The following is a 144,179-nucleotide window of genomic DNA, read 5'->3' as shown; positions in this document are numbered from 1 at the left end:
TGAACTTTTAAGTACATTGCTCCAATATTGGTCTTTTCCGTATCGATTGCTGATAATCTCAATAACGTGATGCAAAATCAGTGTTGCAGCTTTCTCGCTTAATCCACAGCAAAACCAAAGTACGTATTCCATTCTGTTGATCTGGTCATCATCGTCAATTTTGCATAAATATGTAGAAAATTCGTCATCATCATTGTTTGCCAAGTTTGCCAAATAAATTGCTGCACAGAACTCGTGAAATGTTTTGTGTATAAAAGAATTTACTGTTTTATGTCTTTCCATTTCTTCTCTATAAATCAACCCAATCTCACATGCATTCTGAAGGCAGTCTTCATCCTCTTCACCTGCTTCAAAGCTCAATTGCCCATCAAACAACGCCTTTATCGCTATTCTCCCAAGTTCATGCATAACCTTATTTTTATCAGGTTTGTATCTTTTGTGCCAGTGTTTATTTAAATATTCTACTGCTTCTGTGTAGAGCTGAGTGATACTTTCAGGTAGGTTTTCTGGTAGGTGTGGCTGGTCTTGTTTATCTCTCCACAGATGACAAATCATTAGGAGGAGAATGGGATATGTTGATAATGATCTAAGCGTAGGATCATTACGCATTCTTTTCTGTAATAAGTCTGAATGCTTACGGAAACTTTCACTTTGTTGAACTTGAAAAAACTTGCTAATATACTCATTAACACTATGTTTTGTAAAACCAGATACTTCTACGTGGACAAATTGATCAAAACTCTGACAAGTTTGGCGGAATTCATCTATAGAATGTGGTCTTGTTGTCATAATAACCCAGCATTTGTCAAGAAGAGGGCTATCAAGCAGTTTTGTCTGGTCTTCTTGGCATTCTGGAGAAATTTCATCGTATCCATCAATTAAAAATAAACATTTTTTATTTACATCATGAACGGTTTTTGTTATTTCTTCAATTGAAACAACAGGTAAAATTTGATTTTTGATAGCTTGCTGAAGCGTATCACCTCTTTCAAATCTTCTCACATCCAATGCAAGCACCAAACAGAATTTATTTAAAAAATGATTTTCTGCGGTACGAAGATTCAGAGCCCAACCGTGCGCTAATGTATTTATTAATGTTGATTTTCCACATCCGGCATATCCGCGCAGTAACACGTGTGTGCATGGTTTACCTTTGTCATTTGTGATGGCCAGCAAATCTAAATGTGAATTCAATTTCTTTCTTTGATTAACTTCAATTTCCCCATCTTGCAATAACTCTAAGTTGACATGAAGATGATCTGAGTCGACAACAGATCTAAAATGGCTGCCAAATTGGATCTTTCCTCTTCTTCTCAAATACGAATCTTTAAGGTCTTCACACCACCTGTGCACTATTTCATCAATACCTAGAAAGATAAATTATAACATTTTAAACATTTTAAAATAATAATAATAATAATAATAATAATAATAATAATAATAATAATAATAATAATAATAATAATAATAACAACAACAACAACAACAACAACAACAACAACAACAACAACAACAACAACAACAACAACAACAACAACAACAACAACAACAACAACAACAACAACAACAACAACAACAACAACAACAACAACAACAACAACAACAACAACAACAACAACAACAACAAAAGCATGGTCCAAATTGATCCATCGATTTTGGTAATTACATCCCATAATATGGGAAATGAAATGGACCAAGGTTTATTTAAACATTACTCTACGTTAAACTAGGTATATCTAAGATAAAGTTGACTCACATTTGGCAATATTGTCTATTTTGTGGGGACTGACAGGGTGCAGGGGGAATTTTCCCCGGTTTTCTATTATATTGTCTAAATAAAGTATGAAATGGACCAAATATCACACTTTGTATCTTCTTTGAGACATTTTCATTGTAATGTTCTATTTTTCGGTTATTTTGTCCGTCTCGTCATTGTAACATAAAACAATTGTATTAAAAGGGTATAAACTTACCTCGATCATCCTTTACAGATAATATGGGATTTGTTATCGCCTGATGTCCCCCTCTAACAGCAGAACAGCCTGGCTTCTTAGGGGAATTGGTCTCATCATATGATAACACTTGCTTGTCGTTCGACGATGAGAATAAATTCTGCAATGATTTTTCTGTGAGTACATTTGAAGAAGGAAGGTTGACCTCGTCTGTAACCACCGGTACTATAATATATGCAAACACAAGAACTGATTTAATAGAATGCATTATCAGATAAATTCAATTAAAGCGGTTGTCAGTGAATTGTCGAACGTGAACACCGCCCATTAACAATGAAATAAGGACAAATCTGACATCAGATCCTTCGTACTTCAATTATTATAAAGCTGTCGAATACAAAAAACACATGCCAAGTGGTAGTCAATTTGAAATACGTTTGAAAGACTTTTGGACAGTTTATTGACCTTGAATTTCCATCTACCACCTCATATGCATTGACTAACTATGATGTGTGATTTTTTCCGATATCTTGCCATTAATGTTCGTGGGACTTTGAACGATGACCTGTATAATATTGAACAGAATATAGAATGTATATTAATGTGATATATTTTACAAATGCAGTTACCATGGTTACTGCATCTCCATTGTGAATTTAACTTCTCGGTTTGTTCACGTTTTGGAATCATATGAAATTACATATTACACTCAATATTTTGTTACCTGTCCTGTATTATTTTACATTTTTCCAATTAATCAATATCATCATCATTCATTATCTTCAAAGTGTTCAAAAGATATGAAAGTTTTTAAATTCTAACCTAAATTGATGGCATGTTTATTCGGCAGGTTGGGATCTTCTTCATTCTTTGTTATTATTCGTTGGTCTGTACGGTTATCTTCTGCTGGGGTTGAGAGCCGACGCCTTTTACCTATGTATTTAGAATTAAAAACAAACTTCATTTATAGATGATAACGTATTTCGGTATATGGGTCAAGGAAGCTACTAGCCACATTGATATTTCCATATGTATTGCAGTTATTGCGTTAATATGAAATGTTAAAATCATGCAAATGGGGGAAAATAAAACCCATTACAATGAGCGTTGGGATCTCACGCATTGAACCTATACCTTTCCCTGTGATTGTAGGCTTAATTTCTTATCAATATTTGAGCACAAACACCGCTAACTCAGACACCGCTCCTACTCGCCTTAAAATGATAAGCATCATACAGTTTCCTGTGATTTAAAGCCATGATGTACGATTTCCATCAAATTTTGATTCAGTCATTCTTTATTCAAAATGTTGAAATAATATTAGTAATAACTGTTAGAAAGAGTTGCTGTCCATTTTAAGCCGAAATAACAAGGTAAATTGAAAGAAATTCCACTGGTTATTTTGGCCATTTAACATGCAGTTCTATGGGAGGACATAATATCACAATAAAAAAAATATGAATTTATGTCGAGCTTTGCTCTGTTGACCTACAAAGACAACAAATTTGGCCGATTCCATTTAGGTGCAAGTTGGGACATGTATAAATATTACAAATATGCAAAAAAACAGGTTTGCAAAATAAATTACCAAATTTCATATTATAAGATCATACAGTATGGCTTTAATGGATTAACCACCTGATCTGGTTCATAAACGTCTTTTTTTCATCTCGGGTGGATCCAGTTTGGAAGAACCAATCTTTTGCATAACATTGAATTACGATGGGTATCGATCCCTTGGATGCTGGTTACAAAGACTCATCCATTTGATTTGATTACGAGTGATAAATCTCATGATGGAATCAAGTTCAGTTTTGATGTGGTAATTAACAAATAAAGTGCACGTGATGAGATAATAAAAACGTATCTTATGTAATCTGTTTTATTTGTTTGCCGAATTCATTCGTTTTTGTATCGTCAATCAGCACATTTGTTAAGGTAGAGTCAGACGTGCGCCTTCGGAAAGCTCCTCCAAAATGTCCCTATCAAAAGATTGGTTGACCGATATAGTTTTCAAATGTAACATCATACGAAATATGAAAAGGAGTTCACCAATGTATAAATATATACTTGATTTACCTTCTAAAGACACACTCCATTCTTCTTCCAAATGTTCCTTCGCGTCAATTAAGTCACACTCTTTCAAAGCTTCAAGGATTGCTTTCCTGGTTGCATTCCTTCCGTTTGAAGACCTCCATGCTTTCAGGACACTAATTGCTTGGAGTTTGAAATCTTTAGTGTCAGCCTTCCCTTTCGCGTTTTCAATTTCATCTTCTCCGATATCAAGCTCTATGTAGAGATTGCTAAGATGGTCTTTGGTGAGTTTAGTCTTGCGTGCTACGTAACTGATGTCGGCATCTGATACTCTCTTATCCATGTTTCATCTACGAACAAAATGGAACAAGTTACCTAAATCATTACATTTTACATATTAATCAAAACATTAATTGGTTGTAAAATTGAAAACTGACCTGGTAAACACAAACTTGCACCTTAATTTTGGGCTAAAATAATGTACAATTGAAACTTTTAGGACATGGACTAAGTAAGACATGGTCTAAAGTGGGACATAGACTAAGTGAGATTGGACTAACTGGGTCTGGACCTTTCTCAATTTCTTGATATAGTCGTAACTTACTTTTAAAGACATTTAAAACAACAAATAAAACAGCAGTAATAACGAAGTTGAAGCCCCATTTAAATACATGTAGCTAATTTATATACTGCCAGTATATAAATTACAGATTCATGTAAAATTTCGGCTGAACCACTAGCAGGCTATGCTATAGCACATCTATGACAATGACAAAGGTACCAAAATCTGAATTTGGATGATTTTATGGTCATCCGGGTGAGCAAATCACTGAATGTGCCTTTAAGCGGCTCAGATAATAAATTTCTTTCATTTTACCTCATTAGTTTGCCTTAAAATGATTAGAAAACCTTTCTGACAGTTGTTGCTAATAATATTGTATAACTTTTTGGCAAAGAATAATCGAAAAGAAATCGTATAACAAGGAACGCTACTATTAAAATGAAAAAGTACATGTACGTACGAGTGTACCATGCCTTACAATTTCAATGTCAATTATTGTCTGTAAAAAAATCAACGGACCATGTCCCAGAACAGGCAAATAAACATCTCAAAAAAGTAACTAACCCCCCTTAAATAATGGCCGTTATTCAAAAAGGAGCTACTGTGTTACAAATCTGTAAAATGCGTTGGAAGCAGAATTTATTTCCGCGCATTTTGACACCTCATTTGATACGATAGCTTAGAAAACAATAGAACACCGGTCAATCTAATGTAATGAGGTCCAGATTTGAAAGTTGCACTTGCATACAAATTTTTACAATACAAAAACATTCAGATATCATTACACAGATTTCCTTCAAAAACACTGAATACAAAATCAATACAATTTACTGCAACTTTTAAATATTGGGTTACATTGATTTAAATGTACGCTGTGACGTCAATATTTACTCAATTGCTACAAATGAGGTGTCAAAAATGTGCAGAAATAAATTCTGTTTCCAACGCATTTTACACATTTAACACAATCACCCGTTTTTTAATAATGGTCGTTATTTAAGGGAGGTTAGTTACTTTTTTTGAGATGTTTATATGAATTTCACTGCAATTCATTGACAAATAATATGCCCTTTGGTGACAGGGAATGATTCATTTCCCCGGGATTTATGTATATATTATTTTTCCGTGGGTAATTGATTCATGATAAGAAACTTGAATAATTTGCTTTATATTTTTGCAAAATGAACCACTGACCCGTGAGTTCTGTGTAGCTAAGAACTAAGTTCATTAAAGGTACACTTAGGACTACTAAATTTAGTTACGGTGATAAAAAAATATGAAATTACTTCCTTTTCCAATTTGTTGCAGTCATCAAATTTTCAAAATTCATAACCATAGATTTGGTTGTTCCCTTATAAAGGTTAAAAGGGTCCCGTACTGCTTCTTGTCCATGGGCCCCGGGGCTCTTGCTACGCCTCTGAGAAAAATTCCAATTCCAAAAAAGATGACGAATCGTTTCGACATGTGATTTGTAAAAGGAACACAGATTTGACTGAACAATACCCATACGAGACAATAGTCCATTTACTGCTAGATATCTATGTAAAGTTTTAATTGAAAATATCCTAACTTAACTCTTTTTGATATAGAGTAATTTGTTCTCCAGTCCAAATTAGCAATATTAAAATCTTGTGCCCATTTATATTTTCTGATATGGGCTTATTGAATATTTTTGATACAAATATTGTGTATCAATTTACACACTTTGTTAAATCGTCATTGCTGGATATGAAAATCAACATCATATTCTACTATACAATTTCTCATCCAGAGTATTGCATGAATCAAGGAAAAGTAGAAAATAAATATTACGGTCGGGTATGGTGAACTTTCTTTTAATATCTAAAAAGCTTAGAAAATTGCCGTTATTATCATACAATTCTTTTACATGTTGTATACTACAGTTGTGTCAAACAGAATTATAAATGATGGTATCATACATTCGAATAAAAGAATTATTCCATAAAATTTGGTATGGTGATTTTGACACAGAAATGTTAGAATCGTATGTGATTTCACACCAAGCAATTAATACATCTTTTATAAAAGCATTTTTAATTTCAGTTTGGATAGATTTATCTTTCGCATTAATATTTAATGAAATACGAAGTCATCACCCCTTGGTTTTAAATAAACGTTAAAATATAATTTCCATTTCCTTTATTATTAGAATCCAGAAATCTTTTAACCCATGCAAGTTTTAAATCTTTTATATACAGAAGGGATATGGCACATATTTAGACCACCTGCTGAAAAGTCACCGATCAAGATGTATCTGGACATTCTGTAAGAGGTACGGGGCTCAAACTCGGTGACAACAAACCTCATGACCAGGGGAACATTTTTGAAACATTTTCAGGGGTCAGATACCTCCAAAATACCAACATGCTCCAGCTGGTCGGATCAAAAGTCAATCAGAGGTCAAATCTTAGAAATGCATTTTCTGGATTTTCTGTAAGGGGTACGGGGCTCAAACTCGATGACATGAAGGTTATCTGGGGTCAAATCTTAGAATTGCATTTTTCTGGACACCTATAAGGAGTACGGGATTCAAACTCGGTGATAACAAACCCCATGACCAGGGAAACATTTTTTAAGCATTTGGCAGGGGTCAAAAACCTCCACAACACCAACCATGATGCAGTCATGGTCCATGGCAAAGGCGATTCGACCTTTGTGGCATTAAACCCAGTTAACAGGAAATTAATCCAGTAAATCGATTCAGTAAAGCAAATAAGCAGGTAAGCTCATGCATTCGATCACTAACGGCAACCAGCTTCGGTCGATTACCCCAGCTGCAGCGCGTGTAAACTCTAATTTGCATAGAGGCTGTACGTGAAATTATTGATTGGCTCCAAACAAAGGATTTGAACCGGTGCACGTAATCATGGCGCAGTGCAGTCCATTCAATCAAATGTTGTCATCAACCTATTTGATCGCAGTGCATTGTTATGTGTGTGAGACGAACTGTCGCGGTTGATTGCAATCAAACAAACGATGTCTTATGTATTACTTTGTTCCGTGATGAAAATCGTGATGTTTTATTTAATCACTCTCGAAAAATGTATTTCTTTTGTAGGCCTATTACTTTGTTTTGTGATGAAAATCGTGATGTTTTATTTCATCACGCTTTAAAACAAACGATTTCTCATGTATTACCTTGTTTCGTGATGACAATTTTGATGTTTTATTTCATCACTCACGAAAAATTGATTTCTTATGTATTACTTTGTTTCGGGATGAAAATCGTGATGTTTTATTTTATTATTATGCTTTAAAACAAACGATTTTATATGCATTATATTTGTTTTGTGATGAAAATCGTGATGTTTTATTTCATCACGCTCTAAACAATAATTATAGTTACATGCATTTCAAGAAAAAAATCTTATTAAAACGGTAGGCCCTATGTTGTTTAGAAAAAATGTAGAAAGTGATGATGATGATGATGTCGATGATGATGATGATGATGATGATGATGATGATGATGATGATGATGATGATGATGATGATGATGATGATGTCTCCAAAAGTGTCCCGGTTTGTTTTTCTTGCCCTAAATCGTGCGTATCTATTAATAAGGCACTTCAATAATCAATAATCAGTCCCGTGACGGCCTCCACTAACTAGCTACTAACTTGGGTTTATGGGCGCTGATATTTCATGTTCACTGTCACTTATTTATCAGAAAAGTGCGACCCTTTGTCAATCACCTACAGTACCCAATTTCGGCATACTATATAAGAAACTCATCATAATGATTGCCAGAGAATAGTTAAGATGTAGTTTGTACCGTTTTTTTTGTGGCATCCTTCAGAAGTGAGCGGTCCGATACCAATATTTTCGGTCAAATCTCCATTCAATTAACACGGGGAGTTGGCCAGCTATGCCTTGCCCTCACTCATATTTGACAAAAGTGCGACTATTTCTGAACATCTAACCTAGCTGTAATTTTAGGTCATGTTAGAGAAATATATTTGCTAGAAGTTTGGAGAATAGCTAACATATTGGCTGGTTATTTTTCACACAGTGATGTTAACTAGGCAAGTGCCCATTCTTGCAACGTACATCATTTGTAGGGGTCACGCGTCAATGGTGAGAGCACTGTGTATTGTGTATAGGAAAACGGACAGTAACTGTAGTATGCACGCCCCAGCTAGGTTTGTGGTCTATGATCAACATTTGCCACTAGTCATGATTAGCTCGAGATAGTCTACCTAAAATACAGGTTGACATTTTACTATCTTATATTATCTTGCTGTTTTAATCGTGATTGCTTTACTACATGAAGGTGGAATTCAAGAAACGGATCGGTGGGAGTAAATACCGTGTGGTGAGAAACTACACTAATAGAAATGACAATTAGTTGAGTTATTGTAACTCAACATGTAAGTTGATGTAACTCGTTCATATTAAGTTACTGGTACTTATTGTTTTGAGTTATTCTAATTTGGTACTTTGTTACGTAATTCACGTAATTTGATCATTTTCTGCACAATTAGCAGTATTCCAATATTTATTTTTGTAATCAGTGCAAAATTTTGTATACTATAGCACACCTCTAGAAAATTATGCTAAGCTAGTTTCATTTTCTGAGTTGTAACAACTCAATAAAGTAAGTGCAAATGAGTGCGACCAACATAAAGATATCTAGTCAGCGTTACTCAAAATTGTACGCGTTGGCATTACTCGGAAAGTTGACGCAACGACTTACATCAACTTACTGAATAATGCCAACGAACAATTTCTATGAGTGTACACTTAACTATGTAACATTTGTAAGGAGACATAATTGAGTACTAAGTTTTTCACTCATTAAAATAAATACCGAGCAACCTATTTATTTCCTCTTTAATCGGCACCTGTTGAATGTAAGCCTACAAAAGATTATTTTTTGCAGGTTTAGTTGGATTGAATAGAAAATTCGTGTAGGCCTACATTATATAAAATGTAGGGAAAGTGTAAAATGTATAATATAGGGCGAATGAAAATTAATACATACCTTTTGAACTTCTGAACGACATGGCTCATTTCAAAATGGCGTTATGAAACCATTATACAAAAGAGATGTGTACTGCAGCTTACTGCCATTAATATTTCGCAAAAAATTGCTCTGTGAAACTGCCACGTCATACATAGCATTAGTGCAGAATTAAAAAGCATACACAAAAGAGGCAGTTGCCATACGTTCTTGCGTACCAATGGTTCTGAAGTAGCCCAAAATTCAATAATGAAACATGGATAATTCGTCAATGTTTATGTGTGGGAGTGGGAGTGTTGTGGAGGACAGGGAAGGTATTGATTTATTTTAATTTGGGTGCATTTTAACTGCGAACTATATACCTGATTGTAAAGAAAAGCAAAAATTAGGTAGTCGTTTCATATTCTGAACTATTATGTCTATATACCGTACCATCACTCTTAAAAAGTGCACAAAGCCTATAAACAGACCAGCTTTCTCGCGATAGTAGCGTCCACGCACGTGTGATACACGTACGCGCGATCAAAGCAAAGGCGGTGCATCTGTTATAGCAGCGCGCAATGCGGCGACAAATGACTGCGCCAAGCGCCAATCCGGCTTCAAATGTGGGGGAACAATTGACCTTAATTGTCATAAAGTGAATGGCTGAAAAGAACAAATAATTGGTAATTTTGCCGAAAGGTAGGGAGGACACGTCCCCCTGCCCCTCCCCCCGGATTGACGCTCATGCGCCCTACAGATGCGACGTATACCGCATTTGATCGCGCGTAAACCACACGCGGACGCTACGTACGGTACTGTCACAGTCATATTCTAATATGGGCTTGAATTGCCAAAGATTTACCGCTAACTATATGATATTATAAAAGGCTACTGCGGTCTTATAATCGCCCAAGTATAACAGGTAACAATGTAAATGCACGACAGTTCAAGTAGCCCAATTAGGCGGCTTAAGCACGGCGTTGGCAACAGTGTTTACAACTATTCACGGTTCACTGCACGGTCACGGTCATTGTTGGTTTATACGCAAAATTGCACACAATGATAATAAAAATTTAGTCATGGTAGAGTATGCGACAGTCCTAAGGGAGTGTTCAGAAATATTTTGGTGGGGGGGGGGGCTGGAAAATATATTTTTCATGTTTAAAAACAAATTGCTAACCCCTATACGTGAACTGAAAACTATTTAGACCCATCGAAACATGGACTTGACTGCAATAATCTAAAGAACTTCAGACCAGTATCCAATCTACCGTTTATCTCAAAACTTCTAGAAAGAGAAGTTCTTCGTCAATTGCAGCAACACCTTTTTGACAATAAAGCTTATTGGAAATAAATCAATCTGCGTATAGGAAGGGTCATAGTGTTGAAACCGCAGTACTGAGTGTCATGGACAGCCTGCTCACAAACTCTGATGAGAAATGTGTCTCACTCGTTGTATTGCCCTCCTTGACCTCAGTGCTGCGTTTGATACGCTCGACCACTCAATTCTTCTTAGACGCCTTGAAATCACTTTCGGTATCAGTGGCAATGTTCTCAAATGGTTTCATTCATATGTGTCACGACGATTCCAATATGTCATTGTTAATGGCTCTACTTCAAATCCGTGCCCACTTTTGTACGTGGTTCCACAGGGTTCTGTATTGAGGCCAGTTTTGTTTACATTGTATTCCCAATCCCTTTCAGATGTCATCAATCTTCACAATTGCTCTTTCCATAAGTATGCCGATGATACCGTTTTATTTCAAAGTGGTCCACCTGAGAAGTTTGAGGTAACTAAGATCGCAATTCAGGAATGTATCAGTGACGTTTATGTTGGATGGACAGCAATAAGCTAATTCTAAACACAGATAAGACTGAGGTTATGACTGAGGACAGGAGTCTGTTAAGTACCTTGGGGTGAGATTGGATCAAACATTATCAATGTCCAGTCACATCAGTGAAGTTTGCCGTTCATCATTCTTATCTTTAAGACGTATTGGGTGTATTCGGCCTTTTCTGTCTGATAGAGCTACAATTCAATCCGTCCTTGACTGGTATCACCACTGACCAACTTAACAGACTTCAAAGAATACAAAATTAAATTGCGCGGCCCGTTTAATCATGAAGAAAAAGTAAGAATGAGCATATCACCCCCATCATATATGAGCTTCACTGGCTGCCTTTAGAATTTCGAATTCAGTATAAGTTAGCTGTTCTTGCTTTTCGGCACTTTGAAGATACGTTACCAACTTATCTGTCTGCTACGCTCTGCACGTACAAACCAGCTCGATCACTTTGATCTTCTACTGAAAGATTATTGAAATCTCCCCGTGTTAATCTTAAATCAGCTGGTGAACGCTCCTTTCATTTCGCTGCTCCGGCTGTTTGGAATTCGCTTCCAAACAGCCTCCGTAACACACATTCGCTTACTCAGTTCAAAAAGCAACTTAAAACTCATCTTTTTCTTCGTGCTTTTCCGGATTCACATATGTAACTTGTTTGCCTAATTGTTTGTGCGCCTTGAGTTCTTTTGAAGATTGCGCGCCTACTAAGAACCCTCCATTATTATTAATATTAATGGTCCGAAAACTTTTTTGACACCCTCATATTAAGAATAAATCTATTTTGACCCCTTCCATAATGTACAGAAGATGTAAGGAAGAGGAAACAAAATATGTATGAGACCGACAAAGTAAATGATGAATCACCGAATTTAGCCGCTTTACAATAGAATACCACAATGGGATTTGAACCCGGGACGGGTGTGATACACACAACTACTTTTAGGGATAGGTCAGTGATTGCATGATTGCAAGGATTAACTATCATAGCAATAGATGAATGCAATATTTGAACATAAACAAATTTTAATCTTTACCCAGAGCAGCCAGCGCACATAACCGTTGAAAAAACCCAACCAGAGTATCTGGCCAGATTTGAACCGGCACGACGCTATAGCCAATTGAGCCACAGAGACACACTGGAAAAGAGTAGAATATTTTAATCTATATGTATTAGGTTCGAATGGTGTTCGTCGCATTGCTAGCGGAAGGCATCAGAACTGCATATTTTTAATATATTTTTAATATATCGCCCTGCACTATAACGTTCACGCGGTACATATGCATTGAACCATATATGTCAAAGAACAGGGATAAAGACCTGGATCGTAATTCTATAGAATATTCATATTATGCTGATCACTCGCACCTGTAAGCTTAGTATCTTTGAAAAGAGCGGTATTGTATTCAATCTATGACTGCAGATACACACAGATGATGAGTGCAACCTGCTTGTAGTGCAGGGCGATATATTCAAAAATTGTTTTCATCTATTGCTATTCAATCCTCATTACGTCCTCCTTATTACGTCACTTCTACGGCGAATACGATGGCGAAGTGACGTAGTTAATCGGATTAACTACAATAGCGTTTTGCGTGTTTCTACCATATGGTAGGCCTAAAAGGCATTTTCATTAATTTCGTATTTCAAGCGTTAATTCACGCTGTATAAAAACTACTTTACCCCTTTTCCAATGCATATTAATAAACAATAATACAATCAAAACCAAGTTAGTTGTGTAATTTATTCTAAGCACGTACTTTTAAACAAAACTACAAGACAATAAGGGGTACCCTCCGTAGTGGGGGCCCCAAAATGTTTACAAACACTCTTTCGGCACCTATCGGACCATCTCTCTGCTCTCTATATTCATCAAGGTCATGGAGAGACTTGTCAAATGGTTTAATATTGATTTTTAGTGGGCGTGGCTTGTAGATCTAGATGAAAACATTTAGAATCGCGAAGGTAACAACATATGAACCCATATGAACTACGATAACCTGCTGCCCCATGTGTCTGGCACATTTTTATGGAGAAACTGGACTTGATAGCATTTGGGTTTGTACAGAACATTATACCAATTATCTAGTTACTTGGATGTCAAAATGGCTCCGCTAAGTACCAGGCTTCTCGCTCTGACAACATACACTACAATAACGCCGGTGTTAAAAGTAACACCGAGGGTGTTGATTTTAACATCGGGGTGGTGTTCTGAGAGGCCCACACTTTTCGGTGTTAAAGAAACACTGCTACGTGTTATTTTGACACTACGAAGTGTTATTTTGACACTGTATCCTGGTTTTAATTTGATCCTTTTCCGGTGTTAATTTCCTATTCAACCCCGCTTGGTGTTGATTTGATCCGTTTCCCTGAAGTTCCTATATTCAACACCTCTGTGGTGTAAATTTAACACCACTGGGTATTAATGGAACATATTTAACACTGCGGCAGTGTTCTGAGAGGTCCACACTCTTTGGTGTAGAAGTGACACTGATATGGGTGTTGATATTTATCAACTTTAATCATTGTTAACATCTTAATCAATATGAGCGTGAATTGTTTCTATTGCTTCCACCTAAATAATAGGTCACTTAGATCTACAACAAAAGTACATGCAGTGCACATCTAAGATTTTGTATTGACAGCACATGGTGTTAGTCTAACACTCTAACACCGTAAATTAACACCAGAAGTTTCAACACCTGCTCGGTGTTGCAGATTTTTTGCAGTGTATGACAGCCCTCACAAGTGTTATATGAGACCACCCACCAAATATATATCTGACTGTCGAGTTCAACAAAACTGAACTCTTGCAAATATATTTCCGGCGAATACTTTTTTCATTGGCTGATACCCACTCAGTGGCGTAGCGTGGGTCATCATTTTGGGGGAGGGGAGGTACCGACCATGATTGGGGGGCACCGGGCCCGGGCACTGTGTCTGATGGGGGGGGCACAAACCGTTTTCGGCCATTTTCCTATGGGATTTAAAAAAATTTCAGATCGATTGGGGGGGCACCCCCCCCGTGCTCCTATGACGCTACGCCACTGTACCCACTTGAGATAGGTATCATGAAAGTAGTATTACGCTCATTTCATGATTCATTGAGCAATCAATTTTGGCATTCGACCGAAATACGCGACCGTCGTTATATTTTTACCACCAAAAGATAAAAAAGTCTCGTTCCGAACTTATGTACATTGCTATAATTGTGTTTTAATGCCTGATTCACAAATTATAGAAATAAACAAGAAAAAGATCACGCAAACATTATTTATGTCCGACAAACTGGGTGGAGGCATAAATCTGAATTTCGAGTTTTTTCTTGTTTTTTCAGAATATTTGTAATAGTTACACATGTTCCAACTTGATCTATGAGCAAACTGTCAAATTCGCCCTATTTGTAGCAAAACGGGATGATTTTCTGTTGGTCCGACATATTATCATAATTTTTCAGATTATGATAATATGTCGGAACGATCGCAAATCTTAGTCTCCTACGAAGCCAGTTTGTTTACGCTCCTCAGAGGCTAAGTCTGAGGCCGTACTCGGCGTCCTAATCCAAAAGGTGCAAGATATTTCGAGTGATAGAGGTGAAGTTTATGATATTGTTTCCTTGTAAATTTTCAATGTTTTTCGCGACCAAATGCATTGAGAACTTTCACAATGATTGCATATTATACTATTTTATCATTTTGGAAGAAAAAAATAAAAATTTAAAAATTTAAAAAGATTGTACATTAAGGCTTTAATATGGAAACATTCACTTGTACATTTATAAGTTTGTAAGCCTAAATATTAATATTTGCATAAAACATTACTTACCATCACTACAGCATTGGAATACTATTGCCTGCCAGGCATTTTCCTTTTTCTGGACGTCTTTATAGTCCCTTAATTAATGGGTACCGCACTAATAACATTTTCTTTCAGTTCGTTATCAGCCATTTTGGAACTATCGAGGCGTATTTGACAACTGGGCAGGTTAATTGTGACATGTCATGTCAAAAGGAGACACTTTTGGGCAGGATCGTAAATGGAGAAATAGCCAAAAATCTGCCCGGGTTGATTTTTTCACAATTTGGGTTTCTTGCGAATTTGTGATGTTATAAATGTTTAAAATATTGTCTGAGAGTTTCAGACCGGAATATAACTGACATCTTGTATTTTTGAGACATTTTTCAAGGTAATTCCTACTCTCAACATTGTCAATAATATTTTTAAAGGCAGATATCTCAATTTCCAAGTTTGTAATACCATAACTTACGAACTTTAAAATATCTTCGGTTAGGAATGTCGGATTTCATTGGGGAAAACGGCGTTATGGAGCAAAATATCTCTATATTTAAGATATGTAAAAACCTCAAAATTGATAACCTGCCCAAAAGTGTCTCCTTTTGACATGACACGTCACAATTTTCATTGGGGATTTTTGAAATCATCATTCGTCCAACAATATTCAGATAACCTCGAGCCTTTCATATAAATCAATAGTATCTCACTATCAGGTGCGCGATATTTATCCGATTCAACTCGGCGTGTCATCATATTTTATTCTTTGCCGTATATATTTTGACGTCACAAAAAGTATTCGGCAACGAATATTCGCCTTCGAATATACATACTGAACCGAGCTTTATATAGTTATATATTTATAGTTTATATAATATGTTGCTATCTCAGTGGTTTAGTGTGTCACGTCCAACGGACTGCTTTTAATCATCTATTGTGTTCGATTTGAAATGTTGCCAATCAATATTCATTAAGTTGTTAGTTGTACAATTAGGTGTTTGTATCCATACATTAGACGCATCGAGGTCATAGCACGTTTATTTATTTCATTCAAATTAGCCGCATAAACCACTTTGGGTGCCGCTTTAGAATTTCATTTTGTGCGTGTGACCAAATTGAGGCAACTGAAGCACACCCTTGAACTGTGTAATAACAATGGTACCACTTTGTTATGTCTTTGTTATGGTCACTTATTGAGACTCGCCTGTTGTGTACAGCTGTCGAGTCAGTTGTCCTTAATTTTGTTTGGTACAATGATACTACCTTTATGAATAACCCGTCGGCATATGAAATAGGCATCAAAGGAACAATGCATTATGTAATATTGTGTCTCCATGTTTATATAACCTCCTTGGTCACGTCTAGTATAATGAAGGCTATTGGCACGAGTCCCTCTTCCAGTAAATTTATATCTACCAAAACACGTTTCAAAACGTAAAAGGGGCCAAGTTTAAAAAAATCTTTCCTGTGTGGCTTTTCGCCCTTTTAAAAACTTGGTCCCATTCAGTAAAGTGGTACCGTAATAACATGAAGAATGAGTCCTAATTTCTACATGCAACAATTAGGTTTAAGACTGTTCGAAAGCGGTGCAATATGACGTAGGCTATGTATTATCAAAAACATTTGAAGGTTTATGTTTCATTATATTGCGTGTTCATAAAGAGTAGTAGAGTATTATATATACTTAGCCAATTGACTGTCTGTCAACCTGTTACATATTATAGGCCCTACATCTGTACATAAGGCGCAGGATCGCACAAGACGATGAAGAATTTAACAAAGTGAGTATTTGCTACTTTTGCTTAAATCAAAATACATTATAACGTCTTTACGGAAAAACTTCAATCAAGCACGAACATTAATTAATTTACTCTACAAAATGAACACTGACAACTAAGAAAACAAACAAGTAGCCTAAAGATGACTTCGTATGGGTCTTTAGAAACTTTCATAAATGGGACCAAGTTTAAAAAAGGGTGAAAAGCCACACAGGAAAGATTTTTTAAACTTGGCCCCTTTTACGTTTTGAAACGTGTTTTGGTAGATATTAATTCTTTTTTTGAGGTAAAAAGATATTGCGCGGTAAGTGGTTCTTTGTAGCCATGTGAGGCGAAGTAGTTGGATATCCATATTTCGCGGTTAATGGTTCTTTGTAGCCCTGCGGGGCAAACTAGTTGGATATCCATATTTCGCGATGAGTGGTTTTTTGAAGCTTCGAGGGGCAAACTAGTTGGATATCCATATTTCGCGGTTAGCAGTTCTTTGTAGCCCTGCGGGGCAAACTTGTTGGATATCCATATTTCGCGGTTTGTGTTTCTTTGTAGACCTGCGCGGCAAACTAGTTGGATATCCATATTTCGCGATGAGTGGTTTTTACAGCTTCGAGGGCAAACTAGTTGGATATCCATATTTTGCGGTTAGCAGTTTTTTGTAGCCCTGCGGGGGCCTATGTTCGATATCCTCATTTCGCGGTTAGTGGTTTTTAAACGACCCGTAACCACCCCAATCAGCAGCATGGGGTAAAAGAATTATTTAAAGAAATAATAGCTGAACCCTATAGTTCAGCCAGGGACTGGAAACGACATGTTGATGACTATAATATATAGAATGTATTCAATAAACCCAAGCGGAACGAGAGCTGCTAAGTAACCGCTATCCGAACCATAAACACATGCATTATCAGACAACGAGTGTTCCATTTCCTCATAGCTTCTCACGTTGTACACACGTCGGTCGAATTTGGCGGTGTTGGTTTGCTAGCCCTCCAAGTTATTACATCGTTCACTTTGTGTTGAACATTTTATGTGGGCCGCACTGTAATAACATAAAGATCATTCTGATCAGTGTGATGATATCATTTCAAGAGGTCACTTCCCGATTAACATGATTAATGATGTGGAAGAATTTTATGCATGAGCATTGAGCAACCACATCAATGATGTAGTAATGAATACCCTCTATTGTTATCGGATTAATTTTTACGACCTTCGATTACATGGGATTAGCAACGAGGACACGGTGTTTGATTTCACTCACATAATAGATCAATATTGACCTTCATCCAGCAAGGATCAGCCAAGCACTACAGTGGCCAAGCACGAAAGGTTTCTTGTTATCTCTTCAAGTATTTTTACCTTAGGTCTATAATCATAATGCAGGCCTAAATCCCGGGCCTAAATTAAGTGTACTGTTCGAGTAGGAGGATTTGTTTGATATTATTCTTGATTTTGAATAATATTATAGTACCTGTTTGTTTCCATATATCGGTTATTAAAATTACAATTCACCACATACACATTCCAGTTTGCGAGAGGTTTATAATGAATAAATGAATAGGTGTTATTATTTCGAATTATAATTATTTAGGGAGAGTGTTTTAGGATTTTGTTAGAAAAGGGATGATTGTTGATCATGTTTATTTTATTGTTGTATGTATTTTCCTGTCATTTCCTGCAAACCTAATAAATATATTTTGATAATTGAAAATAGTCTTTATCATAAATCGTAGAGGTTGAAAGAGTCAACAAGCGTCAGAAATTATAATTTGCCATGGAACTTCGGTCATATTTTATTTGAAATATAACTGGATGTTAGGGTCTGCGTGCATGGTACGCATAGTATGATGATATACAGACACTGACCTTTCCCTAAAACTATTAAGCAGCAAGTTGTGTATCACACCCATCATGGGTTCGAACCCCTTTATTGTATTTTATTGTTAAACCTGAATAGCGTGATTACTTTTGAATGAGCGGCAGCACACATATTTTGTTTGAGGATAGCTGGATCCATCTCCTTTTCCTCACATCTTCTCTGTAGTACAAAGCTGTCTTTTTATCTAGTGTTTAGACAATGTTTACTCAGCCATTGCTATCAATGGATGTTGCCATTTTTGACGACTTCTAACTTTTGAAATACCCAAAATGAATCAATAAAACCGTGTATAAGATATTTGCGGGGATATTTGGGCGCGATTACAAAAATTAGAAAATAAATGGGCACTTCTGGGTTGGGTATCTATACGCCGTAGAAGTGACGTAGTTAATCGGATTAACTACCATAGCAATAGATGAATACAATTTTGGCTATATCGCCCCGCACTACAACGTTCATGTTGTACCGATGCATTGAACCATAGATTGCACCTGTAAGATTATTTGAAAAGAGCGGTATTGTATCCAATCTATTAGGCCTATATGATTGACGACAGGCGATGAGTGCAACCTGCTGCAGTGCAGCGCGGTATATTCAAAAATTGTATTCATCTATTGCTATGGTAGTTAATCCGATTATGACGTCACTTCTACGGCGTATAGAGGCCCTGCATGAAATTATTGATTGGCTCCAAACAAAGAATTTGTCCCTCACCGTAGTTATGGCGGAGTACAGTCGATTCAATCAAATGTTGTCATCAACCTATTTGATCGTAGTGCAGGGTTATGTGTGTGAGACGAACTGTCACGGTAGATTGCAATCATGCTTTTGTTGAATGCATTTGAGTAGTCTGCCATATTTACGGGATGATACGTCACATGCAATGCCTCTATAGATTCTATAGAATTTAAGTATGATATATTTTCGATGGTAATATATTTTCACTTTCAAAGTTTGTAGTTTTCATAATTGCAATTTCTGAATATTATATAAAAAGCGGGAATAAGTCTATAAATGTAAGAGTATCGGATCATTTTGAATGTTAATAAATACGAAACGCCGGCGGTAGACACCAGCGATATCAGGGATTGCCGCGATTCTTGCAGTAGCTTTTATGAATAGAATACAATAGTGGATACAATAGCTCTCTTACGGGCAAATAAACCTCGTCGCGTTTTGCTAAATTTCACTTCTTCTTTTTCATGAACTAACCGTTATTTCATTAAGTAACCGTTATTTTTAAAACTTGGCAAAACCTCGACGAGAGGTTTTTAATTAAGCTACGTTTGGCGTTAGCCACGTCTGTTCCAATTTCATTCGCATTTATGTTTGCCAACAAACAAGTGAATTATATATCTGTATATAATATGATTATATTCTGTCACATCGCATGTTTTTACCTATATGAAGGTACGACTATCCCAATGGCTGACCTGGCTAGCTTAAGGGGTGAATTGCCCCCGGAAGTAGTTTGTGAAGGAGTCCTGTTTCCATGGCACGTATCAGAAAGGGCGGTAAAAGCCTTGAAAGATTATGACGTCAGAGATGATGATATATGGGTAACAACCTACCCAAAAGCAGGTATTTTATTTAAAAGCCTTCATAAGGTATAAATGAATTAATTTATAGCGTCACAAATCATTGACCAAGTTTCAAATCTCACCCCTGCATAAGCGGCCATTTTGAATTCATGCAAATCAGGCGCTGTTCCACTACTTGGATTTCTTTTTTTTTTTTCCTTTTTTTTTTGTGTGTAAACTGTTGGTAGATGGATGCATGTGAAATGGATTCTGTTGCAATGTGTGTCAATTTTTAATTTGACTGGGCTTTTAACAAATACATTAATGAGCCTGGCCCACTGCATTGTTTGAGTTATGAAATCAGACGCACCTTTTAAATGGTCTTTTCTTAACATAATGAACCAGTGTGACTGAACGCAATGAAGTGTGACACTATAAAAGCAAATAAGGCCACACGCTGTTTTTCACATTTTTACATTTCGTAAAATATTTATTCGATTTATTTCAAAAAGTGTTAGGGGAACATAGGCGCTCTATAGATGAGTTGACCTCAATGTTTATCAACAAAGGCAAGGGACTGGTATATCGATATGCTTGAGTGAACCCCGTGCAACCACTACACTGTTCAATAGCCTTATTGTGGTGGGGCGAGAGTTTTAAAAACACGAGCCCTGAGCATAATATGATGCGCGCATACTGACAGGCAAACCAATGAAAATTGTGATGATGCGTGCGCATACTGCCAGGCATTGACGTCAGAAGTCGACTCATCTATAGTTGGGCGGCTATATTATGTACAAGGCTAATCAATTCACAATTCTGAGAACATAATAATGAATAATTAAAGTAGTTTGACTTCACGTTTCAAGGAACTTTTTCTTATAACATTGAATTCTTTCATATTGGACTTTATTTTATCCACTTTATATTTCAAACTCCAAATAATTTTACTTTGTGTAGCAAATATGATTTTGAATTTCCAATTCATTATCCAAATAAATACAATGTTTTAGAACAGACTTGTTGCAGTCTAAAAAGTTTTTTTCATTGAATTATCAGTATTGTAACATGGTAGACTTGGAAAAAATCTTAATTAATTTTTATTCGAAGAAAAAAATAAAAATAAAAGTAAGCATTAAAATGAGCAGAAATTTGCATAATTTTGGCTAAATTTGGATTGGTAATGATTAGTAATATTAAATCCTACAAGTGTATCACAGATGGCAGATATCAAAAATTGTTTAAATGATTTTAAACAGCATTTTTATAGAGAAAAACTGGCATCATTTTCAGTGATGTGCGCCCTTATGTTAATTTGCTCATGCAGGGCGCACACCACCAAATCATTACCTAATGAGTTCCGGTAAAAACAGAATAATTTTTGAGGTAGTTTGAGCCTCTCTGTGGATTTGTAATCAAAAAGAGAAGCGTGTTATAGCTTAAATAAAAGATTAAGGGCATACTACACCCATATATTGGTTTGATTGGTCTAAAAAAATATTTTTTCATTTATAGCTAGGCGATATATGCACGGATCATGTGAAATTTAAAAAAAATGAAAAAAAAGAAGAAAAAAATGCTTTTACACATTGTAGTAAGTCATTTTAGCCCTATATATTTTTTGTTTACTGTGTATCCTAGTAACTCAGATTTGTGTTTCATAACAAACTATAATTTATTCTTTTCAACATGTTCAAGTAGGGTACATGAATAGAATACATTAAATCCTTTGTTATACTCTCTATAGAAAATCTATAGTGGTGCATGCAAAATATATAACACTGAATAAATTAAATAAACACTTACACAATGGATGAATAGTCATTAGTCAATTTAATTATATAATGTGTTGTTAGGAGAAGAAAAGGCTATTAGGTCACCGTATGTCAGGTTATAGGTCAATTGGTTCAGGACTTCAGGTCAAATTTAAGCATCCATTTTGAATACACATGTAAGAGTCTGTGATATCATAATGAGGAATAATTTTGATATTCTGTCTTTAACTGGATATATATCGAGAAGTGCAAGGTGGATATACTAATATACCTTGGGATGTAAATGGTGAGTACAATTTAGAATGCCTAGTTGACATGGATTTCACAAATAAATATAAAATAGTTACCAAAATCACAAAAGCTAAGCTTACGGAAAACTACCCAATATGGTGGTATAGGTGACAAGAAATACAATTTTTTCAACATTGCTGCAGTATGGTTGTGGTAACCTGTTACCTGGGGCTTAATTATGTTTCAGTGAAATAATGTCGCAAGTTAAAAATACAAAATATAGCTCAACATTGAAAATAGAAGCATTTTAACCAGTTCCTTTTTTGATAGTTGTGGAGCACCAAGTTCATGAAGTCATAAAAGAAATCAGGAACCACTTATTCCCATTTTACATATCAACTTTATTTCCCTAACGTGTTAGCTACACATATCCAAAATTTTAACGAAATCCGTTGATAGTAAGCTTTCCAAAATGAAGTGAATTTAAATCATCAGTGATGTACCACCTTTTGGCTTCTACTTTTAAAAGCATGTAAGCTACGTTGATACCGATGCCACCAATAAAACGAGAAGATTTGCCCCTTCATTTTGCATACCACTTTGTCCAATTTTTTTTGTAATTTCTTCACAAAATGCAAAAAAAAGAAAAAAAAAATCAATGGGTGTAGTACCCCCTTAAGACCTATACATGAACTTGGATCGCCCAAAAAGTTGCAAAACACAATTTTTAAACAAAGTAGGCCCGCGGATTGAAAAATGGCCAGAAACGGGTTTTCAGGGTATAGAAGGGATCGAAAATGGTCATGGTGCTGTTTGAGCGCCCATATCTCGAAAATTAATCAGAAGACTACCCGTACTTTGAAACATATATTAAAATTTCATCGATTTGCAATCGATTGGTAGTATTTTTATGGTCAAAAGGCGTGTTTTCACGTGTGTTTCAATGGGACGCTGTATTGGTGGTATGCGCCCTGCACGATGGTCGAATTCAGCACCGTTGAAGAGCTAGCGTTTGAACTTGTAAATCAGTGTACTATGAAAGCCGAATAGATTTCATGATGTAATTTTAATGTCTGTGATACTAGTGATGTGAGTAATTATGATTGTGTGTGTGGGGGGGGGGTACATAGACATGTATATTCAGTAAGCTTATAGATTTCATGCACGTGAAAATGCAATGCTGTTGATAATGCACTTGTCAATAGAAACCCTGACCCTGTGATACTAGTGATGTGAGTAATTATGATTGTGGGGGGTGCATAGACCAGTATGTTCAGTAGTTGAGCTTATAGATTTCATGCACGTGAAAATGAAGAATGTTGATAATGCACTTGTCAATTGAAACCCTGAGTCCCTGACCCACTCCAATCCCTGCCTGCAGTGCAGAGTACCGTACCCGGAAAAAATAGCCGGGCAGTTTATAACTGACGGGCATTGACACAAAATTTGTCCCTGTAGGGCTGGCCATGTGTTGTTTCCCGTCGGTCCGGGACTTGGCCGGGAGTTTTAACATTTTTGAAATTTAGCGCTGGTATAAGTCCCAGCCACCCCTCCCCTGGTACCCTGGCCATAGGGGGGGGGGGCTGGAAATTCACAGCTGCATATAGCCATATCTTTGATAACATGGACAAGTATAGTGATGATGTACATTATACAAATGATGAGATATCCTCTAAATAGGCACAATTTCACGGCTTTACCAGACGCGTAATGTTGCGAGTAAATTAAACGCCATTTTGTGCGTAGGAAGAAAAAAAAAAAAAAACTGCGATAATTTAAAATGACTGCAATTTGCAATGAAAAGCAAACCACCAAAAATTCTCATTTGTAGATGTACACACATTGGTATGCATATAGCCTCTGGCATTGGCCAATTTGTCCTTGTACTATAAAAAGACCATGCACATTCTTCATATGAATCACAGGCCTATATTCACATAGCCATACACAGGTACAGACGTACACACACCCACACAAACAACTGTATTTTATCCAAAGTGATTGCAGACCCCTCATTCATACGGTACCCTATAACCCTAAACATGGGCCATAACACTAACCGTAATTCTAATCCTAACCCTAATCCTTATCCTAACCCTAACCCTAACCCTAACCTAACCCTAATCCCAACCTTAACCCTAACATACCCTTAACAGGCAAACCCTAATCCTATATCAATTCCTAACCTTAGTCCAAATCCTAATCATATAGCCTTGGAAGAGGGGTGCTCCTTTTGGAATGGATAATAAATTGGACATTCAAAATCATACTTGTTACACAAAGTGAATTTAATTTCAAGTTTAAAATAAATCTGGACTTATTAAAGTCCAAAATGAAAATCCTATCTGTTTTATGTAATTTCAGGAACACATTGGACAGTCGAAATCGTTAATCTTGTGCTCACAGATGGACATGAGGAAAATATTGACCGCACTAAACAACCTTTGCCTATTGAACTGGACCACGTTCAGCCAGGGACTAAAATTCCTGATCACCTACCATCTCACATGAGAATACCTCTGTATGAGAGAGGCAAGAGTTGGTCATCACCTACAGTGTTCATGAATCATCTACCTGAGCATATGATGCCAAAACAGATATATGAAGGGAAAGGAAAGGTAAAATGGCATCATTTTATTGATAGAATGTCAAATTTGTGATGATGGTTGTGAGGATAATTTAGTATGCTTCGACTATATTTATATATACGTATTTATAAATACGCATGTGACCACCTCCGCGCTGCCATAACAGCTTGTAGACATTTTAAAAGTCTCGAAATGACCTTCTTCACAGCGGGTGGTCTTCCTGTACATTTGAATGCAAAGGCGCGAGGTAAACAACACGAGACTACTGTGCAGCAAAATTGTCTATTTTGTTCAACTTTGTAATTATATTGTAAACGTTTCCGTCGATAAATATATTTTTCCGTTGGCAAATACTTTTAAAATGTTGTTTTTGATAACATATTACAAAATTTGGAATCCCCCATGTGTAATGATTTTGCTATTCAATTAATACTTCAATTTTATGATATTTATCTACAGAGTTCCTATCCTTTCTGGTCACGCTTGCTGGTCTTGGTATGTCGTGCCCATGGGTCACGTGCGTATAAATACGTATTTATAAATATAGTCGAAGCAAACTGATGATGTGGATAAGGAAGAGGAGGAGAAGGGGATGAAGATTGGTTAATTGATTATTTCATTTGGTGATTGATTAATGAATTAATTATTTTAATTACTCAATTAATTAATTGATTATTTTTTTGATTTCAGGTCGTTTTTGTACTTCGCAACCCGAAGGATTCAGCCGTCTCCATGTGGCACTTTTTTCGGCCTAGCAAATTCAACCCTAAACATGAACAGTGGGACACGTTTTTCGAACAGTTCTGCACTGAAGAAAGTAAGTCAACTAGGGAACTGAAGAAGTTAAATAAATAAATTAATTAATTAATTAATTAATTAATAAATAATAAAATAAATAATAAAATAAATAAATAAATAAATAAATAAATTATAAATAATAAAAAAATAGTAAAATAAAATAAATAAATTGATAAATAAATAAATAGATAAATAAAAAATAAATAAATAAATAAATAAATAAATAAATTAATTAATTAATTAATTAATTAATTAATTAATTAATAAATCGGTCCGGTCGCTCGAGCCCCAAAACATGATTAAATAAATATATAACCTAAATATAAACAAATAAATAAATAAATAAATAAGTAAATAAATAAATAAATAAATTCGTCCCTAAGAAGAGTACAAATAGTTAGTCACATAATAGCTTCAAATAAGGCATTAAACGTTTGGCTTGGTCATATAACGCTATCAGTCCCTATTTATGTCATAACTTGGAAATGTAACAATGGAAATTTCGATATTAAAAGCCATCGGCACCCGATAGCACTATGACTAATCTACACGTGGTGCCTAACTTTCCATCTTTTTATTTATGTAGTGATTTGGGGAAACTACTTTACATACAACTTGGCATTTTGGAAAAATCATCGCCATGACAGTAATTTTCTATTTCTGAAATATGAAGATATGAAACGGGTGAGTTCAAATAAAATGTTCTGTGTATACTTAAATGTCCGTATTACCTTCTTCTTTTGTTAGTCATTACATGTAGAATTTGAAAAGCATCCCGTCTTTTGGAGAGAACATGAAGCCGGGGTAGGGGTGCAGACTTTAAAACAAGAATTTGGTATTGGACTTTGGGCTGACATTCAAACTAACTTTGCCCAAACATGCGAAATCTGTCTGCATGTCAGTTTACACTCTAAATAAATATTACTCAATTCAATATTGATACATTTTTACTCAAATTGAATACAATTTAATCAAGATTGAGTTCCATTTGACTCATTTTGTTGCTCTGCTTTCTTTTAACTCTAAATTGAGTAATATTTATTTAGAGTGTACAGCAATGCAGTGGCAAGTGAGAAGGCATTTGTGTCGCCTCTTAGGTCATGTCATGGGTTATTCATGTGTTTCGAATGTGTCATGACCAAAGAGCGACATACTGTTATCTTTTGATAATTAATAGGATCTTAGAGGGGCTGTTGTTCAAATAGCTGATTTTTTTAGGACATCCTCTGTCGGTTGAAGCCATAGGGCGTGTTGTTAACAAGAGTACGTTGGGCAGCATGAAACAAAGGTTTCATACGGTTGATGAAAAGTCAGGAACAAACAAGATAGGCATACCATCTACTATCAGGAAAGGTAATAACGAACAAATCATAAATATTTTACAATGATTAAGCTACTCTACGACAAAGTTCTCTATCCCGGGCTCTACCCAGCAAACACACGAATTTTTTTAACGTTATAAACGTGTTATAAACGCAGTTTGGTTTTGGTCAAAACGTTAATTACATTTAAATGTTGGGTTTTAAAAAGATCACGAAAGCATTAAACGCTTAGTGTAAAAAAACACTACAACATTTTGAAAATGTTGTGACAATGTTATTTCAAAATATTTCGTGGCAAACAATTGTGCAAAATATTTTGCCAACACTACATTATAGTAAAGGAGGCATTTATTATTTGTCAATTTATTACAAAATTACTATTCATTTCGGTTCAAAAATTTCCTAAAAGCCTTATTAGTGTTTGCAATGTAGGTATTTATAAAATGATAACCAATAACTTTTTCTCATCACAACAATTTTAGAAACAAAGTAAGGGAGCAAATAATAAAAAAAAATACATATTTGAAAATCTCCAAATATCGGTAAAGGAGGGGACGATGTTATTTATTTGACTTGGCCTAATCCAAATTTAAAACGTTTTCTGTAAATCGCTTTGTGTTTGCTGTCATGCCCAGAGATAAGTATCTTTACATTTTGGTGACAAGCCGCCATGTAGAAATCACCATATGAAAATCAGGCCGCCCGCCTTCACGGAAGTTTTAGTTCATTCGTAACTTTGTGCTTGTTTGCAGGTGATTAACACGTAGGTTGGTGTAAAGTACTCGTACTCATGAAATTCCCTTACATTTGACGAAAAAAACAGGAAATACTCTCTGGCAATGACACTTAGTTCAAGGAATTATTCTCAGTATCATCATCTTCATCGTTGTCGTCATCTTCAACATCGTCATTATCATCATCATCGTCGTCGTCGTCGTCGTCGTCGTCGTCGTCGTCATCATCTTCAACCCAATGCCGATACTTATCCATATTTACATCCTTCTTATCCTCAATATATTCATCAAGTGTTTCTGATACCACATTTCTGATTCTCCTTCTCATGGACTCATCGATATCACTGCATTCCATCAACTCATCACACAGTTCATAGATAGTGGTATCTACCTCCCATGTAATGCCAACATTCACAAGAGACAATGTCTTAAGTGATGACATGCACGCTAATAATTTCAGAAGCACGCGACCATCAATGTTACCCTCCTGGACAGTGAATTTGGTAACTGATGGGAATGTCTCAACCTTGATTTCCTTCCATTCCCCCTTAATTTCTATTTCAACCAATTCTAGTGTCTTTAAAGATGGCATACAGCGCAGTGAATAAGACAACGCCTGCGCAGTGATGTATTTTTCTTCCTTCTGATAATGAGAGAGCTTAAATGTTTTCAAAGCTGTACACTCTACTTCATCGATACGTTTTGAAAAATCAATACTGTTAACAAGGGGATTGAATTCGTCTAGCTCAATATAAAGTTCTTCAAGTGAAGGTATGCGATGTGCAAAAGCAAAAATGTTGGTTAATTCAGGTTCCTCCTCGCCATCATAATGATAATTAAAGTAACGCTCCTTCTCCACATCATAGACGCCATATACGAACAACTTTTTAATAGTTGTACATAATTTCCCTATGTTACTCTTACCGTATAATATTTCTATAAGGTGAAGCTTTACGACATATAAGTTCTGAAGCATTGGCATGCAAGTTAATAGTGTAACAGGTGTTAGACCATGAACTGGCGCTGTCTGAATTTGAAAATTATTCAGCTTCTTACACTGTACACTCGTATCCAAATCCCCTTCAATTGAGTCGGGAAGGTGCAGTGTAAATGTCTCCAGATATGGCATTTGTTTTAACAAAATTGAAATGGTCTCCCAGGTTAACTTTACATTTATCAAAACCAATTCTTTTAGGGATTTGCTAGCTAAGGCAAAATCTCCACCTAGCGATTCAAGCATGTTGGAATTCTTTAAATGAAGAATTTGAAGATTTGGTGAATGACTCAAGACTGTTCTTGCCATCGTGAACGCATTATCATAATCCATGTCAATGGCATAGTAATTAAAATAGTCAAGAATGAAAACTTTTAGTGACTGGAAGGTAGTCGATTTATCAAGTTTAGTAGCTTCGTCCATAAAAACGTTCTTAAGTGACAGGACCTCGAGGGAATGGCATGATGTAAGCCATTTCATCGGTACGACGTTATTATCTTTATTGAAATTGGTATAAATAAGAAAAATCTCTTCAAACAATAGTCGTGCGTTTTCAATTCTAAGTCTCTGTAAGGACGTCATCAAACACAAAAATTTTAATTTGATATAACTGTAGGGTAACTGCTGAAACTTCAGCTTCAATTGTTTAAGAGTGAGTTTCGGGTAATCATCGGAGTCCCTGTACGATTCCGCTGTTATGCCGATGTCATGAAGTGTCAAAGTCTGCAGTTGTGCCAATGTTTGCAACCATGGCAACGATATTGTTTTTTCTTCTCCATACGAATTAACTAGTTCAAGCTCATTGAGAGACTTACATTGGACTGGTTCAGAATCCATTACTTCGGCAGCAGATTCATCGCATAGTTCAATCTTATTAATTGAAGATGCGGAAGTAAATAAACTAAGAAGCGTCTCTTTACCAACATCATATTGATGAATGTCTTTATTAAGATGGTAAGCTGGGGTTATCACCAGTTTCTCTATGAATGAGATGAGACTGAATAATCGTACGACGAATCTCAGTGTGTGTTCAGTCATAACACTATAAGATAAACGTACGCATTTAAATACTGCAGCTCCTGTATATGGGATATTGGTTGGTAGCTCTCCTGCAATTTTATCATTTTCAAAACCAATATACTCAACGGTTGGAATAGAATTCAGAATTCCAAAGACACTGTTGCTACAAATTCTGTTTCCTTTCATCCGTATTCGTGACAGACTTCGACAAGGTAGTAACGTACTTACAGGAACATTTCCTGTCATTGCACTGTTTGTGAAATAAAGCGTTTCAATAGATGGCATACTACAAAGCAGCTTATAAAGTGTGCTCATTTCGATGGTACTTTCGATGATGTGCAACTCCTCTATTGACTTACTTTGTAATGCTTTCTCATTTTCCTCAACAGCATCTGCATCATCAGAGTCAATAAATAACATGTTGGATAATTTCAAGATCTTCAGCGATGACATGTGACTTACTGTAAACATAAGAGTCTGTACTTTCACACTGCAATGATTGAATTTAATTTCCCTGCGTAATGTGTGCACTTTAAGTAGATGTATGTTATCCACTATTTCCTCAATACAATAAGATCCTCCACCGCGCACCGAATATGAAAATCTTTCTAGACAGGAAATGGATTTATACAGTTTATAAAACATATAAATTGTGTTGCCTTCGACGTTTAAAACAGCAAGTTTCAATTCTTTAAGGTTTTTCACTTTGTATGAAATCTCTAATTCCAAATCACCTGATATATTAATGTCATCCATTGTAAGTTTCTGTATCGATGGAGTATACCCTAATAGCCGCATAAGAATACCCGCCTTCACATTACATCTATGTAAGGTCAGTTCTTTAAGTAGAAAACGTCTAGGAGTTATGGATTCTTTCACTTGCTCTATTATTTGAGCGTTGTGAAGATGCAACTTGTCCAAAGAACACACACTGTCCATCAATGTAATAAGATGCTGTTCACCCATTTCATAGGGTTCATAGGCAGCGAACTTAAATTCTTTGAGTTCTTTACATGTGTGCAATTGTTTAGCGTTCCACTGTTCTATTTTGTTTTCAACAATTGTAAATTTTTCAAGTGATGGCATAAGGTGGGCTAATATCATGACACTTTTCACATAAGGTTTCTCACTCTCCGATCTGACATGAAAGGTCTTAATTGATTTTAACTCTTTAGGTGATTCTGTGTGCAGCCTACCATCGATAAAAGTACCTACTAATGCTAGATTCTCCAGTAATGGCATACAATGCAGCAATCGGTAGAGTGTATCAAAATTAAAAAGTTCTTCAATGTCGGAATTACTTCTATAACTCATGATGTCTAATTCGCTATTTTTGAGGACCGTTGACTCATTTACGAGTAGATGTCCAGGTACTGTTATTCCTCTGAAGGATATTTTCCGTAGTGACGTTAAGCATCGTAAAAATCTTAATAAGATGCCCAAATTGACGGGATACGGTTTAAATATATGCTTGGTTACGTCGAGGGACTCTACATTGTGGCTATTAGATAAGGGCTTTTCTAACGCTTCAGCAAGTTCCTTTTCAAAAGTTTGGATATTGTTTGGTTTCGTTTGCGCTTCAGCTGCAGCTTCGTTAAATAATTTTAGTGGCAAGTTCCATGTGCGATCGTCTGGTGTTAGTTTGCCATTATATGTGTAATAATAATAGTCATCCTCCTCCAAAGGTAACCAACCAGGAAACCATTCAATAGCTGTAGCTCTAGTTTTGCGCCGAGGGTTGTTTTTGCATTGACTGCTGAGAATCTCAATGACGTGAGGCAAAATCAGTGTTGCAGCTTTCCCGCTTAATCCACAACAAAACCAAAGTACGTATTCCATTCTGTTGATTTGGTTGATGTCATCGATTTTGCACAAATATGTAGAGAATTCGTCTTCATCATTGTTTGCCAAGTTTGCCAAATAAATTGCTGCACAGAACTCGTGAAATGTTTTGTGTATAAATGAATTTACTGTTTTATGTCTTTCCATTTCTTCTCTATATATCAACCCAATCTCACATGCATTCTTAAGGCAGTCTTCATTCTCTTCACCTGCTTCAAAGCTCAATTGCCCATCAAACAACGCCTTTATCGCTATTTTTCCAAGTTCTTGCATTACTTTATTTTTATCAAGTTTGTATCTTTTCTGCCAGTGTTTATTTAAATATTCTACTGCTTCGATGTATAGTTGAGTAAGGTTTTCAGGTAGGTGTGGCTGGTCTTGTTTGTCGACCCATAGATGGCAAATCATTAGGAGGAGAATAGGGTATTGTGATAAAGATGAAAGCGTGGGATCTATCCTCATTCTTTTCTGTAATAATTCTGCATGCGTACGGAAAGCTTCACTGCTTTGAACTTGAAAAAACTTACTAATATACTCATTGACACTATATTTTGTAAATCCAGATACTTCTACGTGGACAAATTGATTAAAACTTTGACACGTTTGGCGGAAAGCATCTATAGAATGCGGTCTTGTTGTCATAATAACCCAGCATTTGTCAAGGAGAGGACTATCTAGCAATTGTGTTTGGTCGTCTTGGCATTCTGAAGAAATTTCATCGTATCCGTCAATCAAAATAAACACTTTCCATTTACATCGTGGACGGTTTTTGTTATTTCGTCAACCGAAACAGCAGGTAAAATTTGATTTTTGACAGCTTGTTGAAGCGTATCACCTTTATTGAATCTTCGTACATCCAATGCAAGCACCAATCGGAATTTACTCAAAAAATCATTTTCTGCGGTACGAAGATTCAGAGCCCAACCGTGTGCTAATTTATTTATCAATGTTGATTTTCCACATCCAGCGTGTCCGCGCAACAACACATGTGTGCATGGTTCATCTTTTTCTTTCGTGATGGCCAGTAAATCTAAATGTGAGTTCAATGACTTTTCGTGATAAACATTAAATTTACTAACTCGCAATAATTCCAAGTTGACAAAAAGACTATCTGAGTCGACAGCTGATTCAACATGGCTGCCAAATTGTATTTTTCCCTTTCTTCTTAAATATGAATATTTGAGATCTTCACACCACCTTTGCACTATTTCGTCAATATGATCTGCAAAGATATAATAATAACAATAATAATAATGATAATAATAATAATAATAACAACAACAACAACAACAACAACAACAACAACAACAATGATAAAAACAACAACAACAACAACAACAACAACAACAACAATGATAATAATAATAATTGCTGTAATAACGCATTAATTTTTTGTGATATACGTTTATTATTGGCGACAAGAAAATGAATGTCATTGCAGATTCAAATTTCAAAGAGCGTCTTACATCGAGTATGATACGTATAGCCCCTATTTCAGGAAAAAGACATGGGCCGGGTTTTTGCCCTTGGTTTCTGGAAATGTTGCACTTTACACTATTGCAAGATTAGCTGATAGTATTTCAAATGTATAAACCTACCTTGATCACCCTTCATAGTCAGAATGGGATTTGTAATTATTTGCACTGGAGCAGTAGAGCGGACTCGCTTCTTTGAGGAATTTGTCTCTTCAGATGATAACGCTTGGTTGGGGTTCGACGGTGAGAAGTCAATCTGTAATGACTTTTTTGTGAGTACTTCTGAAGAAGGAAGGTTGACCTCGTCTGTAACCACCGGTGCTATATTTATTTAAATACAATAACTATTTTAATAGAGTAATACAGTGTATGATCAATTCATTATTCATTAAAGGGATAAGTAGTGATTTGCTAACAAAATTGCAAACGTGAAAATTTTCCAGAGCTCACAACTCCTTACTGCGTCATAGCCTGACGCATCACGGTTCGACAGTCTCTGACAAATAAACAAGTATCTTTCACCAGTACATCGACCGAGTGAGCAAGGAATAGTGATGCATGCCAAAAGCTCTCAGGTGAGCCAATTTATGCTTTGAGTAACTGTATACCCAGCAAACACAAAAATAATTTTGTTATGAGGGCCACTAGAGATCCTGACCATTTTTTTTAAGGTAAGCTTATAAATATCACTTATTTCTCACTGTAACTCTTTAAGAAATCTTCATCATTTGCTTATCTTATTAACCAATCCTTACCCAGACTCCTGTAATGGCTCTCCCATTCATGCCCAAGCATTATAGGAGTTCCCTTGAAATCGGCAGCACCAACTATCCACAGGAGATTATCATCCGTGCCTTGAGGTGAACTAGTGACGACTAGGATGTCATGTTTCAGCATATTGGCCATGCCTACCAGGATAATATGATCAGCCCACTCGCCATTTCTAGACATAGACGTGACGTAGGCATCCCAGTTTGGTTGGGTTGTAGTAAAGTCAATATCACCATCCGGACCCTGGGATTTAGATAAGGATTTAAAAAGTTGCAAAAAGATGATTACACATAAATAATGTCAATTGGTTTTACTGTCAATAATTGAACCTATGGCGCTTATAAAGCTCTATAATTATGCTCTCGCATATTGACGTCACAGATATATGTACTTAACCATAATGCAACATTGCCTCTGTTCATATTGTTGAGTATTGCATAACAATAGACTTGAACCGGACAATTGCATATTTTGCTTTCTCCTAATACTCTTTCACGGCTCTAAAAGTGCATAAATGGTATATACGTTCTATATTAATTAAGTACCTGAATAACTCTGTTGTCATGTAGAAATTGAATAACACACTCTCTAAGCTCTGCGGCCGATTGCCTAGAAAGACCCAACCGTAATAACTGATCAGCCACAGCGTGGAAGAAACAGTTGCCATCAGTTGGGATGCTACCAACAGATACCAGTCCATGTTGACGACAGTTTACCAGTAATCGCTGCTCTGGATCAGGTACTAAAGCTATTCTTTGGAGGGCATTTCGCACTGCATACGGGGATGTGTACCTTGAGAGATGTGCTATTTTTCTTTGGTGTATACTATTATCTTCTGTTGGTGTTGAGAGCCGACGCCTTTTAGCTGGAGATTCTATACAATGTATTTAAAATATAAAACAGGCTTTACATTATGATGATGGATCTGACACGCAAAAACAAAATAGTTACAACTTCAATCAGTTACAACTACAATCAAAACGATATAGGCACCAACCAATCAGCTTGCTATATGATTTTGGAAATATTTTTTTCCGTTGGAGGTGGATCTAATTTAGAAGATACGGTCTTTTGAATAACATTGATAAGTACTAAACACCATGACCATTATTCAGGCGGTAGCTCCTCCATTTTATTTGAAAACGTGTGTTATTTTTAGTGGCGGCGTTTTTTCGAGAGGGCATGGGGGGAAAATTTATTTCAGGGGGTCAAAGTCAAAAAATTTAACGCAAAATTGCCGCAAAAAGTGGAAATTTTCGACATTTTGTGTTTTTACTGGGGAAAATGGGGGGAGAGTTCGGACTGGGGAAATTTCACCTCTCCCCCTCACGCGGCGCCTCAACTTGTTATTTTCCATTAGAATAGAATTTTCCATCAAAAATCATAAATGCTAACATTATCTATTATCTACACAAAATATGGTCAGTATACGCAAATCACGAGTGTGTATAAAATATATCACGTTTATCTTTAGTAAAATAATGATGTACCTTCTAAAGACAGACCCCATTTCTCTTCCAAGTTTTCCTTTGCGTCAATAAAGTCACACTCTTTCAAAGCACCAAGGATTGCTTTCCTGGTTGCATTCTTTCCTCTTGCAGACCTCCATGCATTCAAGACATTAATTGCTTGTAGTTTGAAATCTTTCGTGTCGGCAATCTCTTTCGCATTTTCAATATCATCTTGGCCAATATCAAGCTCTAAATAGATATGGTGAAGCTGGTCTTTGTTGAGTTTAGCCTTGCGAGCTACGTAACGGATGTCGTTATCTGTTACTTTCTCATCCATGTTTAATCTACAAGAATAAAATTACCTCAATCATACACAATGTTAAATTGTCACCTAGTAGCAGTGACTGAGCACGGTAACTTTCATTTTTTTTAATCGAAAATGTTAAGTTACGGGGTAATTGTTCGACCAACCTAATGTAGCCAAACATAGTCTACTCTGGCCATAAGATGCTTCAAGCATCTAACAAATGTCAACATTTGACATCTAATACGCGAAGGTCACTTTCAAAAGCTGGATTGTTCAAAGTTATCAGATGTAAATGCCTAAGCCTAAGTCTGTGGCTGTCAGACAGACTGCGTAATGGACAATCTCTCGGGGCCCAGATAAAGACTTCCTTAACTCTAACGTTATGACGGGAAATAAAACTACCAAAATTGATACCATAAGCAATCCAATTTGTTGGTCCAAAGTAAGTTGCGACCCACTGCTACCGGCTTTCAAAAAAGGCACCACAATTGTTTATGCATATTCCTTACTACTTTTTGTAGTCCAGTGAGTCGCGTACTCTCCTCCCAACGTACATGAGAAGGGGTGTTCTGTCACGTCTGTTTGTTCTCGCAATAAAACCTTATTTGAACCCATAATATATAATATAGTATAAGCAGAGAAAGCACAAAGGCGTGGCGATTGCGACATTGGTAATATTGTACAGCAATTTGTTCTCGATCGATCAAGATCCTAGTTGTAAAATTAACCGACACTCCATGTTTATTTACACATCCACATCAAGCATTCAACATGTAATTGGTATCTTTCATAGGCCTAATAATGGACAGAAAGTCAAACAGAGATTGCAGCGTCACCAGGATTTGTCAAATGAAATGATAGAATAAATAATAACATTTACAACATCAGTATTAAAGTTTAAACTGCAGCTTAGGCTCAATTAGAATTGAATTTCAAGCCCCATTAGGTGAAAAATACAACGTTTTGGGGAAACTATTGCCCTGATTGTCTAATCCCCACCTCTAAAATCATTTTATAAAATGAACTCAGGAATGTGTTCTAAACCTCCCACTAAAACAATTACATTTTTACATCCTGGCTGCGAGACATTTTTGCTTTGACCTAAAACTAATCTGTGATACATTGTCCAAGCGGTGCATTACTGCATTACATATCCTATATACCATGAGAGGGAATAGAGTAATTAGTATACGCTGAAGTCCAGGTGAAGAGGCCAAAGGTTTTTTTTTTTATTAAATAGCCCTATTGTTTTCTATCAGACGTGTGTGGCATCCAGGCTTCCAAAATGTACAAAACATGCGCAACGATCAATAAAGTCTCCGCCATCAAAAATATGAAACACACAAGATAGCAGATAACACGATATAGCCTTTTGTACACAATAATTTGTTTTGTTTTTATTGATGCAGTTAAAAAGCTGTGGCATATGATTATGTACTATATATACCCTTGACTTTACTCTACAACACCCGGCCCTTTGTAAATATGCTACATACAAAGTCTAACATGTCATATGTATGCTTAGATAAAAGGCAAAAGTCAAAAGGTCTAAGTAAATATACCATCTGATTTGAGGCAATTAATATGCTAAAAGTAGTGTACTAATCTATACTTTTTATTCAATTAAATTGGCACGATTACTACTAAGTAAGTCGTTAAACTATTAATCGTTTACTATCCTTAATATGCGGTTTCGGTCAAATTTAAATTTGGTTGTTCTTGGTCAAATATTATAAAAGATTATAATCTATTAGTAACAACTGTCGGGAAAGTACAAACCTATGAGGTGAAATAACTGTGATAACTGAAATAATTGTGACTTTATAAGCACAAAGGTGCTCCAATCTCGGGTAAAATGCCATGAATGTAAACATTGACATTTGCAATACATGTTTTAACAAGAAAACAGCATGCCGAGTAAAATATCAATGATTTTCGGACACCCTGTATGATGACTGTTTCGCTGTTTTTGCTTCAACCTGGGACTATATCTGGAGATTCGTATCTGTAGCCTGCCCTTGCACGATCAGATCAGATTAAGATTGATTTAGGGTTAGTGTTCCGATTTAGGCTTGCTGTTTAGTGTTAGAATTGTTGATTAGGGTAAGGTTCGCATTAGGAATAGGGTTTTTATAGGGCTAGGCTCATGGATAGGGAAGAGATACGGCTAGGTCCGAGGATTAGATATGGGTTTAAAATAGAGTTCTTAGATCAAGTTAGGGTTCCGGCTTGAGTTAGGATAGAGTGAGGCCACACAGGATGCTGTAGAGGCCCATAGACAACGTGTACACAAAGACTAGGTTTTATTTTACACGTGACTATAGGCCTTACATGCACCTTAAAGCTTAAGCAAAATGCCTAGCCTAGGCCATGTAGGCCTATACTGTATTTACACGTATACCCAGTGGGCACACCCGACGTTGAAATCAGGTTGACGTTTCGACGTTGAAATCACGTTGTATTTGCAAATCGACTCTAACCTGATTTCAACCCGATTTCAACGTTGATTCAACGTCGAAATTTCAACCTAATTTCAACCTGAATTTCATGTTGTATTAAACGCCGAAATTTCAACCTGAATTTAATCCGATTTTAACCTGATATTTATTTAAATATAATTATTATATAGTAATAAATTTATACGTACCCACTTGTAGAACCTCACCGCTGTGGTCCGTCTGGGAGAATATTATCATGAATTCATGATTATAGGCTAGGATTGGTATCGCCTCTGGGTAACTGGTATCGCCGTCGTTGTCGGTGCAGAGGGCCGGTGCAGTCGGCACCCATACGCGGGATGCAACCGGGTGTGGAGTCGTGGTGAGCCGCGCGCAGTGGTCGGTGCAGTCGGCATCCATACGCGGGAGTCTACCGGGTGTGGTGTCGGTTGGCCTCGTGCAGTGGAGCATGCGTCGGAGTCGGAGGGCCGGTGCAGTCGGCACCGCAACGGCACCCGTGCCCGGGCCCGTGCGCGGCGGTCATGTTTTTGACCAAAAATCACATTTTGACCAAAAATCACATTTTGACCAAAAACACATTTTGGACCAAAAACCTATTTTGACCAAAAATCACATTTTGACCAAAAATCACATTTTGACCAAAAATCACAATTTTACCAAAAATCGCATTTTGACCAAAAATCACATTTTGAACAAATATCACATTTTGACCGAAAATCCTATTTTGACCAAAAATCACATTTTGACCGAAAATCACATTTTATAACAAATATCACATTTTGACTAAAAATCACATTTTGAACAAATAACACATTTTGACCGAAAATCCTATTTTTGACCAAAAATTTTTTGACCAAATATCACATTTTAGACCAAAAATCACATTTTTGACCAAGAGTACATTTTAAACCAAAAATCACATTTTGACCATGAATCACATTTTTTAAATTATAAATCACATTTTGACCCCTGACCAAAAATCACATGTTTTGAAAAAAAAAACCATATTTTTTACCTAAAATCACATTTATGACCAAAAATAACATTTTTACCAAAAAACACATTTTGTCAAAAATCAAATTTTTGCCCAAAAATCACATTTTTTTTCAAAGATGGCCACCACTGAGTAAACATGCAACTTGGGCAATCTTCTTAGTATTCGATTTTGCTAATTTCTCACCTTTTTATCGTAAAAGCCTCAATTTGATGATTTGACCTATTTTTAACCTTCAAATCCTAAATAGCTTTCCAAAGATTTTACGTGCAAAGTAAGCGTCGCGTTTTAGGCCATAAGTCGAGTTACCTTGAACTTTGAAATTTATTTTTGATATCATCATCATATAAATTTTCATCGTTGTCGTAGAACCTGCAAGTTGAGTTGCCCAGCAAACACAAAACATTTTACAGATAACGTTTTATTGTTGGTTTATATAAAGGGTATAAAAACGTTTTAATAACGTTCTAAAAACACTTTTGAAAAATAGATGCACGATATATTAACATGTTATTATAGAGTTGACAAAGCATTTTTGTACCTTTATAATGCAAGTAATAGTAATAAATGGCAACTGCCTTAGCTGAAAACAACAACAAACACATGTACATACAGGACACTTCTTTCTTCTTGGTATAAAATCAACCAGGAATATTATAGTGCTCTAGCTGCAGAACAAGGTAATCCATTATTTTTTCATTTTGGTATAGCCACGTTCATAGTGGCTGCCGCTTTAGCTGGAAAACACCAAAAACACTTAAATAGTTTTGTGTGTCTTAAAAAACCTGCATGTTCTAAAGACACAAAACTAGAAACAGTTCTCTCAATAATTTTTATTAATCAAAATATGGGTCAAAAATTTTGACCAAAATTTGGGATATTTTAAGGTCCTTATTCAAGAAATTGAGAAAATTGTTTCTAATTTTATTTTGTGTCTTTAGAACATAATATGCAATTTTAAGGGATCTGGAATGAATATTTTTTGTGGGACATGAGAGCACATCAGACATATCGAATTGCATTCTGAATACGGAGAATGTCTTTCTGATATCAAATAATTTTCATTTTTTAAATTCACGATATAATACAAATTTTATGACAAATTATTAAAATTTGATATTTTTCACATTTTGATATATAACAGTCCTCGAAGTAAATTTTATAAATCTAATGATATATTCTTAAAGTGTATGTAGCTGGGAGGAAAAGCCGACGATCAATTGAAAAATTTGACCTTTCATATTGAAGATATAGATTTTTTCCCCAAAAGACCTAATTTTTTGGTGTTTTGGGGAAAAATCATCAGATTTATGAAGTTTACTTCGAGTACTGTTAAATATTAAAAATATCAGTTTTTAATGATTTGCTCAAATGTGTATTACATTGCGAATTTAAAAAAAATCAAAAATTTTTAATATCAGAAGTACATTTCTTCGTATTCAGAATGCAATTCGATATGTCTGATGTGCTCTAATGTCCCACAATAAATACTGTCCAAACGTGCATACTCCATCCCTTAATAGAGTTTGAATTCAGGGTAAGTTATGGTTTCATATTTTGAAACATATTCTCCTACACATCGCAAATCCAAAATAAAATCAGCTCCGTCCTTTTGATTTTCAAGTTACGTTATCATGGTTACATGTATCATACTTTGATACAATTTGTATCTAAACGCATCCTGAACACTTATATCCCGTCTTCAACACTGTTAACGTTTGGCTAAGTGACATGCATGTTTAGATACATGTATGTAACAAGTAACAACATCATAGGACTTCCTACCATGAAGATGTGTGTCACACATCGAAAATTCAAGGTTGCTTGGAATTTTGGGCTGAAAGTCATTTTAAACTTTTAGAAATTAGATATGTAAGCTTTTTATTTGTGATTTGTGATGTTTAGGAGTTGGAGTTGCCAAAAATACCTATCGTTTCGTGAAAATGTGGAAAACAATATTTTCTTTTATTCCTAAGCACTTCGTCTCCGGCAATCATAACATGCCTTATAAATTTATGTTAGAAAAATAATAATCAAGCACGAATCACATGGTCGCCATGAGTTTGTTTTAGATAAAACCACGTGATTCGTGCTTGATAATTATTTTTCTTACATATAATAGGGCATAATGTTGTGATAGGCGGAGCCTTCCTTTAAAACGTGTGTATTTGTTTAAAAAGTGTTAGAGCTGGACATTTAGAGCCTAAATACATTAGATTTAGTTATGGTTCTCAAAAGAACTCGTGAATTTTCAGAAAGCTGTTTGTGTTAAAGTGCGAGGGTTATCCATAGGCCTATATATGTACTAGGAGGACACTTTAGAACTTGACCCTTTTGGAACCTTTTAAGAATGTACTGGATGCAATGTGCCCATTATACTTAATGTTAATATAGGGTTTCCCCTGGCTTGCGTAAAAATCTTGAGTAAAAATCTCAAGTTTTTCTTCTTTTCACGTTACAACTTACTTAAAACTTCTGATACCACGTAAGATATCTTTAACATAATTATGGTTTCTAAGTCCTGACTTTTACACGTATAACTAAACTTGAAATTGTTGACAGATTATACAACTGAATACTTCTATTTTTCTCATCGAAGAACTTCACAGAACTTTCTTAGACTGATGATCAGATCATATACAGATAGTGTGATCAATAGCTTTGGAAGTGTTCTGCGTTTGCAATCCACCCTTCAACGTATTCAAAGGATCCTTGTCGTGCTCAGTTTAAGCTGAAGGAGATAAGCATCGAAAACGTCAACCCTATCAGTAGGCTTATATCGCATTGATGATGTCATCAATACCAATATTAAGAAAATCTAGACCAGAATCTGTATTTGCTTGCTTAGTTCTTTCTATGTCAAGACACATATCAAGGCAATAACAGCTGTTATCATTAAGCTGATGGGTTTGCACATTTTTTGACCAAAATCACATTTTTGACCAAAACACTTTTGAAGCTGGTCCATTTCACAGTTCCTGGAATGTGAGGCGTGAGTTCATTCCATCTGCGGGCTATATGGAATGAATGATGACTAACAACTTAAGTTAGATCTTGAACGGATGAGTAGTATGTGGCAGCAACTGCTCAACAATGGACTTTATTCAGTGTAGGAGTTGGTCCCCCGGGGGGGGGGGGCACTCCCTATCTGAAATGGCAGGGATGTGCCTCGGCCATGTTAAAAGTAGGGGGCATCCAGGTCAAATGTACAATTACAAAAATATGGGGTCATTCAGTACACAACCTGAATAAAAATGGGGTCATTCGGTATGAAACTTTGAAAAAAGGATGGTCATTGGGGTAACAAAAAGTAAAATGGGAGTCATTGAGTACAGGATTGCCAAAAGAGTATCATTAAGTACACATAAATCAGTGCCAAACTGCGTAAAAACAACTTGGCCACCTTAGAAATGTGAAAAATCTCATTATTTCTGGAGGAGAACACAAATACCACCTAAATTTGGGAATTAAAAGGGGGTCATTGGGTATAGCAGGAAAAGGGGGTCATTTAGTACATGGATTTTTTTAAATGGTGTCATTGGGGAATAGGTAGGACCATAACACAAAAAGGGGGGGCATTGGGTACAAGCCGGTTTGAAAAAGGGGGTCATTCCCGAGGCACATGATGCGTATCCACTATGGAAGTGCCCCCCCCCGGGGTTGGTCCATGCCATGCCGTGCCAGTTTACTCCATCTTTGATTTGACCGTGCTCTTATGTATTAAAATTATGGCTCTCTCAAGTTGTCAGTTCATCCGAAATCTTTGGCTGCATCTAAACTTTCTAAGTTAAGTCAATTTTCTTGATGCTTCATACATTGTACATTGTCATGGACTATAGTCTGTCTATTGCATGGCCAATCTTGTTTTGATTCCATTGTCACGTGGCACAACAACAGGTCAGCTGTAACGACAAAAATAACAATTTAGGGATTTAAAAATACAATTATTTCCATAATTTACACATACAAAAACATTATATTTGACATAGACTTACAGTACGATTAATATGCTTAATGTAAAAAAGGCATAGGCCTACTGAAGGTAGACCTGTTACTCCTGACTGTTTAGGGTAATTCTGCTGAACAATTCTTAGGGCCATTCTTGGGACCAAAAAGAGGGAAAGTATAACTTATATTTGCTCCTTTAGACACATGCTTTAGACTAAGGCTCTGAGTGAGTCCCGGGAATTTGAGTCCCGCCCGATAATCCTATTACCCGGGCAGGGAATTCCCTGCCTGGTACCCGAAAAAAAAAAAAAAAAAGATTTTTTTTTTTTTTTTTTTTTTTTCAAAGTTTTTTCCCGAGTTTGGTAGTGTCTCTGGACCTAGACCTAAATGCTAGGATCATGGTTGACCTAAAAAAAAAAAAAATTGAATTTTGCACATTGTTTTGTGTTTTTAATCTGAAAATTGATACAAAGTATCATGTAATACTCTATGATATCAAAATGCATTGAATTTGAATCATTTTGATATAAAAACACAAAAAATGTATAAAATTCAATTTTTTTTAGGTCAATCATGATCCTAGCATTTAGGTCTAGGTCCAGAGACACTACAAAACCGAAAAAAAACTTTGAAAAAAAAAGTACCTGCTCGAAAAAAGTTCGGGTACCGGGAGCCGAATTTCCCGAAAATGAGAGCCTTACTTAGACTAGAGAAATTATTTGGGGATGTGAAATCTTCTGCCTAAAAAAATCTGCCTAAAGAGTGTTCAACACTAATTGGCTCATGCTTGCACATGTTTAAAGTAGGCATACTCAGAGAACATGATATTTTTGACATAGAGCAGTGATAAGTTTAATGAAAAATTAAAAATAGCCTCACTTTCTTTCTAGAGAACTGCAGATTGCACCTTAATGTTGAATCTATTTGAGGAAGATCTTTACGACCTTTAATAACTTGGAAGGTATAGGCCTATAGCTTTAAGGGTCTAAATCTCGTGAATACAAATACTGAATAAAGTTCATAATTCATTTAGCCTATTAAAAACGAAGATAAGTAGATTATTAATATTAGGGTCATATGATGTATATTTGTAATTTAACCTTAAGTCTCTCAGAAAAGATTAGATATAGGCCTACCCGTTATGTTTACTAAACGGTTGCAACTAGGCCTACCAAGGAAGCACAAACGAACATTAACATGATTAATTTTGAATAGGGATGTCCTTCTGATATATTTAATAATTTAAATTTTTTGAAATTCGCGATGCAATAAAAATTTTGGGGCAAATTATTAAAAATGGCAATTTTTGACATTTAACAGTTCTCAAAGTAAACTTAATAAATCGAATGATATCTACTTGAAGTGTATGTAGCTGGGATGAAAAGCCAACTATCAATTGACAAATTTGACCTTTCATATATAGATTTTTTCCCAAAAGACCTAAATTTTGTTGGGGAACAATCTATATCTTCAATAGGAAAGGTCAAAATGTTCATATGATTGACGGCCGCTCGTCCCAGCTACATACACTTTAAGTATATCATTAGATTTATAGAATTTACTTCGAGGACTGTATCAAAAATATCAATTTTTAATCTCGAATTTCAAAAAATTATTTGATACCGTACTAGAAGGACATTCCTCGTATTCAAATCAAAATGCAATTAGATATGTCTGATTTGCTCTCAGGTCCCACACAAAATACGTGAAAACGTTGCTATCCGAGCTCTTAAGCTCTATCTATTTGAAAAGAACTTTATTCCACAAATTCCACTAGCCTAGTCTAACTAAATATTACTGGTACTACTATTTACGCCTAGCCATATTTATAGGCCTGGGCCATGTATGCTTCATAATTCTGCGCTTATTAAAATATCATTTTGTCAGTGGGATGTGGACTTCCACGAACTTGGTATCACTATCACTCAGTTTATTATTTTTAAAAATAATTGTCATTTTGACATTGAAATTCATGTCAAATCATCAAAGACACATCTAGTCTGCCCTACCAGTAACTTAATGTCTATAAAAAAATACACTAGAGATAATGATTTGCGCTTACAGAGCGCAGACAATCGCAAGGCATGTAACTCTTTAATGACCATTTGACCTGACCTTTGACCTTAATGTTTCCCGGGCCACGAAGTTTGTTGTCACCGAAATTGAGCCCCCAAGGCCCCATATCCATTACAGAAAATGAAATTACGGTATAAGATTTGACCCCAGTTAACCTTTGACCTGACCCCTGCAAAGTGTTCCAACATATCCCCCCTGGTCATTAATTTTGTTGTCACCGAGTTTGAGCCTCGTACCCCTTACAGATGTCCAAAAATTCATTTCTAAAATTTGACCCCTGCATGACCTTTGAACTCACTGACTCCTGCAAAATGTTTCCCTGGTCATGAGATTTGCTGTCACTGAGTTTGAGTCCAGGAGAAGAAATTATAAGATTTGACCCAAGATAACCTTTGACCTGACCCCTGCAAACTGTTCAATATATTCCCCTGGTCAGTTTGTTGTCACAGAGTTTGAGTCCCGTACCCCTTACAGAAAATGCATTTCTAAAATTTGACCTTTGACCTGACCCCTGTAAAATGTCCCCCGGCCCTGGTCATGAGATTTGTTGTCACCGAGTTTGAGCCCCATACCCATTACGGATGTCGAGATAATGCAATTGTGAGATCCCCCCTCTTAATGACCTTTGACCCCAATTCTTTGTACAACTTTTAGACATTGGCTAAGGCGATGCAGGTATGCAAGTGACGTCATTGTATTATGTAATTTGTGGAAGATGAAGCATTTTTAGTGAAAATCACATTTTGGCCATAAATGACATATGACCTTTGACCCACCGAGTTGGACACTGGCCTAGAGCATATGGCTACGATGACTCGTTATAGGTTTGACAGAAGAAAGAAAGAAAGAAAGAAGAACTGACCAAAAACAGTACAATCGCAAATTGAAAATTTGCGATTGTAATGACCTAGCACATGAGCATTGCTGCATGATATGACTAGGGCTAGGCTCTAGGGGCCTAGTTTCTTAATTATACAATAAACATTTGCATTTCCCCCAGGCCCGTAGCCAGCCCCCCCCCCCCCAAATGCCAAAGGCCCAAAAAGTTCCCTTTTTTTAACCCAAAAAGTCCCATTTGCGAGCGCAGAGAGCGAAAAATAGAGGTTTTTTATGCCTTCTGTAATCTTGGTCCGTCCAAAAATGTCCAAATCCGCCCAGTCCAAAAAGTTCCAAATTTTGAAAAAAGTCCACTTTTTCAAAATCAATACCCCCAATCAATCCAGACTACGGGCCTGATTGCCCCCAGCAAATATTCCAAACTGGCATGACTGGGTCTTGTACAAGTACAAGTCATTAAGCATGTCAACTTCAAGGCACTGTTTCGTGTCTCGAATGGTGCATTCATGATTGTACAGCATGCATGGCATGTGCAGCAGGCATATAATTTAACTGCTCAGTAAGCTTAACTATTTTAACATATCCTGATGATACAAAATGGAAAACCAAGTTGAAATATAAATCCAGCAATGTGTCCAAAAGTCAAGTAGACCTTTAAAGAAAATTTAAATGTTTACTAACCTGTTTTATTTGCAAATTTAGGCCTCAAGTTTATGTTCGTCACACGTACGCGTACAACTCCTTTTGCTTACATTGGGCAATATCCGTTCTGGAAAAGTGTTGGGCGAAAGCGATATAGGGCCTACTACTACAATTTTAATCCAAAATTTTTTAAACTTTTGAATGTCCAAACATGGTGATCTAAGATTAGAAACATGTTTATAGGTAAAAATGCGACCAGAACTAACGAATATCCAAAAATTTGAAATTGTTTTTCAACATGTTTCATAGGCCTAGGCCGACTAGCCTACAACTCAGAATCCCTGTGCAGAATTCACTGCTTGCCTATCCAGATCCAAATCCAGATCCTACATCAAGTTCAAACAAACGGACACATTCAAGGCATTATGTCATTGATTGATGCGCCGTCCCGCTCGTGGCAGTGGCATCAGTTTTGCACTCGCGTGTGCGTAGGCCTACCCATAAACACTTGTGTGCGTACTCACAAACACTTGTGCACGCGCGTACGTATACCTTCAATAATTTGCAAATGTGCGTGCGTACCTATAAACACTTGTGAACGCGAGTGTGCACTTGCAAACACTTGCGAACTCGCATGCGTACCCGTAATAACTTTCGCGTACCCATAAACACTTGCGAACGGGCATGCGTACTCGAAAACACTTGCAAACTCGATTGCGTAACGTACGCGCGTGCGTCCCCGCAATAACTTTCGAACACAAGTGCGTACACATCAACACTTACGCATGCGTGTGCGTACCCGTAAATACTTGCGCATACGCTTGCGTACTTGCAAACACTTGCGAACGTGCATGCGTACGCATAAACACTTGAGAACGAGTGTATTCACGCAAACACTTGCGAACGTGCATGCGTATACTCCCAAACACTTGAGAACGTGCGTTTGTACTTGCAAACACTTGTGTATGCATTATGTGTATACTTGCAAACACTTGCGAACGCGCGTGCGTACCCGCAATAACTTGCAAACGCATGTGCGTACCTATAAAGACTTGAACATGTGCATGCGTACCCATAAACAATTGCGCACGCGCATGCGTATTCGCAAACACTTGCGAACGTGCGTGCGTACCGGCAATGTACGCAAGCGTACCCATGAACACTTGTAAACATGAGTGCGTACTCGCAAACATTTGCGAACGCTTGTTAACACAATTGTGCACGCGTGTACATACCCACCCACAATATCTTGCAAACGTGCGGTATAGGCCTACCTATAAACACTTGCCGTCCCCATGAAAAAAAAAAATTAGAGAGGGCGTCCCCCATAACACTCCCCTGCTTTCTCCGACTATGATCGACAACATAGGTCTATGATGCGGCCGGCCCACCCACTCCCACACCCGGTTGCCTCCCGCGTATGGGTGCCGACCTCGATATGCCGACCTTGTAGCTACTACACCGGCTATGCCGCCGTGGCGATACCCGGGCAATTCCCCGGGGCGATATGATCGGGTTAGGGTCGGTTCATAGTGAATATTCGAAGGCGAATATTCGTTGTCGAATACTTTTTGTGACGTCAAAATATATACGGCAACGAATAAAATATGATGACACGCCGAGTTGAGTCGGATTAAATATCGCGCAACTGATAGCGAGATACTATTGATTTATATGAAAGGCTCGAGGTCACCTGAATATCGTTCGACGAACGATGATTTCAAAATCCCCAATGAAAATTAACCTGCACAGTTGTGCAAAATACGCCTGGATAGTTCCAAAATGGCTGATAACGAACTGAAAGAAAACGTTATTAGTGCGGTACAAGCGTACCCATTTTATATGACATAAAAGTAAGGGACTATTATAAAGACGTCCAGAAAAAGGAAAATGCCTGGCAGGCAATAGCATTCCAATGCTGTAGTGATGGTAAGTTATGTTTTATGCAAATAATATGATATTTAGGCTTACAAACATAACCTACAAATGTACAAGTGAACGGTTCATTGTTTGCTAAATCCAAGCGAGATCACCCGAAAATCTATGCAAGAGAAATTTCTACTGCTGCTGATGAAAAATCTAGTACCAATAGGCCTAATAAATTCATAAAAAAATAAAAATAAAATAAACATTTAGAGCGAATGTTTTTACTCACTGCTCATCTGATCCACTTTCCTTTCCTTTCCTTTTTTCCTGACTTTCCAGACATAATTATGAATAAACATCAAAATTAATGTTTACAAAACAATCAAATATATATATACATTCGTTTGCATTTTGTACATTAATATTAATATTAATATTAATAATGTACAAACATTAAAAAAAAGGGGGCCTAAGAGTATGTCTATTTTTAATCATATATTAATTCCGCCATGCCCAAACATATTTTATATATGAAATCGTGTAAAAACTGACCCCTTGTAAATCTATGGAACCCCAAATTCCAATCAAAAATAAAAACAACTTTGTTATCAAATACACTAGGCCTATACATTGTATTACAGGAATTTAATAGGCCCTAGATGGTGCATTTTAATAAATAAATAGATTAACACGGGTAATGGACGAGAAATATTTGGCAATACCGGATTGACCACATAGGCAGTGAATAAAGAAATTAATAAAAATAAAAATAAATTAAATGAGAAAATGAATGCAAGGACATTTGGTAAAGTATTGTTTTAGAATGCGAAGGAGTCCTAAATGTTATCCTGGCCCAGGACACTGATTAATGTAAATTCGACCCACATTTATTTTATCTACTTTTGCCAGCATTCAACCTGTTCAAGGTAATTTATGCCTATTTTAAATAAAATTCCGAAATCTGACGTATCAACGTTGTATCGTGCACAAATTATGATCCGAGACTATTTCATTTGACACGGTTGTATGGATTTCAAAAGATCGGTCCTATGATAGATATCGATTAGAGAATTACAGCAAGAGACTTTGAGGATGCCGTAATCCTCTTGACCATCAACCAATCAGATAGACATATTTCAGAAATATATTCGTAGAGTTGAAACTTGTTCAACTCTTGAAATATATATTTCAAGTAATCTCGTTTCACATTTAGCAGCAGTTTGGCTTGCAATAAAGTCACGAAGGGGCGGTAATGCTAATATACGATTTCAGTCAAATATCGGTGCAAATATACGATTTCGGTCAACTATTTGGCTATTCTTTGCCCAAAATTATGAAATGTATATCAGTAACAACTCTTAGGAGGGTTTTCGAGTAATTTTAACGAAATAATGAGGTAAAATAAAAAAAAAACCCACTTACAATTTTGGACTTGACGCTTAACTGTGGTGTTCTAGGGGAATTAAAATATCACAATTAATATGTTTAATTCAAAATCGTTGTCCTACAAGCACATGTTAAATGGCTCGATTCACATTGGGTATAAGTTGGGACATTGTCAGATTGTGTGAACATTTTAAATACAAACAATAAGGTTGAAAAAGAAAAAGCCATTTAAAAATAAATTTAAAAGATCGTCTATTTGTAGCTTTATGACACTGAATAGACCAAATATCTGCCTCTGACGAAAAAAAAGTTTTCCATGCTGATTTGTTTTTGTAACGAGTATGTCATTTCAAAAAGAAAGAAAAAAAGGCGGATATTACTTTTTAAAAACTCAACGCATTACTATTTATAGGCCTATAATTATAATTATAATGTTATACTTGATTAGATAACAATTAGCCATGTGTTTGATAATTACAGAACATAAAATATGCAAAATTGTTTCTCAAAGCAAATTAAATTACCTGGAATATGATTGCATGGTGTTAAAGTATGCAGTTGTGAATTGTAAACAAAATGTGAAAAAAGAAATGGCCCTCTTGCATTATATGACCACTGGGGGTCACTTATATTCAATTTGCTCCTCCTGATCATCATCAACCCCCCAAATTATTCAAATGTTAATACTTTTTTACAACATTTATTATGCCTACTGTATTGGTCTCATCACAAGCTTTAGTTTGACACCAAATTTAACTACATAGGCTGTAGGCCTCCCCGGGGTAGGCCTATATTATGAACCCCAAAATGTTACACTTAAAACGCATGGTCACTTATTGAGTTATTTATTTCTTTATTAACTTATTAATTAATTTATTCATTTTTATTTTACAGACATTAAATCATGACAGTAGTTCAATATTGAGTTTACCTATTATTGTATTGACTACGTTAAAGAAATTCTCTAATTTTTGCTTACCTAGGTCAACGGGCAATACTTGTTAACAGTCGGGCAACGCTGTGAATTGTAGAAATATATCTTTCTCCGGTTCATAGTTTTATATTCGAAGCCGCATATATTTTGACGACCAAAAAGTATTCGAAGCCGAATATTCGCCTTCGAATATTCACTTTGAACCAGCCTTTAGTAAAATAGTTTGAAGATATGCGAATAGGCATATTAGGGACCGCTCACAAACACTTGTTAGGGGGCTGATGCAAAAAAAAATCATCGCGAAAGTTTTCCGCCCCTTTCAGATCTCTAAAAATTCGAAAAGGGGTAATCCTTCTTGTCTTCCATGAGCAACCGCGTCACATCGGGTATAATCTTCCTTCCAGGAGCAACCACTGTGCATGATTGACGGGTTATTCCATTGCTCGTAATAGGGTAGTGTATTTTAGCGGGACAATGCTGGATGGTGCACGCGCGCGTGCACGATGTGCAAGGTAGACTTTCGCCCAGACTTGGCATGTGGTTGTTCGTGTAGGGGTGTGGGGTGTGGGGGGTGTGTATTGGGGGGGAGGGGCGAGTTGTCCGAGATGTTAGGAATTATTTAATAATAGTTATTAATATTGGAAGAACGTTTTAAACTTTAATTTAAGGCATCATATACGATTTTATACTATTTTAGATTTTCAATTAATAACAAAATAATAAAAGAGCATTTAAAAATTATATTAATAGGCCTATTTATTATCGCACGCCATGGTAACAATAAAAAAAATGGCACACTTTCCGATAAAAATTTGGGAAACAAATTGATTTAAAAAAATAAAATAAAAACAAACTTTCTTAAACCAAATTTTCATGAAATTGAGGGCCATCAATAAACCAAAATGCACCCCAAATCTGTCGCACATCCCCGTAGTAGGCCTACCCTCCTTTCCACCGCGTTGCCCTAAACCGCCACGAGTATTTTTTTTTACCTGTAGGCAAGCTCACCCCTACAGTCGCAATAGTCCTAGTCCAGATAGCTATTAACACACGCCTACTTATAACGTACTTTCATCAAGTGATGGCGCTATAAGGTTTACCACGGAAGCTGTTTGGTTTACCGTGGAAGAAGATTATACCCTATATGAAAAATTCAGCCTCCCCCTTTGACATGAAAATTATGGGTCAATCCCATAGAAAATCATATAAACTCAATTTTCCTGGGAAAATTTTTGGTCATTTTTTTAATTCTCCTCCTCTACCCCTAGGAGGGTCAAAACTAAAGCCCCTCCCCACCCTTTTGCATCCCCCCCCCCCCAAGTGTTTGTGAACGTCTCTTGCACCAACTTCACCATGTTGTAGGAATTGCCATATCAACATCAGCCCGCCAATTGAGCGGCGACGGGCCGTATAGCATACCCCGTACCACCCGGTGTTTTCGCGTAAGTATTTGAGGTAGTGCACGCCGCGCGCGCCACTTGAAGAAGGGAACGGAAGTTCGGTTTAAATCGTTAGATCATGCGGATTGATAGAAAAACTTGGCTAAAATTTCAATGCTATCGACCTTTAAACATGTATTATACTAGGCATATGCATATTTCGTCCTAATAATATTTTATGTAACGTCATTAAGTTGTGCATTGAAACATTGGCTGAAATCAGGTTGAAATTTCAACGTTGCATCAACGTTGAAGTTTCAACCTGATTTCAACCTCCTTAATTTTTGCATTGAAAGTTTGTTGAAACATGGTTGAAATCAGGTTGAAATTTCAACGTTGTATCGACGTTGAAATTTCAACCTGATTTCAACCAATCTCTAGGTTGAAATCGGGTTGAAATCAGGTTAGGTTATATTTCGACGTTGTATCAACGTTGATACAACGTCGAAATCCTAACCTGTGCCCACTGGGATAGGCCTATGTACGTTATTTAGGGCAAGGAAATCACCAACAAAATGTGCATGTCGGTCTAATTAACAAAGTGGCATGTCTATATGATCATCAACATTGATTTTTCATCATCATTAAGCTTTCTACATGTATACGCAGGCAAGCGAAGGTTGTTGAATTTAGAAGCCCTGAAATCACAGAAACCAGCCGTAAACCCAATACTAATGCCACAAGTCCCCCCCCCCCTCAACCCGTTACTACCTCAACGGGTTCTAAACACATACCTTATAGTCGAAGAAGATGCACGTTTTCTTGCCAGGGCAAATACAGTTAAATATCGAGAAATGTAAGCAAAAAATAGCTAGAAAGGTCTCCATGACGAATATCAGATCCATAGAATTCAGTGTTTCTATAGGTTAAATACCACTAATTATGTATTACACGGGTTTCAATGGGAAAATGCCTAATTTCGGGTGGAATTTTCTCATATTCAGAACTCTCACAGTTCAATGCCACTAATATCAGGTGAAACTATATGATTTAGATGCCAAATGATCAAAAATTCAACATAGGTTGACCTGAGACTTTTCTTGTTTTAACGCACTGAACCGTAAACACCTTAAAATGACAGTGCGCCCTCGAAGCTGAAAGTTACAATATGATAGGGCGACTATTTACTAAAAACCGAAGCCGTGCGTATGCATTTTGGTACTATTACATCAAAAATGGCATATAATGAGAGAAAATGTACCATTTTGAAGCATCAAACTCTAAAAAGTACTTTTTTGGCTGTATAACTTGATCAATTTCAGCGATTTTAATGCAGTATTTTCGTTCCTCATCGTATTTCAATGTATCGCCCAGGCCTATTAGTGGTCTTTAACCTTTAATTCAAATGTCCTCTGTTGTACTAAAAACACAATGAATTTGGCTGAATCCAATTAGGTTACACCTATAGTTAATAAACACCTTGAATAAAGAAAGTCCACCGTTATGTAACCCGTCCTACACCAAAACCTAGTTTCGTTTTGACAATTTGATTTACAAGGTCGTGTGCAGAATCTTGTTAGCTCCAATTTGATACCAGATTTGCTACCAAACACTCTAAATTGACAAAGATTGATACAAGTAATTATGAAAGTTGGTGCATTTTCAACAGTTACAAATCAAAACGATGAGATGACGCGGTCGAAATTGCTAAGCGCTCTATAAAATGCCTTGCCCTTCAGTCCCAAACGTTAGAGGATTAGAGTACCAGGCTATGTACTTCACACCAGTGGCTTAATTAACTAGACATTTTCATTTTAGGGGAGGCCAAGCGGGGGCAAACATAATAAATGCGGGGGCAGGCATCGTTCATGCTGTCTGGGGTTCTAAAGCGAGTCAGCACCCTCGTCGTACTGGGCGACACGGGGTGGGGGTCTGAGGAGTATTGGAATCTGCTTAGAATGTGTCCCTGGAACAGTGGCGTATATTTCTTTTCTTTTTGACATGGGAGGGATGGTGTTAGAAAAATTGTCTTGAATTGATAGTGAATTCAGCACCTTTTGGTGACAAAAGAAGTTTATGGAACCAATGCGCGCGAAGTGCGTGAAATTCTTTTGCTTTGGCATATTGAAGCTTAACTTGTGACATATAAAAATGGGTTTTTGTTTGTTTTTTTTTGGGGGGTAAAACGACAAAATATGAGGTTAATTAATAACTCTCAGAAGTGGGCCTACTTAACCTTTTTTTTTCATTTTGGGGGCAAGCAGGGGCAAGGGTTCAAACAGGGGGCTCCCGCCCCCATGCCCCCCGCTAGTTACGCCACTGCTTCACACAAGGTAAAAATGTATTCCTCTAGTCATAAGGATTCAGTAAATGTATAGTTTGACCTATCAAGGATGTACAGTTGAGTTATTTCCAAGTAATTGGCTGTATGGGGGTCAAGAATATAAAAATGCTCCGATTCTGACAAAAGATGTCGAAATGTTCGTTCTGGTATAACAATTCAAATATAGGATTCATGCACAGACACATATTATGTGTTGCTTACTAATCCATATACCTATGCCCTTTAAACCACAAAAAGCGACAGCATGTGTATCTCCCGTTGGAGCGGGTAGTGCAGGGATGGGTAACACAACCGCCAAGGGTGGGTTAAGCTTGATTACCTAACATTCTCTCTATTTGATTTCTTACCTGGAAAATCCATCGAATAGAAAACTAAATGTCACAAAGACAAATTAAATGTGGTGATAGTTCCATACGTCCACATTTTCGATTTCTCTCCTTTACTACAAAATAATCCTTACGAATAGGACATTTTTGTCCAACATGGCGTCCATTGTGTGACGCAAAGACACCAACTGCATCACATATTGCAGCTATAGTTAATTTATTACCCACTAAGAAATATTAGATCACGTGATCATACTCAATACCAGCACGGGTTATCAATTCTGCTACGTCATTGGTATACAGACCACAAAATAATTAAGGTACCAGTTATTATTTACATCTGCATATCATAAACAAAGACAGATATGTCATAATTAGAACCAAAAGCCAATAATAGCTGTATCTTTTAGCTCGGATTTCAAGTTAAAGACCTCGTTTGTTGAAATCGTTAAAGAAAATAAAGACACGATGATCCAAAAACCTAAGGAAAATGCCAATTCAAAAGTTGCAGTTTGCTCCATTGCATGCCTTATTGATTGTTTTATTAGATTCTTTAATTCTCAACCAATTTCAACAAAATAAGGTCTTACATTAGAGCTAAGGCGACGAAAAAAAGAAACCATGTTCTACGGACGGACGGACGGTCGGTTTTGCTTTGTTTTTTTGTTTTTTTAAATGACCCAAAAAATCACTAAAATCTGTAGTAAATAATTAGCAATTTTAGAAGAAGAAATATTTGTTCCTGAAATTTCCAAAATTTTCTCCCAATTTGTTCAAAATCTGGGTCGACCGGGACCGTAGAACCGTCGCCTAAGGGGTACAGGTACTGGCTGCTTTAATTTTGACATATTTTTCTTTGTTTAGAATATACAGGGGTGTAATATCTGGTATCTTAATTCGTTTGCGGCCTGCAGTACATCCGGGTACATATCGCAAGCAGAAGGGTTCGTATGCTTAAATTCGAAATTTTGCGCTAACTGGTAATTTGGCCGCAGGGCAAAAAAGGTCAAACTGATGCTAATTATTTGACTGCAAAATCAAAAGGAAGGATCAAAAAATCGAGACGAAGAGAACCACAAACATGAACTAGAAGGCTATATATTTGTACACAAATACGGCTATACCCACATGTTATCGAAACTTTCAGTCCTTATTTGCTGAGGACTTAAAATAAAGAAATTGTAAAAAGTCGCCCAATTGGGCAGGAAATGTGTAAAAAGTGAAAGTCCAAGTCACAAGCTTTAATTGAATGTAGGTTGCACTGTCGTAGCACTTAAAATAAAGAAATTGTAAAAAGTCCCTCCCAGGGGAGTCGTCTCTCTTACTCTCCATAGGTTGCTGTTGTCAGTCTCTCTTACTCACAGTGATGCTATGCAATATGATCAGGGGAAACTATTCCAGAGGGAGTATGTAAATTAAATGGAACAGCCATTTCAGAGGGAGTATGTAAATTATATGGAACAGCCTTTTGGGGGGGCATTTCATAGGGAGTATGTAAATTAAATGGAACAGCCAATGGGTATGTAATTTAACTGGAACAGCCTTAACGCTTCGTGCTGGTATTTCCAATTATGATATAATACGATCTGTCTGTTTAGTCTTACGTGTGTGGGGTGGATGGGTGTGTGGGTGTTAGTAACAATATAATTCTCAGGTGCTATCTGTGTACATATTCTGAGCCCGGAAGCTGCTTTCTTTGATGAGAAACGGCCTGCCCTTTGTTTTAACATTTGGGGCCCTGGGACCCATAATATTTGACTTATGAGGCCTATGTACATAATTATGTTGAAGTATAATTCTCTAGTGCTATCAGTAGACTCAAGCTGGCCACTGTAGCTACTTTATTTACTGAGTAATGGCCGGCCCTATGTTTTAGCGTTTGGGGCCCTGGGGCCAATATTATGCGATATATGGGGCTCATATGTACATATAACAATGTAATTCTCAGGTGCAATCTGTGTACAAACTCTGAGCCTTATATGATGAGATACGGCCGGCCCTTTGTTTTAACATTTGGGGCCCTGGGGCCCAATATATATGACTTATGGGGCTCATGTAGGGAGAGCGGGGAGTGTTCGCCCTATTTTTTTCTGACCAGCCTAGCGATGTCAATTTTAAGGTTAGGGATGACCTGATTAGCCCATGTGATAGCCCTAGGTCTTAGCTATATACGACCACAATCCCAGAACGATAGGCCTTACAATAGCAACAGGATAGAAAAAAAAAAAAAGTTTTGCAAAGTGGCGAACTTGCCCCATATTGGGGCAGGTTCGCCCATATGGTGGGGTAAGTTCACCCTAATAACAAAAAAGGTTTAACCATTGCGTAACAGTAACAAATTCAATGCAAACAGTTAGCAAGAGTATACAGGGCATTCATTCTCTTCTGGGGAATCACTAAATTTGTTGCAGGGGTCGGGTCAGGGTAAAATGTAGGGGTCCAAAGTGAGCTTAAACGTATCATGTTTACAACTTCAGGGGGATTATGGCTTAGGACATAAACGGTGGTATGAGTAATACTGATACCACATAACTTAAAAAAACATGCTTTTCAGTAGTTTTACCTTGTTTAATGGTATAATAATCAATATTTTGCATTACACGCTGATGGGGCAGGTCCGCCCTGCAGTTTGGGGTAAGTCCGCCCGGGGAAGATATAGGGCGAACATGCCCCATCCTCAAAAGGGTCAACGTGCCCCTTGTGCACATTTTTGTATTTTCTTCAGGATATGCAAAATACAAATCAAATAAGGAGTTTATAACTGCATTAAATCTTCAACAAATCCCATATGTTCCAAATACAGATTTCCATTAAAACCATCTGCATTTATGTATCAATGATAAAACAACATTATTAATGCAAGAAAAATTACGTTTTGGTGTAATTTTTTTGTTTTGGCTGCAGTTCGATGAACACGTCTCTATATGTCGCGTAGCTAATATGAGAAGTTTATAATGACCTATGTCACCTAATTTTGCCATCACCAAATTCCCCGATAGCCGTAGTGCTGAGAAAAAAGGGGTGGGCGAACCTGCCCCTAGGGCGAACACTCCCCGCTCTCCCCTACATATGTTAAAGTACGATTCTCAAGTGCTATCAGTAGACTCAAGCTGGGCATTGTAGCTGCTTTATTTACTGAGTAACGGCCAGCCCTATGTTTTAGCGTTTGGGGCCCTTGGGCCCATATTATGTGACATATGGGGGTTATATATACATATGACAATATAATACTAAAAGACATATCTGTGTACCAAATCTGAACCCTGTAGCTACTTTATTTGCTGAGAAACGGCCGGCCATTTGTTTTAACATTTGGGACCCTGGGGCCCATAGCCTTGTACATCTGGGGCCAAAATGGGCAAAAGGCACATCTACAACTTAGGGCCCATACATATGCCACTTATGAGCCCTAGTGATCTTGTACATTTAGAGCTAGGCTTGTCAATCTGTTGCACCATATTTTAACATTTGGGCCCTTGGGGCCCACAATATATAACATATGGGGTTCTATATATATATTGTATGTATATTTGTAAATATAGAGTACCCCTAGAGCTATCAGTGTAGCAACTCAGGGCCCCGAGGCTTCTTTATTTGACGAGAAACGGCGTGCTTTGTATTTTTCACATTTGGGCCCCTAGGGCCCGTGACCGTTGACCTCTGGGGCCAAGATGGGCAAAAGGCACTTCTACGGGGTAGGGCCCATAAGTGTACCACATATGGGTTCCAAGGCCTTTGTAGTTTTAGCGCTAGCCTTGACAGAATGATGTGTTTGATGGAGATGGAGGAGGAGGAGGAGGAGGAAAAGGAGGAGGAAAAGGAGGAGGAGGAGGAGGAGGAGGAGGAGGAGGAGGAGGAGGAGGAGGAGGAGGAGGAGAAGAAACCACAGGATGGCAATATACCCGTCCATGCTTCGCATGCGGGTATAAAAATGACAGCGCAGAAGCAAAACTCGCAGCGGCGAACGGAAATGCAGTGTTTGTCTTCAGAGGATGATTTAAGGAAGCTCCATCATGCACTGCGAAAGTGTTACCACTAGAGTTTCAACTACCACTTTACTTTCAAATCCCATTGAACTCGGTGCAAAAGTTGTTGTTTTAGACTTGTACGTGTGTCATTATTACTTGGTCGATTTCAGAACAAATGTTGAAATGTGAAATCGGCCAGCATCTTCACAGTGCTTTTTATGTAAATATAACTGTACAAATTCAAATTTAACCATGCACTTCTATGCAGCAGAGCAAAGCAGTGGTGTCATGTTACTCACACTGATACACAGTAAACCCAGTGGGGTGGTGGGTAGTACTTAAATCATCCTCTGGTTTGTCTTAATCATAATGGTAAAGTCACAGGCAAACCACACGCAAAAACGTCGAACCAGATTGTGGTTTTGTCATGTGACCAGTAATACATATTTATAGGGGGCAATTCAAAATATCGACGAAGTCCTATATAATGAACTAAACTCAGTGGTGTAGCCAGGTTTTTGAAACTTCGCTAGGGGTTAGTGGGGGAACAAACTTATGATTTTGACCTACAAAACAATAACAGAACACAAACATAGTCTTTATATTCAAAGTATTTTCTATTATTTCATTTTATTTTGACTTTGTTGTTACCTCCATACACATTCAGATGTAAAAAAAATATATATATATAATAATAGTAATATACACATTAAAATCTGATCCAATGAATCCAAAATAACATAAAAGTATTACCCTTTATCCCCACCATCACCATCCCTACCCCAAATCCCCCCCCCACACACACACACACATCCCCACCCACCCCACCCCGACAAACTTGTGCTTGTGTCCTCAGAAAGGCAAAGATGATCAATATAATGTCCTCAGAATGATCGTGTGTGTAGAATACACCCTGTCCTCGAAAAAACATAGAACTGTAAGGTTGGTGCAGGTCCACGGAACCCGATGCTTTAAGTTTAATGTTCCGAGTCCTCGGACGAGTAATAAAACTAATAAACCGTGCTCACAACCACACGCACGGCACCCCCACATCCCAATCCATCCACACCCACCCACCAACACCCCATCCACTCATGGTTATAAACATCTAACCATGTAACTAACCCCCCTTAAATAATGACCATTATTCAGAAAAAGTGGCTATTTTATTACAAATCTGTAAAATGAGTTGGAAACAGAATTTATTTCTGCGTATTTTGACACCTTATTTGATACGATAGCCAAGAAAACAATAAAACACTGGTCAATTCAATGTAGTGAGGTCCAGATTTGAAAGTTGCACTTACATACAATACAAAGACACTCAGATATCATTACACATATTTCCTTTCATTATACTGAATACAAAATCAATACAATTTACAGCAACTTTCAAATCTTGGGTTACATTGATTTAAATTTACGCTGTGACGTCAATATTTAGTCAATTACTACAAATGAGGTGTCAAAATATGCAGAAATAAATTCTGCTTCCAACGCATTTTACAAATTTGTGATACAATCGCCCGTTTTTGAATAATGGTCATTATTTGAGGGGATTAGTTACTTTGTTTGAGATGTTTGCATGCGAAATACACAATTAAGAATGACTTGTAATGATGGATGGATTCTTCTGCACCTGTTTTATGATTAATGTGTTACTTTTTATGTCCTTGAAAAGCATCGCATCCGAAAAGTTGAATATATATCTAATGTGACGCAACTATGAAGTTGCGTCACAATTTCATGTTTCTTACCAATATATGTCACTTGTTCATATAAATCAAACGTAAACATTATTTAAACTAACAAACCACCGATATAGTTATGTGTAATACGTTCCCAGCAAACACAAAAACGTTTTAAATAAGTTATATTTTGGCTTTTGGTTTAGGTTAAAACGGTTTAATAACATTAAAATGTCGGGTTATATAAAGGTTATGATAACGTTTTAATACGTTTTGTATGAAAACACACTACAACAATATTTTTAAATGTTTTCAAAAAATGTTATTGTAAACTATTTTTAAACTTTTTTGCCAAATATTGTGTCAATACTTAAATAACATTATGTTAAAACATTTGAACCCATAGCAAACAAAGAAATGTTCTTAAAATGGTTTTTTTTTTTTCAAAACCTTTTAATAACATTTAAATGTCGGGTTATATAAAGGTCATGAAAACGTTATTGAAAATATTTTAGGCAAACATTTTTCGCAAAATATTTTTTCAACCCCAAAATAACATTCTGTTTAGAATGTTTTGTATCAAGTTTTCAAGAATGTTTTTGAAATGTTATTAAAACGTTTTTATACCCTTTATATAACCCGACATTTAAACGTTTTCTGTAAAATATTTTTGTTTGCTGAGCAGTAGATTATCAAAAAATGTTTTTTAAAGTTATGAAAACCTTTTATACTCTTAATATACCCTTTATATAACCCGACATTTAAACGTTTTCAGACAACCTTTTATAACCTTTTGCGAATGATGTCGAAAACGTTTTGTGTTTGCTGGGTTCTCTATGCGTGTGAATCATGTAAGTTCCACATATAACAAGCACTGAGTAGACAAGTTCCAATAATTATGATAGGGTTAACTTAAATATAAATTAACCATGATAACCCCAGGGATAGATTTACCTTTTGGGGGCCATGGGCCAAGCCAAAATTTGTAGGCCCAAACTCACCAAGTAGCCAAGTTTGGCTTACATCGACAGTAGCGGCGGATGCAATAAAATTTAGAGGGGGTACGAGCATAATTTTGTTCCGATTTCAATAGGACATTTGCGCCCGAAGTGCTCGTGAAAATGTAAATTTCAGACTATTGTAAGCCAAAATGAAGATGAATGCTAGCGAACCGCGCAAAATTGAGCAATTTTACCATATTTTGGCCCAAAACATAGTGTTTCTTCGGATAAAAGGAAGACGCATATGGCAATTTTTGGGTCCCCAAATTGTGGTGGAAATGGCCCCGGGCCCATCTGCCACAATGGTACATTCGGCCCTTAATAATCCTTCTAAAAAGCCATTTACAAAAGGAGCGCCATGAGGGTTACGCCTGTATTGGTATATAGGAGCACACACCCCTACCCAAATAATAAGTCACTGAGTGGCAGGTCTATTATATAGCCATGTGGCAGCTGAGGCATTTAAAGTTAGGGGAGCATATCTCACCCAATTTTGGCCTAGATTTGGGGCCAGAAAAGAAAATACACAGAATTGTTCTGTTAGGATTTTAGAGGAAGGCATGTGAAGGAAATCCATCCCATCTTTGCATGGGATGATCCCATCCCAATCCATAGAGTATGTGTCAGTAGCCGATGTTTCACTCCATCTTTTTACTATTACAAATAGATGCATCCCATGTCTGTAAAGATGGAGTAAGGATCGGGCTGGGTTATTAAGGTTGTGGTTTTACTCTCTATTGTACTATGCTATTGTGCCAAAATCTCACAAATCCCATGAATGGCCAGAGTTGTATTAAGGATTATCTTAAGACTTTAAGGAGTTAACCAATTGCAAATAATGAGTGTTTATGCAAGGACTAATGCCTATTGTTGCGTAGTGTTATAATACCAAGCTGTCTAGCCAGCTCCCATCTTGCTCTTGGTTTACTATATTTTTAACTAGCAGGCCAATAGGCAAGCATGGGGTATACAAAGATGAAATAACATGGGATCATCTCATGCAAAGATGGGAGGAATTTCCTTCACACGCCTAAATAAGAAAATTACGGGGTGTGTCCCCCATTCCATTACTGAGTGTGTCCCCGTCCCTCCGCCGCCTATGGGTATAACCATTTATACGGTATATTAATTACACTTGCAGCTCACACCCCGAATCACTAACCCGAAACAGAAAGCCACTTCCGAAAGTCTGTGGAATGATAATATTTGTATTAAATATCAGAAAAAGAATGTTAATGATGAGCTCTGTTTTGGGGAATGGAAGGAATCTTAATGATTACACATCAGTTGATAATATTTACAAGTTATAAAAATAAGGAAAGAATGTTAATGATGAGCCCTGTTTTGGGGAATGGAATGAATCTTAATGATTACACATCAGTTGTCCACACCCGGTTTAGTTCCTGCACAATCTGGAGTCACATGTAACTTCGATGGCATGGCGAAAGACCATATCGGTATCATGACAATGATCGATACTTGTATCTTGTGGAGATTGCTCATCCTTGCAATACGGAGACGGTTGAAGGTTCGGATGACGGAATAATCCGTGATCAGGCCCATAGTTCCCCTGATCAATGAACCAAACTGGTACGGCTTGGTTTAGCTGTATATTATGCAGATTGTTGTTCATAAATCCGGGGAGTCCACGTACACAGCACCGCTGGCTACTGCCCTGTACCTGTATTGTTACATTGGTGTTGTCCGTTTTATCAGTATTGAGATCTTTATCACTGTTGTACACAACCCCTTCACACTTATATTCTAGACAAGTGTCAATGCTGGAATCAGAAGGATTTTTTTTCTTCGCATTTTTTTGTCGCCTTCCATAATATTGTGGGTCTCCAGCAGGTATAGTATATCCCTTTGCGTCCCCGACAATACTTGTTGATACCACTGTTACAGACTGATCAAACGGTGTTATAATGTTTATGCCAATGTAGCAAAACCGTTGCTGTTTTTGGATTGTAATAACCTTGTGATTTGTTTGAGGATAGAAGTTTAGAATATAGTTCAATCGCTGATTAGGCTGAAAAAAGTTGTAGCAGAAGATATCAGGGAGCTCCCTATGGAATTGGAAATGCTTTGTAAGACTTGTGGCCGTTGAACACGCACCATTGCTAAATTTACCCGCGTTGGTGCCAGTAAATATAGGACCTTGATTTTGATTTTGAGCGATCTGAGGTTGCATTTCAATATAGAAATGCTCCGTTATTCGGTATCCAAGACTTAGTTTATCAGCATCGGTTAAAACGAACCCACTACTGGTAGAATCTGCGGGCAACATATCTTTACCATCAGATGATGCAGAAAGGTACACGGTATATCGTCGGCTGCCAATACCACCTGTACCTGTATCGCATGGTATCGGCACACAAACGCCTTCTCCGTATCTCGTCGTAGCCCAATTTGCGTTATTATTGCGCTGGTAAAAATTCTGCTGGGAATCTTTCACAATAGCAGTCACTTCAAATTTGCTGACGGAATTAGGCAATATTTGACTCAATGCACTATTCTCATAGCCAATCACCTTAACCCAACATTGCTCAGCTACATTTATGTCATCTATGTTGATATACTGTCCTGGTTCGAATTCAAACGTTTTCCCTGCTAATATGATATTTTCTCCACTTTGTCGTTTACGTCTTCTACCACCTGTTGAGACAACGAGAGGTCCTAGATCTTCCCAGGAACCAGTCTTCTTATTCAACACCCATATCTTGGTAGAGCAAACACCATCTGGATTGTCACAACCTGGTACCATACCGACGTCAACCATCAGGTTGACTTTGCCGCCTACAGACAATGGATTGCCAGAGTCATCTGTGATATCAATCGAGAACATCCCAAAGGATTTTAGTGTCTCTCGATCCCCATTTGCATTCACAGCCGTAAAATCACCCGGTGCTAGTTCAGCGTCTGTTGAATTGCGCATATCAATAGTACTTATCGTTGCCTTTGCATTTCCAGTGTATCTCTGACCATTGGCGTCATAGATGGAATTGGGTGGTATCACAACTTCTGCAAGTGGATCAGTGTCGGTACCTAACACTGTAAGACAATTCTCTTGGGTTGGTTGAACTGTTACCTCTGGAGGACGGGGCTTCATTTTGATTATATTATACGTAACCGAATGTGATTGGATTTCAATTATAACTGTTGTACCTGAAACACGATTTTTAATTTCATCTGAAAAACTTAACGAAACTCTGTTCACCTGCAGTGGAATTTCAAAAGAAAACCAGCCTTTTTCATCAGTTGATGCTACTACCTCATCATCGTAATAAACAAAAATGAAATCAAGCGGTTCTCCTGTGCCTGCAGACACAACAACACCGCCTACTTGAGTTGGGTTAATTACACACACCCCACACCCACATGCAAGAATTTTTGACATAGGAAGTGTATAACCCTGACATATTACATTTACTGTTTGAGTTTGTATTGCTTGGCAGCAATGCGTTTCTTCATCTGGATCTTTGCAGAGTGTCTGTTGCGCCTTCGTCCCAGTGCAGACAGCATTATCACACGTCCCGACATTGTATGCAGCAAAACCTGTATCTGCTTGCACACAGTCAGGAGGTAGGTCTATCAACTGTTCAGCTGGCTGGCTATTGCATTGTACCGGTGAGGCTGTAAAAAATGAACAAGGAAAGCACAAATGCAGTGAGAGTTTTAATGCCACTTTGTAAAAATGTACTGCTTCCATTTGGTTGGGAAATCATTTGGTTTTCAAGCGGCTCAAAGCCAATTGATAGTAGTAACGCACTTAGTCAAACAGTATCGCTTGTAATGAGAGTGATGTCACTGCGACAAGAACTGTCGTGAAAATGCACTGCTTCCATTTTTTTGTAAATCATTTGGTTTTCAAGCGGCTCAAAGCCAATTGATAGTAATACCGCACTTAGTCAAACAGTATCGCTTGTAGTGAGATTGTTGTCAGTTGACAACCATATGCCTCAAGTGAAAGGTGATTTCCTATATAGGAACTAAATGGCGAATCAGTTAAAGGGTTATCTGATCTAACCATGATGCAGTCATGTCTACAGTAGAATTCATTTCGACCTTTGCAGGCCTTAACCCCATTAAAAGCTATTAAACCAAGATAACACTCATTGAAACAGCTCAACTGATTAAATCGGATCTTCTCTGGTTGTGCACAAGTGACTGTTTTCATGTGCGATATTGCAATAAAGCTAGAATTCATAGCTTCAGTTGGGTAACCGATTATAAAGGAAACGAAAGGAAACAATGTTATGTGTGGCTTTGTTCACGAAATCAGACAATGTCGTGCTTTTTGTAAACCAGCATTCTTGAAAATGAGCAACATAATGATTTTTGACTTAACACGGTTTAGAAATAATTTCTTCATATTTTGGTGTTATCTGTCGTTTACATATCCTTCCTAAAACACCAAAGTACGAGTATTTCCAAACATCTAAATTTGCTAAAATTTAGGACATGTTACAAAACTATATTGTCTAGAATTTTAGAAGAGTACTTTTAATATTGGCCGGTTATTTTTCACACAGCGACGTTAACTAGGCAATGTACTATTACCTATAACATTAACTAAAACACCAAAGTACGAATATTTCCAAACATCTAAATTAGCTAAAAATTTAGGACATGTTAAAAACTATATTTTCTAGAACTTTAGAAGAGTACTTTTAATATTGGCCGGTTATTTTTCACACAGCAACGTTAACTAGTCATATCCCTATACTGTTAACGTAGGGCTATTTGTAAAGGTCACGCGTCAATGGGAAAGAGCACTGTGTATTGTGTATAGGAAAACGGACAGTAACTGCAGTATGCTATTAAATTGACCCATCTGGATCGGTAACGTAATGTTTCAACGTTAGGATGATGGAGTGGATATAAAATAAACAGTTATTGATACTCTGCGTGATCTCAAAATTTAAAGGGCTATCTTAAGAGCCACTGAACTACTATTAGGTTTGTTTGTACTCATGTTTCATGCTGATTTCACATATGGTCAGTAGTAGTACATTTTAGTTTGTTTATCAGTTATCGCCGACCTTTACCTGTGACCGTCAGTATGGCTGGATCTGAAAACACATTTCCCCCGTCACCCATAACTCGACATTTGTAGCTACCAGAATTATCTATAGACAGTTGGTGAAGTGTAAGAGTTGTGCCAGTAGTACTAAGTATGTCGCCATCCTTGTACCTGCATTTTAAAATAATAATTTACAAGAACTGACACCTGTTACTTTGATAACAGACAGAACATAATTTACATGGATAAATTTTAACCTTGACTAATTCCCTATTAAAGGAACTTGAACCAAAATACATAATGATTTACAGCAAGGTTACATCAGTATACTAATTAGCCAAAGGATTACACCAAAGCACGCTCTATTGGCTACTTCATAGTCACGTCAGTTAAAATAATCAGCTGATGGGGGATAGTAATAGAGTATATTTCAAAATTTTGCGTGATTGTTTTCGAGACCAAAGATGTATGTCCTTTATAAGCTGGTCATTTGAATTTGACTGAATATCAAAATGGAGCATTAGGCGGAGGCGCGGTATTTAACGTTAGCTTTGGACATTTAATAATTTTTTTGATTTTCCACCCGACTTTTTTTAATACCCGGGTGAAAAATAAAGAAAATAACTTAATTTCAAAGGCTAACGATAAATATAGCGCTTCTGCCTAATGAGGACTTAATATCGCAGAACAGAATGGGAAACGGAAACCTTTTTCCAATCATATAATGGTCCAAAAACTTTATAGGGAATAGATACACATAGTAATAAAAGCAGGGTGTAAAAATAAGAGGCTGAAATCAAATTCACATTTCATTCATTTAAACAGAATGAAACGAATCATGATTTGTGATTACAGAAAGGGTCTACATTGGTTTGATATAAGAGGATACTCTAAAATGCATCAAATCCCGATATTTGGAACAGGCATAGATATGACAAACGTAATTTGTGGGCACTCAATACCTGGTGACGTGTTTGGTTAACCTCGGGTATATCTGCACATTTAAAATCGCCCATACGTTTACTGATGACTCGTATATCAAAGTGAAAATACGACTTCATTTTGAAGTTATAAAGTACAAACGTACCACTCGTATCTCGTGGGAAGTGGTTCGCTCTGTGCAGAACAACAGAAGGAGACGCTTTCACCTGTCAGTCGTGTCTTTGTTCGGGGATGGTCGGTAATTACTGGAACCTCTGAAATGGTAAGAATTTTAATAAAGACGTCAAACAATATTGACCTTGTTTGACCGTTATTATACCATTTATATGCACTGACAAATTATCTTTTCACCACACATAACGTGGACAGTGCCTTAAAATTGAAACAGAAAGACCCGTGAAAAAACCAAAGTCATGGGTCATATTCCTCAACAAAAGTTTGGAAAGTTTTTTCAAGCTTCTATACCTCAAATTATTTGTGACATGTTCATATCGTGTTACATATCAATAGAAAGCTTCTTTATTCCTCTTTACAATGACACCACATTTGAAACAATCACCTTTTTTTACGTCTGAGTACACGTCTTGTGAATGTAGTGGAGTCTCATACCGATTGTGCCAAATTGACCATTATTCTGTGTAGCAAGCTGCCATCCCGGCTGCCATCCCATATCTTCACAATCTGGGACCTAATGTAATCCTCCAAGATGAAAACGCTTGCCCCCACAGAGCCAGGGTAGTCAACAACTACATACAGAATATGGGAGTAAGGAATGGGCTTCCATCAGCCCAGACCTCAACCGGATTGAACACTTGTGAGGTCAGCTTGGTCGTGTTGTGCGTGCCAGAGTAGCCAATGCAACCACATTGAATTCCCTGCGACGAATCCTAGTTGAAGAATGTATGCCATTTCACAGCAACGTGTGACCAGGCTGGTGAGCAGCATGAGGAGGTGCCTGGCTGTTGTGGCTGCATATGGGTTTTCCACCTGCTATTGAGGTTACTGACTAGTGTTTAGAGCACAGAATAATGGTCAATTTGGCACATTCTGTTTGAGACCCCACTACATTCACAAGACGTGTACTCAGCCGTGAAAAGGGTGGTTGTTTCAAACGTGGTGCCATTATAAAGAAAAAACGTAGCTATCCATTGATATGCAACACGATATGAACATGTCACAAATAACCTGAGATATAGATGCTTGAAAAAACTTTTATATTCATCATCCAAATCTGTCACCTGTTTTATTTTACCAGTCAATAGAACAATGGGGCTTGGTGCTATTATGCTATTGATGACTACAACAGGTGAAAGATTAGGATGATGAATATTATATGACCAGTGATTTTGGTTTATCACAGGTCTTTCTGCTTCGATTTTGAAGGCACTTTCCACGTAATGAACAGAGCAACTGACACCGTTTTATATACATTTGCATTCCATTACAACATTTTATGGTGCATAAGTATATAATTTGGGTTGAATTCTGCTGATGTAGTTTCATAGCTAGGGACCCGGATAGTCTGGTGATGACTTACTTTGGGGTAATATCATAGTGTCATGCAGATCACTATAAAGCGCGCTTCAGACTCCGTATTGTACGTACAATATTGTATGTACAATACTTTTCGTGACGTCAAAAAGTATTACACGTGCAATAAATAGTATGTACCGGGAAAATATATATTTTGCTACAATCATTGGTTGCTTAATTCATACGGAGTTGCCAAATTTCTAAGAGTTCTAAATTTAGTGAGTGCACGGAATGATGAACATCTTTTAATGTCTTCTTGTATTCAACCATGGTAGGTATCATAATACCTACCATGATTCATCTGTACTTGAATTATTATATAATCAATGGGCACCTTTTTAAAGTTAATAATACGTCATATTAATACTAATATTAATACTATTAAAATTGTAATAATAATATAAATGGCACATTCAGATCTTATTTATTTATTTATAGATTTATCTATTTAGGCCTATTTATTTATTTATTTATTTATTTATTTATTTATTTATTTATTTATTTATTTATTTATTTATTTATTGATTGATTGATTGATTGATTGATTGATTGATTGATTGATTGATAACTGATTGATTAATTGATTTAGAGATTCATTTATACTGATATTTAGTCATATATTGATTTAGAAAGTTTAAAAGTATTATTTGTAGGCCTTTGTATTTATTCTGGTTCTGATTTTATGGTTGCTTGTATGTTTGTTAATTTTCAAAGTTTTGGCATAGCATTTGTTACATTATAACACGCTGTGTTATGAATTTGCAACACCTTTTTACATATTGATATCGTTGAGGCATGTTATGATAGGCCTACTTATGATCATCACAATACATCCATAAATGTGTTAATGCAGTAACCGTTGCGTTAGGGGCACGGAAGCCCCCCCCCCCCCCATTGATCTGAAATATTAGAAAATCCCATAGGAAAACTGCCGAAAACGGCTTGTGCCCTCCCCTCATCAGAACCGGATGCAACGCCTTCTATACTTTTTCATTCATTAATTATAGGCGTATTAATAGTAATGCGTTGAGTTTTTAAAAAGTAATATCCGCCTTTTTTTTTCCTTTTGAAATGACATACGGTACTTGTTACAAAAACAAATCAGCATGGAAAACATTTTTTTTTCGTCAGAGGTAGATATTTGGCCTATTCAGTGTCATAAAGCTACAAAATAGACGATCTTTTAAAATCATTTTAAATGGCTATTTATTTTTCAACCTTATTGTTTGTATTTGTAATGTTCACACAATCTGAACATGTGCTTGTAGGACAACGATTTTGAATTAAACATGTTAATTGTGATATTTTGATTCCCCTAGAACACCACAGTTAAGCGTCCAAAATTGTAAGTGGGTTTTCTTTTATTTAACCTCATTATTTCGCTAAAATTACTCGAAAACCCTCCTAAGAGTTGTTGTTACTAATAAACATTTCATAATTTTGGGCAAAGGATAGCCAAATAGTTGACCGAAATCGTATATTTGCACCAATATTTGACTGAACTCGTATATTAACATTACCGCCCCTTCGTGGCTTTATTGCAAGCCAAAGTGTGAAACGAGATTACTTGAAATATATATTTCAGAGCTGAAAGAATTTCAAACCTACGAATATATTTCTGAAATATGTCTCTCTGATTGGTTGATGGTCAAGAGGATTACGGCATCCTCAAAGCCTCTTGCTGTAATTCTCTAATCGATATCTATCATAGGACCGATCTTTTGAATTCCATACAACCGTGTCAAATGAAATAGTCTCGAATCATAATTTGTGCACAATACAACGTTGATACGTCAGATTTCGAAATTTTATTAAAAATAGGCATAAATCACATTGAACAGGTTGAATGCTGCCAAATGTCCTTACTTTCATTTTCTCATTTAATTTGTTTTAATTTTAATTAATTTCTTTATCCACTGGCTCTCTGGTAAATCCGGTATTGCCAAATATTTCTTGTCCATTACCCGTGTTAATCTATTTATTTATTAAAATGAACCATCTATTAAATTCCTATAATACAATGTATAGGCCTAGTGTATTTGATAACAAATTTGTTTTTATTTTTGATTGGAATTTGGGTTCCATTACACGATTTCATAATAAGATATGTTTGGGCATGGTGGAATTAGTATATGATTAAAAATAGACATACTCTTAGGCCCCCTTTTTTAATGTTTGTAGGCCTACATTATTGATATCAATATTTATGTACAAAATGAAAAAGAATGTATATATATTTGATTGTTTTGTAAACATTAAATTTGATGTTTACTCATAATTATGTCTGGAAAGTCAGGGAAAAACTAAGGAGTATCGGTATTTAGTTTCCTGGGAAAGTGGATCAGATGAGCAGTGAGTAAAAACATTTGCCCTAAATCTTTATTTGATTTTTATTGTTTTATGAATTTATTAGGGCTACTGGTAAAGTGCAGAAAAAACCTCCAAACGCACTATAGGATTTTTTAACAGCAGCAGTAGAAATTTCTCTTGCATAGATTTTCTGGTGACCTCGCTTGGATTTAGCAAACAATGAACCGTCAGGGTTATAGCGCGTTATTTAATCTGATTCAACTCGTCGTGGCACGTATATTTATTGCACGTGTAATACTTTTTGACGTCACGAAAAGTATTGTACATACAATATTGTACGTACAATACGGAGTCTGAAGCTAGCCTTATGGGCATCTAATTCTAACATGATTTAAATCACGCACTCAAGATAATTAGTTTGTCGAATAGTAACGGGTTTGATTCTTTACATAACTCACAGCTGATAATTCGAATATTTAAACCCACAGCTTATAATTCGAATATTTAAACCCTAATCTTCATTATACCAAGTCATTTCCAATCTTTTGATGTAGACAATGGTACCAATTTGAACAGTTGTGATCGTGAGCGGATATTGAGCTTTAAGAAACCATAATGAAATGCGACTACACTTTAACTATGTTAACGCTTACCAAGTCTGTGAAGTGTAGCTTGTAGACTTGAAGATAGGACAGTAACAACCTGAGTCTCTATCACTGCAGTTGAATATTTTTCCTTTGTAACCACCATGGTTTGAACCACAGCGCACACCCCATTCACGCTAAATCTACCTTCTGAGTTTGTTTTTGCCAATGTTGTGTTTGGCCTATAATTGTATGCTATGGAGGCGTCACTAAGAGGTCTGTTGTTCAAATCCAGTACCCGTCCAGTTAGAAAGTGTCCTGAGCATTCACAGACGTCGCACGAGTTGGTGTTAAGGGTTCCAAATGGGCACATCTTGTTGCAATCTGTTGGTAGGAGGTAAATCACTGTTGTTTTTGTTTGTTTATTTTGGTTAGTATTATGTATTATGTTCATAATACTGGTACAAATTTTCTCAGTAATGACTGGGAGCGGAGTATGTACAAGTATGACCTCAAATGGCCGAATACTCTCATGGTTCATTTATTCAATTCTAAATGCACCATGGGCAGTGATAGGGACAGCAGAAATCTTAAATTTAATATGCAAAAAAACATTCAGAGACGAGTACCCTAAGCCACTGTGTCACGATCTCGTTATTCTTTTCTTTTTCTTGTACATGTACGGGCAAGTCCAGTATGATCACATTGCCAGTGATCATGTTAATATGGGATTTCCATGATCACATTGCCAGTAATCATGTTAATATGAAAAATACCCGAATTTGAAAGTTGCAGTTTACAGCTGTCAATGATGGTATATAACGTAAGCATTGTTGCATGTAAAACTCGCCATTAACTTCGCGCTGAATTCAAATCAATACTATATAATAAAGGCAACTGTTAAATTCGGATATTTTTTTCTTTCAAAATGCTGCTTTGTTGTTATTATTGTACAAAACTGAACGAATGGGATATCAAATGCTCGTAAATAAACCATCCTTTTGTCTATGTTACAAATTGTGAACTGTGTAATAGTTCTGTCAAGCTATAGGCGTATTTATATTATACTGCGCCAATAAAGTATCCTTACACTTGGAAAAATAATCACAATTTCAAAACTGAATAATATTGGGGGTAAATTTATTTTTTTAATAGATGCACTATCTAATCCCGCACATTATGACACCACATTGAATCCAATGTGACCTGAAAAAGTAAAGTTACAAGCAATTGAATAGACGAAGGTCCAGTTTTAAAAGTGACAAACTGGCCTAACACACGGCGCAAAAAGATTCCAACAAGCGAAACAAAGAGACAACACAGTTTCTTCAATGAAGCGTTATTTAAAGCAGTTTTTATTTCAGTTTTTACTTTGATCTCTGTACTTTTTATAATACCTTTTGTCAGTTCTTTTGTTTCAGGTTTCTTTTGTTCCTTTTGTTTTAAATGTAACCCAAACGCATAAATTAGCCATTCACCTTTCTCAAACCAGATGTCTAGTCTGTGGATTTTTGAATAGGCCAGTTTGTCACTTTTAAAACTGGACCTTCGTCTAATCAAATGCTTGTAACTTTGCTTCTTGAAGTCACATTGGATTCAATGTGGTGTAATAATCTGCAGGATTAAATAGTGCATCTAATAAAAAAACAAATTTACCCCAATATTATTCAGTTTATTTTTCCAAGTGTAAGGATACTTTATTGGCGCAGTATATAACGACTGTGTTACTTTTTGTGAAGTCTTTATTACAATCACCTGGGCAATCCCATGTAGCACATGGTTGTGTTTCTATGCCTTGTCCTGCACATATCAAGCCATCAGAAGGGAAGTCATCCTGACACGTACGTGATCTTTGTCGTGTACCGGTATTGCAAGTTACGCTACACTGGCTCCAACTGGTCCATGTTGACCAATCAGGTTTGACTGGATCGGCAGCTAAAATCACGAGGTACACATACATGTTAGATAACAGTTATATAAGATTAAATTCAGATTGTTTCTTAATAATTACTTGTCACTTGCATTATTATGATATAAATTCATACGTATGCTACAAGTAAATTCGCTGTAGATCAGAAAATCAGCATTTCTAGAATCTAGCAGAAGGCACATTTGTTATCCTAAATAAGGAATCGCTAGGGAATCTATATGCTGGGAAGAAATATAGTCATGGCATTCTTAACCCCTTACTTGGACATGGTGTTTCCGTGCATTGTTGTGATGCTGTAGCCGGTCCGAGACAGGTAATGCTGTCAGTTGTGATTAAATCACTACATGTCCGAAATCGGTATTGAATCCCAATATCGCATGACACACTGCACGTTGTCCAAGGATTCCAGGGTGACCATTCGGGGTAAATTATACCTGTAAATAAGGTAAATATGTTTAGAATCAACCTATTTTCTGTATAATACACCTAATAGTGGTTGCCCGCGCGGAAGGGAGCGATCACTAACACGGGTAGAATCACTTAACAGGTGACATACAGTCTATGGCGATTGATTTGATACTACGACAGATTACGATTTTATCGGGGCCAGACACACAAATTCAATAATATTATAACATGTATCTTGACTAATTGATCAAGCATTACTGATTCTTGTCGTCTTCGTACCTCCTTAATTCCATCCCATCCCCTTGCGATTAGTTTATTTTGATCGTTTTCGAAATCTTATCCATAAAGAAGCTAGCTAGCGCGTACAAATTGACAAATTCAACACTCCGAGAACCCTCAGATGAGTGAGGTCGCCAGTTTCGAATACTGCACCGGCGTCAGCTGAATTAAAGAAAGCTAGAAGGCTCAGGCACGGGACCTTCCATTTTGTATGTTAGTTAAGTAAGTTGTAGGCCTATACGCAGGGAAATAAAGACATATTCAGTAAACTTACTCTCACATTGTGATCCGATATATCCAGTGGCACAATAGCAAGTGTAGGCCGCATAACCTATTAGGATACATGTCCCGCCATTTCGACACGGACTAGATTGACAAGGGGATGGTTCTGAAAATAAAATAAAATAGTAATAATTACGGCCTTCTTGCAGGATCTGCCAATGACCGCCAGCGGTCACACTGATTGCGGAGTTCCTCAAATAATTTCCAGCACTAGGGGTCTAGTTATATTCTTCCGTACAGAGCCTAGAGGTTGAGAACACCACGCACAAAGTGGCGTAGCCAGGGGGGCAATGGGAAGCAGCTGCCCCCATATGAAGCAGTTGCCCACCCATTTTTTTATAAAATGAATAATAAAAGTCTCAACTTGGTCACTGCTGGTGGATGAGACAAATACAGTGTCTGAGGGATGAAAAATATAAGTAATTCGGCTTTCTTGGAATTCATGATAAGTTTTAAAAAATCTATGAGTACGCCGTCTGTGATCACAGTACCGTTCCAGCCAGTCTCTGTGTGTAAGTGGTCGAGCTGTCGGTCCCGGTGCGAGTGGTTGAGTATTCAGACCTTGATGAAGTCAGAGACACATCTGACGAAAGCTCGACCACTCACACAGGGACCAGCAGCTCAACCACTCAAACAGGGACCGGCTGGAACTGTACTGTGATCACAGACTGCGTACTCGTAGAAATACTACAACTTGCTAGAAAAAATAGCAGTGATTTCGGTTTCCTCTCTCGTTATACAGACTACACAGACTACAATAGCTAGATCTTACCTTCACATACAGGTAATGTACACGGAGTATTTTCCAATGACGAGCCAATGCAAGTTGCAGTGTCAACGGGATCAAGGTCCAAACAGGTCCGGGTTCGTTGTTGCCATCCACTACCACACGAAACACTACAGGCAGTCCAACTTGTCCATGGTTCCCACACAGGTATGATCTTTGCTGTTTGATTCAATAATAAAATCTTCTTTAAAACTTCTTCTGGGAAAATGTGAAGTGCTGTAAAGACAAACGCTCACTTCTTTATGTGAAACATGAAAAGGTAAAAAGAAGGACTAAAATTTCCTAAAGTAAAAGCAACTTATGTTCGAAATCAAATGATATGTTAATGCTCTGCGTGCTAGCCATGCACTTCAACGGAAAAAGTTCAAGTGTTGAAATATTTTCTCAAAATATCAAGAGCTATCTTAAGAACTACTGAACCAATACTAGGCTTGTTTGTACTCATTTTAATGCATTTTTCATGCTGATTCCAAATATGGTCATGAAAATTTACATTTCTGAAATTTTTGATTTTTTTTTTTGTAATTTGAAACTTGTCGTCTGCAGTCGACACCCGCGTTAAGATCGGTTCTGTTATTTTAGAATTGTTAGTGTTTTCTCCCATACTCCTCTTATTATTAAAGCTCACGTTGCTCACGTTATCATGTAAAGGTTCGTCTCAGTGTTTTAGTCTATTTCAAACCCTATGCAAAATACTTCCAAAACCACAATAATCATTATAAAAAAGACCCTTGGGATTTGGTGTCTCCTGTCAAGTTACGTGAAAAGGTGGAGTCTTTTGATGAACAAAATGGCCTAGGCATTGATAAAAGTTCATCTCGTGCGCTGTGCATCCCTTTTTAAGGAATTTTTCACAAATTACCTTCGCAGTGGCCTCCGATCCACCCTGTTACGCAGAAACATGCGTATGTAAGAGCGTCTATCTGCGTGCATGTGCCGCCATTCTGACATGGGTTTGGTTGGCAAGGCATTGGAACTGTAAACAAACATACAAACAAACATACAAACAAACAAAAGCATTAATAACTTTTTATCATGTTTATGACTGTTGTGGTTTGAATGGAGTGTAGCAATGATTGTGTTATATACGCAACATTGTTTGGAGGGGAGGAGGTGAACGCACACACAACTATGAAAACAGTAGATCCCGGGTGGTACATCATACATTTTGGTGGTGTGAGTCTTTGGGAGTTGAAGGCGTACCGGTAAAAGGGTGCCTTTTGGTCTTTCGGAGTTCTATTTTCATGATTTTGGTCAAATTTAGGGGGTCTTTCGGAGCTGCAAAATCCTAAAGGGTGATTTTCCGGGGGAACATGCCCGTAGGTTCATTTGTGTTAAATCCCCCACCCCGAGTAGACCACTATTTATCACTTTGAATGTAAGTAATGAATGCGCATAGGACCTTAAAAACGGCCCGTTTCTAAAAGGATTGCATGCAGGTAGGCTCCTATAGTATTCCAGTCAATCCAACATACTTACTATTACAGATATTCCCGGACCAGCTACTTGTACAAGTACATGTAAACCCATCAGAAGACGGATAGCAGGTACCCGAGTTATGGCAGGGATTGGGTTGACAAGGACTCCACACTGACAAAGAAATAACGATTGAAAAGCGAAAAATACATAAATGAGGAATAATTGCAATAATGTTCATACGTAACTTTATACGTAACGATATATCCTATAGTCTGATCGAACGATCAGCCCTCATGAATATACGAGAATTCACACCATACAAAGCACGTGACTTCTGACTGCTCTTAAATAGTCTGTATTAATCTATAAGTCTGTGTTACTCACTGATTCACTGATCACCCAGTAATGAGGGTCAATCAAAATCAAAGGTCTGTATTAGTCTATTAGTCTGTATTATTCACCCCATAGAGCCAAAATTTGACTCTCAAGAATGGTACATCCTAAATAGAAAATACCATACATTTTCTCAATCCTTATGATTAAAGAAATACATCAGTGTGGTTTTAACGCAAGTTAGAAATTTGACCCTGTGTAAAGTTGATTATCTTTTCCCGCCAAAGCTACTCCGTATCAATTGCTATTACACAGTTTTGTGTAGTCCATGATGTCAACTACCTGTGATATCTGTGACCCCCCCCCCTCCCGTGGTAACTCTCAACCCCTGGATTCAACCTCTATAAAGAGCATTTTCACATACCTTCGCAAAGTGTGCCCGAATATCCATTAAAGCAAATGCACAGGAAGTCTTCGCCATTACTGCTATAGCAGAAAGCACCATTCTGGCATTGGTTCGGCTGACATGGATCCGTGGGTGTAGTAATAACTGCCATTAATTAGAATAAACAATGAACTAATAATTATAGATTTGAAATTAGAATAAGATAATAAATCATGAAAATCATGGGATTAAGTTTTTGCACTTCCCTCGTTTGAATTTTACCAACCTCGGGTAACAAAATATTGTGCTTGTTTTCGCCCAATATTTTTGCTGGACCTCGAAGTCCAGCCTATCTTACTTACTTACTTACTTACTTACTTACTTACTTACTTACTTACTTACTTACTTACTTACTTACTTACTTACTTACTTACTTACTTTTCTAATCTTTTCTAATGATATCATTTTGGAAACCACTAAACTCGAAAATTTACATGGTAAGGCAAGTTCAAATGTTCAGCAAAGCAAAGTTTTAAACGCCCTTTGGGAAATGTTATGTAAACATCTTTAAAAATCTTGCAAAACAAAACTCTTTACGACAGAAGCAAAAGGAGGGAGAGGAAGTGGAGGAGGAGCTTGCTTATGATGAGTGGTGTCCTCGAACTATTAGCACGCCATATCTTTCTGTACTGTATGGCCGTTCTTAAATCCATAACATCCCTCCATGCAGCTGCTTTACGAGTTTTCTGTACAGATACGTGAAGTCGCGCACCTCTTCTATAATTTGGTATCATTGTTTGCTTGCATATGTATCTTTTGACTATGGTTGAAAGACACGAACTTATTTTTGAAGCATTCTTTTGGAAGCCAATTTTTTAAAGAGATGAATCAACCCTTTGCAGTAGCTCTTGTGCTTGCTGGATTTCCTCTGACAATATATAGGGCCATGTTATCTGCACAATCCAAATCTGTTTACTTCAGGTTCGATTCGCTTCTTCTCCTGTTGGAATCCAAGCTGTGCCCTTCTCTGCCTTCGATTGCCTTTCTCAAAGCGTAATTCAATATTCCCACAAAGAGGTTTAGGGTTAGAGTGCATTCTTGCTGAACTCCAGCAAATATCAGCTCAGTTTCTTCATTACATTCTTGCTATAGCTTCCATAAGTTGATTCGGAATTCCACCGGCTTTGAGAATTTGCAACATCTTTCCTCTATGGATGGAATCAAAGGCTTTCCTGAAATCGATGAAAGTTATCATTCAAGGCTGATTTTTTGGCCTTCATGCCATGATCCTCCTTATGGCCAGTTTGTGACTTACTGTTGTTCGACCAACCCTGAAACCGTTCTGGTTGTACTCAAAAACTTTGTCAACTTTAGGCATGATCCTGTTGAAAATTATTTTGTTGAATTTCTTGGCTACAACTGAGCTTAGCTTAACCCTCGTAGTTCCCTGCTTGACTAAGATCTCCTGACTTAGGAATTGGTACTATGTTGCGAATAGACCACTGGTCAAGTTTGGTTTCTTTTAATCAATACATTGTTGCAAAACCCCAACACTATCCATATCACATCTATTAACATGGATAAGTACCATCATCTCCGTAACTCGTTCCTTCCAGCAGAATAAGAAGAAAATAAAAGAGAAACGGAAGAATAGAAAGAACAAAAGCAACTACGAGTAAAACACTTGAGTAAAAACCCCTGAAAAGAAGATGAGGAGAAGCAGGGCAAGAAAAGCTGCAGAAATTATACATACGTTCATCTTATACTTTTGATTCTCCAATGATGTACACTATTAGAACTCAATTTCGCCGAGATTATTTCATTCAATGCTTACCGGCGCTTACTGTTACTGTGAAGGAACATATGGCCGTGTTACCAGCTCTATCTTGGAACGTGTATTGCACACCGGTCCTGCCAATAGTAAAGAAACCCCCTGGCTGGTGGGATTGGTAGGTTTGCATTGGTGGGATTCCAGAGTTGTCAGCAGCTATCGGTTCTACCCAGTCAACTATTGCAGCTGATCCTGATGTACTGGTTTCTACGTCGGCTGGACAGGTTATCTGCGGAGGTGTGGCGTCATCTGTTTAAATAAAAAAACAAGTAAGATGAATAAATATTAAACATAAAAGAGTTGAGGGAGTCTTGGATTATGTTCGTTCCGATACCCATCGTGGCTTTTTGTACTAGACCGGAACTCTCTTATAGCTTCTCGTAGGATATCGAGTTCACACTCATCTCGTCAGATTTATCAAGTGTAATTGTTTTGGTCCTGTTAGTTATATGTGATGCGATCAAGCAAAATCAGCCGGAACTCGGAAATATTAGATTTTCAGTTTCTTATAGGATAGTAAAAAGCATTTACAAAGCTGCATTTTGCAGAAAACTAAAGTGATATCACGTGCGCACATGCATTGACATTAGCCAATGGCTATGGAGTTTTCATATATTTTTGGTTTAAAGGACATTAAGGGGACACAACACGGCTGTGTTCGTGGTCTTAGACCACAGCTATGTCTAGTTCAACTTGTTTATGAAGAACAGTATAATTAATTGGCGGTAGTTTGAAATTCTTGTACTTTCCCAAACGAGAGTCTTTGGTAAAAGAAAAATATCTCTCATCAAAAAATACAATGAGGAATGTTTTACATTTTATGGGTTATACGTATATCATTGTCAAATTGCCTACATAGGTTTTGTAGATGCAACTTACATTGACAGGTCCTGTGAGCATAGTAGTACAGACGAGGGCATTGACACACATACATGTCTTGGCTGTTTGATGGAACACAAGTTCCGAGTCCACATGGATTTGCTGTGCAAGGATTTGTGTCGTCTGTGTAAGAGAGTGGAATGACAATACATATAAATAAATCAGCTAAGAACTAACAAGTAAATGTATAAGTTTATATAACTCATACAAATTTGATTGGCCAATTACTATTGATTATTTCTGCTATTTTTAGCGGCCAGCTGCAAAAGGAATTTTGCACTCCGCGCCCGTGCAATAGTCATTTTTCCATTGCACTGACGCGGAGCTACCATAGCAACGCTGACAGACGTGCGAGCGTATAGCGAGAGTTTTCCACCTCGACTCGCCAATTATAGGTGCGGGTGTTGCTTCTAAAATAAATATACATTTAGATTTTGGATATTTTTGATTTATTTTGTTTTCGTGGTGATTTATATTAATTAGTTGGACGAAAGGGAACTCCATAACTTAAGTACACATTACTAGTGGTTGTTCACGGACCCGAAAAGAGGGCCTTAGTAATAGAACAAATAATGATCTTATTTACCAAATGTGACGATCACCTCAAACTCGCATGTCTCTGTATTCCCTAAGACATCTCTGAAGTGGTATGCAACAGGTGTTGCACCGATCGGGAAAAATGTACCCGGTGTATATGTACGATCCGTTAGATCAAATGTTGTACCGTCTGCGTCAGAGATTACAGGCTCGATCCAAGTGACTACAGCGCCAAATTCTGAGCTGGTTTTGACGATGATATTTTCACAATTCATAATGGTTGCTGTGGTTACTGTCGTTGATGCTTGTGCACATAATGAAAAAAAATTACAGTGTTAATTTATTTACACTACACATTTGACAGTTCTGTGTCCCCTGCAAAATGACAATACCTCCAAACCTGACAATTTGTACCGTTCTCTTTTTAGCCAAATTAAAGTCATTTCAAATGTATTCATTGCATTTCTACATGCATACTGTTTGAGTGAACTGCAGTTTAACTATGGCGAATTTAACTTGACACTCATAAATATTTCTTCTCATCTACATTTGGCGTTTCTGGTACTTTAGTGATGCCCACTCTGTCTAATTATGTAAGAAGCAAATATTTTGACAGTTATTCTAAACCGTCGTCTTTCAATGAAAATATATACTGTGTTGCTATGCTTCATTTCTACAGTATACTTTAAAAATTGGTTTCCGCTTTAAGATAAAGCCACAAAGATTTTTGGTGCGATTTAAGAAAAACAAATGCATTTAGTAGTAAGTTTGTCGTGTCAGCTACCTAAGAATATTTGAAATACTTATGAATATGAACAGCAAAGCTCGCCCTTAGATTGATTTCAACCCATTGCCATTGCATCTAAGACAGGGTTGGGCGTAAGACCATCCTCTTTAAATAAAGCAGCTCATGCAACACTGCGATGAGTGTACCATTTGAATACTTTATCTAAACCACTGAACTGGACAAGTGTGCAATGTGTCCCATAAAAAGTACCAGTTTCTTATGTCACAGTGAGAATTTACATGAAGTTTATCCTACCCAGTGACGATGACAATAATTATAAAACAATAATTATGTCATGTGTAATAAATGTTCATATTGTTATTTGCGCTAAAATAAGAACTATTACCTTGGCTAATGTATCCGGGACTTGTTGTCATACTTCCTAAAGACGATTCATCTGTAAGTAATATATATTTAAATATTTGTTTTAATGATTAGATATTATAAAACTGAAAACCAGTTTATGAAAGTGGGTATTTACAACGCATACAGGCGAATCAATAGCTATTAAACCCGCCACCCTTTTTGGTAATGGATTGTTCCATTTCACGCGCTGTTTCCGTAAAAAACATATTTTGACAACTTTCTGAATTTTTTTCATACATTCAGTCCACTTCGGCAAAAGAATAAAAACGGCTGTTTTTAATTTCATTCAGCTAAAAAAATCCTCCAAATTAACTGCAAATTGCGAATTTAAAATACAAATGATTGCCTGACATGATGCAGTCATGTCTACAGTAGAATTCATCTCGACCTTTGCAGGACTTAAACCCCATTAAAAGCTATTAAACCAAGATAACACTCATTGAAGCAGCTCAACTGATTAAATCAGATCTTCTCTGGTTGTGCACAAGTGTCTGTTTTCAATGTGCGACATCGCAATAAAGCTGGTATTATAGCTTCAGTTGGGTAACCGATTATAAAGGAAACGAAAGGAAACAATGGTATGTGTACCTTTGTTCACGAAATGAGACAAAGACCTGCTTTTTGTTAACCAGCATTCTTCAAAATGAGCAACATAATGATTGTTGACTTAACACGGTTTGGAAATAATTTCTTCATATTTTTGGTGTTATCTGTCGTTTACATATCCTTCCTAAAACACAAAAGTGCGACCCTCTCCAAACATCTAAATTAGCTAAAAATTTAGGAAATGTTACAAAACTATATTTTCTAGAACCTATTTAGAATAGTTTAAATGTAGCTTGTACCGTTTTTTTTGTGGCATCCTTCAGAACGGAGCGGTCCGTTACCAATATAGCTCAATATTTTCGGTCAAATCTCCATTCAATTAACACGGGGAGTTGGCTAGCTATGAGCTAGCTATGCTTTGCCCTCACTCATATTTTACAAAAGTGCGACCATTTCTGAACATCTAACCTAGCTGTAATTTTAGGTCATGTTAGAGAAATATATTTGCTAGAAGTTGGCAGAATAGCTAAAATATTGGCTGGTTATTTTTCACACAGTGATGTTAACTAGGCAAGTGCCCATTCTTCCAACGTACATCATTTGTAGAGGTCACGCGTCAATGGTGAGAGCACTGTGTATTGTGTGTAGGAAAACGGACAGTAACTGCAGTATGATTGATACTGATGTACCTTTAAAATATTTTAAAATAATTGCAGAAAATCTGTACAACCTTTGTTGAATATAGGATCTCTGAATGAACAGGTTATTTGTTAATTGTTACAAGGCTTACATTCGCTGGTGGCGTTGTTCTTAAACACGAACAGATATGTCAAAAACCCGGCTATGGCGGCTAGTGCAAGGCAGACGACCAAAACACACACACATAAACAGCGGCGTTTGGCACAGATTAAACCGGCTTCTTTGGCTACGTAAATAAAGGGAGAAAATATTTAAACATGTAAATAGAATGGAATACCCGCTGCACCCGCTTTATCCAGTTCTATAAAGATAGGTCCGGGGGTAGTCCTGACCTAATGATATATCAGTTCGGGGGGCACTCATAATTCACGGACGTCTCATAATTCACGGACGTCTCTGATATGAAATACTCTTGAAGCGTCATGTCACATAACAGTATCATATTTCAGAGACGTCTCATAAATCACATACTCCCTAGTTTCAAAACCCAGTCGCAAACGATATTAGTAATTTTGGTGAACGTGCCGGCGCGGCGCAGTGGGAATAATTTTGTGAGTAGGCCTTATCAGGGTTGTAGCTAGCCCAAGTAGAGTGCCTGCTAATTTTACTATCCAATTCATGTATTAGAGCGCAGGCTCGGTTACTGTTGGGATTTTTTTTTTACTTCAGAACATTTGATTTTGGCCATTGCCATCTAAGTGTGTTCTGGGACCATTTTGTCAGAATTTGCACAGATAGATATAATTTTTGCACAGGTATATAATTGCTATTAAACATAGCGAACCTTATTCTAATACACTCAGCTTCGTTCCGATGTGCTGCATCGAGTGCCCAGCTGTCAACAAAGCTCGACGTATGTGATATCATAGACTCCCCGTAAGTGAAATCACTGACAGTCTTTGAAATCAGAGACGTCCGTGAATTACGAGTGTCCCCGAACTGATATAATACAGTAGTCTGTGTATTGGGGTAGCGGTGGGCATGGTGCATATTGTCTCCTTCCCCTTCACATCACCTCTGACGGATGTTACCAGTCAGCTCTATATACCGGCCAGATATTGACCAGAAAATGTCATGAGAATCTTCTTTTTAGTACCAGGAGGACGGTAAACTCCTTAATGTTGGGCTGGAGTACAGTGTACAATTGCATTTGGCCCGGTAAACACCAAAATAATAATATCTGCTTAAATTTGGGCTGAAATAGGGTAAAATTGATAAACTTTTCGGTAATACTGAGTCAAAATGATGCACATTGTGATTTTTAAAAATGTTTTCCCCTCCCCCTGACAGCTGACCACTCAAGCAACTGCAATGTTTTAAAAATAAATTTTCTTACCGTTTCCTCCATGGAGATCCAACTTGTTTTTCGTTAAGGAAATCTGTTGCGGAGGCGCATGGTTGGTTCTTTCAAAGGGGCCTCTTCCTGTGAAGCCATGAAATGCGGTCTCTCCATGAATTGTGGGATCATCTCTCGCCACAGTATCATACACACGACCGGTGCTGGCTGTGTCATAAAAATGCTCAACTTTTGGGGGATTTGCACTCCCGTCATATCCGACGTTTGTCTTCTGATCCAGATTATTCTCAAGATGCGCCTTTAGATTTTCATGTTCTTGTTCCTTATCATCAGCTGCGGAAAATGCTGCGTTGAAATGTACGGGTTTATAATCATTGCTTTTTGTGCTTGATCGTTTATCAAGCAGCGTTGGTTCCGAAGTGTTGGCCATTTTCTTTTCTCATACCTGTTTATGCAAGAGTATTATGATAGCAACTAAAATTAATAATCGTGTCATAATTATATAGTCTATCCATTTTTTTAGGGAATATGCTAAATTTGATATTAAAATGTGTATCAAAATTACGTCATGTCATGTCAATGGTCACAGTCAATGGCACTTTCAATGCAAATATTGTTCTTAAACTCCATTGCAGCTTCGTAATAGTCATTCTTGAATAGAATTCCTATAGACGAATCCAAATACACGCATTCCTACACCTGGCTAGCAGCCTTTAGTTGGGTCCCCGTCGGCTACATTGCCTCATTTCAAATATATAGTTTTAGTTTTGGTTTTGGTTTTGGTCACGTGGTTTCCTATTGTCCTGCCTAACCACTTGAATCACAAGATATCGAACTCATTGTTTCTACCTTTTGTTTAAAACTAAACATTTGTGGCAGGTAGTTTCGGTTTTGGTTTCAGTTTCTTAGTGGTGTGACGAATAAAATTACAGGATTTTCGAGTTACCTGATCTAAGTATACAAAAGAAATGTTTAAATTTCGCAGTGCAATATTCACGAGCAGAGAAGTCGAACAAAGCAGTCTACATTTGAAAGCATTGATTTAGTTTGAAAGCATTGACAAGAGACTACGAAATAGCCTATTTCACTGTGAAAATATATAGACCATCGAAATATTTCCACAGACATGACAATAGACACTTGACAGATTATGACTTCAGTGATATAAACACTATTATACACAACTCTATTTATGTGCATGTCGCATGACGGAAGATCAATATCATAGAAAGCTGGTTTAAACTGACTTTTATTCAATTTATTTATTGGAGAAGGGAGAGAGATAGAGAAAAGAGATCGTCAGGGAAAGAGTTTGTGCGTGTGTGTGTGGGGGGGGGGGTAAGGGTAAGGGAGAAAGAGAAACAGAGGGGGGAGAGCATTGGAAGTGGGAAGGGAAGGAGGGGGAGAGGGGAGCTCAAGAGTGGAGTGGAATAATAGGGAAGAGTCGATATCGAGTGTGGGGAGGGGGGAGGGAGGAGGTTATATATAGGTGGCGGAGGGAACATAGGTAAGAGGTATGGGTTGTGCTTTCCGGGGAATAATCTAATTCATAATCAAATCATCTACATCATCATGCATCGTTTATATTTCAGACAAATAAACAAAACACCCCCCCACCCCTCAATAGGCCTCGTATATATCCATCCTTTATGTCTCAACGATGTCTAAGCATAACTTATCAAACGAATCTCGGAACTCGGGTGTAATTTTATGGTGTCATGGAAGTGTGCCACCTACGGCAGAGAGCATCATAAGTCGCCCGCGTTGATAGATATCAATAATGAAAATGTTAGCACAATAGGCTATTATATACGTATGGTTATAGGCCGTTATACTTTTGATTATATATACCCTCTTGTGTCCTCCCAGCACAATAGTGTTATGATTGCATACCAGTTCATCTCCACATTTTAATTCCTTGATTTTTGGTTTCTGAACAATAGAGAAACCAAAACTATATATTTGAAATGAGGGAATGCATCCAAAATGTGAAATGATTCGGCCTTGGCGGAAATTTTAAACTGCATACCATCACCCGTTTTACACCTTCCTCGAAAACAGTACAGGTAGACAAAAGAAGCTTACAACACAATACAGTTCCAACAGTTGTGCAAATAAAAGCCGCCTTACACCAGGAGAAGGTCGAGGAGGGTTAATAGAATAATACAATAGAGATAATTCCGCAGGTAATCCCGTCGTATCTATTCATAGATGTACAAATGGATGAACAAAAGGACTATGTATGACTAGATGCGACAGATTACCTCTATTGTATATTATTACTAACTCTCCTCGTCTTTGCATCTTCTCTAGGTGTTAGGCGGCTTTTATTTGCACAATCGGGTGCTCAAAACCCCAGGTTGGTGCTAGCGGGAAACCAAAGATGGTCGACCAAATCCTGACCATGACTTGGCTCGTTGGATTCGTCTATACTCATTTATATTCCTATACTCATTTAGAGATGAGATTTACTGTTCATTTTCACTAGGATTAGGATTACTGTCACATTTAATCGACAATCTAATCAAAATAAATATATAGTTTCCGGCATGATGCAGTCATGTCTACAGTAGAATTCAACTCGACCTTTGCAGGACTTAAACCCCATTAAAAGCTATTAAACCAAGATAACACTCATTGAAAACAGCTCAACTGATTAAATCATATCTTCTCTGGTTAAATACACACAACATATGTGTCTGTTTTACACGTACAATGGAGCAATGATCTGGGATTATACTTTCAGTTGGGTGAACGATTATAAAGCGAGCGCTAGAGAAACAATTCTGTGTGGTCTTTGTTTACGAAATGAGACAATACGTGCTTATTGTTAACCAGCGTTCTTGAAAATGAGAAACATGGTGGTTTGCAGACTTAACACGGTTTGGAAATAATTTCTTCATATTTTTTGGTGATATCTGTCGTTTACATATCCTTCCTAAAACACCAAAGTACGCATATTTCCAAACATCTAAATTAGCTAAAAATTTAGGACATGTTACAAAACTATATTGTCTAGAATTTTAGAAGAGTACTTTTAATATTGGCCGGTTATTTTTCACACAGCGACGTTAACTAGGCAATGTACTATTACCTATAACATTAACTAAAACACCAAAGTACGCATATTTCCAAACATCTAAATTAGCTACAAATTTAGGACATGTTACAAAACTATATTGTCTAGAATTTTGGAAGAGTACTTTTAATATTGGCCGGTTATTTTTCACACAGCGACGTTAACTAGGCAATGTACTATTACCTATAACATTAACTAAAACACCAAAGTACGCATATTTCCAAACATCTAAATTAGCTACAAATTTAGGACATGTTACAAAACTATATTTTCTAGAACTTTAGAAGAGTACTTTTAATATTGGCCGGTTATTTTTCACACAGCGACGTTAACAAGGCATATCCCCATACTTTTAACGTAGGCTATTTGTAGAGGTCACGCGTCAATGGGAAAGAGCACTGTGTATTGTGTATAGGAAAACGGACAGTAACTGCAGTATGTTTATTTTAACAAGTAACTATTCATATTGATACGATCTCCAACTCATTATTTGACAAGATTATCATTTCATTTTGAAAAGATTCTGTTAAGCCCCCCTCTGACAGGACAAACTACTCAAATTTGATCAAGATAAAGTGAAAGAAACGCCACTGGCCGTTTTAGTTTTATGACTAATGAGGGACTGTCCCGGCCCCGCACTCCGTGCATCCGCGGGTATTCATGCTCGTCGAAAATTTCGCAAAATAAGGGGTGTTTTCAGATGAAGAAACGCGATTCGCGAAACACACAAAAAAAGGGGTGTTTTTTTAAACCTTGTGTTCTTCGAAATTGAAAAAAAAGGTATTTCCATCGAGCAGCCTACGCGTTTCTGCCAGAAAAGGGTATATTAGAAATATCGTTCACGTTTAAGCGAAAATAGGGGTATTGTCGAAGGGCAAATAATTCGCAAAATCGCTAAAAAGGATGTTTTTCCCTAAAAACTTCGAGAAATGAGATGCAAAAGGGGGTGTTTTGAAATTCACCGACAAGCATGAATACCCGCGGATGCACGGAGTGCGGGGGCCGGGGAACTCAAGAAATGCCATTAAACAAGTTTTGATATTTTTGCGAACTAAACCTATTCATAACTAACAATGTAAGTGCTGATTTAAATCAATCAGGTTTTTAAAAACATTTACCATTTACATATTGTAAGATCGTACATTGTGGCTTTAAATGAGCATGTAAATATAACTCGCCAGCATAGGCACTGAAAAGAAACAATACGCCGCATTACCTCTGTATAATAGTTTTTACCATACGCCGCATTACCTCTGTATAATAATAGTTTTTCATCATTTAGTACCCTTTTCTTTTCAACAAGCAAAAATCGTCATCCATTTCATTTTGAAAAGATTCTGTTAAGCCCCCCCTTGACAAGACAAACTACTCAAATTTGATAAGTTGGATCATTTTGACAAGAATCTATTCATTCTATAATTAATGATTATTGACAAGGCAATCTTATCAAATTCGATGAGCTGCTTGTCATTTTGAAGAGAAATTTCTTATGTCCCCATCTGAATAGTTTCCCTTGTCAAATTTGACCAGTGTCTATAAAACCTAATGAGTAGATCGAGTGCAGGGACCGTTGTTGTATTTTGGATATAGTTCTTTTTTTTTTAATTATTTACCAAACAAGACAAGAAATATGACTTTTTGACGAAAAAATATTTATTATTTCATTTTTTCTTCGCCTTTAATTGTGCTGTACCCCTTCAATAATACCAGGTTACGTTGTATAATACTTAGGTCTATTTAATTAAATCCAAAATAACTTCCTTGTTAGTTGGCTTTCAAGACGTTAGGGATTTTTTAAAGTTTACATACAACAATTAAATCTGCGCAATCACGTATTACGATGTGGGTGAACGAACATCAAGCAGCCGCAAATTACAATGGTATACATGAATATGACGCTCTTAAGGTGGTACTGATAAATTTGTGACTATTTTTGCATTTTTGTCAAAAAATAATAACACATTGGTAACAAAATTTATGTATATTATAAGGGCAAGGAATCCAGTTACTACACTGGAATTTCAGTGACTCAAGACAAGCTGTACGTTATTTATGATAAGAAAAGAGGTACCGCTAGAATGTACCTATTTTCTTAACATATATATAATGAACCACTTGTCTTGAATCACTGAAATTTCAGTGAAGTTATTGGATTCATTGCCTCTATAATATACATAACTTTTGTGACCAGTTACCAGTGTTTAGTTATTTTTGAGAAAAATGCAAAATTAGTCACAAAATTTATCCGGGTGTATAGTACCACCTTAAGACGGGTTGTATGAGAACGTAAGACACTAAGGAAAAAAGTGGGAAGATAAAGATGGGGAAGGGGGGGTCATGATAGCAAATTTAAGTCATATTTTGGTTATTACACACGTTTAGGCAAATATTCATGAAAATCACAAAAAAGAATTAATTGGTAACATGCCCCTACCTGTTTTGCGCCATGAGTGCTTTTTGCAGATTTGTGCGCGTTAAAAATGTTCATTATTATTATTATTATTATTATTATTATAAGGAGATACCCTGAAATTGCTCCTCTTTAACCAATTTGGGAGACTGGCAAAATACAATTTTATACATACAAAGTTTCAGTCGTCCTTTTGACACATAGAGCAAGTGTATATGGATACAAGACTTTACAAGTAAAATGTTTTAGTCTTTGTCTGTTTGTATCACAAAACAATTGAAATCTACTTGGACTGTTGCAGTTTATTGGTGGTGTTGTAACTCCTGTTTTTGAAATATTTCAAACTGGGTATTTGTTTTAATTTATTAGTCTGGTCTTGTTTGAAGTTCACTTATAAAAGTATTATTTTAAAATTTAACACCTGTCAAAGATATTGATTTTGCCTGTCCTAGGAGAAAACTGCCTGTGTGTCCAAAATGACGGGTTGACGAGTGGCTAGCTACATGTGAAAAGGCTAGTTAACCTTTTGCAACACGTTGATTTTAATTAATAAATTCAATCAATGTTATTCATTCCATTTTAAGTAATTAGATTTTGAAGTAAATGTTATTAATTTTAATAAATACATCTTAAAATAAACTTGATTCAATAAATTTATTGGAGCATAATACATAACATACGGGAAATTTTCAAGGGACTTCCCTATTTCGCAACACAGGATTGGAAATACCCTATAAATGTATGCAAACATTCACCCACCAAAAACCTACGCTTACGAATACAACTTTTTTTCTTTCTTTTTTTGGATTGGCTTGGAACTCAAGGAAATTTTTCGTTGCATTGAAAGAAGGGTCTATCGTGCACCCTCGGAAATCAATCGGAGATCAGACGCAATGGGTAGAAAACAATAAGCTATGTTAAAAAATTCAAGAAATTATCCAAGGGGTCAACAGGGGTCAAAGTGTCCCCTATCCAAAATGACAGAGAAAAGTGACCATGGACAAAAAAACTGAAAGGGAAAATCAGGAAGGAAAAGAAAAGGAGCAAGGAGCCCATTTTTCACCAAAATTTACCCCAACCAAAATAGTGTACAATATCACTTATTACGCGCTAAGCGCACACATTGTCCCAGCAAAACCCGTTTTTGGAGGTACGAAGATTTTTTTTACATAGTCTCTATAAAAAACAGTAATAATGAAATTAATGCAACTGGGAATTTTTTTTCGTTTTGCCCACGACATTTTTATTTGCACCCCCCCCCCTCAAGAAATGCCATTAAACATTTTTTTTTTGCGAACTAAACCTATTTATAACTAACAATGTAAGTGTCTAATTTAACTATTGATACCAAAATTCAAAATAGCCAAAAAGTGAGTTAAGACTCTCTGGTACTGAACCCTCGATGTGTAAAAATCAGGTTTTAAAATATTAACCAATTAACATTGTAAGATCGTACATTGTGGCTTTAAATGAGAATGTAAAATATAACTCGCCAGTATAGGCACTGAAAAGCAATAATACGCGCATTACCTCTGTATAATAGTTTTTATTATATACCTCATTTAAAGATTCTCGCCATCTGATTGGTTAAAAGAGCGGGCATAGTTTTGACTATGCCCGCAAAAGCGGGCATAGTTCTGCCTGTGCTTTGTTCCCAGCGTAAAATGATATTACGCAAGCGTTAATGTTTTCGCGCGCTATAATTACGCGAACATCGTCTGTGCCGTTCGCATTGAAACTATTACTTTCTCTTTCCAAAATCGATGCTTCTAACCAAACAGATGACAAGAATCTTAAGATTTGGTATATAAAACAAATATTGACTGCTTTTTATTCGGGGTATGGTTAAAATTATAGGCCCGCGGTGACCTCAAAACCATGACTATGCCCCTCGGCTACGCCTCGGGACATAGTCATGGTTTTGAGATCACCTTGCGCCTATAATTTTAACCATGCCCCTCGTAGCAGTCAATATTTGTATACCATACTCCACATTACCTCTCTATAATGATAGTTTTTCATCATATAGTATCCTTTTCATTTCAACAAGCAAAACTCGTCATTATCATTATCATTATGGTTCTTGATTGTTTGTTTGTTTTGGTGTTTATTTGTTTTCCCTTTATTTAACTTTTGTGGAATCTCAAGAATGCTGTCATTTCAGCAAGAATTGTATATGATACTCAATTCAGTATACCATTTTAGTTAATGCTCGTTCGAGTAATGTTCTTATTACTAGAGAACCAAAACGTTTAAACTTACTTGATTTCGTAATTAATTCAGATTGAGAAACATTTCAATATACTTAAATGTATCGCTGTAACTAGGTCAACAATGTTCTACTTTCTTAATTTTTAACGTGGTACTACACCCCTGATAAACTTTGTGACTAATTTTGCATTTTTCTCAAAAAATAACTACACACTGGTAACAAAAGTTATGTATATTAACGAATCCAATTACTTCACTGAAATTTCAGTGATTCAACGCAAGTGGTTCATGTTAAGAAATGAGGTACATTCTAGCGGTACCTCTTTTCTTATCATAAATAACGTACCGCTTGTCTTGAGTCTGAAATTCCAGTATGGATTACTTGCCCCTATAATATACATAACTTTTGTTACCACTATGTTATTATTTTTTGAGAAAAATGCAAAAATAGTCACAAATTTAAGGGTACCGCCTTAAGTTAAAGGTAAACTCTGTGTGACACCCCTTTCTCGACGTCCCCAGGTCTAGTTGAGCACTCTTTAAAAAATATTGAAAGCACATACAAATCACGCGGCATAAGTTAAAATTATATATCTATAGAAATACGAAAATTGTACAACTTTTCAAGATGATTTATGAAATTGAGAAACTTGAATAATACTTACGAAATCCAGTGCCTAGAATGAATGTTTTCTGCCGCTATCCAGGCTCAAGGCCTCAAAATGCGATTCTCACAACTATTCGCAAAACTTAATCCCAAATCATATCCATGTACGCGATTAATTACGATGATTAGTCCGATTTAGCTTGATTCTGGCCAGGTGAGTTTTTAAGAATCAATTTTGATTCACGCAAAGTGTAACGAAATTGAGCCCGTGTAGGCTGATGCGACTACAAGCATGACGCGCAACTATCTGAGCAGCGGATTCTGCATTTCAGTATTTATATATATATACCCAGTGATTGGTCTAGGGAATTTTGGATGATGTCATGAACTATATTTTGACTTCTACAATGTTGATATTAACACTGTGATATGATGGCGTCATATCGATCATTGTCAATGGCACAGTTCTGTTTGTTTGTATCCAATACAAAACTCAATTCAGAAATGTATGAACATATTGTGTACTTTAAGGCAAGTCTTAGCTATGCTAAGTATTGAGAAAAATAAAGCCCACACTCACAGATAAAAAGGTATAGCAGGAGCGCAGTCAGCTCTCTTGGAAGGGGCAAAATAAAAATTTCAGAGGAAAAGACAAAATAAAGGCCCGCTTGCATCATTTTAACTCGGTAACGGTGGGCCATTATGCTTATTATAGAGAGACTATACATGTTAAGTCTTAATTATTTTGAGGTTCCAAAAAAAAGGACTTTACTGGAACAATATGCACGCCAAAGTTTTTGCGTGTAGCGTGCAAAAAAATACCATTTTATACTATTTTGGCCCAATGCTTGGGGTGAATTTTAGTGGGAAACGGGCTTATTGCTCCATTCCTAATTTTCCTTTGCCTTCACGATTTTCTCTTTCATTTTTTTTTTTCAGAGGGGCGCTTTTCTCTTTCTCTTTCTGTAAGGGGCACCCTCTGTCCCTCCCCTCCACCCCCACCCCACCCCACCTGCTAGCTACGCTACTGAGGAATGGGTTCAATGCGTGAGATCCCAAAGCTCCTTGTAATGCGTTCATTATTCACCCATGTGCACGATTTTCAATGGTAGGGGGAAATAGCGAAAACTTTAGTTTTGACATAATTCGTCATAACTCAATAACTGCAATATATATGGAAAGTGACCATTTGCTTCCTTATTTAAGCAAAATTGCAACCATATAGACAAAAAGATCTGAAAGCTCCTACTCGCCTTAAACAGTTGAAAAATCTTAATTGTCTCATAGGTGAGCATTGGGGTGTTGGGTGTATGCAACAGGTAGCTGTGTCTATTGTTCATGTTGTTTGTGTACACCTACTACTAAAAAGTCCCAAGTTTCCATATATTAAGAATACATTGTAAGGGGCTTTTTCTGTTTTTCATTTTAATTCCTTGTACTTGGGCTTGGTGGGAGGGAGAAAACATGAGAAATAACGAAACAACATACAAGATTCGTTTTAGCAACTTATTGAGTACATGAATCTTAACGTCATATTTACTACCTATCAAAATTTATAATTTAGATTATTTCCACAAAAAACTGAAGCACTGAATCAGATTACCAAATGCCGCACAGTGTCATCGCCCCGATATCTTCATGGCAGAAATCGCCGTATTGGTAGATTGAATCCAGTAGTTCTTAAACAGCCACGCATGGCCATTTTGTTCCGACCTGTATAATAGTTTTGAGACTATGGACCGTGGGGAACTCCGACTATAAGGCTATTGACAATGCAGCGATCAGAATCTTGTTTAAGTATCTAGTTACCTCCAAAACGGAATAAAGCAATAAATTCCTATCGTGGTTACTTCCGGGGTAACTTGATCGCTGACCAAGATTATGCTTTCTGCATTGACAATTGCCCTCTGTAGAGGTCAGTGAGCCTGGTATGTCACCTGCTTTAGACTGCCTCCACCAGTGGTCTACACTGCGCTAGTACCGCGAGTGTTTACGAATGAGGGCAGCTGTTTTTCTTCTTTTTTTTGTTCTGTACATATAAAATCTGAATTTTTCTCAGATTTTGATTTCAAAACGCACGGTTGAAGCTCAATACGCTCACTTATGATTATCATTTTCTTTGAAATCAAAAATGACAGGAGATATTCATCAGTTCTACCCCGGTATCCAAAAGATCTAAAAATCAATACACGTGTATCGGCGTGCATAGGCGAGATACACGTGTATTGATTTAGTTTCCCTGCCTGTAGTGCCCTGTACAATATAATTATTTACCAGGCGATGTCGCTGTGTGCCGTTGGTAATCATTCAGAGCTTCACCTTTTCTCGTAACAATTCAGCACAGGGATTTGCGCCTTTTTGTGTGGTTTTTTTTCATGTTTTTTTAACATGTCATGGAATCACTCTATTAAATACCTCTTTAAAGTTGACACAGTCGTCATCGAACTTGTAACAGATAACAGATTCTTTACATGTATCGCAATGTTTTTTGAGCAGTTTGGGTGTCAAAAAAGTCCTCCAAATGCAGAAAATACCCACGGAAACACGCTACGCCTTGATATCCCATAACTTTCCGCATTTGGAGAACGTTTTCGACACCCAAACTGCTCAAAAGCATTGCGATATAGCTAAAGAATAAACTTCATATGCGAACTCTGGGCGCTAGATGATTGAAAAGTTAAGGAAAATATTTAATATACAACGAAATCTACGATTGCTCCTTTAACTAAAACCATGTTTTTTATAGAAATTTAATTTCATAACACGTTCTCGGAGTGCCCTTTGTGAACAGTGGGTAACACTTTGCGCTTGATTAAATACAAGTTTCATATTGAAGTCAGATAATAATTTAGTGAATAGTAAGGTAACTTTTTAGACATTTTATCATTGACTTACTTCCTGCTTAATGTTGCATTTATTTAATACAATATTATTTATAAAATGTTTGAAATTGAAATCTTGGTGACATAGTTACGAATAATTTATTTACCATTTCAAAACAAGGCAAAACATACGAGTAATTTATTTCTTATCATAAGTGTTCTTTTACACTAATTAAACTAAAACCTTTCCAGTCCGACAAAGATGATGTTATGAGCTGGCAATTTGTGTACTACTAGTATTCCAAAAGGCAGCACTCTCCATACTTTAATTCCCGAGAAAATATAAAATGTACAACAATACCTCATTTGAGCCATTTATTTCCCTTAAAACACTACCATGGATTTGATGCCAATGCTGTTAGGTAATCAAGTGTGTGATATTTTTTCCATTCCATTTCCATAATTTTTTAATGAAAATAATCCATGGGGTTACAAATCAACTTTCATTACATATTATATCACTCATACATAAATTCTAGACAGTTCATTGGTTGATTACCATTTATCATTTTTACTATCACCAGCTCCGTGTGATAGTCTTTACCACCACGGTGCCTGCCGTATTGCGCCTGCGCCAATCCGTGCGCGGACTCTTAGACTCGCCGATTTAGTTGTGGGGTGGATCCCAAAATGTGAAGTATATCGCGGCAAAACATGGTGTTATGTTGATGCAAAAATGTATTTCCTACCTTAAATAGTATTTTAGTAATAGAATTTATGTATGAGTGATATAAAACAAATATTAACTGTCTTAAATTCGTGTAATGGTCGAAATATAATCACTCGGTGAAAGATGTATTGTTCCATTCCACTCGCTAGAACAATCCATCTTTCACCTCGTGATTATATTTCGACCATTACACTCATAGACAGTTAATATTTGTATACTAACCGACCCTCGTATTCGACGTTGATTAAAAAGTATGAACATTGATGAATTGGGCATTAGTCACGAATTTCCAAGTAAATACCCTGGTCAAACTTTACACGATCCATTGGAATATCAACTCCTGGTAGTGAGTAGTTAGTCTTGGGAACATCAGACTTCACCAGATCCATGTAATCGGGAGGTACGTCATTTCCATAGTCGTTAGGTCGTTTTATCGGGTCACCTGGTGCAGAAATTGGAGGCATGGCTGAAGAATGTCTCCTAAATGAAGACACACACATCAAAGTTTGAAATTTGTTGAAAAACGTCATCAAAATTTGAAAGTTTTTGAAAAGAGGGGGTCTATTGATGACAGAAAAATAAAAAGAGGGTCATTGGGTGAGAGGGAGTTCACCTTGGTCTCGCCGCGACTTTTTTAAAATTTTCCACTGACATATATTCATCAACAGGGGCGCTATCACTAAGGGATTTCTCCGTCGCACAAATTGGCGCTAAATGCGTATATCGGCTAAAAATTGTGTGTCCTTTCATCAGTTAGCTGTCAATAAATTTGATGCAAGTCCCAAAATATTTTTTATTCCGATGAAAAAAGGGTTACTTGATCGTACTAATTTAGTTAAAATCAACAAAAACAGTAGTAGATACGTGTAAATATTTTCCCAATGGTTCATGTGAAGCCCTGTGGTAGCGGTTATAACAAAAAACGAAAATTGAAAGTTTGAAATTATTGTTTGAAGGATCATGCCCGTAGTAGTTCATTCAACCATTTAAAAAATGGACTCGATGTTTTCTCTAATATTACTTCAGATAGTTTTTCAAATGTAATGTAAATCGATAGTCAGGTTTTCTTACCTGCTCTTCTAATTTTTTTAAGCTATGAAAATCACAAAAATTATTTTCTCGCTATTTTCTGCACGAAAACGCGAAACATTTCAGTTGAAAACCGTCCGAAATCGACGATATTGCACCGGCCGCGCCGAACCTTCGCTGGGACTAGTACACTGATTTACATGCACCAAAATGATAAGCCGTACTAAATCTTCTTTTTTTTTTTTTTTTTTATTATTTAATGCCGTATTATAATATTTTTTTTTAATTGAATTAATTTTACTTTATAAAGTTTGTCTCGTGGTCATTGAAGATTGTAAATATTGAAGTTTATAATGTTTAATTCGGGGTCACCCTTCGAATGAAGGTCAACGTTCAAAAGTTCAACACATCAGCTTGGCGTGCGGAATTTTTACATGAAACGGTATTGTATGCTTCCTATAATGTTGTAAAGTATCTTTTTTGACGAGGTTAACATTGAGAAACAGAGGAAATGTTTGATGTCATGCATACATATGGCGGCGGATGACGTGCGGGATGTATGTCCAGACTGACAGTGACTGAATAGCGCAACAACGCAACGCATGCATACATGCATATGATAGTAACATGTGTGCACAGACAGTGCATGCATGCATGGCAGTACATGAGTAGTATTGATTATGCATGCATACATGCAATGGCTGTAAGTGTAAGCTTTTACTCATGTCCAGCATTGTTTGGCATTCATTCTCAATTTCTCACGATCATGGACATGATGCCATTTGATGGGTCCATGCCTGGCATCATGCCAGGTCAGGGCCATGTCCCGGGGCCATGTAGGCCTAGTTGTACTCAGTCTCAGACTCAGTACTGACTACTCAGTCTAGTACTATAGTGGGTATTTCAATTGAATGAACGCAGCTTTCAATAGCGTGACGAATTTTTGCGTACACTGCGCGATGTACGCCAGCGTGTGCGACTGTGCGTGAGTAACGCGGAAGTGAATCAACCATGCCAACGCACTCGTGATTGGATAGCATTGTATCCAAGGTCGTATGCGTTCGCGTTGTAGTTTGAAATACGCAATATACGATCGCGGTTGGATCGAGTGCAGCTGTTAAAAGCTGCGTTCATTCAATTGGAATTCTTACTATAGTAGGTAACCCAGGCAAACTTTTTGATGAAAGTCAATCTTTGACAAGATGTAACTTTGCTACGGAAAGTGCTATGAAAAAATGGTTTTCAGTTTTGGCTTTGTTTACTCAAGGGCTTTAATTTGATATATAAAATGATGCAGTTTGATGGCAAATTTGAATTCACCTAGCATACCTATCTACTGTATTGCCTTGGGCTTGGCCATTACATTGTAGGCCTATAGCCAAAATAATAAATTCTCGATCATGAGAGGATGTACCTTCTGCGTCAGCGTAGGGGGGGGGGCAAAATTGCATAAAAGTGGAAATTTATGATAATTTGGGTTTTTCCCTCAAAAGTGGGAGGGGGCGCAAGAAAAATATGGGGGCAAATGCCCCTAAGCGCCACCACTGTACTTATTTTAGGCATTGCTTGAAGGCGGGTCCCTGCATCGAAAGCTTGTGAAAATTACTCATGGCCTGCCGATATGCAGGGCCTATTACACAATATCATCAAAGTCACTAGACAACAATAATAGGGAAAACTTGTTCACGAAAGGCTTCATGGACGGGCCATAATTCACTAATTTTACACGCTATTAAATAGTGACAAAATGGTCCACCAAATCGCTTCAAGTAGATTTACATTTCTCAAAATTTCCAACTTCCAACTAGACACCCCCTGCATAGTGCATAAACGAGTGGCCATTTTCGCTTCTGCTTTCAACATTTGCCAATTTATGTTTAAAACAATTCATAGGCCTGCAACAATAGGGAAAACTTGTTCACGAACGGCTTCATGCCCTGTCATTTCTTGAATTTTCGGCCTTTTCAATCTGAAATTTTACACACTAATAGTGACAAAATGGTCCACCAAATCGTTTCAATTAGGTCTTCATTTTTTAAAAGTTTCTGACTCTGAGGGGGAACATCCCCCACCCCCCGCAAGCGTGACACGGTGCCCGCTTCGTGCACATTTTTACATTTACCATTTTTTAAAATCATAACTCGCAAATGCAAAATCGGAATCAACTTAAATTTTGGGAATAATATTTTTCATGGATATATCCTGAAGAATGTCATAAAATTAAGATGATGTTAGGATCGCGAAATACTCCTTTAAGTGTTTCAAGTGTGTAGGGGAGATTGGGATTAGTTGGAACGCGGGGTAAGTTGAAACATTGTATTTTTTTCTGACACAAAAAATTAATTTGGTAAAATACTGGCACCTAGTAATAGGTTTTAGTAAGGGTCATCCACCAAATTAGCAACAGCACTGATGCCCCACCAGTGTTGGCTTGGGAAAGGAATATCTGTTTTTGACTTACTGACTAATTTTTATACCCCTCAGAAAAGATGCGTTATCTCCATGTTGTTTGAAGATTCAGGGATTATTTTTTGAGTATCATAAGCACTAGTAGTAAGTCCCAGAATAATGTTAAATAAAAGTTTTATTGTATTTCTTATTTTGTGTAATGAACTTTGAAATGTAAAAATAGGCATCGGGGTTAGTTGAAACTTTTGAGGTGGGGTTAGTTGAAACGTGAAAATCGCATAGAAAAATATGGTTAAAAATTTGACTTTTAAAATTTGTAACATGTTTACTATTTCTTCAATATTGCTTTATGGTTAAAAAGCAATAATACAAGCAAAAAGTGCACACAGAAAGTACATTTTATAATATTTTAGGCTTCTCATATTTTGGTCCATGGTGACACTCGTCACCTTGTGTCCAAAGTATTGACCCGCACTCCCACATATTTATTTATTCATTTTTTCACACTGATTGTATGTTAAAGGGTGCCTTCAAGGGAAGTATAACCCTAACAACACAATAATTATTATTTTGAAATTTTTACAAGCCGTGTTTCAACTAACGCCACCCTATGTTTCAACTTACCCCAGGGGTGGGGTTAGTTGAAACACTTTTTTTCAAATTTTCAAATTGGATTATATGAATAATCATAAGCAGGTCCAATAAAGTTTAAGGCTGTATTTGTAGCATGTATGTATATGTTTATACTGATATGGTTAGTGTTTCTTGAAAGTAATCAGTTTGCGTTAAAAAGACGATTTTGTGAAAAATGTTTCAACTAACCCCAATCTCCCCTACTCTCAACTCAAGCTTAAAATACAAAAAATTGTGCATTTTACAATTTGGGTGTAACACTGTTGACTGTACAACATTCTTAAACCATTTTATAAAAAGGGGATCAAAGAAAATCCACCCTTTAATAGGGGGATCCATGAATTTTGATGTCTGAGGTTCCAACCTTTCACTGGTTTCACTTCAAAATATAGCAGGGTCAGAAATTCAGTGAGAATCCATTCTCGCAAAGATTCTCGTCAACAAAATTGCAAGAATCTTAAATGGATTCTGGTAATGCAATTAATCATGAACAAAGTTATATGGCAAGAATCCATGGATTCTTCCAAAATTCCACTGAGAGAATTCAAAAGGATTCTCCCACTTGGTTGCGTAATTTCTGACCCTGAAATAGTGGAAGTGCGCATGGAAAAAAATATTGACCTATTGACCCTCCACATTTTTTACTCTTAGGGCAAACAAATGTTTTTGGCCTTACAAAGTATTATAATGTGACTACATGAATATTTTAATAAATAGTTTAATATAGTGTATGTTTCTTCCAGATGTATAAATCAGAGACTGACCATACAATTGAGTGAAATGTAAGTAGGCTACATACAGTATAACAGTAACAAGCAAAAGACATTCTGTAGTTGACAAGTATGTCACTTGAACCCTGAAATGGTAAGGGAGTGTTCAGAAATACATTGGTGGGGGTAGAAAATATGTAGGGGGGTCATACACTTTTAGAGTTCTAAAGGGTGGGTTATGAAGTTTTGGGTGTATGAAAAGGGGCAATTTTTTACTATTGAAAGGGGGGGTGGTGGTGTAAAAACTAAATACGGTACCAAAATTAATCCTGAAGAAAAAAAACCAACAACAAAAAAAACAACCAAAACAGCCTAAAACAGGGATTGCCATTTGAGGAGAGCGAGAGCAATTGTCTCTCACTGCTCTCCTTAATAGTATTATACCCCTGCCCAATTTTGTGCCAATTTTTGCATTTTTCTCAAAAATTATAACGTATTGGTGACAAGTAAGATATGTATATTATAGGGGCAAGGACTACAACTACTGGACTGAAAATTTTATTTCAGCACAGACAACAGTTGTGGAGTTACATTCAAAAATGAGGGAAAGCCAATATTTGATCAATAAATCAATAACTACTTTTTCAGTACAGTAGTTGTAGTCCTTGCCCCTATAATATACATATCTTACTTGTCACCAATGTGAGCACTATAATTTTTGAGAAAAATGCAAAAATGGGCACAAATTGGGCAGGGGTGTAGTACCCCTTAAATCTGATATAGGAGAGTGATTTTTAGCTCTCCTTAGTTGACCATTCTCTCCTTACATTCTATTATAAATGCTCTAAACAGCTTTCCTTGAACTTGAAGGCTCCAGAAGAGCTATTTCATGCTCTCCTGCAGATACCAAAAGACAGTCCCTGCTAATATTGACATTTTTCCAACGCAAATGTCCCATTAAAAATGGAACAAGTACATGGCAGGTAAGGGTATGTAATTTGTATACTTTGATGAATATTGTAGTAATAACCATAATATAATATTTGTGTGTGTTTTCTTCTAGATGCAATTTGTGTGTGTTTCTTCCTGATGTATTAAAAGAGAATGGCCATACAATGGAGTGAAATGTAAGTACAGTAACAGTACTAGTAGTGCAGCTCCTCTCACTTCCATTTTAATTAATTTCATATACACTCTGATAAACATGATAAAGGTCATGTTCACATATAAATTATTTACCAGGTACCAAAGTTAATCCAGGTTGAAAAAATTCTGTTCTCATGAAGAAAATTGACCCTGGTTGATTATTTTGGCTAAACCTACTAAAAATTGCAGGCGTGTACATATTCTGCCATTGACTATAACATGCTTGCAGCCTAATTATGCTCATTTTTGGCCCCCACATATTTGTGGGGCTTATGTTATCATCCAGATTGTTGCCCGATTGTTTCTTTGTTTGTTTGGCTGCCTGGCTGTTTGGCTGCCTGGCTGTCCGGGGCGGAAGCAAATTCATTAATCCACTGTGCAGCTCCAATGCAATAACTGATCAACTTCAAACTTAGTACAGTGATTAGATATGGTGGCCTGATTTGCTGTGCATACAGAAACAATAGAAAGAGAGTGATAATGGTAGTGTTTACTTCCAGTAATGTGGGTCAAACAGTGAATTTCTGTTGTAACCTGTTCTTTCCGAGGTTGGAAAAAATGACCCGGTCAATTTTTTGAGGTTTTTTTCTGTTCACACTAATTATCAACCCGGGTCTAACCCGGGACTCATGGCAAATCGGGGTTCACCGCTCAGTCTGACACACCGCTAGTCCGACAACACAAATTCCCTATACTGACTTAGAGGTGTGTCAGTCCGAAAATGAAAAGCACGGCGCTAGTCCGAAAAAAGCATGCGCTAGTCCGAAAATGAAAACCACTGCAACAGTCCGACACATCGCTAGTTCGAATCTGAAATCACATTTTTCAGTCCCACACACCGCTAGTCCTAATCCGAAATCCCGGGTCCGAAATACATTGCGCTTGTCCGAATTTGGAAAACACTTCTTTAGTCCAACACTGCGCTTGTCCGAAACTGAAAACCATGGCGCTAGTCCGAAACTGAAAACTACAGCGCTAGTCAGAATCTGATAAACACGCGCTAGTCCGAATATCAGACTAGCGCAGTGTTTCCCAATTCAAATTCGGACTAGCGCGATGGTTTTCAAATTCGGATGAGCGCAGTGGTTTTCAGTTTCGGACTAGCGCAGTGTATTTTAGATTCGGACTAGCGTGTGTCGGACTGGTGCAGTGCATTTCAGATTTGGACTACATGTAGCGTGTGTTGGACTAACACCCTGTACCGGGCAAATTAGGCATGATAGTGTGAACACTCCCAAATAAATACTGTAGACCGTATCATTTTGTCTACCCAATTGCAACATGAGTAAACTAATTTGATCATGCAAGCTTGTAAGTTTGGTTCATTATGCAAAATGTCAGCATATTGTATTTGATTTTTTTTTTATAGGAAGAAGCTATCAGTGATCTTACAGCTCACCCATATGACACCAACAGCTTGTTCACCAGACTAGTGATCGCCTGCCATTTTTTTAATAGGAAGAAACTATCAATGATCTTACAGCTCACCCATATGACACCAACAACTTGTTCACCAGACGAGTGGTCACTTGCCATTTGTGTTAGGTGCTCAGCGGGTGGTGATGTAACTCCTCCTGTGATGTGATGCAAGTAGTGTGGGCCTTGATCATGTTTTCAACTTGGAAGCCAGTGCAGAGCATGTTCTTGCATCTGACCCATAACTCTCTGTAGGTGTACTCATTAAGAATCTTGGAACTTCAGCTACTTTTAGTCAAATGAAACATTTTCATTACATGCAGAACAGTAGATTACATGTGTGATGGAACTGCTGTGTGAGCTAGACAGGTTGTGATTAGGTTTTTGCAAATTTGACAAGTATTGTAGATGAATAATTTCTTCATCAGTTGTTTTATAATATGCAGCTAACTCTATACCGGAAACATCATCCCCATTTGAAATTGACAATTTTATTGAAAATGGCCTAAATTTGGCCAAATTTGATGTTATTTTGTTTCTCAGTCATGTCAGTGGTGGGTGCTGTAGCTACATCCCTGGCCACGGCCACTGACTAAGAATTGGCATTGCAATGTGTGACATGTAAAGAAGCACAAACAATTTGCTGTATAAGTAGTCATGTAACCAGTGGTGTAACTAGCAGGGGGGCAGGAGCCACCCCATGCGATCCACCTTTGTTTCAGATTGACATTTTATTGTGAAAAAGGACCGATATGTCATTGTACAAGCAATACAATGAAAAAAGTCCACATAGCCCCTGAATGAAAAGTATATCATTATCTTTGTAATCACTCAAAAAGCATTTTGTGTGAAATTTTTTACATCAGAACTAAGTGCTATATGTAAAGTCTATGGGGGTGACTATTAGAATTGGACGGCAATATTGAAAAACCTCATTTTGGGCCATTTTAGATACTAAAATGACCTAAAAGAGAATGGCACTTAGTTCGGATTAATTAAATACATTTCATTCGGGGGGCTACTTAAGTATACAAAAAAAATCCTATACCTTAATGGTTATGGAACAATGGTGCCTGATTTGAACCCTTGCATTTATTCCACTTTTGTACCATATGTCACTAGTTTAGCTTCAATATGCCAAAAAAATGATTGCGGCGCTTTGCTTTTTTTACCATAAACTTGTCGCAAAAAAGTATTTGAATTCACTATACTTCAAGACAATTTTTCCAATTCCACCCCCCTTCCATGTAAAAAGAAATCTGCACCACTGTTCCGGGGACACATTCCAAGCAGATCCCAAGACTCCTCAGAACCCCCTTCCTGTGTCACCCAGTGCGATGATGGTGTTGATGCGCTTATAAACCCAAACAGCATGAAGGATGCCTGCCCCCAATATGTTTGCCCCTGCTTGTCCCCCCCCCCCCCATGAAAATGTCTAGTACGCAACTGGATGTAACACAGGATTTAAAATTACCATTTACCATAGCAATAATATGTTTACACTATTTTTGAATGTGTTGCCCTGCACTATACGTTACATCATTCCTCTACATGCAAAGAAGAGGGATACATAACTGGATTGACCCAGGGATGTAAGTAGGCCTGAAGAAAAAATCCTGAAATTCTGGAAAAAATCCTGAAAAAGGGCATGAATTTGGGTTAAATAACCCCAAAACAGGCTGATAATAAAGTGCTAAAACTTGGACAGAAAAAACCCTGAATTCAGGATTAATCCTACAAACTTACATCCCTGATCATTGTAATTCTGTAGAATTTTTACATTATGTCATGCTGATAAGACTAAAGTACTCCTCCAATATTATCTCTCAGTGGGCAGATTACAAGATCTTAAGGTGGCATGCAAGGTCACTCGAAGTAGAAAATTTTAGACATTGTTTTGCATTGTATCTTGAAAAGTAATGATGCTAAATACATAAAAGTACATACAAGTTCAGAAAGGAAATGATGCAAGGAATCCAACTAGCACAACAGATTTCTACAAAAATGAGCAGTTTGTGAGAAAAATGCCCAAATTGACAAAAAGTGCATATTTGTGTTCTAAAGACAAAACTAGAATTAGGGATTCAATTATGTTTCCTCGTTGTTCATGACATTTATATGAAATGGTAAAACAATTGAAATTTTGATAAAAAATTACTAATTTTTATACTGATTGTTCAGCAATTTTGAAACATTTGAGACTGGAGTGCCGGGTATTTGGGCTCAAAATTAACTTGAGTGCCGGGTGGAAATTAAGAAACATTATGTAGCTAGAGGTTTCAAGTGGTATAAAAATCTCAACTTATTTTGAGAAAAGTAGGGGATGAGGCTGTGGATCACAAAATGCCCTTTTAATCATTGCTACTCAGCCTTACAAAAACTTCAGTGATTTGTCAGTTAAAATCAGCAAAAAACTACAGAATAAGACGGCAATGTTTAGCCGCTAGGCCCGCTGCCTGCAAAATAATGAATTCAAGCTGTAAGCATGCATACAATGTACAGGTTCAAGGCATGACAAATTTTACACTCTCGCAGTAATGCGTAGTCGGCGCTTGCGTTGGCGTATACGTTACAGTAAAAGTGTGGATTCATCACGGATTATACAAAGGTATAGGACTGAGGAGTTCCTGAAAGAGTTTTCTCGAATTTTTTTAATTTTTTCTTTGGGTTAAAAATATGGGTCAAAAAGGATCAAAATATGATTTTTTTTTTTAATTTTGACTACTTTTGGACTTTTTAAGGTATATTTTAGAATGATGACAAAATTTGAGAAATTCACCGATTTGGATATTTAGGGTAAGTTGTTATGACATACCAAAAACAAATTGGCATAAAAAATCAATTTTGGTGCTTTTCTCAACAATTGCTCATTTTTTGTAGAAATGTCCAGTGTTGGTTGCTTGCATCATTTCCTTTCCAAAAATAAATTTCTTTCTTTTAATGTTATGTACACATGTTAAACACAACTTTATGTATACTTTTAGTTTTATGCACTTATCATGCGCATATTTTTGGGGGCTTTAGCGCCTAGCCCCGGGGTAAAAAGCAGGGGCGGCCAAAAGCGAAGGGCGGAAAAGAAGAAATGCAAAAAGAATTAGTAAAGAAAAAAGGGTGGAAAAAATTAGAAAAGTATAAAAAATTTGAAAAAATTCTACTATGTGAAAATATGTTGCTCTTAGGGCACCAGCGCTTATAATCCTTTTTTTTTTTTGCTCTTCACTTTTCAAACCACCGAAAAAAAAAATTGGGTCAACCTTTTGGGTTGAGGAAGGCGGCAAAATTGAATTTTCTTCAGCCCCGGGTAGGAGCGGCCACGATGCACGCCACTGCTTATGGTACTTTTAAAGATACAATGCAAAACAATGTCTATTACATTTCTCACTGAGTGATCCTGCCTGCCCCCTTAAACTAACTTAAATTGGTAACAAGGAATAACTATAGAGGAGTTCAGATTTCCAGACTTTCTGTCCAGTTGTGACTGTTGGAAATCCAGATTTTTTTAAAGTGTCTAAAAGCAAAAAATCTAACAGAAAAATGCTTCAAAGTCAGAAATCTTCAATTTGAGACTTCATTTGGGACATTGCCGTGATTTTTCTTACATTTAATTGGATTTCCAGGATTTTTCAAGTAACATTGGCAACTGGAATTCAAGCCGTTTTCAGAAAGCAGACTTGGAAATCCGGACATTTCTTTGATTGAAAAGTTACACCTCTATAGGGGTGTGCACTTATTTTCTGCATAGGGGGCTACTGGTCATTGACCAGGGGTATCATCGTGGCCAAAGATTCAAGTAAAAGGGTCTTTTTTCATGATCAGGCATTGTACTTACGTATCGTGAATAGAGTATCTAAAACAAGGAAATTTGAGAAAAAGGGTATACCTTGTACAATAAATCATTGTTTAGGGTCCTTTGAGACAAATGTAGTATGTAATAAAGGTTAAAAGTTATGAACTTTTGAATTTGTGTTTTCCCAGTTATCATGAAGGGTTTTAGAGTCAAAATGGCTGATTTACTTGCTTCTAATGGGGGCAAAAATAATATCAATACTTATTTAGGGTATGAAATTGCACTTGTCATACTTGTTTAAGGGGTGCATTTTCAGACCTCATAAATACTTGTTTAGGGTGCTATTTGAAACTTCGTGGCCACGCATGATACCCCCTTGTCAATGAACAGTGCCCCCCTCCCCCCGGATTTTCTGGGATAGCCCATTATACATTTTATCATATATATTTACATCAAAAGCCTTACGATTTACTTGTATGATTATGTAATTCACCACATTTCTTTTGTATTTTGCTATTATTTGTTCAATAAAAAAAAATTTAAAAAAAAAAAACATTCTGTGATTTGTTGATGTTGTCCTTTTAATAAACGCAATGTAACCATTAAAATATTAATAGAGGGCCTACTTGTAATACAGGACTTACATTTATTACTTGACTAGAAAATGACTTCTGGCTTTTATTAATTATTTCTTTGAGGTACACAACTTCTTGATTAGGCGAGGAAAAACACTGTTTTACGGGCGGATGGATTTTTAAGGTTGGTCTGAACCCTGGAAATATGGAAACTTTCGAGCCTCATAACTTTTAAATTGTTGGTCTAAAGTGTATAAAAGTATACATATTTAGAATGGCAAAGACTTGGTAAGTTCATCTGTGAGGTCAAATTTGGGCCAAAATGGCACTTTTGGCCCCAAATCCCAAAAATAACGGTTTTGGCCCACTTCTTTTTCGTGCATCATAACAAAAAAATTCTTGGGCCAAATTTTTTTTTTTATTATTTTTTAAAAACTAGATTGAAATATCTAGGACCAGTTTTTTCATTTTTTTGAATTTCGACCAACTTTGAGAAATTTGCGCCAAAAAATGTCAAAAAACGCTGATATTTCAAAAAATCATAAAAAAGCCCGATTTTGGCCCAAATTTCAAATATTTTTGGTGAAATTGGTCAAAATTTGACCTCACAGATGAACTTATCAAGTCTTTGCCATTCTAAATATGTATACTATTATATACTTTAGACCAACAATTTAAAAGTTATGAGGCCCGAAAGTTTCCATAATTCCAGGGTTCAGACCAACCTTAAGTAGGGTCAGTCGGTCAGGATTTTTTTATTTGGTTTAAATTTGGTTTTATGGAGGCCAAAATGACAGTTAAACAGTGGTGTGACAGGGGGTGGGTGGAGAGGGGGAAGCTTCCCCCCCCCCCGTGAGAGGGGGGGCTTCCCCCAGCCAGGGGCCATGCCAGTCCCTTGTGAGAAGTCTTGCCCTCCCCTCCCTGTGGCTGTGGGATGCTCTGAATATTTTTCAAAAAATTCCGGAATCATCAATTTTGGCCCCTAAACGGTTGATTTTATATAATTCTAGCAACAAGTAAAAAAAAAAAAAAATTTAATCCCCAAAACACAAGATCTGGCCAGTCGGGCCTATAAAACGGAGTTTTCCCGTTACCTTATGCTTCTTCTATTATTCATTTATTTACTTTAGGCCTATATTTTTTTGTTTTCATATAATTACACTTTTCGATGCAAACAACAAAACAAAAAAGGACAAAACAGAAAATCATACCAAAATATTAGAAACAAAGCTCGTATTCACACGCTATTTAAAAAAAAACCCATTCATCATAATCCAGGTCTGTCGTATGTTGAAAGAGAAAAAAAAATCAATTAAATTAAAATATTGTTGTTAAAAGGAACAAGGTGTCAATGGTCCAAATTTTGAAATGAAACTTGAAACACAGAAAAAATAATTATATTATTACAGGTAGGCCTATCATGTTCCGATACTAAATATTTTGTCAAATTTGGAAAAGTGAAAGCTGTGCCAGTCAAATTATTTTCGTCCCAGAATTGATCAAATCACAATCTTGAAAAATCACAATTTTGGATAGGATACTTTTGATTTAGGCCTATGTAGGCCCTATGTATGCGTTTTAGTCCGGGGTCATAGTTTGATTTTCTGAACTTGACATGGAAAAAGAAAGTCATAAAAAGTGAACCATTTTGACAAAGTTACCTCATTAAAAAGTCACTCCAGGTCGAGATTATTGTTCATTAAAGTCCTTAGGGAAACTACATCGCTTGCCTTTTTACCTAAGCAATCGCATTTTCTTTCCTAGGCCTACTCTTATAATAGGCCTATCCCCAATCTGGGAATAAAAGCTAATAAAATCCCTGGCAATGCACCCTGGCAATTCACCGCACGGGCCATGATTTTTTCATGAGTGATGCTCATAAATTCGATATTTTATTCATATTGTGTGTTACCTACTGTAAATCTATAATTTATCTAGTATAAATTAAATATACATGATAAGTAGCTACAATTTTATGGAATTAATACGATAGAAATACCAAAAATTAACTTTCAGTGCAGTTATAAATTAACACTGAGTTTGTGCATCAACTAGACGGTGTTTTAATGTTACGAGTTGTGAGTTCAGTCAGAGTGCCGGTAGGCACATTTTACAATCAGTAAATCCAGATTTCTAAGAGGAGAGCAGATAAAATACAAACATCTTGAGGTAGCCCTTAATGTAACTTAAACATGACATGAGTCACTCCAAAAAATAACGAGTCCGTTTTCTGTAAATGGCCATCGTCCACCCACGTAATTTACCACAGGTCAGCATTTAGGTAAGCTTTCCGGGCTATAAAAATTTCCCTAAACTCGTTAAATTATGTCTCAAATATTTCAGCTAATGATCACACACGAATTAAACCACAACAAAAGGAGTAAAAATCATGTCTGTTATTTATTTTATTTGCATTTTATTAGAACTACATGTAACATTTTCGTATGCACTAATATCATAAAATATTTTATAGTGTTTGAAATTACAATTTGCGTGGATGCGATTTTTAATAATAGAAACGTTGAGGTGTGGAATGCTGCCCTCTATTTTTTAATAAAAGTCCTATACGCCAGTGGTTAAGCGACCAAGGTGAGTTCAGTAAAACAAAAAAAGGGGGTCATTGGGAATATGGGGTATAACCGGAGAAGATAAAAAGGAACCTTCTCTGGTATTACATATCTCGCTCGACTTGTTGACAAGCGGAGTTCGTCATGTCGGCATCCACTTAATGGCCTATTATAAGTAATTTGCTCAACTGATGGATCGTAAATAGCTTCAAAATTCAGAGTTTGGCACCTTAGTTAGTGTTATAGATGTGCTGCCATAGCCTGCTAGTGATTAAACCGAAAGCCGCGTATTAAAAACAAAAAAAATATTTTTCATGAATCTGTCATTTCCCTACTTCAGCATGTGTAGAGAAATTATAGCTACATGTATTTAAATCATGTAAATGGGGCTTCAAATTTATTAATATTGCTGTTCCCGTTTTGGCCATTCTTTTAAACGAGGACTGGACTCAAGTCTAGCAAGTTGCACCCTACTGGTATTCGGTAATTGTACCCATTCATCTATAAACCAAGATGATCACCTACTTTCAAGAAGTTGATTTGATTATAGACGAATCTCACGAGCCAAGTCATGGTCAGGATTTGGTCGGCCATTTCTGGGTCCCCGCTGCACCAAACTGGTGTTTTGACCGCCAAATTGTGCGACTATAGAAAGCTGCCTAACGCCTAGAGAAGATGCAAGGACGAGGAGGATTAATAATAGAGGTAATCCCGTCGCATCTATTCATACATAGTCCTTTTTAGACATCCATTTGAAGCACCGTTTGATATGGTGTATGACTTTATTTTCTTTGCACCGCACGTAAAAGGCAATAGAAGCTGTGTGTTTTGCCGAAGGGAATTCTATTGTGTTGTAAACTTTCATCGTTCTTTTGCATACGTGTGTTTTCGCCGCAGGTGTAAAACGGGTGATGGAATTCAGTTGAAAAATTCCCGCCAAGGCCGAATCATTGCACATTTTGGGTGTATTGTAGCCGACGGGGACCCAGTTATGGCTGCCAGTGAGGTGTAGGAATGCGTGAAATGAGATTCGTCTATAGGCCCTATCTCATCTGTCCATGTCTCATCTCTTATCTCATCTAAAATTCGCTTCTTCGTCCAGTCATAATTATATATTATTATGAAATTTGACGCAGATATGTAGAACTTGATATATAAATATGCTGAATAATTATGGATGATGGGCCTATGAAATGAAATCTTTGTGAAAACTGCATTTTTGTGTTTATGTTTCCATTTTTACTCAAAATATTGTCAATATTAAAATGGCTATAAGTTAAGGTAAATTGACTACGAACTTTAATACAGCATTTGCTTTGGAGAAAATAATGTCCTTATTCAAAATAGATGGTTTGTAATATCGCGCTTCAAAAACCGCTGCGGTACATAAATAAATTGCTGAAATTGCTTTTAAAATACGCAACTTCATCGGAAAAACGACGGACAAAGACAATATCTTACCTTCTACAGTAGATTACAACGATTATTAGTACAATAATAAGCACAATAACCACAGTACCAGTTGTAGCAGCAATTATAGTTGTCGTATTATCAGGGGGAACTGCTGGCGCATTTGTTGATATATCTATAGAGATAAAGAAATTATAATAGACTTCACAAGATATTTTCATTTCGAACATTTCAAAGAAAGTCCAATGAAGGCAGGCGAGAGTTAAGCACAACATATTGCAGTTACTGTTCATTTTCCTATACACAATACACAATGCTCTCCACATTGAGGTGTGACCTCTACAAACAGTGTATGTTAGAGGTATAGGGCATTTCCTAGTTAACGTCACTGTGTGAAATATAACCGGCCAATATTGTTTGTACTCTCTGAAATTCTAGAAAATATAGTTTTGAAACATGTCCTAAATTTTAAGCTAATTTAGATATTTGGAAATATTCGCACTTTGGTGTTTTACTAAGTAGGGCACGGCATGGCCTGCAAAATTCCCTGTGTAAATCGAATGCAACTTTTAGTGACTATCGCTAGACTTTATCGATTGATTTTGCTGTTTGCTGTTAACCATGTTTAAGTATTGTAAAGGTCGAATCATGTTTGCTGTGCAGCATGACTGCACTATGAATAACACATAACATTATTGTGCACATTCGAATTTAGAACCACCATGATTAATAGGGGCACTCGTATTTCAGGTGTTATATCGCCAGCGTACAAGGATTTTCAAAAGGAACCCAAAGCATGTGTTTTTCATTAGTGTAAAATGAACCCAAAGCAAGTACTACGCGGTTGTTTTCCTACCCTCAGTGAGTATTTTTCTGTTATGAGTCGTGATGAACACACCTAAAACCGCCGCTGGTAAAAACCAATGAAAAGGCACACATTTTGAGGAGGTTTTCAGAACAATTATATCCAGAATTGAACCTTTTTTTCAACTGTTTTTTTTTCGGTATCTTGGTGCTGAATTTAGTTACCCATTTTGAGTACCAATAGCTGTTTTTGACACCCTAAACGAGATACTTGCATATTGCGCCTGGCCGTGAAAAAAAACCTTTTTACTTGCTTTTTGTACGCGGGTGATATACAACTCGAAATACAAGTGACACGCTCCCACTCCACCCCAGTAGACAAACCTCCTCCTTCTGTGACGGCGGGTGAGCATCGCGGAGTTTGACCGTACCAAGAACCAGAACTTGAACAAATCAACATTTCGTCTCCAATGATATGGACTCCTTGACGACAGTAAACTGTGACGATATCTCCACCATTGTATAGATCTTTTTCTGGACTTACAGCGCCATCAGTAGGTTGGTTAAATGGAAAACAACTTGAACCTGTGATGTGAAGAAAATAAAGCGGTTATTTTTCAGAAACTGAGTGAAGTTATGGAATAAAAGAAAAAGAAAGACAATTATCTTGTTAAGTCAACTTCCCGCGAACAACAAGATGACTTCCTAGGAGATGAGATAACAAGATCCTGGATCTCGTCAAGTGGACTTCTTACAGGAACAAGATATGAGATGACGAGATCCTGCATATCGTCAAATCGACATCATAGGAACGAGAAGATGAAATGACAAGACTCTAGATCTCGTCAAGTTGACTCCTATGAACGAGGTAGATACTGCCCAATTTAGGGACCAAAAAACGGACCTTTTTTTCAAAATCAAGAATTTGGACAGAACCATGATACACAACACTTCGATTTGATCATTGAGATGGGACAAACATTTCATTACCTAGTAAACTAGCAAAGATAAATCGTGATAAGTTAAGTAAGAATCGTGGGCTTCCATCCATCTTCCCAGCGGCGTAGATTTCTTTTTGATATGGGGGTAGAGTTGGACAAATATTGGGGGGGGGGGGAATGGAGTTGGACAAAAAATTCTTGAGGTATAGTGAATCCAGCACCTTTTGGCGACAGAATAAGTTTATGGTACAAATGCGCAAAAGTGAAATAAATGCGCGAGAAGTACGCAAAAATTGGCACTCTGAAGGATAAGATTGCCATATATGAAGTTAATTTGGTCAGAAACCCACATACAGCCGACAACATTGGGGGATGATTATATCAGGGTCACGCCCTTAGCAAAATATGGGGGTTAATAATATTGTCGAATGTCAATATTCATGAGAGTGTACATTCAACGTCCAGTTTTCGAAATTGGGTAACTTGTGTTTGGCAGGAGTGAAATACATCTGACTGGGTGTTTTAATTACGTAACGCACAAAGGTTTTGTCATTATTGAATAGCTTCCTAGTGCTGTTTAGTTTCTATAGTAATAATTATTATTATTGTCTTTATTCGTTCGTTTCTTTTCTCTGCACTCATTCTTTCTTCGGGGCCCATCACTCCCTCGCTCTCCTTCTCCATCTCTCCCCTTCCCCCTCTCCCTTCCAATCTCGATCGCTCATCCGCGTCTCCTCTTTTCACCCCACGAACCCTCCTTCATTCCCTCACTTGCCCCTGGTTTTAAATGGATATTCATGATATTAAGAAACCCGTTTGACTTTATTGAATAAGCCTAAAGCCATAATAACAACAATTGATAGAAAGTGACTTATTACCGGTAATAAGTGACTTATTTCCGACTGTGTGAACACGACTATAGAGACATGGACCTATACCTGGCAGCCACGCCAAATTGTTACGGATAATCGATCAGCAACTCTATTCAATTTATTTAAATGAGGCGTCTAAATTAAGGTGGGCGGTAAATAACTGTACATCGTCGGTAAAGTGTGCTTTTGTGTGCTGCACACCCGTGAACTGTATCCTCTCGCACAAGTGGGCACTTTCACATGACTTTCTTAATTAATGGCAGCGCCTCAGGATAGGTCAGTGGGTGTCATGATGGGGCAAGTGGTATTTGAAGTCAAAGCACAGGTTATTTGAAGTCAATCACAGGTTGTTTGAAGTCAAAGGTTTATATGGACAATTCTTTTAATTGCTCCGATAGGGCTTAGTTCAAAGTTGGTGGACATGAATAGGAGCGTTCACGGGCTTGATCTTGTGATCATACTATTGGGAGTTTGCTAGAAAACATGTTTTACCTTCGCAACCTACAAGTTCAAAACGCATGCTGATGTGTCCTTTCCAGGCCGTAGGGACTATTCTGATATAAGACGCTCTAACTGGTGTAGGCAAAAGATTGGTGACAATCGTATTTTGATCAGTATTTCCATCAAATATCTGTGGTAAGGAATAGAAGGATTTCAATATCAATAAAAAACAACTCATACTCGTCCATTTCTATATCTCATTAAAGGTGAACACCGTGCCAGACAGTGGTTTTACTGGGACTCTTTCTGCGACCATTTTAGCCCCAAATGAGGTTTGGTTTGATATACCCTATGGACTGCCAGAGCAATGCTCATATAAGCCGAAATGTTCATGCGTTTTCTAAGCGTTTGAGCCAAACTACCCTGAATTAACTTTTCCAAGCGGGGCCCAGCAAATACAAAACGTTTTAAAACGTTTTAAAGGGTTATATGTTGGTTTTGGGTGTTGGTAAAAACATTTTAATAACATTAAATGCCTGGTTTTATAACGGTCATGAAAATGTTTTAGAGCGTTTTGTATGAAAAACAATACAAGACTATTTTTAAAATGTTGTCAAATGTCATTATAAAATATTTGTTGCAAACATATTTTGTCAACTATTTTGTCCACACTTAAGGGATCGGATAGCAACGTCTGCACAATATTTTTGTAGGACATGAGAGCACATCAGACACACCAAATTGCATTTTGAATACGAGGAATGTCCTTCTGATATTTATTTATTTATTTATTTATTTTTTGAAATAACAAATTTTATGGCCAATTATTAAAATTGACATTATTTTAATTTTATATATTTTTTATTTTTTCAAAACATTTTTTATACTTTTTTACATTTTTTGTTATTCTCATATTTTGTTATATTAAACTAATTCGAAAATATTCCTTGGGTCCAAAGGATTCAGGAAATATATAGTTTGAACTATTTACGACTAATCGTTCTGGAGTTATGAGCAAAAAGGTTGAAGGTCAAAGTTTGGGCTCCACATGGTATGGGTCAAAATAGAGAATTTTCTCCAATTTTGATGAAATGGTTCAAAATGTTTGACTTGTTCAACTTTCAACAAGGAAAGGTTTGCAATACCTGAGATGTTTTGTTACTAGGTTATATGGTGAAACGGGTCAATACCCATTCAGTTCCATTCCCGGAACCACCGCTAGGTGGCAGCACACGACACAAGCTTTGATGGAACACATTTAATTTCTTTCATATGCGAAGACCATGTAATGCTCTGAGATGCCCCAGATATATATGATGTAGCCACAATTTTGACATTGTAGTGCATGGAATGCCTTAGGATGGTTTCAAAAGGGTTGGAAACGCTGATAAATATACGAAACAGCATAGATCTGGGCCAAAAAAGTGCATTTAATCGACAGATCTACTAGACCCGTTACGTCTGCGCGACGTCACGGGTCTAGCCGGTTATAGCCGGGTATAGCCCCCTTCATCTGGCCAGACGTCACCAACGGCATCTATCTCTAGTTCCGAAAAACTCTGGGTAAGCAAGTGTCATATAAATACAGACTATTCTTTTTCTTGATAGCTATTACAGGACTAACAATTTGAGTGCATTTTCAACAAAATTATCTGTTTTGACCTGTGTAGCCCAACTGTTGGCATTCACCTTTTTGCTAAAGCATTCGAAACGATAGGTCGTAGATAGGTCAAACTATATATTTTCTAAATCCGTATAGCCAGAGGAATATTTTGGAACTAGTGTTAACAAACAATGACCCCTGTATAAACTTTGACCCTGGAATTCTGAAATTGCACACAAAGTGCTAACGTTGGCTATCATATTTTTCCTGATAAGTGACCCACACCAAAGTTGATTAATTTTCAGTAGTAACAACATATAGCATAACGTATCCAAAAGAGAGATATTTATAAGACAATAATTATTATTAATATTCTTAGCGTACAAATGAAGACAAAAATTCACCATTTCGCTCTGATTGTTTGTTTGCCGCACAAAGGTCCAATAGTTGCCGTCATTACTGTATTGAACTTTGAATTTGGTCACCCATTGAGGGCAACAAATATCAGCTCGCCCTTGAATTAACACGCCGGTAACCCATGTTGGGCTGCCCAAAGCTGCTTGGATCCATTGGTTGCCGTCTTTGGTCTGTGCGCTCCATGCTCCAGTAGTACCTGTCTGCGCAACGCGGTTCAGACGAGCATTGTTAGCCCCGTGGTAGGTACCGGTACCAAATTCGGTGGAAGCTGTGAGTTGGCTGTCACTTATCCTACCATCCTCTACACCCAGACGTTCTTGGCAAGTGGTTTGACCTAGTATTAGATAAAAAATATATAAGAATAGCATTATTTACCTTGGTAAAGTTTGTTTTGAGTCAGTTATGGTTGCTCCCTGTTTAGCCAATCAGAGGACTACACACGGTTACTTTTTGGGCGAAAAATGCAAAGCATTTTCGTCCTTATTGCGATGGGTTTTGGCATACTTATTTCCTCACAGCGTTGCAGAATAAAAATAAAATAATCGTGCTGTCTATGTAATCAGGAAACTACAGAGGCGATAGTGTATATTTAAATTTGTCATTACTACTTCATGTTGATATTCAAACAGTGCTATAAAGTTGTCTTACCAAGGCATATGTTTGTATTAAAAGAAATAATTGTTTTACAACTTGGATGAACTAGAATTACTTTTATGCAAATCCGAAAATTGCAACAGATATTTTTCATTTCTTTAAGATTTAGCGGTATTGCCAGATTGTACGTACAGTTGGGCTACATTAATAGCCTCATTATAGTTTTATTGATACTGGCAAAATACTTGCCTGTATGTGCTTGTTGTTCTGCTATAGCATATAGAATCTGTTAATGAGACTATAAGCAAACAGTCAATTAATTTATGTCAACATGTCCATTTCACGAGGCTGTGTTTATATAACTGAATTCATTTATACAAACACAACCTTGAGTAAATTAAAGAGAGTACTTAAGAGATCTGGAATGGGTGTTTCGATAGTATTTTTGTGGGACATGAGAGCACATCAGACATATGGAATTGCATTCCTAATACGAAGAATGTCTTTCTGATATCAAATAATTTTCATTTTTGAAAATCACGATGTAATACAAATTTTATGACAAATTATTAAAATTTGATATTTTTCATATTTTTGATATATAACAGTCCTCGAAGTAAATTTTATAAATCTAATGACATTTTCTTAAAGTGTATGTAGCTGGGAGGAACAGCCGGTCAATTGAAAATTTTTGACCTTTTCAATACGAAAGGTCAAAATTTTCAATTGATCGTCGGCTTTTTCATCCCACCTACATACAGTAAAAATCATCATTTGCGAATTTCAAAAAATCAAAATTATTTTATATCAAAAGGACATTCTTCGTATTCAGAATGCAATAATTCAACATGTCTGATGTGCTCTAATGTCCCAGAATAAATACTGTCCAAACGTTCATACCCCATCCCTTAAATGGGGAAACTTAGGCAGGCGATAAAGAGAAAATATATTTACTTTAGCACTTATAGATCCTGTCAATTGAGACTTAATGTCTGTTAAGTGAGGGCTGTTATTTGAACAGTTAAGGGATTAGTTAATAATATTATTCTAATAGGTTCCAGGTGGTGGTCGCAGTGCATTCTCTAAATTCAGTTAATTTCCACCGTCAACCGTATATTGAATGGGATTATTTTGAAATTTTAAAACGCTTGAAATATCACAAACAAATAGGCCTATGTTAATAAATAATATAAATACAAGCTAAAACCGTTGAACCCCACAAAATTAACCGAGTATATTGGAAAATGCCATACGGCCGGGCGGTGTCACAAGTTACCGGCTCTATCATGCCACTCGCCGCCTAACCGAGTATATTGGAAAATGCCATACGGCCTGGCGGTGTCACAAGTTACCGGCTCTATCATGCCACTCGCCGCCTGATAGGTTTCTACCTCTTACAAATGTTATTCGGGTCAAATTTATTGTCAGAACACGGAGATAAAATAGCATTGAAATAGAAATAGATGTATCAAGGACGTTTATACATTAATAAGTAGATGTATCGAGCATGTTACGTTTATGAGCATTAAGACATAGATGTAACAAATTGTTATACGTTTATGAACATTAATAAATAGATGTATAGAGGATGTTACGCTTATGAACATGATTTTCAACATTGTTAACAATATTGCTAGTATGTCAATAAATGAAAGTTCTGTAATTTGTTGAAATTCTTCAATACTAAATTATTTTGAATGTCATCAAATTGTAAATCTCGAGTCACATTTTCGATGTATTAACAACTAGCTATGTAGCAAAGACGTTAACTTCATGTACAAAACATTAACGCTCTTATTTTGTAAACATTGTATACCCATTAGCAAGTAGATGTATATAGTATAACATATGTTATTCGTTTGTAAACACTTTATTTCATAAACATAGGATACCCAAAGCTACTTATTATGCTAACAATGAACGTTCGTTGACTGTTAGGCTAAGTAAACGTTACAGGATAATATGTATTCAAATTCTGCCTCAAGGTTCCTGCTTAAATTTTATTTGGCCCACCTTTTGCCAGTAAATAGGCTGTCATGAATTATCCAGTGTATTTTAATTATACGTGCCCGGGTCTTATCACTTGGTACACAACAGCTCACCAATCTGAAAGCCTGTTTTAATCACAATGGTCAGAATTAAATAGCCAAAATGACCGGGCAAAATGATTAGACAAAATAGGCTACACTGTCCATACACTGAGTAGTGCAAGATCATATAGGCTAAGTACCGTAGTCCTTGTCATTTGAGGTACGTAAAAACATACTCATTATGATCGATGCGAATTATAGAAACAGTTCAAACAATAAAATAACTACACCTTTATCTTGACACTTCCTCATTTGTTCGCCATGTTCCTTTTTAAAGGAATTTTTATTTAAATTAGGCGTCGTAAGACATAATATCGGCTGGTATTTTGATACGTTGCGGAAAACGTTGTTCAATATTATACCCCTATTATAACCCAAGTATTAAACATTTTGTGAAAAATAAATTAAATGTTTATAGTTCTTATGATCTATTTCTATAACACGTTAAGTGGTCTAATCTAGGACTAGTATGTCTTGAATAGGCCTAAAGCATTGTTATCTAAATGTTAATATTCATATATCTTTCAGTATTGATTTGTTTTTTAGTCCGCCTTAAGGTAGCTATGTACTCTCAGATACGCATGTAGTAAAAGTGCCATAACTTTGTAATTATTCACGCAAGACATATAAAAGTATACATTTTTATGAAGGCAAGACATCAATGAATATCAATATAAGTACAGTTTTGGTGTAAAAACAATAATTATGAAGAAAATCACAAAAAAGTGATTTTTTGGCAATTTTTATTCGGTAAAAAATAACAAAAAAACACTCTTTCCAAAAATGTTTGTTTTGCTTTTTTCTTAATCTTGAGGCACCATTCCAAAAACAGTTTTTTTAGTTTTTTGATATTGGCCTTATTTCTATAGATATTGACCATATAAGGCATCAAAATGAACTTTTTAAAATTCACAAACGCCTATTTGCACAAAATGATGCCTAAAATCGGAAATAGACCAAAATATAAAAAATAAGAAAACCGTTTCTTAAATCGATCATGCTTTTTATGATGAGCATAATTGCTTACCTATAGATGCTGTATTTATTGAGTTATCATGTACCTAAACCGCCATTTTACCGAGAAAATGAACATTGAAATAAATGCCGTTGAAGTTTAAAGTGGTCACATTTTGCACTTTGATCGAAGCTTACAGAAGAATGCGGCAGTTCTCGTTTTTCTACCTTACATTACGTTAACATCGGGTAAATCCACAGCCCCTTGAGAAGTTTGGGCGAATCTATTCATATCTTGATGTTTAAATCGGGGGAAAGATCTTGAAAAAATTCACATTTTATAAGCTAAAACGGAGCCATTTGACCGCTAGCTTTTTGTGAAATCAAGTGCTTCCGTGGTGTTTCCATAAGATGCGCCGCGCATGCAGATAAGCGTCGCGTATGCGTAGCGTATTTGTGCGTTACTAAATTGTGCGATACGCAACGCGATGCGTTGTTGCGCGCGTGTACCCTGTTGGTACAAGAAAGATTTTCTTTCCTTTTAAATTTCAAACACGAGTGGAATAGTGAAATAAAATCCTAAATATTGCAGTTGAAGTTTACAAATCTGGATTTTCATTCCTTGTATTTATAAAAAACATAACAAAGTACAAACATATCAAAAAAACTCAATTTCATGAAAGAAACAATGTCTAGAGTACACAGCCGCGTTAAGCAAAGTCATTGTTCATTGAATTTACAAACGTATGACAAAACAGAATTTGGAATTTAAAGAAAATTGGCCATTGGTTATTGCAATAAACATCTGTTGACGAAATGAACAAAAAATTGTTTTTAGCTATCATTCGATATAAACTTTTCTGATTGGATGAAGGAAACTATCACATATGCCGTATTTTCGAATAGTCAACAGCTAGAAGCTCACGCAGCTCTTATGATACTATGTACTCAACCGTATAGTGTAAACACAGACTGTGTAGAGACAAGGTATTGCTAGGCTCACTGTGCTTGGACAAATTTGTGTACTCAGGTGTATCGAGGTGGAAACTGTGCATAGATGCATTTATAAGAGAATCGTTTTGTAGCCAAACCTTTTGATATGCTGTCGCACCACACAAAAGGCATTTTTTAAGTCCTTGTAGATCTATGCGCCAACAAGATCCCAACAGAGTTACTTCATATTTGGTTCATTTAGATGCTCCCAAACAAGTATTACTTGTAATAAATAATTGGTATAATGTTGGTGCATGAGATATTTAGATTTTGTTATGAGACCAACTGAAAGTTTCGAAATCTGTTTTACTTTCCTTGGGATAATGTTGGCGTGTAATTGTCCATTCACTGTAAATGTGTTAATTGTTTCATGGTTCTGGTGGTTTTTTTTTTGGTTTTTTGTTTTTGTCCAAGAAATTTTATCTGATGAACCGAAATCGCCAGCACACTAAACACCTAGGTTTCATTATCATTGAGGTATAGGACTTTTTATTTTTTCGGAGAAGAGCAGATAGGGTAACTACTTGATTATATTTCTACATGTTCATACTACATACTCTGAAAATTTTAGAAAATTTGCACGAGTCCGTTTTTTTAATTTACATTTTGTTCCTAAAATGGGGTTATAGCGCCCTCAACGGGCACTCTCTCCATAGGGCTACATGTAAAGACCAGTTATAGACAAATGGCCCTAAAATAAAACGGACTCGTACATTTTCCTCAAATTTTGCATATGATGTAGATTTAACATCTGGAATGTAATGCAAGTGGTGTCGTTGCTGCTCTTCTAAATTCATTTTAAAATGTCCGCCCCAGACCAAGGTGTAAACATTGGATGTATAGTCAATTTATTTTTATAACAAAAATCCATGACGCACTTGTATGACACCCACCCCCTCCCCCTTTAATATGACTGTTAAAGGAAGGTAGCCTGATATATTTCGAAAATCACATTCTTTTAAACTTACGAATAACATAAACTGCACTGTTGTCCCTTTCAAACATTCGTGCAAAATGAACATGTAAATGTTCCTTGTAAATGTGACTAATTTTATATGGAATTCAGTGTGATACTGGTCTACGGTGTTTTTATTAGCTTTTATTAATGATAATCATCATGGTCATGTAACAAATTGATATCAAATGAGAGATCCTTTTTTTTCTCATTGACATATTGAAATTAGGGATTCCAAATCGGTGTATTTCCAAAGATATCATCAAAATACTGTGGAATTAGTCTCAAACGTGGTATACCACAGTCGAGACTAGTTCGACAGTTGTTTGATGATTACTCCGGAAATACACCGATTTGGAACGTCTAATTTCCATAATTTATGTTAATGAGAAAAATATGAGGTTTCACCTGATACCAAAATCTGTATTTTGATGGGGAAGTGGGGGATGAGGCTGACAATCAGGTTACCCACCTAGTGTACAGTACGGTAGTGCAACTTAAAGACACATTCAGTGATTTGCTCATCCGCAGGATTGTAACAATCATTAAAATTCAGATTTTGGCATATGCTAACATATAGCCTGCAAGTGTTTAAGCCGAAAGCCATGTAATAAAGACAAAATAAGACATTTTACATGAATCTGTAATTTCTCAGTTGCATGTTTTTGAATGGGGCTTCAACATTGTCAATTATACTGCTGTTTTCCTCGTTTGTTTGTTTGTTTGTGTGTGTCACAGTTTTCATTTCTAAAATACCTAATGCATAATGACAATTTGAATAACTTATCCTTCACTTTTAGGCAATTCATACACAATTTTATTTTTTACACCTTGGTTATTTCAATTTTGATCTTGTGCGAAAAGTGACTAGTTTCGCCTGTTTTGTCATACGGTTGTAAATTCAATGAACAATGACATATTTGCATAAAGAGCGCTTACAAATTCATTGTAGAGATGCATGTACATTAAACCAAATGGTCAAATTTGGTGCTTGTAACGCAAAGTTAATGTTCCCCACCATACGATACATGACCAACATACATGTATATTTTCACGTCCATACATTAATATTCCAACCAATGGGTCGCTGGTTAAAACAACCTCTGTATCTTACCTTGTGTCTTTGCAATGACAGTAATTCCCACGATGAATGTTTGGAGGAGGAAAAAACTTCCAGTCCAAGAAGATGAAGCCATCACCATCAAGGAGTTGAAAGTAGCATATGGTTAATAATTATTTAATCTCTCGTCCTATATATCAAATGTACAATAATTGTACAGTTGCTTTTCATATGAACCATCGTGAGTTCTTTTACACCTGAAACATGAGCAGTGAACTTGAACGTGACAGTGTACATATGTATGAACTTATATCCAGGGACTGTGAAATAACACAATGGACCAAAACTACATCATATTTTGATATTGTCATTTATTTTGCAGTTGGTCCATGTGGGAAATCCCGGTACAGCCTGGAATCAAAGGTACAGCCTCCGGTACATCCCCAGTATAGCCCCGATACAGCCACGCTACTGGAAGTACATGTAGCACTGAGCCTAAAATCAACGAAATTAATGTTGGCACACTTTGGCATACTAAATGAAAATCGCCACCCCTCTCCCCCAGTTCAATGCTGATGAAAGCACTTTTTCCATTGGGCTCTCCAGTCTCCCCAACATTGATTGAGGGGGATTGTGGGAGGGGAGGGGAAAGGAGAAGGTTAGTACTTCTCATCAAACATAGTTATACTAATTTTACTGAATTATCAGAGCGGCAATGAAGAGTTGCAACATATTGTCAAGGTGTGCCAACTATTAATTTCGTTGATTGTCTGAGGCGAACGCAAAATATGACATCTAAAGCTCGTTTTTGTCTCATAACTCAACAACAAAATCTCGTATGAACTTCATATTGCACACGATGTGGGAGTAGGCCATCTGCTTTAGAATGGTTATAAAATTGTTGATAAATAAATTGGTTTATTTAGGAAATGGTCACTGAAAACGTCTCCTATGCTAAATCAAAAATGGGAAATCGTATCAAACTGTTATATTTTTGGTAGGCATGGTAGGTACTCTCCTCAGGAACCACTGAAATTGCAGGATGCTTATTTTGTATTACAATAACCCTTTAAAATATACTGCTTAGTGCTTAGCCTAATACTTTTTCAAATCAAAGTCCTGGTAATGCTCTTATTTTGTAAACATTGTATACCCATTAGCAAGTAGATGTATATAGTATAACATATGTTATTCGTTTGTAAACACTTTATTTCATAAACATAGGATACCCAAAGCTACTTATTATGCTAACAATGAACGTTCGTTGACTGTTAGGCTAAGTAAACGTTACAGGATAATATGTATTCAAATTCTGCCTCAAGGTTCCTGCTTAAATTTTATTTGGCCCACCTTTTGCCAGTAAATAGGCTGTCATGAATTATCCAGTGTATTTTAATTATACGTGCCCGGGTCTTATCACTTGGTACACAACAGCTCACCAATCTGAAAGCCTGTTTTAATCACAATGGTCAGAATTAAATAGCCAAAATGACCGGGCAAAATGATTAGACAAAATAGGCTACACTGTCCATACACTGAGTAGTGCAAGATCATATAGGCTAAGTACCGTAGTCCTTGTCATTTGAGGTACGTAAAAACATACTCATTATGATCGATGCGAATTATAGAAACAGTTCAAACAATAAAATAACTACACCTTTATCTTGACACTTCCTCATTTGTTCGCCATGTTCCTTTTTAAAGGAATTTTTATTTAAATTAGGCGTCGTAAGACATAATATCGGCTGGTATTTTGATACGTTGCGGAAAACGTTGTTCAATATTATACCCTATTATAACCCAAGTATTAAACATTTTGTGAAAAATAAATTAAATGTTTATAGTTCTTATGATCTATTTCTATAACACGTTAAGTGGTCTAATCTAGGACTAGTATGTCTTGAATAGGCCTAAAGCATTGTTATCTAAATGTTAATATTCATATATCTTTCAGTATTGATTTGTTTTTTAGTCCGCCTTAAGGTAGCTATGTACTCTCAGATACGCATGTAGTAAAAGTGCCATAACTTTGTAATTATTCACGCAAGACATATAAAAGTATACATTTTTATGAAGGCAAGACATCAATGAATATCAATATAAGTACAGTTTTGGTGTAAAAACAATAATTATGAAGAAAATTACAAAAATGTGAATTTTTGGCAATTTTTGTTCGGTACATCATAACAAAAAAACACTCTTTCCAAAAATGTTTGTTTTGCTTTTTTCTTAATCTTGAGGCACCATTCCAAAAACGATTTTTTAGTTTTTGATATTGGCCTTATTTTTGAGATATTGACCATATAAGGCATCAAAATGAACTTTTTAAAATTCACAAACGCCTATTTGCACAAAATGATGCCTAAAATCGGAAATAGACCAAAATATAAAAAAAAAGAGAAAACCGTTTCTTAAATCGATCATGCTTTTTATGATGAGCATAATTGCTTACCTATAGATGCTGTATTTATTGAGTTATCATGTACCTAAACCGCCATTTTACCGAGAAAATGAACATTGAAATAAATGCCGTTGAAGTTTAAAGTGGTCACATTTTGCACTTTGATCGAAGCTTACAGAAGAATGCGGCAGTTCTCGTTTTTCTACCTTACATTACGTTAACATCGGGTAAATCCACAGCCCCTTGAGAAGTTTGGGCGAATCTATTCATATCTTGATGTTTAAATCGGGGGAAAGATCTTGAAAAAATTCACATTTTATAAGCTAAAACGGAGCCATTTGACCGCTAGCTTTTTGTGAAATCAGTGCTTCCGTGGTGTTTCCATAAGATGCGCCGCGCATGCAGATAAGCGTCGCGTATGCGTAGCGTATTTGTGCGTTACTAAATTGTGCGATACGCAACGCGATGCGTTGTTGCGCGCGTGTACCCTGTTGGTACAAGAAAGATTTTCTTTCCTTTTAAATTTCAAACACGAGTGGAATAGTGAAATAAAATCCCTAAATATTGCAGTTGAAGTTTACAAATCTGGATTTTCATTCCTTGTATTTATAAAAAACATAACAAAGTACAAACATATCAAAAAAACTCAATTTCGCGAAAGAAACAATGTCTAGAGTACACAGCCGCGTTAAGCAAAGTCATTGTTCATTGAATTTACAAACGTATGACAAAACAGAATTTGGAATTTAAAGAAAATTGGCCATTGGTTATTGCAATAAACATCTGTTGACGAAATGAACAAAAATTGTTTTTAGCTATCATTCGATATAAACTTTTCTGATTGGATGAAGGAAACTATCACATATGCCGTATTTTCGAATAGTCAACAGCTAGAAGCTCACGCAGCTCTTATGATACTATGTACTCAACCGTATAGTGTAAACACAGACTGTGTAGAGACAAGGTATTGCTAGGCTCACTGTGCTTGGACAAATTTGTGTACTCAGGTGTATCGAGGTGGAAACTGTGCATAGATGCATTTATAAGAGAATCGTTTTGTAGCCAAACCTTTTGATATGCTGTCGCACCACACAAAAGGCATTTTTTAAGTCCTTGTAGATCTATGCGCCAACAAGATCCCAACAGAGTTACTTCATATTTGGTTCATTTAGATGCTCCCAAACAAGTATTACTTGTAATAAATAATTGGTATAATGTTGGTGCATGAGATATTTAGATTTTGTTATGAGACCAACTGAAAGTTTCGAAATCTGTTTTACTTTCCTTGGGATAATGTTGGCGTGTAATTGTCCATTCACTGTAAATGTGTTAATTGTTTCATGGTTCTGGTGGTTTTTTTTTTGGTTTTTTGTTTTTGTCCAAGAAATTTTATCTGATGAACCGAAATCGCCAGCACACTAAACACCTAGGTTTCATTATCATTGAGGTATAGGACTTTTTATTTTTTCGGAGAAGAGCAGATAGGGTAACTACTTGATTATATTTCTACATGTTCATACTACATACTCTGAAAATTTTAGAAAATTTGCACGAGTCCGTTTTTTTAATTTACATTTTGTTCCTAAAATGGGGTTATAGCGCCCTCAACGGGCACTCTCTCCATAGGGCTACATGTAAAGACCAGTTATAGACAAATGGCCCTAAAATAAAACGGACTCGTACATTTTTCCTCAAATTTTGCATATGATGTAGATTTAACATCTGGAATGTAATGCAAGTGGTGTCGTTGCTGCTCTTCTAAATTCATTTTAAAATGTCCGCCCCAGACCAAGGTGTAAACATTGGATGTATAGTCAATTTATTTTTATAACAAAAATCCATGACGCACTTGTATGACACCCACCCCCTCCCCCTTTAATATGACTGTTAAAGGAAGGTAGCCTGATATATTTCGAAAATCACATTCTTTTAAACTTACGAATAACATAAACTGCACTGTTGTCCCTTTCAAACATTCGTGCAAAATGAACATGTAAATGTTCCTTGTAAATGTGACTAATTTTATATGGAATTCAGTGTGATACTGGTCTACGGTGTTTTTATTAGCTTTTATTAATGATAATCATCATGGTCATGTAACAAATTGATATCAAATGAGAGATCCTTTTTTTTCTCATTGACATATTGAAATTAGGGATTCCAAATCGGTGTATTTCCAAAGATATCATCAAAATACTGTGGAATTAGTCTCAAACGTGGTATACCACAGTCGAGACTAGTTCGACAGTTGTTTGATGATTACTCCGGAAATACACCGATTTGGAACGTCTAATTTCCATAATTTATGTTAATGAGAAAAATATGAGGTTTCACCTGATACCAAAATCTGTATTTTGATGGGGAAGTGGGGGATGAGGCTGACAATCAGGTTACCCACCTAGTGTACAGTACGGTAGTGCAACTTAAAGACACATTCAGTGATTTGCTCATCCGCAGGATTGTAACAATCATTAAAATTCAGATTTTGGCATATGCTAACATATAGCCTGCAAGTGTTTAAGCCGAAAGCCATGTAATAAAGACAAAATAAGACATTTTACATGAATCTGTAATTTCTCAGTTGCATGTTTTTGAATGGGGCTTCAACATTGTCAATTATACTGCTGTTTTCCTCGTTTGTTTGTTTGTTTGTGTGTGTCACAGTTTTCATTTCTAAAATACCTAATGCATAATGACAATTTGAATAACTTATCCTTCACTTTTAGGCAATTCATACACAATTTTATTTTTTACACCTTGGTTATTTCAATTTTGATCTTGTGCGAAAAGTGACTAGTTTCGCCTGTTTTGTCATACGGTTGTAAATTCAATGAACAATGACATATTTGCATAAAGAGCGCTTACAAATTCATTGTAGAGATGCATGTACATTAAACCAAATGGTCAAATTTGGTGCTTGTAACGCAAAGTTAATGTTCCCCACCATACGATACATGACCAACATACATGTATATTTTCACGTCCATACATTAATATTCCAACCAATGGGTCGCTGGTTAAAACAACCTCTGTATCTTACCTTGTGTCTTTGCAATGACAGTAATTCCCACGATGAATGTTTGAGGAGGAAAAACTTCCAGTCCAAGAAGATGAAGCCATCACCATCAAGGAGTTGAAAGTAGCATATGGTTAATAATTATTTAATCTCTCGTCCTATATATCAAATGTACAATAATTGTACAGTTGCTTTTCATATGAACCATCGTGAGTTCTTTTACACCTGAAACATGAGCAGTGAACTTGAACGTGACAGTGTACATATGTATGAACTTATATCCAGGGACTGTGAAATAACACAATGGACCAAAACTACATCATATTTTGATATTGTCATTTATTTTGCAGTTGGTCCATGTGGGGAAATCCCGGTACAGCCTGGAATCAAAGGTACAGCCTCCGGTACATCCCCGGTATAGCCCCGATACAGCCACGCTACTGGAAGTACATGTAGCACTGAGCCTAAAATCAACGAAATTAATGTTGGCACACTTTGGCATACTAAATGAAAATCGCCACCCCTCTCCCCCAGTTCAATGCTGATGAAAGCACTTTTTCCATTGGGCTCTCCAGTCTCCCCAACATTGATTGAGGGGGATTGTGGGAGGGGAGGGGAAAGGAGAAGGTTAGTACTTCTCATCAAACATAGTTATACTAATTTTACTGAATTATCAGAGCGGCAATGAAGAGTTGCAACATATTGTCAAGGTGTGCCAACTATTAATTTCGTTGATTGTCTGAGGCGAACGCAAAATATGACATCTAAAGCTCGTTTTTGTCTCATAACTCAACAACAAAATCTCGTATGAACTTCATATTGCACACGATGTGGGAGTAGGCCATCTGCTTTAGAATGGTTATAAAATTGTTGATAAATAAATTGGTTTATTTAGGAAATGGTCACTGAAAACGTCTCCTATGCTAAATCAAAATGGGAAATCGTATCAAACTGTTATATTTTTGGTAGGCATGGTAGGTACTCTCCTCAGGAACCACTGAAATTGCAGGATGCTTATTTTGTATTACAATAACCCCTTTAAAATATACTGCTTAGTGCTTAGCCTAATACTTTTTCAAATCAAAGTCCTGGTAATGCTCTTATTTTGTAAACATTGTATACCCATTAGCAAGTAGATGTATATAGTATAACATATGTTATTCGTTTGTAAACACTTTATTTCATAAACATAGGATACCCAAAGCTACTTATTATGCTAACAATGAACGTTCGTTGACTGTTAGGCTAAGTAAACGTTACAGGATAATATGTATTCAAATTCTGCCTCAAGGTTCCTGCTTAAATTTTATTTGGCCCACCTTTTGCCAGTAAATAGGCTGTCATGAATTATCCAGTGTATTTTAATTATACGTGCCCGGGTCTTATCACTTGGTACACAACAGCTCACCAATCTGAAAGCCTGTTTTAATCACAATGGTCAGAATTAAATAGCCAAAATGACCGGGCAAAATGATTAGACAAAATAGGCTACACTGTCCATACACTGAGTAGTGCAAGATCATATAGGCTAAGTACCGTAGTCCTTGTCATTTGAGGTACGTAAAAACATACTCATTATGATCGATGCGAATTATAGAAACAGTTCAAACAATAAAATAACTACACCTTTATCTTGACACTTCCTCATTTGTTCGCCATGTTCCTTTTTAAAGGAATTTTTATTTAAATTAGGCGTCGTAAGACATAATATCGGCTGGTATTTTGATACGTTGCGGAAAACGTTGTTCAATATTATACCCTATTATAACCCAAGTATTAAACATTTTGTGAAAAATAAATTAAATGTTTATAGTTCTTATGATCTATTTCTATAACACGTTAAGTGGTCTAATCTAGGACTAGTATGTCTTGAATAGGCCTAAAGCATTGTTATCTAAATGTTAATATTCATATATCTTTCAGTATTGATTTGTTTTTTTAGTCCGCCTTAAGGTAGCTATGTACTCTCAGATACGCATGTAGTAAAAGTGCCATAACTTTGTAATTATTCACGCAAGACATATAAAAGTATACATTTTTATGAAGGCAAGACATCAATGAATATCAATATAAGTACAGTTTTGGTGTAAAAACAATAATTATGAAGAAAATTACAAAAAAGTGAATTTTTGGCAATTTTTGTTCGGTACATCATAACAAAAAAACACTCTTTCCAAAAATGTTTGTTTTGCTTTTTTCTTAATCTTGAGGCACCATTCCAAAAACGATTTTTTTAGTTTTTTGATATTGGCCTTATTTTTTGAGATATTGACCATATAAGGCATCAAAATGAACTTTTAAAATTCACAAACGCCTATTTGCACAAAATGATGCCTAAAATCGGAAATAGACCAAAATATAAAAAATAAGAAAACCGTTTCTTAAATCGATCATGCTTTTTATGATGAGCATAATTGCTTACCTATAGATGCTGTATTTATTGAGTTATCATGTACCTAAACCGCCATTTTACCGAGAAAATGAACATTGAAATAAATGCCGTTGAAGTTTAAAGTGGTCACATTTTGCACTTTGATCGAAGCTTACAGAAGAATGCGGCAGTTCTCGTTTTTCTACCTTACATTACGTTAACATCGGGTAAATCCACAGCCCCTTGAGAAGTTTGGGCGAATCTATTCATATCTTGATGTTTAAATCGGGGGAAAGATCTTGAAAAAATTCACATTTTATAAGCTAAAACGGAGCCATTTGACCGCTAGCTTTTTGTGAAATCAGTGCTTCCGTGGTGTTTCCATAAGATGCGCCGCGCATGCAGATAAGCGTCGCGTATGCGTAGCGTATTTGTGCGTTACTAAATTGTGCGATACGCAACGCGATGCGTTGTTGCGCGCGTGTACCCTGCTGGTACAAGAAAGATTTTCTTTCCTTTTAAATTTCAAACACGAGTGGAATAGTGAAATAAAATCCCTAAATATTGCAGTTGAAGTTTACAAATCTGGATTTTCATTCCTTGTATTTATAAAAAACATAACAAAGTACAAACATATCAAAAAAACTCAATTTCGCGAAAGAAACAATGTCTAGAGTACACAGCCGCGTTAAGCAAAGTCATTGTTCATTGAATTTACAAACGTATGACAAAACAGAATTTGGAATTTAAAGAAAATTGGCCATTGGTTATTGCAATAAACATCTGTTGACGAAATGAACAAAAATTGTTTTTAGCTATCATTCGATATAAACTTTTCTGATTGGATGAAGGAAACTATCACATATGCCGTATTTTCGAATAGTCAACAGCTAGAAGCTCACGCAGCTCTTATGATACTATGTACTCAACCGTATAGTGTAAACACAGACTGTGTAGAGACAAGGTATTGCTAGGCTCACTGTGCTTGGACAAATTTGTGTACTCAGGTGTATCGAGGTGGAAACTGTGCATAGATGCATTTATAAGAGAATCGTTTTGTAGCCAAACCTTTTGATATGCTGTCGCACCACACAAAAGGCATTTTTTAAGTCCTTGTAGATCTATGCGCCAACAAGATCCCAACAGAGTTACTTCATATTTGGTTCATTTAGATGCTCCCAAACAAGTATTACTTGTAATAAATAATTGGTATAATGTTGGTGCATGAGATATTTAGATTTTGTTATGAGACCAACTGAAAGTTTCGAAATCTGTTTTACTTTCCTTGGGATAATGTTGGCGTGTAATTGTCCATTCACTGTAAATGTGTTAATTGTTTCATGGTTCTGGTGGTTTTTTTTTGGTTTTTGTTTTTGTCCAAGAAATTTTATCTGATGAACCGAAATCGCCAGCACACTAAACACCTAGGTTTCATTATCATTGAGGTATAGGACTTTTTATTTTTTCGGAGAAGAGCAGATAGGGTAACTACTTGATTATATTTCTACATGTTCATACTACATACTCTGAAAATTTTAGAAAATTTGCACGAGTCCGTTTTTTTTAATTTACATTTTTGTTCCTAAAATGGGGGTTATAGCGCCCTCAACGGGCACTCTCTCCATAGGGCTACATGTAAAGACCAGTTATAGACAAATGGCCCTAAAATAAAACGGACTCGTACATTTTTCCTCAAATTTTGCATATGATGTAGATTTAACATCTGGAATGTAATGCAAGTGGTGTCGTTGCTGCTCTTCTAAATTCATTTTTAAAATGTCCGCCCCAGACCAAGGTGTAAACATTGGATGTATAGTCAATTTATTTTTATAACAAAAATCCATGACGCACTTGTATGACACCCACCCCCTCCCCCTTTAATATGACTGTTAAAGGAAGGTAGCCTGATATATTTCGAAAATCACATTCTTTTAAACTTACGAATAACATAAACTGCACTGTTGTCCCTTTCAAACATTCGTGCAAAATGAACATGTAAATGTTCCTTGTAAATGTGACTAATTTTATATGGAATTCAGTGTGATACTGGTCTACGGTGTTTTTATTAGCTTTTATTAATGATAATCATCATGGTCATGTAACAAATTGATATCAAATGAGAGATCCTTTTTTTTCTCATTGACATATTGAAATTAGGGATTCCAAATCGGTGTATTTCCAAAGATATCATCAAAATACTGTGGAATTAGTCTCAAACGTGGTATACCACAGTCGAGACTAGTTCGACAGTTGTTTGATGATTACCCGGAAATACACCGATTTGGAAACGTCTAATTTCCATAATTTATGTTAATGAGAAAAATATGAGGTTTCACCTGATACCAAAATCTGTATTTTGATGGGGAAGTGGTGGATGAGGCTGACAATCAGGTTACCCACCTAGTGTACAGTACGGTAGTGCAACTTAAAGACACATTCAGTGATTTGCTCATCCGCAGGATTGTAACAATCATTAAAATTCAGATTTTGGCATATGCTAACATATAGCCTGCAAGTGTTTAAGCCGAAAGCCATGTAATAAAGACAAAATAAGACATTTTACATGAATCTGTAATTTCTCAGTTGCATGTTTTTGAATGGGGCTTCAACATTGTCAATTATACTGCTGTTTTCCTCGTTTGTTTGTTTGTTTGTGTGTGTCACAGTTTTCATTTCTAAAATACCTAATGCATAATGACAATTTGAATAACTTATCCTTCACTTTTAGGCAATTCATACACAATTTTATTTTTTACACCTTGGTTATTTCAATTTTGATCTTGTGCGAAAAGTGACTAGTTTCGCCTGTTTTGTCATACGGTTGTAAATTCAATGAACAATGACATATTTGCATAAAGAGCGCTTACAAATTCATTGTAGAGATGCATGTACATTAAACCAAATGGTCAAATTTGGTGCTTGTAACGCAAAGTTAATGTTCCCCACCATACGATACATGACCAACATACATGTATATTTTCACGTCCATACATTAATATTCCAACCAATGGGTCGCTGGTTAAAACAACCTCTGTATCTTACCTTGTGTCTTTGCAATGACAGTAATTCCCACGATGAATGTTTGAGGAGGAAAAAACTTCCAGTCCAAGAAGATGAAGCCATCACCATCAAGGAGTTGAAAGTAGCATATGGTTAATAATTATTTAATCTCTCGTCCTATATATCAAATGTACAATAATTGTACAGTTGCTTTTCATATGAACCATCGTGAGTTCTTTTACACCTGAAACATGAGCAGTGAACTTGAACGTGACAGTGTACATATGTATGAACTTATATCCAGGGACTGTGAAATAACACAATGGACCAAAACTACATCATATTTTGATATTGTCATTTATTTTGCAGTTGGTCCATGGGGAAATCCGGTACAGCCTGGAATCAAAGGTACAGCCTCCGGTACATCCCCGGTATAGCCCCGATACAGCCACGCTACTGGAAGTACATGTAGCACTGAGCCTAAAATCAACGAAATTAATGTTGGCACACTTTGGCATACTAAATGAAAATCGCCACCCCTCTCCCCCAGTTCAATGCTGATGAAAGCACTTTTTCCATTGGGCTCTCCAGTCTCCCCAACATTGATTGAGGGGGATTGTGGGAGGGGAGGGGAAAGGAGAAGGTTAGTACTTCTCATCAAACATAGTTATACTAATTTTACTGAATTATCAGAGCGGCAATGAAGAGTTGCAACATATTGTCAAGGTGTGCCAACTATTAATTTCGTTGATTGTCTGAGGCGAACGCAAAATATGACATCTAAAGCTCGTTTTTGTCTCATAACTCAACAACAAAATCTCGTATGAACTTCATATTGCACACGATGTGGGAGTAGGCCATCTGCTTTAGAATGGTTATAAAATTGTTGATAAATAAATTGGTTTATTTAGGAAATGGTCACTGAAAACGTCTCCTATGCTAAATCAAAAATGGGAAATCGTATCAAACTGTTATATTTTTGGTAGGCATGGTAGGTACTCTCCTCAGGAACCACTGAAATTGCAGGATGCTTATTTTGTATTACAATAACCCCTTTAAAATATACTGCTTAGTGCTTAGCCTAATACTTTTTCAAATCAAAGTCCTGGTAATGTCAGGTGTGTACATGAGAATATCGTGTGACGAATGCGGGTCATTTCGACTCTTCCAATCCGACGTTCCAAAAGTTCCGTTATTCTAAAGTTTCACTTTTTAGAAAACACGAATGTTTGGTATACCGAAAAAGGCATGTAAACTTGAGACGGGAATCCGTGTCACGTAGGACATGTAGGATTGGGCCGTCGTTTGCAGTCAAACTAAACGTATACACGGAAACCGGGCTTACTCCCAAACATAAACATGTATTTAAAACGTTATAAACGTGTTATAAACGATTTTTTTTGGTCAACAAAAGATATTTTGTCAAAACTTGTTTCTAAAAATGTTTTTGAACGTTTCTAAATGTTATTAAAACGTTTTATACCGTTTATCAACCCGACATTTAAACCTTCTGTTCATTTGAGGTTGAGATCATGTATATATAAAAACTCACATGCATTATTAAATTTCTATTTACATGCAATTTTGTAATTTTCATACATTTCCAGCATGTTGTATCGGTCATCTCAGCTACGCATGCGTAGATTGTTGTTTGAGTTGCATCAGTAATCATTGACCAATCATCGTGAAGTTTGTAAGAAGAAGTACCAAAGAAGGTATGATGAAGAACCGTAAAAAGCCCGGGGGAGGCACTCCCTATCTGAAATGGCAGGGATGTGCCTCGGCCATGTTAAAAGTAGGGGCATTCAGGTCAAATGTATAATTGCAAAAATATGGGGTCATTCAGTACACAACCTGAATAAAAATGGGGTCATTTGGTATGAAACTTTGAAAAAAGGATGGTCATTGGGGTAACAAAAAGTAAAATGGGAGTCATTGAGTACAGGATTGCCAAAAGAGTATCATTAAGTACACATAAATAAGTGCCAAACTGCGTAAAAACAACTTGGCCACCTTGGAAATGTGAAAAATCTCATGGAGGAGAACACAAATACCACCTAAATTTGGGAATTAAAATGAGGGTCATTGGGTATAGCAGGAAATAGAAAAAGGGGGTCTATCCCGAGGCACATGATGCATATCTGTCATGGAAGTACCCCCCCCCCCCCCGGGTAAAAAGCTTAAAGACATTGACAAATATAATGGGGTAGTTTACATCAACAAAGATCTTACCGTTCTCAGATCGAAAATGCTCTCGTATCTGAAATCTGCGCCTGGAGTTTCTCGGGTAAGCGCTAACAATGGCAAAATTTTTGCAATATAAGAAACGCCAAGTTGATCATAGTTGAAAGTCCAGATGACCTATTTGAAGTTGGATATGAAGAGATCAAACACGAGAGACTGGGTCTCACCAAATATACATCAGCAACCCGCACATATAAAGACAACGCCGAGAGCCAATATACTGAACATAATAACTGTACAAACATTCATCAATGTGATAATTCTACTTCGTTTGATCATAACTATGCTGTATCATCGTCAATCAGTTTCTCACTTCTAAACATTTGTGGACTAGCATCAAAAGTGAAACTACAGATTTTGTTGACTTTATCAAAGCTAATGATATATTTATCGCAGTTGAAACTAAATTAAATGATCTTGACTTGCCAAACGTCCAGATTAATAACCATAAACTCTTTGTATATTACATGTATAATAAACATAAATCTGGTGGTGTGGCCATTTACTTTCGACACTCTTTTGCAAAACATGTTAAATTATAAAATAATCAAAGCGATAATTCCCTTTTGCTATTATGTGATAAAGAACTCATAGGATTCCAATTTTTACTTTGTGTTGTATATATACCACCTGAGACCTCGCATTATTCAAATATTGAACTTTTCGATCACCTCGAGGAGGAAATTGTTTCTTTCAGTTCACCTATAAATAGCAATAACATTCCTATAGCAATAACATTCCTATCTTAATCAATGCATGGTGCGGTGATTTGAATGCCTTTATTTGTAACTTTATTTGTGTTTAACTTGGATGTTGATTTCTCTAACAATATCGCTGATATTTACTAAAAACACATGCCTTTCCCCAGTCTTTTTTCCCATTTGGCTCTCCATACTTTGCCTGCTGTTATCAGACGATGGTGGACTACATTATTCAATGTGGCAACAGCCAAAAGCGTAAACAAAACAGACAATATGACGGCAACACTGCCTGCACGATGGACGCAATTATTTTTTCTCGGAGCCAAGATCCGTTTTTAGCTCTACTGGCCGGGTGGCCCCATTACAGAAAAAAAATGCACAAAATATATTTCCCAGTGCAATATATACATTTTCACATGAAAATAAATAATTTTAAATTCAAAGAAAAAAGAAGAAGAAAAATTCATAATCATAGCCGGGGACGGGAATCGATCTCGGGACCCATTGCGTGGGCGGCGAGATTCGTAACCACTACACCACGTAAACTCATTGATACACACAGGGGAAATTTTCAGTATATATCGTAACATATCGTGCGTTATTCATACAAAAAAAATCAAAAAACAGTACTTGCAATGAGGTTCACTGGCGAACCTCAACGGATTTAGACTGATAACATACGTACAGTTTTGGAATAATTTGAGACATTTTTGTGTTTACGTGTAAAACCAATGACAACGTCAAAATTGAGCCAATCTTGGCCGGCCCCCCTGGCTGTTATGGTTTTTCACACCTGTCCCAACCCACTCAAGCCTCCACTGTTGTTAACAGTTAGGACGCAGGACAACCAATTCTTTAGAAATGCATAGTCGCGCTAAAAGTCGATCGATACATGTTAAAATCAGCACAATTCAGAGATACACCTTTTGCTATGAAATTTATTTTCTCGGTCAAATATAAAGCAATATTTTTTTTTTTTTTTTAATGTCAGTTAAAGACATAGTGCTTGGATATATATTTTTTTAAATCCTGGTGTTAAAATTCAAGCATCATTTTTTGTCTTTTAGTGTGATATTTTTGATTTTTATAGGCCTTTAGTTCGCCCGCGAGCTTTTTACGGAATTCATTTTTAGCGTCTCAAACTAATATAGTTTGCTAAAGAAAGATATTTCCCACCTCTGTAAAGCACATCGTGTGGGTCTATATATTATAGTTTTGTCAGAATTTGAGTTTTTATTTTACCATTTTTCCATTCATGCTCCGAAAATGTCAAACTCAGTACTCTGGAGAGCAAACAGCAGAAATAATCGATATTTCAATTGTTGTCAACCAGGTCCCTTTTCCATTGAAAACCAGGATTGCCTGACCAGCGATTTGGTAGCCCAAATCCCCAATTCTGGTAAATGAGGTGAATTTTGGAAATTTGCTCCCGTGATAGCCTGCAATTTCAATTTATAGGGGCTATGGATTCCATGATTATGAACACCATTTTGTCTGTTTGTTTGTTTATTTACCTAGGATGAGGTCCATGGGAAAATCCACGATCCAAACCTAGAAAAATTCGCGTGTTATTAGAGGGGATTTTAATTTTCTGTCCCTCCTATCTCCAGGTAAATTTTGAATGACCCCCCCCTCCATGGGAAAATCCACGGTCCAAACCTAGAAAAATTCGCGTGTTATTAGAGGGGATTTTAATTTTCTGTCCCTCCTATCTCCAGGTAAATTTTGAATGGCCCCCCCCCCCATCGCAGGTTGGCATTTTCATTACACCCTTCAGACTTGCGTTCGGGTTTGTGTAGGCCTATTTGTCATAATTTAGCGCTATAGGACCTACTTTCTAAATGTATAGCTAGAGCCGTGCTATATAAATATTATAAGGTACCGGTATGTAATATTATGTAGGCCTATGGGGGTGGGGTGGGTACTTAACACATTTTAACCATGACTTACAATGCAAGGCTCATTGTTGCCATAAATGATTTTTCCTTTAGGTCATTATAATAGGTTGTTATAAACTTCCATGTTTAACCTTGTATTGTTTTGGCTGCTTCATTATGACTTTCGGTGGGTTTAAGCAATTTCAAACAAAAGGCACTATACCCAGTCACCTTCATGACAATTGAAACACTAGGTAATTTCTTTGCTATATTGAAGTTCTGGCAACACTGTATCCAGGCCGGGCACCCAGAGATATCGATCCACAATGCTAGTATTAGCCTAAGATTTCACGCGTGGATTTGAAAATTTTTCAGCTGGTAGTCAAAAATTATGGAATCAAAACGGAAATTCTGACAAAACTACGATATATCGCTCACGGTGATGTGCGTTAGAAAGTTGGGAAAAATCCTTCTTTAGCGAACTATATTACTTTGAAAAGCTAAAAGGTTGATCCAAAAAAAGGCTCGCGGGCAGAGTTGAAGCCTATCAAAATCGAAAATCTTACACTAAATGACTGAATTTCACGACTAAGTTTAACACTAAGATTTGAAAAAAAAATACAGTATCAAGCATTACAGTTTTTCCTGACATTTACTGAAAAAATGAAAATTATTGCTTTTCATTTGGCCGAGAAAAAAAAATTTACACTGAAAAGGTGTAACTCAAGATTTTATTCATTCGAATACCAAATTCCATCGTTTGTATTGCCTTATTAAATGACTGAGTGAGCCTTGCAGAACAATAACAATCGGTTGTCCAGCGTCCTAACTGTTAAGATTTCTTTTATTTCCTGCTGCTTAATCAATGCTCCAGTCAATGCAGCTTTTTATCTTCTTTTTTTGATAAGAGCTTGTCTCCACTACACTGAGAGCAGGTCTCTTATTTTCGAAACGTTGGGTTTTAACTTTGTTTATACGTCTTGTGTTATTCCCCCATTGGATGTTGTGTCATATTTTCTCTTAATTCCCTTTTAATTTTATCCATTGCTAGTGTGACACTGTTGTATCCTTTTGGATCCATCCTTTGGTTCCCTGCTGGTCAGTTGGAACAGATTTTCCCTGTTTTTATATAAAATCCTTACAGTAATTTAAAACACTTAAAAAAAGGCGAAATCTTGCCTCAAACATCCAAATGGTAATACCTCAAAACATTTTCCATCAATGAATGGTGTCCGTCAAGGCGATAATCTCTCACCTTTGCTTTCCTCAATCTACTTAAATGATCTTGAAACTGTTCTGGCAAAAAAATATAAAGGCCTAACATCCATTGCTAAAATGATCGAGCCTTTGATGACATCGTCATTTACCTCAAAATTGACTGTCTTCTGTATGCTGATGACACAATTATACTTGCTCAATCTGTTGATGATCTCCAATCGGCACTAAACACACTCAACACTTACTGTAATGACTGGGATCTTAATTCAGCTAAAAACAAAATTGTTGTTTTTTATAGACGGAAAATCAGAAATATACCAAAGTTTACATTTAATAACTAAGAAATTGAAATTGTTTTTGAATACAAGTATCTTGGTATCATTTTAATGGTTTCTTTGAAACAGCCAAAAAATATCTCGTCGACCAAGCTACTAGAGCAATGTTTGCATTAATTACTAAAACAAGACAATTTAATTTGCCAATTGATATCCAACTTCACCTATTTGACTCGCTTGTCATGCCTATTATGCTCTATGGGTATGAAATTTTGGGTTTTGAAAATAATTGCATTCTTGATAGACTCCATTCAAAATTTTGTGTTAACAAGTCAACACCAACTTGTATTGTACAAGGAGAACTAGGTAGATTTCCTCTTGATATTTATATTAGAAGTAGAATAATCAATTTTTGAGTAGATTAGTGTCAAATGATATGACTAAAACTGCTAGTGTCTGATATAAACTTATTCATTCTATAGATTCTAATAATACTTTTCACTCAAATTGGATTTTCCATGTTAAAAACATCCTGAATGATAGTGGTTTAAATTATATTTGGCTTTTACAAGAAGTTCATAATCAAATTTGGCTTAAAAATCAAATTTTGCAAATTCTGAAAGACTAATTTACCCACAATTGGCTCTCGGACATTTGGAACTCAAACAGTTGTATTAATTCTCGCGTTTCACAATACGATGCGCCTCCAGCGGTCGCTGTGTCAAGACCAAAATACGCAGTGCATCATGGGTTTAAATGTCATTATAATGATGTTACATGCAAATGCACATTAAAACAACAATTTACAACTGTAGTAGATCCATTTTCTATCTATTGATGACAGGGAATCCTTCGTGGAGCTGTCAACATATTTATTATCACACTCGCGTGAAAATTCAATAGCAGCTGGAACGGCGACGCGATGTCGACTCTAGAGTCGAAAATTTGACTGCCAAAAGCAATCGCTGGCGGCGCATCGTATTGTGAAACGCGAGAATTACCGTAACTTCAAAACATCATTTAACCTGGAATCATATCTCATCAAATTATCCCGCAAAGACTATATCAATCTGTATAGGTACAGATCTGGGTGAGGCAAAATTCCCATCGTTACTGGTAAATAAACACAGCCAAAATAAAAAGTCTCGACTAGTTCCATAATCAGAGTCTGATGAGTTTATGGCAAAATAATTCATATAACTATTTTCTATACACTTTCTAGCGTAGGTTGATACCAAATTTGATATCAAAAGTTTATAGACTGTCCACATAGAAGTACAAAGTAAATAGACCTAGGAAACTGGAGGTATGAGAATAATTATTTCAGGGCAATGCTTCTTTGCCGCGCCAACTGCTGCGCGATTTGAGCACCACGCTCTTTACGCGTCGCGTCGCGCTCGCGTGTGACGCAAAGCATCGACCCCCGATGCCACAGGTTTGGTTTGTACTTCTAAGTGGACAGACTGTAATCATCGTAAAAATGACATATGGAATTGTATCACGTAGCGGAGCTAGCGTGAGTGCCAAGAATTACGTCGCCTGAATAGGCCGGCAGGTTAAAGGTTTACCCATACATATCAAAATGCAAATCAAATACCCCGCTCTTTCAATTGTGCGCAGGCAAGTGTACAATGATTCCTGTACGGGTTGCTTCAGGCCACATAATAAGCTGATACCATGCATTGACTTTTGCGTGGTCAATTCGTAATTTGTCATTTTTAAAATTGCACGAATGTCCAAACAACGGCTCCTATGTTCACGATGATTAAACTTTTGATATCAAATTTGTTACCAACCTTCGAAGGAAAGTGTATAGAAAATTATTATGTAAATTATTTTGCCATAAACTCATCAGACTCTGATTAAATGGGGATGGAACTAGTGGAGACTTTTTATTTTGGCTGTGTTTACCATAGCATCGATAGAGAAGATATACCCTCTCTGTGATGATGATTTAGGTGATGAATTTCACTATATTTTTGTTTGTAGATTCTTTAAGAATCTCAGACTACAATTAATTCCATCATGGGTCCAATGTGTTTAAAATGGAGCAGCTTTTTAACTCATCAAATATGAAGACCTTAAAAAACCTGGCTGTTTTTACAAAAGAAATTATGACAACATGCAGTGAACTATAACTTACACCTTGATTCTTCACAATTTCATCAGATAGGAATAGTTTAAATTCCTTTCTAAACACTTACCTAACTTTATGTATATATATATATTTTTTAACATTGTGTGCTAAAACATATTTATCATACATTTTTCGTGTACTTAAGGTTAGCCGAGAGTTTTTCATGCGCTTGATTTCAGAGGGGCGTAAGTTCATAACAGAAACAGCCATGCAGAAAATGAACAAGCGTACCGGGACGTAGGCCTACAATAGAATATCGATCCACGGTCAAGACATGAAAAGGCTATGAAACTTGGCTTAGCTCGTGCCCGGAGCTCGGATGCCGGGGGGGGGTGGCACAAGCCATTTTCGGCAATTTTCACAAGGATTTTATAAATTTTAAAATTGATTGGGGGCACGTGTTCGTCAAGCTACGCCCTGGAAAATGTGTTGATTTTGAATTTATAGCCTTGATATCTTTGATGAAATCAATGCTGCTATTCCCTGATTACAATGTAAGGGTAGGCAACAACAACAATATCAAAAAGCAATTATTTGTAAATCGAATTTGGGATGAAAATCAACAAGACAGACTTAGCAGGCCTACAAAGTGAAAAACAATCAATCACGATTCACTGCACTCAGCGAATCAATCAAATAAAACTAAAAAGAAAGGAGCAAGAAAGAATAAAGAAATAGTGAAAAAGAGAAAGAAAAGAGAGAAAGAAAATGAACGAAAAGAAAGAAAGAAAGAAATGAAAGAAATGAAAAAAAAAATGATAAAAGAAAGGGAGAAAGAAAAGAGGAAAGAAAGGAAGTAAAAATGAGAAAAGAAAAAAAAAAATTCAGCCACACGGAGACTCGAACCCACAAAAATAGTTCATATTAGATTCCCAGTCCAACACTCTATCCACTCGACCACAGATCAACTTGTACAAATTGACTGTTCTCAAAGCGGATGATATAACTATAATTGGATGCAATTACATATGATTACAATCGCGTCCGCATTATGGCTCTTAGAATAAACACGCATGTCGGCGCTGAAATTTTGAACGAACTG

At 36.6% G+C, this 144,179-nt stretch overlaps 4 protein-coding genes and 1 long non-coding RNA gene across 5 annotated transcripts in view; 2 read left to right on the top strand and 3 right to left on the bottom strand.

The window, feature by feature from the left end:
• LOC140141000 (uncharacterized) overlaps positions 1-9,665 on the bottom strand; it is a 13,357-nt gene extending 3,692 nt beyond the window's left edge. Inside the window, exons 1-5 of the mRNA XM_072162775.1 lie at positions 9,551-9,665; positions 4,032-4,336; positions 2,775-2,885; positions 1,974-2,177; positions 1-1,367 (exon numbers count right to left, since the gene is read on the bottom strand). The exon at positions 1-1,367 is cut by the window's left edge and continues 3,692 nt beyond it. Of these exons, the coding sequence (XP_072018876.1) occupies positions 1-1,367; positions 1,974-2,177; positions 2,775-2,885; positions 4,032-4,329 (1,980 nt within the window). The 5' untranslated portion in view covers positions 4,330-4,336; positions 9,551-9,665. The remainder of the gene's footprint in view (positions 1,368-1,973; positions 2,178-2,774; positions 2,886-4,031; positions 4,337-9,550) is intronic.
• A 10,558-nt stretch (positions 9,666-20,223) lies between these two features.
• On the top strand, positions 20,224-27,099 carry LOC140140410 (amine sulfotransferase-like). The gene is given in 6 exon segments (XM_072162169.1): positions 20,224-20,380; positions 24,690-24,943; positions 25,604-25,730; positions 26,298-26,395; positions 26,889-26,921; positions 26,923-27,099. Coding segments are annotated over 6 exon segments (846 nt in total).
• Positions 27,100-61,088: 33,989 nt separating this feature from the next.
• On the bottom strand, positions 61,089-93,270 carry LOC140140999 (cartilage intermediate layer protein 1-like). Its single transcript, XM_072162774.1, has 18 exons — positions 92,998-93,270; positions 84,672-85,077; positions 83,427-83,561; positions 82,071-82,121; positions 80,987-81,241; positions 80,401-80,523; positions 79,525-79,770; positions 77,730-77,855; positions 77,033-77,143; positions 76,416-76,529; positions 75,539-75,712; positions 74,759-74,872; positions 74,058-74,231; positions 73,623-73,802; positions 71,937-72,251; positions 67,586-67,694; positions 66,524-66,669; positions 61,089-65,108 (listed from the first exon to the last, which is right to left on the bottom strand). The coding sequence occupies exons 2-18, from the start codon at positions 85,060-85,062 to the stop codon at positions 62,872-62,874; spliced, it is 5,001 nt and encodes a 1,666-aa protein (XP_072018875.1). The 5' UTR covers positions 85,063-85,077; positions 92,998-93,270; the 3' UTR covers positions 61,089-62,871.
• A 1,161-nt stretch (positions 93,271-94,431) lies between these two features.
• LOC140140998 (uncharacterized) lies at positions 94,432-124,174 on the bottom strand. Its single transcript, XM_072162773.1, has 6 exons — positions 123,952-124,174; positions 117,239-117,585; positions 115,283-115,421; positions 113,362-113,562; positions 112,225-112,348; positions 94,432-96,971 (listed from the first exon to the last, which is right to left on the bottom strand). Exons 1-6 carry the CDS (start codon positions 124,037-124,039, stop codon positions 96,767-96,769), a joined length of 1,104 nt encoding a protein of 367 aa, XP_072018874.1. The 5' UTR covers positions 124,040-124,174; the 3' UTR covers positions 94,432-96,766.
• LOC140140275 (uncharacterized) lies at positions 97,874-104,307 on the top strand. Its single transcript, XR_011857233.1, has 4 exons — positions 97,874-97,962; positions 101,306-101,344; positions 102,336-102,399; positions 103,788-104,307. It is a non-coding gene; the product is annotated as an uncharacterized lncRNA (long non-coding RNA).
• Positions 124,175-144,179: the final 20,005 nt, after the last annotated feature.

This window comes from Amphiura filiformis, chromosome 19 (genome assembly GCF_039555335.1).
Source record: "Amphiura filiformis chromosome 19, Afil_fr2py, whole genome shotgun sequence".
Lineage (NCBI taxonomy): Eukaryota > Metazoa > Echinodermata > Ophiuroidea > Amphilepidida > Amphiuridae > Amphiura > Amphiura filiformis.
This window is presented reverse-complemented; position numbering and strand designations above follow the sequence as displayed.

Bases quoted from the DNA above. Each gene is read 5' to 3' on its own strand.
- LOC140140998 (XM_072162773.1), bottom strand. From the start codon at position 124,039: ATGGTGATGGCTTCATCTTCTTGGACTGGAAGTTTTTTCCTCCTCCAA. The intron at 115,422-117,238 runs GTGAATTTTTGT...TCCTTACCACAG, and splicing joins CAAACAATCAGAGCGAAATG to ATATTTGATGGAAATACTGA. The intron at 96,972-112,224 runs GTAAGATATTGT...GTCTTCATTTAG, and splicing joins GTTGTAATCTACTGTAGAAG to GAGACATTCTTCAGCCATGC.
- LOC140140999 (XM_072162774.1), bottom strand. From the start codon at position 85,062: ATGGCCAACACTTCGGAACCAACGCTGCTTGATAAACGATCAAGCACA. The intron at 80,524-80,986 runs GTAAATAAGATC...TCTCTTACACAG, and splicing joins TGAGGTGATCGTCACATTTG to ACGACACAAATCCTTGCACA. The intron at 66,670-67,585 runs GTACGTTTGTAC...TTTAAAATGCAG, and splicing joins CTTCCCACGAGATACGAGTG to GTACAAGGATGGCGACATAC.